General features: G+C 40.4%; 7 protein-coding genes across 13 annotated transcripts; 4 read left to right on the forward strand and 3 right to left on the reverse strand.

Moving 5' to 3' along the window:
- The first annotated feature begins 14285 nt into the window (after positions 1–14285).
- Positions 14286–17474, forward strand: LOC103711969 (probable amino acid permease 7). Of its 2 annotated transcripts, none has more exons than XM_026806535.2 (7): positions 14286–14490; positions 14588–14821; positions 14923–15016; positions 15211–15425; positions 16243–16376; positions 16512–16739; positions 16830–16937. In XM_026806535.2, exons 1-7 carry the CDS (start codon positions 14421–14423, stop codon positions 16833–16835), a joined length of 981 nt encoding a protein of 326 aa, XP_026662336.1. In that variant the 5' UTR covers positions 14286–14420; the 3' UTR covers positions 16836–16937. The 2 variants fall into 2 exon arrangements, with proteins under 2 accessions (XP_026662336.1, XP_017699503.1); XM_017844014.3 differs by lacking the exon at positions 16830–16937 and adding an exon at positions 16944–17474 and having other exon boundaries at positions 14299–14490.
- A 25993-nt stretch (positions 17475–43467) lies between these two features.
- LOC103724313 (transcription factor MYB80) lies at positions 43468–44958 on the forward strand. Its single transcript, XM_008815536.4, has 3 exons — positions 43468–43774; positions 43882–44011; positions 44182–44958. The coding sequence occupies exons 1-3, from the start codon at positions 43642–43644 to the stop codon at positions 44921–44923; spliced, it is 1005 nt and encodes a 334-aa protein (XP_008813758.2). The 5' UTR covers positions 43468–43641; the 3' UTR covers positions 44924–44958.
- LOC103713784 (proteasome activator subunit 4) lies at positions 44931–74658 on the reverse strand. Of its 3 annotated transcripts, none has more exons than XM_039116887.1 (35): positions 74352–74658; positions 73748–73850; positions 73520–73632; positions 71581–71703; positions 66577–66678; positions 66320–66485; positions 62377–62493; positions 62155–62222; positions 61949–62050; positions 61638–61854; positions 61198–61428; positions 60989–61116; positions 60752–60869; positions 60412–60627; positions 60186–60335; positions 59979–60055; positions 59647–59864; positions 58914–59130; positions 58755–58834; positions 58547–58664; positions 57953–58123; positions 57222–57390; positions 56977–57020; positions 56802–56844; positions 56589–56734; positions 56259–56353; positions 55193–56091; positions 52875–53159; positions 52684–52779; positions 48201–48379; positions 47646–47727; positions 47051–47175; positions 46686–46778; positions 45670–45823; positions 44931–45149 (listed from the first exon to the last, which is right to left on the reverse strand). In XM_039116887.1, the coding sequence occupies exons 1-35, from the start codon at positions 74510–74512 to the stop codon at positions 45108–45110; spliced, it is 5448 nt and encodes a 1815-aa protein (XP_038972815.1). In that variant the 5' UTR covers positions 74513–74658; the 3' UTR covers positions 44931–45107. The 3 variants fall into 3 exon arrangements, with proteins under 3 accessions (XP_038972815.1, XP_038972814.1, XP_038972816.1); XM_039116886.1 differs by having other exon boundaries at positions 60186–60341; XM_039116888.1 differs by lacking the exon at positions 74352–74658 and having other exon boundaries at positions 60186–60341; positions 73520–73627.
- Positions 74659–78143: 3485 nt separating this feature from the next.
- LOC103724315 (RNA polymerase II C-terminal domain phosphatase-like 4) lies at positions 78144–97010 on the reverse strand. Its single transcript, XM_039116833.1, has 10 exons — positions 96859–97010; positions 94580–94656; positions 91812–92012; positions 88572–88703; positions 86122–86252; positions 83005–83185; positions 81878–82167; positions 79109–79297; positions 78975–79013; positions 78144–78847 (listed from the first exon to the last, which is right to left on the reverse strand). Exons 3-10 carry the CDS (start codon positions 91984–91986, stop codon positions 78536–78538), a joined length of 1449 nt encoding a protein of 482 aa, XP_038972761.1. The 5' UTR covers positions 91987–92012; positions 94580–94656; positions 96859–97010; the 3' UTR covers positions 78144–78535.
- A 4149-nt stretch (positions 97011–101159) lies between these two features.
- Positions 101160–111573, forward strand: LOC103724312. Of its 4 annotated transcripts, XM_017846932.3 has the most exons (9): positions 101160–101674; positions 105279–105656; positions 105739–105965; positions 106075–106269; positions 106446–106499; positions 106583–106640; positions 107765–107808; positions 107967–108023; positions 111054–111573. In XM_017846932.3, the coding sequence occupies exons 1-9, from the start codon at positions 101383–101385 to the stop codon at positions 111084–111086; spliced, it is 1338 nt and encodes a 445-aa protein (XP_017702421.3). In that variant the 5' UTR covers positions 101160–101382; the 3' UTR covers positions 111087–111573. The 4 variants fall into 4 exon arrangements, 3 of the variants coding, with proteins under 3 accessions (XP_017702421.3, XP_026656274.2, XP_026656275.2); XR_003383127.2 differs by lacking the exon at positions 106583–106640 and having other exon boundaries at positions 111054–111127; XM_026800474.2 differs by lacking the exon at positions 107967–108023 and having other exon boundaries at positions 101164–101674.
- A 402-nt stretch (positions 111574–111975) lies between these two features.
- LOC103724311 lies at positions 111976–113728 on the forward strand. The gene has a single exon (XM_008815531.4). It carries the CDS (start codon positions 112642–112644, stop codon positions 113308–113310), a length of 669 nt encoding a protein of 222 aa, XP_008813753.2. The 5' UTR covers positions 111976–112641; the 3' UTR covers positions 113311–113728.
- A 3060-nt stretch (positions 113729–116788) lies between these two features.
- On the reverse strand, positions 116789–120119 carry LOC120104924. The gene is made up of 4 exons (XM_039116834.1): positions 119771–120119; positions 119087–119499; positions 117604–118933; positions 116789–117180 (listed from the first exon to the last, which is right to left on the reverse strand). Exons 1-4 carry the CDS (start codon positions 120117–120119, stop codon positions 116789–116791), a joined length of 2484 nt encoding a protein of 827 aa, XP_038972762.1.
- Positions 120120–144179: the final 24060 nt, after the last annotated feature.

Below are 144179 nucleotides of genomic sequence, written 5' to 3' on the forward strand. Positions count from 1 at the left end.
GGAATTAATTTTAGATGATCCATCTCAACCTGTTAGGACTAGAGCTTTCCTTAGGAACTTAAATAATCATCTAGCGTTTGTCTCACATTTTGAGCCCAAACACATAGAAGAAGCTGAAAAAGATGTAAATTGGATAAATGCAATGCAAGAAGAATTAAACCAATTTACTAGAAACAAGGTATGGAATCTAGTTGAACGACCTTCTGAATATTCAATTATACGTACCAAATGGATATATAAAAACAAACTTGATGAAAATGGAATTGTAATAAGGAATAAGGCTAGACTAGTAGCAAAGGGGTATAATCAAGAAGAAGGTATAGATTTTGATGAAATCTTTGCTCCTGTAGCTAGACTCGAGGCAATTAGATTATTATTAGCATTTGCATGCTCTAAGGATTTCAAGTTATTTCAAATGGATGTAAAAAGTGCATTTTTAAATGGGTATATTAATGAGGAGGTGTATGTAGAACAACCTCCTGGTTTTGAGAATCATCAATACCCTAATCATGTGTATAAACTGAACAAAGCACTTTATGGTTTGAAATAAGCACCTAGAGCATGGTATGAAAGGCTTAGCAAATTCTTACTAAACATGAATTCTCTAGGGGAAATGTAGATACAACGTTGTTTCTAAAGAAGAAAAACAAAGATATGTTATTAGTGCAGATTTATGTTGATGATATTATTTTCGGTGCTACTAACAATCGCCTCTGCGAAGAATTTGCTGACTTGATGCAGAGTGAGTTTGAGAAGAGCATGATGGGAGAGCTGAACTATTTCCTCGGGCTTCAAATCAAACAATCTGAAGAAGGGATCTTCATCAATCAAGCCAAATACATCAAGGAGATGCTTAAGAAGTTTGATATGGAGGGAAACAAGTCAATCAGCACACCCATGAGCTCATCATGCAAATTATACCAAGATGAATCAGGTAAATCTGTAGATCAAAAGTTATATAGAGGTATGATAGGATCTTTATTGTATCTCACTGCAAGTAGACCTGATATCATGTTTAGTGTATGCATGTGTGCTAGATATCAGTCTAATCCTAAGGAATCTCATCTAATTGCAGTCAAGAGAATCTTTAAATACCTAATAGGAACAAAAAATATAGGTCTATGGTATTCTAAAGAATCTAGCCTGAACTTAATAGGATACACAGATTCAGACTTTGCTGGATGTAAACTTGATAGAAAAAGCACCAGCGGGTCATGTCAGTTCCTAGGAGAAAACTTAATCTCATGGTTTAGCAAGAAACAAAACTCGGTTGCATTATCTACTGCTGAAGCTGAATATGTTGCAGCCGGGAGTTGTTGTGCTCAAATCATGTGGATCAAACAACAATTGGAAGATTATGGCATTAAACAAGATAAAATTCTCATTAATTGTGATAATACAAGTGCCATTAATCTAACTAAAAATCCAATTCAGCATTCAAGAACTAAACATATTGAGATAAGACATCACTTCATAAGAGATCATGCACTGAATGGTGATGTGACACTTCAATTTGTTTGCACTGATGATCAATTAGCTGATATCTTCACAAAATCCTTGAGTGAAGAGAGATTTAGTGTGCTTAGGAGAGGATTAGGAGTGATTGATCCATCCTAGTGATATTCTCTTCTAGTTCATTGATTTTGATGATTAGATTGTGCTAAATATAGAATTTCTCATCTATGATCATCAAATCAGATCATAACTTAGTGATTGTCACGAAAATAGCATGATTTTTAGGTGCGTGCCAGAGTTCGAGATGACTCGAGTAAGTTTCAGAGTCGGCTAATAAGGGGGAGTCGACTCGCACATATACGGGAGTCGACTCGAGATCGATGGCAGCATAAGGGGAGTCGACTCGCATATAGTCGGGAGTCGACTCGAGGTCAATAGGCGCATAAGGGGAGTCGACTCGCCCATAGACGGGAGTCGACTCAAGGTCGATGACAGCATTAGGAGGAGTCGACTCGCGCATATTTTGGAGTCGCCTCGAGGTCGAGTTGACTCGAGACTTACAGGAGTTCGACTCGTGGTTGGGATCCGAGTTTTTAAACCTAATCCAAGCGTTTAATCAAAACTTCTATTCACCGCCGCCACGGTTCACAAACCCTAGAGCCGTCTCCTACGTCGTCTCCGGCCGCCCTTAGGGTTTTTTCCGTCGATCTTCCTCCGTCCTTTAGGTTCATTCCCCTTCCCTAGGTCAAAAATGCCTCGCAAGTCGGTTGTCTCAAGCCGGAAGAGGCTCCAACCCGCGACCGGTGCCGAGCAACGGTCCAAAGCTCGGAACGATCCCACGAGGCCACAACCTCCGGTTCGTTCCCCGCCGAGGCCGGTTCCCTCGCAACCGTGCGCCGGGAAGGCGGTCTCCACCGGGAGATACGTCAACTTTGACTATCTCTCCTGGGAGGGCTTCATTATAGGAGAGAGGTTAAGGGCCCAAGGTTTAGAGTTCTTGTGTTCATTAGATCTCCCCACATACCCAGGTCTAGTTAGGGAGTTCTATGGAACCGTGCATAGGGGCAATGGGGGTATAGAGGGAACCGTAGCGGGTGTCCCATTATTTATTTCGGAGGATTTCATAGCTCAAATCCTCCATCTTCTCCAAGTAGGGGTATCTCCTACACACCCCGAGGATAGGACTGAGGCCCTTACGACCATTTTAGGGAGTCCACCCCAGTCCCCACTAAACGAGGTGTCCGCTGGCTCTCTTTCTGTTGAGATGCGGCTCCTCCTGAGCATTATTTCTAGGACACTATTTCCTAAAACCGGCCGTTTTGACTTTGTGTCTGAGAGGGACCTAGCCCTCATGTATTACATTCTCCAAGACACACCTATTAACTTCCCCAAGATGATCTACAGATACCTATGTGAGCCACTAGACAGACCTAGGCTCACCCTCCCGTATGAGATGCTATACACTCTTATCTTTAGGGAGTCCGAGATCCCTATTCCTGAGGGGGAACCCTCTCGCGCATTGCGATGGACAGATCGCATGGGTGAGGGAACCCTACACAGGATGGGGTTTCATAAGGTAGAGGGAACATGGGTCAGGAAACCATCTTCCTCCACACCTACTACCAGACATTCCCCCAGTCCTGACCCTGATTCAGACTTCCCCACCTTCCCTCCACCTCAGCTCCACCCACCTCAGCCGGACCCTCCGCCTCAGCTCCACCCACTCAGTCGATGGAGGTTCGGATTTCTCCTGAGCAGCTCCGGGAGTTGTGACAGGAGATTGTTAGAGATCTTCGGGACGATCTTCTGAGGGAGCTCAGAGGTCCAGCCACTGCCCCTTCTTCTGCGTTGGTTCCCTCACTTTCAGCCGTGACCGAGATAACAGCTCATCTGAGGGAGGAGATCTTCAACGTCAGGAGCCTGATACAAGCCCAATTCTCCAACATGAGCGATGTCACAAGCAACACAAGACAGATGCGAGATGACATCCGACACGATATGGGCAGCCTGAATCAGGGGGCCGAGCGCTTGGCGAATGTCTTAATTGCCAAGCTGGACACACTCCAGCAGACTCTGACCGAGCTATCCACGACGCACAGTAGGGCCACCTCGGCCATCATTACCCAGCTGGGGAACGTCACGGATGGAGTCGGTCTCCTCATGGAGCAGTCCAGACTGAGAGGAGGAGCCACATCCTCGAGGAAGCCCTAGCTGATTATGTTTACTTTGACATGTATTTACTGCTTTACTTATTGTATTCACAAATGTACTTACATATACATCAATACAATGAGTAGACAAATTTCTTCAAAATTGTGCACATTGATCTCTGCTTGCTTGTGTGTTCTGCCTTCTTCCTTTTTGATACGATGACAAAAAGGGGGAGAATATATTTAATAGATATGTAAAAGGAATCAATGAAAATCAATAAAAAGAAAAACTTTTAAAACACACAATAATTTGTTCTCACTGGATTCAATACCTCGAGGCTCATTATCTCTCTATTGGGGCTCCTAATGGAGTAATCTCCAGAATCTATTCAAGGGATATTTGGAGATTAGTTGAATCATACTCAAGAACAAATTGGCAGATTTTTTCTCTAAAAACCAAAAAATTTAAGTTCAAAAGCTTCAATGCACTAAAAGAAAATTCAGGGAATCAACAAAGTTGAATGCATATGTTGAGGGGGAGAATCTGAATTTTTAAAAAAGCAAAATCATTAAATATATATAAGCCAAACAATTGATTGCATGACATGAAGGCTTATATAATTCCAAATGAAAGGGGGAGCTCTAACTTCGAAATTTATTGTTTCACACCTTTCAAGTTTGGATAAATTAAATAACCAGACACTTGAATTCATTTCAAAAATTTTATTATAAATTTCCTTGTTTGTTGTGCAATTCACTTTACATATACTCAATGTTTTGTCATCATCAAAAAGGGGGACATTGTGGAGTGATTGATCATAACCCTATTTGATTTTGATGAGCTCAAAGCATTTGAGTATATCTTATGTTTACTAATGAATTCAATCTAGTGTTTCAGTAAAAATCTTATAAATTTATGGTTAAGTGCATCTAGATTTGGTTCAAGATATTTTGGATAAGTTAAGAAGTCAAGTTGAACCAAAGTCTGAGACTCGAGTCGACTCCGGGATATTACGAGTCGACTCCAGGCGTATCAGAAGCATTGGCACAGGCTCGAGTCGACTCCGGAATGTTATGAGTCGACTCCGACTGAGAACTGACAGACGAACAGAAAGACTCAACTCAAAACCTGTCAGTGAGTCGACTCCTGAAGTGCGCGAGTCGACTCCGATGCTTACCGAGTCGACTCCGGAGTAGTATAAGTCGACTCCAGGGAGTTACAGACAAAAAGTCAGAGAGCAATTTTCGACCCTGAAAGCCGAGTCGACTCCTGAGGAACGCGAGTCGACTCCAATGGTTGGCAGGTCGACTCCAAAGAAAGCAAGAGTCGACTCTCAGTGTTATACAAGGCAAAAGTCAGAGAGCAGTTTTCGGACACTGTGAGCCGAGTCGACTCCCGCAAAGCCCGAGTCGACTCCGTGACAGCGCAACCCCAAAAAGACAGAAGACAGTATTGTTGTCTTTGAGACGCGAGTCGACTCCAAGACAATTCGAGTCGACTCCAAGGCAGCGCTACTCCAAAAAGACAGAAAGCTGTTTTTCAGATACTGAGAGCCGAGTCGACTCCGGAACAGTTCGAGTCGACTCCAAGACTGCACGAGCCAAACGACAGAAAATCGGGAGTTCGGGGTCTGAGCGCCGAGTCGACTCCCAAAATTTCCGAGTCGACTCGAGTGAGCCAAGTTGAAGAATAGCTTTATGGATTCCATGGGATGAGCCGACTCCAAAAATGCCAGGTCAGTTCCAGGTTTTGGCGAGTCGACTCCGAGTTAAGTCGAGTCGACTCCCAGTCGAGAAGCTCACTTTCATTCAAATCCGGAACAGTTGCCGAGCCGACTCCAGAAAAGCATGAGTCGACTCCTGCTACAGCCGAGTCGACTCCAGATCGCGCGAGTCGACTCCGATCCCAACGGACACATTGTCAGGATGTGCAGAATGTGCAGAACGGCTAGTAAAGTGAGTCTAACGGCTAGTTTCCGTAGGGAATGGCTTAAATAGCCACAGAGGACTGTAGCAAAGTAGAGAAGTAACATTCCACTCAAAGAAAACAAGAATCCTTCATCTGCAAACTGATTTGAACGGAAAAGAAGGAAGAGAGCCATTAACTCCATTCAACCAACTCTTCCTAGCATTAAAGAAGTCTCCTCCTGCCTTCAAGTCTTCCAGACATTCAAGAGGAGACCCAAAGTTCAAGAAGCCTTCCTCTACTTCATCACAAACGTGTTTGAGGGCTCTTAACTTTTCTCTTATTTATATCGCTGTATATCTGCTTTTTAGAAGCTCTATTTTTCTGTTTGTCTTTATTCTTTCCATTTGGTCTTTATTTGATTCAATCAGGGGATTGAATCAAGGGTGTATAGGTTTGTTGGTGAGCCTAGGTTGAAACCAACGGTGTAAGGGTTCGATTATGATCCCGGAAAAACAATCGGGGTGGTTCTAGTCGGTGAGCCTGGGAAAACCGACCGAGTTCGTTGTGACCTCGTAAAACAACAAGTTGGGTTGTGAGCTTGTAAAACAACCGGCTGTAATCCGAGGGGTTATAGTGAATTCCCAAATGAGGCTTGGGGAGTGGACGTAGGAGCAAGGGTTAGCTCCGAACCACTATAAAATCATTGTGTTTGTGATTGCATTTGTCTCTCTTACTTTCATTTCATTCACTGCACATAGCATCTAATTAATCAACTTGTGAAAAGAATTAATTAGTATCTCACAAACCATTTAATTGTAATAATTATTTTAAAACCCAATTCACCCCCCCTCTTGGGTTGTCTATCTGGGCAACAGTTTGGAATCTAGCTTGTTGCTTCATCTCAACAGAAGATATTTTAAGTGTATTCGCCCAATGTGAATGATGCATGCACCCTTCTAAGGGACTCCCAAGCTGGTTTGGAATCCCCCACAGGGGTGAAAGTGGATCGGATAATATTTGTCAGGATTCATTTTCGAATCGAAATCAATTCAAATATAGATAAAATTTTGAGCATTCAACTAATATCCGTATTCATATCAATATTCGTAAAAGAAAAATGGATATAGATATGGATAGACAACTATCCGATCCATATCTGAATATTCGATTCTATTTGTAACTTTGTTTAATTTTATACAACTCTCACAAACTTTTAACAAAAATAAATGACCACATTAACATGCTATTTATTTGATCTATCATTCATTTAGTAATAATATCTTTGATTTTATGGTCATAAAGTTTAATTATCCGATTTATATCTATATTTATATTCATGTTTTTGATATCTAATCTGTATCCATATCTGTTGGTAACAAATATGAATATGAATTTTTGCATCCGACTAACATCTCTATCCGCATCTATATTTGTTAAATAATATATATATATATAAATATGTAATGTTCGATTCATATCCGATCTGATTTCAACATTAATCCCCCACGTTGTCTGGTTACTTAAAAGGGAGGTATACACGCAAAAGCTACCGAAGCTTGGTCATGCAAGAAACACACGAAATTATGGAGAACGAGCACGCTGAAAGCCTAAGCAGGAAGGAACACATTGCCGAAGTTTCTTGGGCAACACGCGTTAAAAGTTCTCATCCCGGGAGAGACTTGACATGGGCCCCAGCTGAATTGTTAGATATGACTTGGTATTCTGCCTTCTTAGCGAAACACTAGATCCTCTTCAGTTGTTGCAGGAACCTTTCACAAGCCAAGGGCATTTCAAGTGGAAATGATTACATCATTGGACTGGTCCACTGGACCCGGTCCATCTAATAATTTATCCCATTTCAACAGACAAATGCGAGTTCGCCCCCAATCCCCTTGAGAATTAATTCCATCATCGGTTACAGGGGATCAGAGAAGCCATGGGGGGAGAGGGAGAAAGGGAGAACGTTCCGTTGGTCGCAAAGCTTCCAAAAGCATCAGATGAATCAGAGGGGCACGGCAAGAGAACTGGTGGGTTCCATCGCTTTCCACCTTGGGTTCTCTCAACTTTCTGGGACTTTTTATCCCATCTTCTTACCATAATCTGTTCTTAGGCTTTAAAATTTTGATTTTTAGTAAACTCTTGATGCATATATTCTTTTGTTCACTGAAAGATATAGCCCATTTCAGTTTCTCTTCAAATTACGGTGTACTCTGAATTGCTCAAATTGGTAGTCATGGTGGATTCTGCAGTTGGTTTTCTTAATTCTTTTCTTCCCTTCTGTTGTTTGAATTTTCCTACAATATTTTCTTGCATGCCTTTATATTGTTGTGCTTCTCTAATCCTTCAAAGAGCGTACTCTGTCTCCTCCTTTAGTTGGAACTAACTACTAGGGTGATAGACTATGAATCCCGCTACAGGCTATAAGGCCCGTTTGGGTGAGCTTTTGGAGGGCCAAAAAGCACTTTCTGACCCTCCAAAAATATTTTTGGATAAAAAAAATATTTGATAAAAATTTCGGAAAGTTGTTTTAGCTTTTCCAGAAAGCTAAAAACTGCTTTTTGAAAGAAGCTCCATTTTGGAGCTCTTTGAAAAAGCTATTTTGACCTTGGGAAAGTTATTTTTTTACCAAAATATCCATAATAAAATATAACAATTACATATCTTGTTCTTTTATAAACCTAAAAAATCTGCTGGAGCCCTAACAAAGAATCTTAGCCGTGGATCAGATTCTCTTCCATGCAAAAAAAGATATTCTTGTTTCCTATTTTTATTTTATATCTTTATTATTGTATTATACTATAAATATAATATTAAATTATATTATATCATAATACATTAATATGTTATGTTAAATAATTTAATATTATGTTATATTATGAAAAAATATTTTACGCTAATAATTATAATATTTTATTCCTTTATTATTGTATTATAATATAAATATAATATTATATTATATTATATCATAATACATTAATATGTTATATTAAATAATTTAACATTATGTTATATTATGAAAAATTAATATATGCTAATAATTATAATATTTTGTACCTTTATTATTGTATTATATTATAAATATAATATTATATTACATTATATCATAATACATTGATATGTTATGTTAAATAATTTAATATTATATTAAATTATTATGCTATAGTATACAATGTTTATTACTATATTATAATAATATTATATTACATTACAGTAATATTATACTATATCATATATTTATATATTAATATATATTATATTTTATTATTTCTTGTTGTATAATACTATGTAATGTCCTTTATGGTAATTTTGTAATACAAAAGTACTTTCTCAATTTGTTTACCAAACATATGTTAAAGTACCACAGCACTTTAAAAATGTAGCTACCAAACAGCAAACAACATTTTATAAAAGCTCTACTTTAGAAAGTTCTACTTCCAACAGCTCCACTGCCAACAGCTTCCCCAAACAGGGCCTAAGTATTTTGGTTGTTTTATATATCCAAGAAAAAATTAAGTATATTTTGACTTGATTTCAAATAATGTATCCCATTGCTTGAGAAGTTTTTTTTTAATGTTTATTTCCATCCTCTTCTAATAATGAACTTTTTTCTCTTTTTTTGAGAAAGAAAAAATATTTCTAGTTCCTTTTCTCTTTCTTGTGCAGGGACTGCTTGGACTGCTGTTGCCCATATAATCACAGCAGTAGTAGGCTCTGGTGTTCTCTCCCTATAGCATGGAGCCTGGCTCAGTTGGGTAGGATTGCTGGCCCCACAGCTATGGTGTTCTTTGCTGCAGTCACAATGCTCCAATCGCACCTGCTTGCTGATTGCTATAGATCACCTGATCCTGAGCATGGGCACATCAGGAACCATTCATACATGGAAGCTGTACAGCTGAATTTGGGTGAGTAACTGAAATGCTCCTATAAGATAACTCTATGTTCCAGTGGATAAGATATCTCTACTCCAGTGGCTATGATATTTCCATCCATATGTCTTGATGGTTCCATCTTTTTTCATCATCTTAAAAGCAGTATTGAGTAGGTCTCATGCCTTTCACTTTTGGTGCCCTTCCGTGTTCAAGAAATGGATGGAAACATCACTATTCATGGGTGTGTCTCCATTGTCAATGTGCTTTCTTTATATTCCTCTGGCTAACCCTCCATCCCTGTCCGAGTCTTCATAGATTTCCTGGTCAAAGTCTTCATTCTCTTGGCCTTCATGAAGGTTTACGTGCTACATGCTAGTTTAATATTGATAATTTTCAGCTTGCATATAAGTCGATCCGAAACATGCTATGTTGGGCAAAAAAAGGTATTTGCATGAGACCAAGTATTTGCTTTTTAGGAGTACCATCGATGTAGATTTATCCAGTCAATATTTTTTATCTTTTTGAGCAAATTTAGCTATTATCATATTCTATTGTTGGACACCTGTGCCTTGCTTGAGAGGAGAATGGATAATTCTGATTTGAATATCTTATTCTGACAAATATTATTTATATTAAAAAAAGAGTTGTCATAAACATTTGAGTGAACACTGCGTGGAAGAGGTACATCGGTGGAGATGATTCCATTAAAAAGTTTGCGTTTGGGGCTTGTAGCAAACTATCCGTATCTCTCTTGTCAAGCGTTTTATTTATTTTCTTTTAGGAAATTCAACCTTTGTTCTATTTTTTTCTTTTATTTCGTAGAAACTTAAGATTTGAAATTTATCTAAAGTGGTTATTTTGGGATGTTATTTTATACACTACCGGGAGTAAATCAACTAGAATCGTAGAATAAAACCTGCATTTAACCTAAATTCACAAAAAAAAAAAGTTTTTTTTATTCAAGGAAAAGGGGAAATAATGTTGAAAGTTATTTAGCTAGGTTTTTTTTTAAGGGAGAGGAGAATTTGGTGTTGATTTGACATGATTTTTTTTCCATATCACTTTTAGCACTATCTTTGGATGAGTTTGTTCCTTTACAAATCTAAGAATAAGCTTCTCACCTCTCTCATTGGAGAAAAAGGTGAGAGGAAATACAACTTTAGAAAATGGAATCAAGTCCTTGTTCATCACGATCATCCTGAATTGGACCAGTAAGAGCCAGGTCCTGGGATAGTTATTTTTGGATGTTGCAAATAGAGCCCCTGATATGGATTGAAACCGGAGCTGCACCATTTACATTTGACGATATATGAGGCAAACTGGCCATCAGTTCAACCTCCATCTAATCTCAGAGGTTATCCTATCATACACATCCGGTATAAATATATTCAACAAAATTAGAAATCGCAAAGAGCAACCGGAAGAACCGACAAATCGATCCACATCATTCTTTCAGAGTGCTCTAATATGTAAGAAGTGACTCAGTCTGTAGCCTTATTCACTGCTCTGTAGACATGTCTAACATTAGGGATATCGTGTAGGAGGGGGTATGCATCAGCCATCCCCGTCTTTTTCTCTTAAAAAATTTGAATATTTGATGCATGCTTGCAGGGGACAAGAGCCTATGGGCTTGTGGGATACTTCAGCAAGTAAGCTTGCAAGAAGGGGCATAGCCTACATCATCACGTCTGCCAGTAGCATGAGGTAATGCTTCTTTTCTTTCCCCCCTTTCTCTCCCCAGTGAAGGAGGTATGCTTCCTCCATATTTTACGTGCAGTGTGGTTGAAAGTAATACTTCTAGCTGGCCCAACCTATTGACACCAACCACCCATCTACGAAGTCCATAAAACTGATACGTAGCCCAATGGTTGCTTTCCGGCCCAATTTAAATTCGCCAAGCCGTATTATTGAACCATCTCTCTATATAGCATCTTCCTCTTCTTCTTCTTCTTCTTTTTCTTCTTCTTATTTTTTTTGTTGGTTGAATCGGGTGTTTTACAAAGCCCTCGAATAAAAGACAATCCACTTGCATCGGTTACAAAAATGTCATAGAAATTTTCTATATGATCCGTCATGTAGAAACTATCCAGTCTGCAGCCCTATTAACCTAGGCGAACTATCCTTCCATATCAACTATTATCAAATCATTAATCCCAATGCACTGAGGTTGGACTTAGGTGACACGACGAATTTCGCACTATTTTGTGCAGCCCCAGGTTGTGGTCAGCAATACTATCCACTAAGAATATCCACGATTTCAGAATTCTGATGCAATCCAGAACTCTAGTAATGAAAAAATCGTAATCTATAGCCAAGTTAATACTGGGCAATGAGTTGGCATAGTCTGAATTTTTTTTATCAGCCGTTCGGGCCGATCCATTTAAGGCCCGTGTCCAATACCATATAGCAACGATTGGGCCCAAAAGGACTTGTGCTGGCTACTTACATCGTCACAACCCAAAGAAGCTGGGTCTTCTTGCTCTGTTTCCGTGGCAGCGATCCCAAATTATACTTTCAAGAGAGAAGGGTGTCAGAGAAAGCCTCCTGACTTTTTACATCTACAACAAAACTTAAGATTTCCTGTTGTATCCACAAAGTATCTGAGAATGACGCAGTTAGCATATTTTTCTAGAAAAAAATTTTCATCACCGTACAAATTAAACTTACAAAAATTAAGATATTCTGGAAGAAATCTCTCCAAAGTCGAAACGCATCGGAGGATTTGGAGAGAATAAGATTCTATCTACCTTAAATTATCTGTAAGGAACGTATGATATGCTAAGTATCCGCAAATTTCCTATTGTAACATATATTTTCTTAATGAAAGTTTTAAGTTTTCTTGCATCTCTAATTTTTGTTCTTCTTGCTATTTGTTCTCGGTCCAACGACAATGATCTTGAGGGTGTGGTCCAAGGTGCTAGCTACGCTTTTTGAGAGTGGTTGTACCTTTCACTTAATCAATTCACACGGAATATGGGCTTTGTGTCCATGTCATGCGCTAAAGCATTGACTCTCAACATCAAAAGGAAAGAAGAGATTCCACTTCCATCTTTTATCATTGTCAAACTCGTATCTTTGATTAATGCAATCTCATAATGATGATTCATGTGACACAATAGCATACTCTAGTTTAATTCTTTGCAATCGCTTGCAATGTTAAACTGAGAAATTTTAGATTGTAATTCAATCAAGAAGATTGATGTGCGCTTCAGTTTTGTATTGGCATCAAAGACATAATTTAGTCTGTGTTTCCTAAACAAATTGATCAGTAGCCTACAATCCCCACCCCCCACCACAGTACACAAGCAAACACACCAAAAAACTAAAAAAAGAAACGAAAAACAAAAAGCAAGAAAGAAGGAAAGTGGATCACTGCGTCACGTTTCTAGCCATGGAACCAATAAAGAAAGATGGCCCAGTTGAAAGAATATATGATGTCAAGAGATTTCCCCACCTTTATTGTGAGTGGACCTCCTTTCAGGATAAAAGATTATATCTTGGACCTGGTTATCAGCTTCCTCTTTGTGGTGCTTCTCGAAAGGTGGGGACTATGAATGCAAATGAGAGACAATGAGGGATGAAAATGCAAGAGCGTCTTGCACCATAAAAGAAAGTTACACACTATTAGGAAATGGTTTATAGTTTGACCTTCTACATTGTGTTCAGGAATGAATTCTTTTGCAGTTTTACTTTGGTTTAGTTCAGATGTTAGAGATTTCTTGGTTTCTATTTGCTGTTCCGTTCCAAAATTGGTGTTACTCTGTGTAATGAAACAGGGTAGACCTGCCTTTTTCTTTCCGCTCAAGATGATAATAGTGAGGTTATTTTTTTCTTTTTAATTCTTTTAAAGAGTACTGAAAAACACCTGTGATAGCCCAGTAATATTTATTGTCGTAATCTATAGACATCATAATCTGCAGCAGCCTGTAAGCTATTTATCTGGGGTTGGCTGCATTAATATTTAATCCTACTTTACCATTGGTGCCTCTCCAAGGCAGAATTCCTGAATGGGGTTGTCTCTAACTATGCGTCTGTATGTTTTGAGTTCCATAATTTTTCATTAATAGGTCTGTCCACTAGGCTTTGTACAGAAAATCAGTTGTACAGCAGAGTTCTATGATTCCCACCCTCTTTTGATCTGTTACTTAGAACCTTGATTATGGTGACAATTTTATGTATGATGTTATGACTGCTGAGTTGATGAAAGCAGCAGCTGGTTTTTAAGAGGGATGGGAATAAAATTACCGGGCGGGCCGTACACCGTATCTGTATAAGTACCAACACAAAGCAAGAGATGCAGAGAGTATTATTGTGTTATCGTGGAATCTGGATTTTTCCCTCAAAATGAAAGGCCAGGGGGACCAGAATCCATGATGGTCCAGATCAATATATCAGCAAGTGGACCAAATTCGCTCATCTAGACCAGATACTGATCTTTCAATAGATGCATTCCAATCTTCAATAGCATATGTTTTTGTCCTGTTTGATGAAAAAAAAGAAGGAAAAGCCGCACGCGAAAAATGATCTGAGCGTAAAGAAATGAAGTTGTGACCACAGAGGTGATAGAAAGGTCAAATTATCAAGATAGTCCGCAATGAATGATGCTATATACAAATGATAGGAGATAAGAAAATGATGGATCCTAGCAACACTATCGTAGTAATTTCAATTTGAGGATCAAATGATGGATCTTAAGCATCTCTGCTGCACTGATTTTTAATTTGACAAATCAAATGATGAATGATAAATTCATCCCTTAATACTTTTCTCAAATGTTGTTGACACCTATATTAATCAAAAGTCCCAGTGGAGAGTTCTGTCCCTCCTAAAAGTGGTGATGAATGATAAATTCGTCCCTTAATACTTTTCTCAAATGTTGTTGACACCTATATTAATCAAAAGTCTCAGTGGAGAGTTCTGTCCCTCCTAAAAGTGGAAATTAGCTTTCTGTCATCTCAAAACATCATCCTCTATATCTACCCCCAACAACAATGGAATGTAGTAACAAAAATTTGCTTGCTTGTGGGCACCTAGGAAATGGCAGTTCATCATTCCCTTGAGCTAACTGATGATTCCTGTGATGACGACCGGCATCTGATAAGAACTGGTAATTCCAACACATTCTCATATTCTTCCTTTATCCTCTCGAACCGAATCCTTCTCATCCTGATTTTGAAGCATTTTGGAGAGATCAATTCAACCAGGAACCGTATGGACTTGTGCCGCTCATATAATCACTGCAGTCATCGGATCCGGCGTGCTGTCTCTGGCATGGAGCACTGCCCAACTAGGTTGGATTGCAGGGCCTGTTTCCATGCTTTGCTTTGCCATGGTAACATATATCTCTGCCTTTCTGCTCTCAGACTGTTACAGATCTCCTCATCCTGTGACTGGATCCAGAAACCGCTCTTACATGGATGCTGTTAGAGTGTTCTTAGGTAGTAGCTATGAGTCCCCTTTGCCTTCACCGGTCATCCATATTATGTACTCTCTGATAGCTATGAAGTAGCTTCTTTAACTCTGTTTGATGCTAGTTCAGGTGAAAAAAAGACATGGATTTGTGGTTTGCTTCAATATATGAGCTTGTATGGCGCTTCCATAGCGTGTACAATCACTACTTCAATTAGTATGAGGTAATTCGCTACTTCAAGTAATGAAACAGGTCTTCTTGCGCACAAACACGTGATGAGAGTATTACAAAAATATTGAGATCAATGCATATTATATCAAAACTAAGATGTTGAGGTCCTACTTTGATCCATTTGAAAGTTTTATAGCTAATTTTGATTTGATTAGAAACCCTTCCCGTTATTCAACATGCATGCAGAGCAATTCAGAAGTCAGACTGCTACCACAGAGAAGGCCACAATGCTCCATGCTCGTATGGAGATGGTATTTATATGCTGTTTTTTGGAGCTGTTCAGATAGTTTTGTCACAGATACCGAATATTCAGGAGATGGCCTGGCTCTCAATTCTTGCAGCAACCATGTCCTTCTCCTACTCATTAATTGGATTCGGACTTGGCATCGCCCAAGTTATTGGTAATGTTGAGCTTATGTTTATGTAAATAAATAGTTTTACAGGATTTAGCAACTTGTAAATCTCAAAAATATATGGAATAAGGAAAAGGGTAGCTGCTGAGGCACTTATGAACTGAGGCGTGTGTCCTAAGTCCACAAGTTCTCCAATCAAATATCAGTGTAGAGTATCAATACATGGACATCCAATCAAAGATGTCATCAGTCTTGACCAGTTACCACTGATGAAGCCTAGCCAAAATTATAAGATAGGTAAAAGATAGGGCTGGGCTCCTTTATTTTCCATGCTTTATATATTTTCCCCTTCAAGTGACTTGGATGCTATGTAGTTAGTATAAAATTTTGATATTGATGTCACACACACATACATATATACATGCATGCGTGCGTGCAAACACGGATGCACATACATCAATATGAAAAAACAAGGAGTAACCTTTCTATGTTGGCAGGAGTTTTTTACCTTGATAAATATTATGATTTTAGGTTCATCTTCATGTTTACATACATATATTCTATGAAGAGATCTAAATTAGATATGTCTATTCCTACTTGTGTTTGCATTAAAAAGATATGTGCAGACATGCAGTCTGACATAGCATATTTTCATCAAAAATTGACAATATGACGCAGACCACATCTAGACATGAATTCCAAAGGCATATTAATAGAATATAGATTGGATAACTGAACTTGAATAAAACCAATAATATCAGAATTTACATGTTAAAGCTGCTTAGTTTTTATGGATCAAATTTGCAAGCACTGTTGCTCTAATGCTGCCATAGCTCTCAGCTTTTCCATTACATTTGTATCTCAGCGAATGGAAGAATTAAAGGTGGAACTGGAGGCATTCGTGTGGCCTCGACAGCTCAGAAAGTCTGGCGAGTTTCTCAAGCACTGGGAGACATTGCATTTGCCTATCCATACTCTATGATTCTCTTAGAGTTAGAGGTGAAAGATATATCGCACTTTCGATTAATTTGAATGCGCAGCCTGAAAAGCTTTGCCGCTGATTGCTCAGTTTGATGTCAAAAAATTTAAGTCCAAAAGAACTGGAGAAAACTTATTGAACTTCCATGAATACAGGATACTCTGAAGTCACCACCACCTGAAAACCAGACCATGAAGAAGGCATCAATGGTCTCAATTCTTGTCACCACATTCTTCTACCTCTGCTGCGGGTGTTTTGGCTATGCTGCCTTTGGGAATGACACACCTGGAAACCTCCTGACAGGGTTCGGTTTCTACGAGCCTTACTGGCTCGTAGATTTTGCTAATGCGTGCATTGTTGTTCACTTAGTGGGAGGGTATCAGGTAAACTCTTCGATAGCCAGAGTATAAATTCTTACGCACTTGGAATAAAATTAGAAACGCTGCAGTTTCATGCATATGCTACTAATGCAGAAGTGAAATGAGGGAGCTAAATTCCTGAGACTTCCCAATTCTTCATTTGAATTTGTAGTCATGCTTCAGGTTGATGCAAAAAAGTTAAAGCTCCTCCTCTTTACAATTTGATAGGTTTACAGCCAGCCAGTATTCTCATTTCTGGACAGATGGTCTTCGGAGAAGTTCCCAACCAATGGATTTGTGAACAAATTCTACACCATTCAACTGCCATTCTTACCACCTTGCAGACTGAATCTTTTCAGGTTATGCTATAGAACCATCTACGTTGCATCCACCACAGGGATTGCGATAACATTTCCGTACTTCAACCAAGTCTTAGGATTACTAGGGGCCTTAAACTTCTGGCCTTTGGCTATCTATTTCCCTGTGGAGATGTACTTTGTGCAGAGAAAGATAGGGGCTTGGACGAAGAAATGGGTTGCTCTTCAGATCTTCAGTGCTGTATGCTTACTAGTTAGCATGTTTGCTTTAGTCGGATCAATTGAAGGACTCGTGAGTGAGAAGCTGAGTTAGAAACCCTTTTTTTATTATTAAAAAAAAAACTGTGAAGCGTGCCATTTTTAAAGAAGAAATACTAAGGAATACGCTACTCTAAGATTGCTTAAGACACCATGGTTTGTTCGTGTGACATATTGTTTTGTCTATATTATCCATGGCTTCAGTGTTCCTTTTCCTATGATATGTTGTGCTTAAAAAGGTTGGTAGACTAAAATAAAAATTTCTTTTCCGTTTAATCATCTGGGGTTCCATCCAAGGTTCCCAAGAGATGTTAATTGGTTTAGTTCACCCAAGCCCATGCACACCTGGGCCACGCCATCGAAGCCCCACAATTGGGTACTCTTTATTTATTTTTTTTTGGGTAGAAAATGGCATTCAAATTGCTCTTACATAAGTACAACCTGCCAAATCAGAAGCAACCAAATGATACAAGGGAGAAGGAACCTCAGTGATACTAGTCTAGAAGAATTCTCCAGAGTGCCGAGCAATATAGGAGGCGATCCAATCTACGACTCGGTTCGCCTTCCGATACACATGCACTGCTTGAAAAGATGCCAAACCCCTAACCGATCTGAAGGTCTCACGAATCAGTAAGTAATTGTCCCCATATCGGTCCGCTCTCCATATCCAATTGATCACCATAGAGGAGTCCCCCTCCAGGTATATCTTGTCTGCATCCAGTACCCTCCTCGCATAGGAGATGCCCTCTTATGCTACCCAAAGCTCCGCCTCAATGGCAGTCACACCGGGGGTGCACTGACCTCCTGCCACTACCAGTGTGCCCTAGTGGTCTCTGATCACAAATCCAACTCCTCCATATGCTCTATCCGCCGACACGCCGCTATCGAAGTTCACTTTGAGATGACCAAGGGGTGGGGGCACCCAAGAGAAAAGGGCAAACCTGGGCGCTAAAACAGCGGAGCGGGTATCCCAAATGTTTCTGGCCATCCCAAAGGAACTCAATGCAGCTGCTGCAGTGATCTTAGCTGATTGACGAAAGGCTCTGTCCACCACTGCCCCTCGGAGCCGATCCACTGCCCTCGAAGAGGTAGGCATTCAACCATATATGGTAGGCCAGGTATGCCCCCCCGATACACTCCTCGACTGTACCCAAATTCCTCATGGCCTCCCTCAAGAAGTGTAGCAGGTCCTCTGCTGACTCTGGTGCCTGAGGGGAGGTGCCAAAAGCAAGCTCCCAAACCTAAACTGCCCTGGGACATCTAAGTATGGCATGGGTAATAGTCTCCTCACAATCCGGGCACATCACACAATACGGAGTGATCCAAACACTCCACCCCGCTAACATTTTTCTGGTCGGTAAGCAGCCCCAGGCCACCTTCCATATGAATAGGGTCACCCGAGGGTAGATCCGCATCCTCTAAATTCAACCTCCATCAATCTGCCGGCTTGGCGTTCCGCTGAACAGCGCATGTAGGTCCCTGGCCCGTACTCTAGATCGCCCTGTCGACACCCATACCAATCTGTCAGACTCCTCCCAGGACTAGGTACTGATGGGGGGGGAATGGATCGTCCTGCTCAGAGCAAGGGATCATCCTATCCCGGCCGAGCAGGACCACAAACCTGCTCAGAACCGGCCCAATCTCAGACTCCGCCGAAGGCTCAGTTGACCTTGGCCGGATCTCTCCGCTAATACGACCTATCATAGCCTCTTCCAACGTCTGTAATGACGTCCCAAGCCCGAGCTCGGAACACCCTGCTGAGTCAGTTGCGAGCCAAAGAGCTCCTTCGACTCCAGGACTATACGCCGACACACTTTGTTGACCCCCTAATGGATTTTGATGAACACAAAACACTAGAGTATAATTCCCTTTATCTTAACAATTTATTTGAGGATTTCAGGTGTTTAATTAAGAATATTGTTAAGAAATGTCTAGGCAAGTTTCCATATTTTTCAAGAATTTATTGAAGAATTTTTGAGATGAAGAAAACAGATCAGGGACAGCCGAGACGTCTCCGGTTTGTCACAGAGACGTCTCTGGCATGAACAGGAAGAATTGGCACGTCTGGAGACGTCCCCGGCACCTGGCGAGGCGTCTCGCAGGGTCGGAGTCGACTCCCGACTTTGCGGAGTCGACTCTCTCGGAGGCGGCAGAAAGACCAATTTCAAGGGATGCGCGCGAGTCGTCTCCGAAGGACGCGGAGTCATCCTCACGCATAAAAAGCAAACTTCCCGAGACATCCCCTGAAAAAGCGGAGTCGACTCTCTCAGAGAATTCCAGAGGACTTGTTTTTCGAAGATAAAACAGCGGAGTCGTCCCCGAGGCAGCGGAGTCGTCCCCATGCAAAAAGTGCAAACATCCCGAGACGTCCCCGTAAAGCGGCGAGTCGACCCCAAACAACGTCAAAAGTAAAATCTTACAGCCGAGACGTCTCGCGTTGAAGCGGAGACGTCTCCGGAGCGCCTGGGACGCGACTGACACCTTTTTGCAGGTTTGTTTGAATTTCAAACGGCTATATTTTTGTGTCTAACGGATCTATTGCTTTTTGGGCTATAAAAGGGAGCTCTTAAGTGCTTTCCAACAACTTCTCACCAACCAAACACAAGATCATTCAAGAGAGAAGAAAGAGAAAGAGGTTCAAGGGAGTTAGTGCTTTCAAGAGGAGAAATCAAGTGCATTCAAGCTTTCCCATCTGATTTCGTGCTCATCTACTCACTCCCACTTGGCAATCAAAGCTCGCATTCAAGCCAATGTGATCCACATCGGAAGAACCACCATCATCCACGCTTCCAACGGCAAAAAGGGTTCTTCCGATTTTATTGTTTCTCATTGTTATATTTGCTTCTTAAGAGCTTTCAAATCTTTTGTAAAACGTTTGAATATTGAGCTTGTTTCCGTCAAGGGACTTGGAACAAGGGATAGGCGTCCCAAGCCTAAGTTAAAATTGGGGGATTGTAGGGTTCGTTGTTAGCCCGGGGTAAAACAACGAGTTGGGTAGTTCACTCGAAAAACTACCGGATTGTAGGGTTCGTTGTTAGCCCGGGGTAAAACAACGAGTTGGGTAGTTCACTCGAAAAACTACCGGATTGTTGGGTTCGTTGTTAGCCCGGGGTAAAACAACGAGTTGGGTAGTTCACTCGAAAAACTACCGGATTGTAGGTTCGTTGTTAGCCCGGTGTAAAACAACGAGTTGGGTAGTGCACTCGCAAAACTACCGGACTGTAATCTGGAGGATTATAGTGAAATTCCCAAGAGGTCTTGGGGAGTGGATGTAGGTGCTGGGGTGCACTGAACCACTATATGTTTGTTGTGTTTGTGATGCTTTTTGTCATTGTCTAACTTGCTCACTTACTTACTTAGATAAATTGCTTGCTTAACTCTTATCCGCGCATCCTTTAGTTGCAAGCATATTCAATTTACTTAATCAAGTCTCATTAAATAAATCAAACTGTTGCTAAGTTTAAATTCCACTGTGCATCTATACAACTTAGCATAATTAATTGAAAAGTGTTAGAAGTAGCCTAAAAGTTTTAAAAGACCCAATTCACCCCCCCTCTTGGGTTGTATCTACTGGGCAACAAGTGGTATCAGAGCCGGTGCTCTATAATTTCTTGCCTTGTGTTTTTGACCTAACCGTCAAAGAGCCAAAGATCATGACAACTCAAATAGATAGTTTTCTAGGAGAGGGACAATTACTTGATAGACCTCCACTATTTAATAGCATAAACTATACACATTGGAAAGCACGCATGCGCGTTTTCATACAATCGCTTGATTATAATTTATGGAGCATTATAGTCAATGGAACACACACAAACACTAATCATAATGAGAAAATGGCTCAACAAAATTCAAAAACCATGAACCTATTATATTGTGCATTAGATAGGAATGAGTTTAATTGCATATCTTCTTGCATAACTGCTAAAGACATGTGGAATATGCTAGAGGCTAAATATGAAAGCACTAACATTTTTAGTGAATCTGAAATTAGCTCTAAAGAAAAAGAGAGACAAGGTAATATTGAAAACCTATGCCTTGTGGCACACAAGGATGAGGTATGTATTGAAATGCAAAGTGTCTTCTCTTCTGAATATGAAGTATATGATAAATTTGAAAATGATTTTATACTTGATGAGTTACATGATGCATTTCTTGATCTAATGAAAGAACATAAGAAACTCATTTGTAAAAACAAGAACCTGAAGAATGAAAAGAAAATCCTAGTAAATGAAACTGAAATCTTAATTAAAGAAAATAAAGAACTAAATCAGAAAAACCAACTTCTCACTGAAAGCCATGATAAACTTAAGAAAAATAATGAATTGCTTTCAGAAGATAACAAAAGATTAACTAAAGAAGTTGACAAATTAAAACCTGTTGTTGAAAGATTTACTTTGAGCTCTGAAAAGTTGAATCTAATGATAAATAATCAAAGAGCTGAATTTGATAATATTGGATTGGGATGTCAACCTTGGTACATCCAAAAATCTTTCAAGAATATGGTTGTTAAAACAGTTTCTAATCATTTTAAAATAGATTCTTATAATGCTGATAAACAGGAACAAAGGTTATGCAAAATCTCTTCTGTTCCTAAATCTGTACATTACAAATTTGATAAACCTAAAAGGCAAAAACAGAAAATTGAAGGGTTATCTACCACTCATGTTAAATCCATGTTTGTTAAATTTAATAAGAAGATGCAGAAATACACTTCTTGTAGTCCTAAAATTTGCAAGCCTATGGACAAAATAGCTATTAAGAAAATATGGGTTCCAAAAGGAAAAATAATAGCTAACCTGCAAGGACCCAAAAGAGCTTGGGTTCCTAAGTTGAAAATCTAAATATTTTCTGCAGGTGTGTCTAGCACTCAAGGCTCCAACAAAAGATGTTAAATTGGACATTGGGTGCTCTAGACATATATTAAAGAATGAAACTTAAAATATACTTAAGAAAAGTGACTAAAATGGAAGAAATAATGAAATTAGTAATTCTTGCATCCTCTCATACTGAAATTGTTTTATTAGTTGATTAAAACATAACTTGCAAGTATTAATCATTCTTTTCTTGTGATATAAGTGATATTTCTGATATGAAAAGAAAATATATCCAAATCACTCCATCTTTCTAGATTATGCTTTACTTATAGATGGATAATTTGGTAAATCAATTCTCCTAAGAATAACTCTATGAATTCTCTATATGCTTGACTGAGAGTTTTTATCCATGGCATTATTGTTCATTGATCATAGATATGAAAATGTGTACTTGGTATATCTTTGAATATATGCATTATAAATACTATGATCAAAGAATTCTTTTTGGCATATAAAATTAACTTATGCTAGTATGGACCTAATCTCAAAAGATCTTGTCATTGGTTTACTTAGATTATCTTCTGCAAGGTCAAAGTTTGCTATGCATGTTAACTAAGAAAACAAACAAGAATCAATTTCTAAATCTAAAGATGTTGTTTCCATCACTAAGTTTTCACAAGCTTACATTGGATTTGTTCTTGGCAAGTAAAATTAAAGTATTTTCTGCATTTGCTAAATCTTGTGAAAGGGATCAAATGAAAAAGGTTTGCAAACTATGAAAGTAAAAGAAGTATCATGGCATAGTCTTGAAAACCAATTTTTTTTTATTAAGTTGTGCACAGAAAATAATATTGAATACAATTGTTTCTGCACCAAGAACACCATAAGTAAAATAGGATTAATAGAATCCTTGAAGAAATGAAAAAGACAATGATGTATGATCGTCATCTACTTAAATGATTTTTTTTAAAAAAAGCTATCATCATTGCTTGTCATATATATGGTTTCTATTAGATCTATTTTTGATGAAAACTCCATTTGATCTTCTAAAAAATAGAAAATGATCTGTTGCATATCTTTCATATTTTTCAGTAGTATATGTTATGCTTGATATGGTTTCTTGAAAACAATGCCAAATCTGATAAAGATATTTCTATCTTTGGATATCATTCATCAAGCAATGCATATAGAACATTCATGAAAAGATTCTAGTTGTAGAAATATGAACTCATTTTATTCTTTATGAGACTAATGATTTATTATCAAGATACTAAAATTAAATTATATATGTATATGGTTAATCTTTTACATATAACAATCTGAAAACTTGTTAATAATTAGAACCAAATTGAGTTTTTCAGAAATACACTTAATGAAGTAAAATTGATGATTACTAAAAGACTAAATTAAGAAAAGATGAAATAGATCTTGATGAAATTCTTGCATGATTAGAAGTAAAGATCACCATTATCATTTGCTTGCTTTATGAGCTTTATATTCTATCAAATGAATGTGTAGAATGCACTCCTAGGTGCTTATTTTATTAAAGAAGATATATGTTAAATAACCACCATATTTGAAAACACTCATTACAAATATGATAAAGCAATATATGATTTGGAACAAGCATCAAAAGCATGATATAAAAGTTTGAGTAACTTTTTGATAGAAAGTAATAGTGATAAATCTATACATCAAAAAGAAGAATTTGTGATATCTTATTTGCTCAAAGTATACATTGATGATATCACTTTTTGGTTCTACAAACGAGGATTTATATGAAGATTTTACTAAGCTCATGCAAGGTGAGTTTGAAAAATGTATGATGAATGAATTAACATCTTCTCTCAAACTCCAAATTAAGAGAAACAAGAAAGAGGATCTTCATTGACCAAAGTTAGTCCACAAGAAAACTCTTATAGAAGATTGGCATGAAAAAGGTATTCTATGACCTCATCTTGTAGAATTTGAAAAGAATGAGCAAGGTAGATCTATTGTTTTTAAAGCTGTATTGAAGCATGATAGAATACTTATTTTATCATACAGCTAGTAGACCAGATTGTATGCTCATTATGTGCAAGATTTCAATCTAACTCTAATGAATCATAATTTATTGATAACAAATAAATCATAATCTGAATTTTGATAGAAACAACTGTTTAAGATAAGTTGATTAAAACTTAGCTAGCGTGTCTTATTGATAATTATCTTAAGCAAATAAAATCTAAACTAAATTGATTTTGAAAATAAGAAATTGATTTGACCTTGATAAATCTTCATATTGCCTCACATGCTTGTCCTTGAACCATCTTGGTTAATGAAACTATCTCTTTAGTTCAAGTGATATGTGTGATGAAAGCACAAAAGTGCAATCATCGTACCACCATAATTAGTATTATAGTTAGTTTTTAATAATAAAATTAATTAATTAATATTGTATTTGTGTTTGAGTGCAAGGAGTCCAAAAGACCCAATAACATTGGGTTTGAGTCCAATGCGCAGCAGCCCGAGCTCAATTCAAGTCTAACTCTTCCCGGATCCACGGCAGATCAGCTCCTCCAAGCCAGCCACCGTGCCAGCTTCATTCCGCAGTCCGTGCGATCACAGGAGACTCCACCTCCTCCGCATCACGTCAATCCCGCGGCGGCCTCCAACGTTCCCATGAATGGCTCCTACCGACGATCACGCCTCCACGGATCCCGCACCGCGTCTGCACCACGTCTTCACCGCGTCTCCACCACATGCCAGCAACGCCCATCAGCAAATCTCAGCTCCCAGCAATCTCGCGTCCGTGAAAGAAGCCCCAACATCCTTCCTCTTCCGCGTGCAATCCCGGACGATTCGCCTCCCAGCAAGGAAGATCTCAGCAGCCCACCTTCCTTCACAGCCGTGGCATCCGTCCCAGCTTCCTCCCATCGATCCCGCTGCGCCCTTCATCCGGATCCAGCTGTTTCCCCACGGATCATGCGAGATCCCAGCAGCACCCGAAGAAGGAAGCCGTGTCCCTCCCTTCCGCTTCAGCTCCCAACGACCCTGTGATCCAGCCGTGATCCAAGCTCATCCCATTATCCGTGAATCACCACCCCCAGCCACAGATCACCATCCAGATCAGCTCCCTCCGCCTCATCCGCGTGCGATCGCCTCCTCCCAGCGTCCGGAGCTGCGTCCGAGCTCCGTGATCAACGTTCCCAGCTGTCTCCCGGAATCTCAGCGACCGCATTCTTCACATGGCTAAAATCCCAACGCTCCGCAATCACCGTCGCTGCCAGCTCGCCCCCAACGCGTCTCCAAGAGCTATAAGAAGGAGGGAAGAAGAAGAGGAAGGGGGTGTGCTCGGTGGAGGCCAAGAGAGGAGAGGGCTCGGCTGGTCTAAGGGAGAAGAAGAAACAGAGTATTACTCTGTTCTTGGGAAGAAGAAGAAGATAAAAAAATATATTTTATGTTCCACCAGGAGAGAGAGAGAGAGGGAAAAGAGAAGTAATTTGTTTTTATTTTTTTCTTTCTTTATTTGATTTGCAAAATAGAAGGAGTATTAGGCCTCTAATCTCCATTTTTAATTGTAATCAGTTTTCCTTTTATGAAATCCATCAATTTTCTTTCATGCAATCCCTGTTCTAGATTCAAATTAATTTCTATTTTTTTCTTTTATGCAATCTTTTAATTTTTCTTTGATGCAATATATTTAATTTTCTTTTATGAAATTTATGTTTCAGGCTTCAATCTTCTTAGTGTCGTCTATTTTAATTTATGCCAAAGCTCTTTATTTTGATTAATTAAATAAATGCTTTTCGAATCTACGTACTTGTCTTTTAGTTAATTTCAATTAGAAAACATTCAACATCCTCAAAATAATGTTTTCCTTTTATCATTCAAAAATCGATTTCAAATCCGAGTGAACGTTCTAATTTTTATGCAACTCCAATCGCCTCCCTGTGGATCGACCTCTTACAACCGCTATTCTTCGAGTAGAACAGGTAAGAGTAGAATTAAAATTAACTTTTGTCCGTCGGTTCTAACAACGATCTGTCTAGCGTATTTTTAGTTAGACAGGAATTGGACGAACAAAATTTTGGCGCCGTTGCCGGAGAGGCAAATCGAGAAGCAAGAACGATCACGAAGATCAAATCAAATTTTGGATGCCCGGAGTGAACGTACTCCGGTAGTAAGTTTTTATTTTTTTTATTAATTTTTCTTATTTTGATAATTTCTAGTTAATAATTTCGTAGTTATTAAATTCTGAAATTCGAAATTTAAAATTCAAAAAAAAAATTAAAAAAAAAAACAATTTCAAAAATTCAAAAATTTTCTAAATTCAAAATTTGAATTCTGAGATTCGAAATTTGAAGTTTAAAAAGAAAAAAAAATTTTAATTAAATCAAAAAAAAATATAAAAAAATTATTATTTTTGCTAGTAATTGATAGGGTGCAATCCCCCGAGGTGATCATACCTCTATTGGGACTCCTCACGGAGTAATCTCCAGAGCTTATTCAACGGGCATTCGGAGATTGAGTGACGCATAAGGATTAGTTTTAGTTTACATTCAAGTTATTGCTAAAAAAAAATTAAAAAAAATTAAAAAATAATAAAAATAATAAAAATAAAAAAAAGTAAAAAAAATATTTTGCTTGCTCAGTTAATCAATACAACCTAATGACATTGCATAAACTTTAAAAAAAATTATTGATTATTTGTTGCATCAAGCATTGCATAAAATAATTTAAGGGCAAAACCCACTAAAAAGATAAGGTCAGGAAGTCATTACCTGTCCTTAGCCCAAAAATCACTACATTGCATACTTATCCTAAGCCAAATTAAATTAAAATCAAATTAGACGTTGGCCTTAGGGTTTTCGAGCTCAATTAGGCTCTTGGAAAGAAGCGGCTGAAAGCCACTCCAGTGAGAATTTAGTAATTGGTGATGTCTAGGAAAGTTTTACAACAGTGAGAACTGTTACGGGTATTGTGGTATCGGTGTATCCCTTCTGGCACCACCACACACCCCGGGACTTTCCTGGTCACTGATTACTGGATTGCTTAACTGGTAAGCTCAAGCTTAATCTGAAAGGGAGATTAGGAGCTGTCTAATCTAGGAGAGAATTTCAGGAACTTTTTAACCTGATACATCTCTGTGCAACTAGATTTAAGAAGCTACTAAACCTCACTTAGTTCTAAGACTAATAGGGTCAAATTGTTGTGTGGTGTTGGTTGTGGTCATCTGTGTCTAGCCCTTCTCTTCTTTTAGGATTTCGTTCATTGTAGGAGTCGAATCTAATTAAGTTGTGGAAAATGTATGCATGGTAGAAGGTCATTAAGGGATAAGTTAACCCCATTTGATCTTGAGATTGAAAGAACTTTTCATCACAACCTGCGAACTGTAAACCAACCGTCGATCTCTACAATGGGTGAACACATTAGAACCCTAAATGAATTGTTTGCACCCGCATCCGCTAGTCCCCCTACTTGCATAGTATTACCAATTAATAATGCAGCCCAATTCGAGATTCGGGCTGCAACAATAAACATGTTACCCAAGTTTCATGGGTTCGAGAGTGAACAACCCTACATTCATCTAAACAAATTTTTGACAATTTGTCAAACGTTTAGAAATCAAAATTTAGATGAAGAGGGTATTAAATTAAGGTTATTTCCCATGACTTTAGAGGATCGTGCTGCTGCATGGCTGTATTCCCTAGCTTCAAATTCCATCACATCATGGGAACAACTATCTAGGAAGTTCATGGCTAAGTTCTATCCCATGGTAAAAACTGAAAAAATTAAGGATGCAATCAGAACTTTTAGAGGAAAATCTGAGGAGGAATTTTCCCAACTTTGGGAAAGATTCCATGACTTGTTGGTCAAATGCCCACACCATGGGCTTGATAAGGCTGATCTGGTCCATTTCTTTTATAAAGGACTACCTCCAGCACATAGAAACATGATTGAGTCCATGCACAAGGGTAGGTTCATGAACCAAACCCCGGATCAAGCCTATGAATTTCTTGTTGACTTAGCCGAGAACGCCCAAAATTGGAGTAGCTATGGTGAGGAAGTAAATAGAGATGAGTCCGGGTCTAGAAAATCGGGTAATTATGAAATGAAAGCAGACCCAGAACTCAAAAATGTCATGTCCAATCTGGTGACTGGAATGAACAACTTAAGCAAAAAGTTTGATGCTTTCACTGTTTCCACTAGTCCGAGTTCATATAAAGAGTTAAATCCAATCATGAAAGTGGATCACGAGTCACATAGTTTATGTATCTTGTGTAATAGTTCTGAGCATCTAGTGGAGTGTTGTCCTAGTTTACCCAACATTAAGGCTGAGCAGGCAAATGCTCTTAACTCATATAGTGCCTTCAAGAAGCCCACTCCCAATTCATTCAGCCCAGTCTACCACCCTGATAATAGGTTCCACCCAAATTTTTCATACAAGCAAAATGAACCTATTCAGCATCAAGGTGGTCCACCAGGTTTTCAGAAGAATTTTCCTAGGATAGGTCCATCACAAATAAACCAATCATTGGCTCCACCTATTCCTACTTATAGTGCCCCTATCCCTCAGCAAACTACATCATTAGAAGCCATGATGGCTAACATGATGAAGCAGCAACAAGACTTCATCCAACAGCAACAACAGACCAACATAGCTCAAACCCAGACTAATCAATTCCATGCGCAAGCGATTGCAAAACTTGAGGTTAGTCTGAGCCAAATAGCTAACTCTCTAGGGGATAGGAAGAGAGGTGAATTGTCCAGTCAGCCAGTACCTAACCCTAGTAGACAACAGAATCAAGGGCCGAGAGGCCAGTTTCAGATTGATTCTAATGGAAACCCTACCCATGAAGTCCAGGCAATTACCACTTTACGGTCTGGCAAGCAAGTGGACAACAAAGTCCAACTTCCTGTGCAAGAAAAAGAAGAAAAGCATGAACCAAATCCCACCCAGAAAAAGGCACAAGAACAGGGAACACAAGGAATAGAGGAGAAACCAATAGAAACTTACACACCTAAGGCTCCCTTTCCTAGTAGACTACAAGACTCAAAGAAAAAATCTCAGTACGATGAAATCATGGAAGTCTTTAAAAATGTTCAAATAAATTTACCCTTCCTAGATGCCATCAGACAGATTCCCTCCTATACAAAATTCTTAAAAGACCTAACCACGGTGAAAAGGAAAATCAGTATTCCTAGGCAAGCTGTGATGGCGGCACAAGCCTCATCTCTTATTCAACAACAGATTGCCCCAAAATACAAGGACCCTGGTTGCCCCACTGTTGAAATTAAAATAGGAGAAACCATCATTCGGAGAGCCCTATTAGACTTAGGAGCAAGTGTGAACCTATTACCCTATTCTGTCTACACCGAACTAGGTTTGGGGGAATTAAAGTCCACAAATATTACCTTGTCATTAGCAGATAGGACTGTGAAGTATCCCAAAGGAATTGTAGAGGATGTGATTGTAAAAGTTAATGAATTCTACTACCCTGTGGATTTTGTAGTCCTTGAAACTGAACCAGTAAAAAATCCAGAAAGTCACATCCCGGTGATCCTAGGTAGACCATTTTTGGCCACTTCAAATGCTGTGATTAGTTGCCGAAATGGAATAATGACTCTAGCCTTTGGGAACATGACTGTCCAGCTCAATGTTTTTCATAGTAGTAGTCAGTCAACTGAGATGGACGATTTGGAAGAAATTCACATGATTGAGAATATAATTAGCAGTTCTTTTGAAGAGTCGAGTTATTCTGACCCATTAGAAAGATGTTTGGCTAATTTTGGTCAAGATTGTGAGTCAAGTCAAGAGGTTAATGCATTGTTAGATTCCATTCCTGTGATGGATACTAGCAGATGGGCCACCAAGTTTGAATCATTGCCTATTTCGGAATCTCAGCTAGTGTCATCCAATGTCAAACCTCCACAACTAGAACTCAAAGACCTTCCCGAAAACTTGAAGTATGCATTTCTTGGGGAAAACAAGACCTTACCTGTTATAGTTGCATCGAATCTAACTAAAGAACAGGAAGAGAAGTTATTAAGTATCCTTCGGAAGAATCAGGAAGCTATCGGTTGGTCTATAGCTGATATTAAGGGGATTAGTCCTTCTGTGGTCCAACATAAAATCCATCTAGAAGAAGATGCAAAAATTTCTAGAGAACCACAAAGGCGACTTAATCCAATCATGAAGGACGTAGTTCGAGCCGAGGTCATCAAGCTGTTAGATGCAGGGATTATATATCCTATTTCTGATAGTCAGTGGGTAAGCCCAGTTCAAGTCGTACCTAAAAAGTCTGGCATCACTGTGGTCAAAAATGATCACAATGAGTTAGTCCCTACTGGAGTCCAAACGGGATGGCGAGTATGCATCGACTATAGGAAGCTTAACGCCATGACTAGGAAAGACCACTTCCCACTACCCTTCATTGATCAAATGTTAGAACGTCTAGCTGGCCACTCTCATTACTATTTTCTTGATGGTTATTCTGGATATAACCAAGTACCAATTGCACGTGAGGATCAAGAGAAAACCACATTCACCTGTCCTTATGGTACTTTTGCCTATCGTCGCATGCCTTTTGGGTTATGTAATGCACCGGCTACATTCCAGCGGTGTATGATGAGTATTTTCTCCGACATGGTGGAGAAATTTTTAGAAGTTTTTATGGATGACTTTTCTGTATTCGGATCTAACTTTAATGAATGTTTGCATCACTTGACCCTTGTTGTAGAACGATGTAAAGAGAAAAATTTAGTTCTTAACTGGGAAAAATGTCATTTTATGGTCCAATCAGGTATTGTTTTGGGACACATTGTGTCACAAAGAGGAATTGAGGTGGATAAGGCCAAAGTAGAATTAATTGCTAAATTGCCACCTCCTAAGACTGTTAGGGAAGTCAGATCCTTTTTAGGGCATGCGGGTTTTTACCGCCGCTTTATCAAGGATTTCAGTAAATTGTCGAAACCCTAATGCGATTTGTTGGCGAAAGACGCTACTTTTAATTTTTCGCCAATTTGTATAACTGCTTTCGAAAGACTAAAGTCTGAACTAACCTCAGCACCCATCATAAGGTCCCCTGATTGGAGTCTGCCATTTGAAATCATGTGTGACGCATCCGATTATGCAATAGGTGCCGTCCTAGGTCAGCGAGTGGGGAAGCTTCCCCATGTGATTCACTATGCGAGCAAAACTCTGAATGATGCCCAACTTAACTATTCTACCACTGAAAAAGAATTGTTGGCTGTTGTCTTTGCTCTAGACAAATTTCGTCCCTATCTAATAGGATCCAAGGTCCTTATTTATTCTGATCATGCCGCCCTTAAGTACCTTCTCACAAAGAAGGATGCTAAGGCGAGGCTCATTCGTTGGATCCTATTGCTCCAGGAATTTGATCTCGAAATTCGAGATAAAAAGGGATCTGAAAATGTAGTAGCTGACCACTTGTCCAGACTGATTGTTGAGTCATCTGCGGAATCCTTACCTGTATCCGAAACTTTTCCGGATGAACAACTAATGATGATTTCCCACACCAATGTTCCATGGTATGCTGACATAGTCAACTACCTTGTTACTGAACAAATGCCCAGCTCTTGGACCAAATAGGAACAATTTCGCTTCCTAGCTCGTGTGAAGTGGTATTTTTGGGATGAACCATACTTGTTCAAATACTGTCCTGATCAAATCATTAGACGATGCATCCCTGAACATGATCAAAGGAATGTCCTTTTCTTTTGTCATGACCATGCTTGTGGTGGTCATTTTAGTGGGAAGAAAACTGCTGCAAAAGTTTTGCAGTGCGGATTTTATTGGCCCACACTTTTTCGAGATGCGCATGACTATTGTAAATCTTGCGATCGATGTCAACGATTAGGAAAACTTTCGAGAAAGAATGAGATGCCCCTGAACCCTATCTTAATTATAGAAATTTTCGATGTTTGGGGTATTGATTTTATGGGTCCTTTTCCTATGTCGTTTGGGCATCAGTACATTCTTGTGGCAGTTGACTATGTATCAAAATGGATTGAGGCTATCGCGTGTAAGACCAATGATCACAAAGTGGTGATCAAGTTCCTTAAAGAATCTATCTTTGCTCGTTTTGGCACCCCTCGTGCTATCATTAGTGATGGGGGGAAACATTTTTGTAATAAAATCTTTAAAGCCCTTATGAGAAAGTACAACATTAATCATAAGGTCAGTACACCATATCATCCACAAACAAGTGGACAAGTCGAAATTTCCAATCGGGAGATCAAGACCATCCTTGAAAAAACTGTTCATACATCTCGAAAGGATTGGTCTCTTAGGCTAACAGATGCACTGTGGGCATATCGGACGGCTTACAAAACACCAATTGGAATGTCTCCATATAGAACTGTCTATGGCAAGGCCTGCCATTTACCTGTTGAGTTAGAGCACAAGGCCTATTGGGCTATTAAACATTTAAATTTCGATCTTGACAAAGCAGGAGAACATAGGAAGCTTCAACTCGATGAGCTTGAAGAAATTAGAAACGATGCTTACGAGTGTGCCAAGAAGTACAAAGATCGCATGAAGATCATGCATGACAAAATGATCATTCGTAAGGAATTTCACCAAGGACAAAAAGTCCTTCTATATGATTCTCGATTACATCTATTCCCTGGAAAACTTAAATCTCGCTGGACTGGCCCATACACAGTAGAGAAAGTGCACCCGCATGGTGCAGTAGTAATATGCAATACCAAGGATGGTAGGTCCTTTCAAGTCAATGGACATCGTTTAAAACCATACCTTGAGTATCTGAGTCCAGAAGTTGAGGAGACACTTCTGACCGACCCTGTTTATCATGAATGAATTAGAATTGTCTGGCTGAAGACATAAAACTTAGCGCTCTTGGGAGGCAACCCAACATGTTCCTGTTCTCAAAAAAAAAAAAAAAAAAAACTAATAAAAAAAAAATTGCAGGTTTGGGGGTATTTTGCCCCAATTTACCCGCCCATATCAGGTACCTTCTCCTCTGTCCTCTTACTACTTTAAATTTTCTTTAACATTGAGGACAATGTTAGATTTAGGTATGGGGGTTGAGAATATTTTTGATTTTTCTTCAAAAAAAAAAAAAGGGGGAGAGAATATTTTTGATTTTTTTTAAAATTTCAAAAAAAAAAAAAGAGAATTTCAAATTTTTAACTCAAACTCTAATCTTTTTGGCTGTACAAACTAGGAATTGCTCTGACAATAGCTTTGAGTTAAGAAATATGATAGCAGTTCTAGCTTAAGTTTTCATTCCACCTATCTTCTGCTAACATGATACAAGATGAGTTAGCACCTACACGTAAGCACATGAATAGTGGGGTATGTAAACTTACGACTAATATGAATACTTTTAATTTTTGGGATAATTTAGAGTTATATGTGTGATGAACACCCTAGCCTAACCAAAAAAAAAAAAAAGAAAAAAAAAGAAATAAAATAAAATAAAATAATGAGTTTAATTTAAGTCTTCTCACTAAGTAACCGGGCCTCCTGCCTGGCAAGCAGCGAGTGTTCGCGTAAAAAGGTGAGGATGATTGAGATTAAACTCTGAGTGACTAATTTGGCCTTGAAGCCTAGTTAACCTGAGTTATTAAGCCTGTTAGGGTGTCTCTACACCTAGTGCCCTGAGCCATCTGGATCGGGAGTCATTGGTCTAACACTCGCTACATGGGTTAGCTAGAAAGCTTAATAAGGCTAGATATTGCACAAGTCATTCTTCTTAGCACTCAGTCTGAAAAAAAAAATAAAAAAAAATTGAATAAATAAATCCGGGGTGTTCATTACCATTTAACTCTAGAAAGTCTTGAAAACTAAAGTAATCATGTTGGAAGTAAAGTAAAAGCCACTCATTTATATGATACTATCTTGCACCTCACTACATTCTTGACTTGTTAGCAGATAGATGGGGTATAATGAAATTTGAGTTAGAGTCTGTTTAAATATGATAACAACAAGTCTCTATTGTCCTTGCAATCCTAGTTTCATACAGTAATACTTGTTCAAATTTCGAGTTAAAATTTGGAAATCCCTGACTAATGAAGTTTGTGGGTAACTTCACTGCAAACCCTCACGAGACAACACTCGTCCGCTAGGGTAACCTAGGGGTTTAACGGCTTGTTGCACATGCTAAGTGCAATCGTGATGCTCTACGAAAGTGAGTATTTATCTTAGTATATTTATATAATAAATAACACTTTTGCACTCTTATTTTCGCACTAAATTGCTAGAGACTAGCAATAAGCTAGTTGGGGGGTGTGATGAAAGCACAAAAGTGCAATCATCGTACCACCATAATTAGTATTATAGTTAGTTTTTAATAATAAAATTAATTAATTAATATTGTATTTGTGTTTGAGTGCAAGGAGTCCAAAAGACCCAATAACATTGGGTTTGAGTCCAATGCGCAGCAGCCCGAGCTCAATTCAAGTCTAACTCTTCCCGGATCCACGGCAGATCAGCTCCTCCAAGCCAGCCACCGTGCCAGCTTCATTCCGCGGTCCGTGCGATCACAGGAGACTCCACCTCCTCCGCATCACGTCAATCCCGCGGCGGCCTCCAACGTTCCCATGAATGGCTCCTACCGACGATCACGCCTCCACGGATCCCGCACCGCGTCTGCACCACGTCTTCACCGCGTCTCCACCACATGCCAGCAACGCCCATCAGCAAATCTCAGCTCCCAGCAATCTCGCGTCCGTGAAAGAAGCCCCAACATCCTTCCTCTTCCGCGTGCAATCCCGGACGATTCGCCTCCCAGCAAGGAAGATCTCAGCAGCCCACCTTCCTTCACAGCCGTGGCATCCGTCCCAGCTTCCTCCCATCGATCCCGCTGCGCCCTTCATCCGGATCCAGCCGTTTCCCCACGGATCATGCGAGATCCCAGCAGCACCCGAAGAAGGAAGCCGTGTCCCTCCCTTCCGCTTCAGCTCCCAACGACCCTGTGATCCAGCCGTGATCCAAGCTCATCCCATTATCCGTGAATCACCACCCCCAGCCACGGATCACCATCCAGATCAGCTCCCTCCGCCTCATCCGCGTGCGATCGCCTCCTCCCAGCGTCCGGAGCTGCGTCCGAGCTCCGTGATCAACGTTCCCAGCTGTCTCCCGGAATCTCAGCGACCGCATTCTTCACATGGCTAAAATCCCAGCGCTCCGCAATCACCGTCGCTGCCAGCTCGCCCCCAACGCGTCTCCAAGAGCTATAAGAAGGAGGGAAGAAGAAGAGGAAGGGGGTGTGCTCGGTGGAGGCCAAGAGAGGAGAGGGCTCGGCTGGTCTAAGGGAGAAGAAGAAACAGAGTATTACTCTGTTCTTGGGAAGAAGAAGAAGATAAAAAAATATATTTTATGTTCCACCGGGAGAGAGAGAGAGAGGGAAAAGAGAAGTAATTTGTTTTTATTTTTTTCTTTCTTTATTTGATTTGCAAAATAGAAGGAGTATTAGGCCTCTAATCTCCATTTTTAATTGTAATCAGTTTCCCTTTTATGAAATCCATCAATTTTCTTTCATGCAATCCCTGTTCTAGATTCAAATTAATTTCTATTTTTTTTCTTTTATGCAATCTTTTAATTTTTCTTTGATGCAATATATTTAATTTTCTTTTATGAAATTTATGTTTCAGGCTTCAATCTTCTTAGTGTCGTCTATTTTAATTTATGCCAAAGCTCTTTATTTTGATTAATTAAATAAATGCTTTTCGAATCTACGTACTTGTCTTTTAGTTAATTTCAATTAGAAAACATTCAACATCCTCAAAATAATGTTTTCCTTTTATCATTCAAAAATCGATTTCAAATCCGAGTGAACGTTCTAATTTTTATGCAACTCCAATCGCCTCCCTGTGGATCGACCTCTTACAACCGCTATTCTTCGAGTAGAACAGGTAAGAGTAGAATTAAAATTAACTTTTGTCCGTCGGTTCTAACAACGATCTGTCTAGCGTATTTTTAGTTAGACAGGAATTGGACGAACAATGTGCTTGCTTATACTTAGGCAATCTCTTGAGTAAAGTGACTCAACATTCAACTAGTGTCATATCTTGTATTGAGTCATTTAGTTAAAAATATGGTAGATGAATGTTTTGTATCTTGAAGAAACTAATGACTTTCTTTCAAGAAAGAAAAGGAGTTTGCAGGATCCTTGAGCAAGAAAATGGGAGATTTCAACTTGAAGGACACCTCCATAAAAGGTACAATAAACATTCACATGCAAACAAGAGAGAGGACTTTCTTTAGCCAAAAGGTTACACATAAGAAATCTAGTAGGTATTTGACTTGAAGAATGCAGAATGATTCGGTAATTTTAGATACCTCTCTCATAAATTAGCTGAGCAAAGTCATTAACTTAAATCTTACTATGGCATGAATAAAGTCTTTAATTATTAATTTCTTGATATCATGTCTATATATGTATTGATTGACTTGTGCTTTTAGAAATTGTTTCATGGTTTGCCCAAACTAAAATATATCTTTATCTATGTCATAACCATGAACTACACAAGTTTATACTTAGAATTTTGATTTAAAATGACTTGTGAGAAGCTATGAATTCTTGAGCATAATGAAAATGTGTTCGCATGATATACCTCTATATGATACATTTGATTATTTCTTTATTCTGCTCTTTCAAGAAAATTACTTGAGAATAACAAAAAGAAAGAGAGATAAAGGAGAGATAATGGATATTATTCAAGAGAAGTAAAATCTAAGTAAAGGCAAATACTCCAATCTTAAGAAAAAGCAAAACAAGCGTAATATATTCACCACATTTGTAAGACTTGTGTGAGCATTCTTTTGGAAGGATAAAATCCGTAATGAATTATACTTAAATAGAGGGAGAGTTTAAAGTAAATATTTTAACCTTTCTATATTGCTCATCATAGGGATGGTGCCAATGGGGAGGCTAGTGGTAGTACCCGGCACTATTTGACCCAACTATTCGGTGTAGGGCATATTAGGGACGGCACAAGAGGGAGGCTAGTGGTAGTACCTCGTGCCCCTTCCAACTCCACCGGATAGGGAGCAAATAGAGTATAGAGCATAAGAAAGTAAAAATGAATGACAAAGTAAATGAAAGTATAAAAGAAGAATCAAGTCAAGCTTTAATCACTTGAAAACACATTTCAAGGATGAAATCAGTGCAAAATTATATTTAAATAGGGGGAGTTTATTTGAAAAGAATTGATTTTGATCCTTGACATTTTTTTTCTTATTATTTTAATGCATGACTTAACACATAATATATTTTGCATGTGGCATGATGTCTTGAATTATGAGTTCTCAATATTTTGTAATGCTCCATGCTTGGATAATTTGATTGAATGTTTGAAATACTATATGAAGTTATTTTATGGTATTATTGAAAAGAAATTTTAAATTTGTCGTTCACAATCATCTTTGAAATCTGAAAGTTGAATAAATTTGTAAAAAGGAGAAGAGAAGTATATCTCTAATTAGGCAAAATGAATTGATTTTGTTTTATCTTTCAACTTGCCTAACCTTGGTATATAATGTTCTAATTCATACCAAAACTCAACATAAATACAAATATTCTGAATATGCTCTTATATGTTTGAAATATGTGTTTTCAATAGTAATGATTTAAGATGAGCTACAATGTGGAAGATACATATCTCAAATTATGATTTTGAAAGCCTCTATTGAAAATCTTTATGAAATTCAGAATCTGATTTTGTATAAAAGCTTAAACTCAATATGATTTATAGATAAAAACTACAGTTTAAGAAAAATAGAGAAATTCTGATGCCTTGATTGTTTGCCCCGATACGCATCTGAAACATATCATTTCTTATCTTTAAAGTGTACTAATATTGGTCCAAATGATGTGTCTTTCGATGATCTTGATTGCAAACAAAAAAAAAATTCTAAATATATGATTTTATTTTGATATTAAAAGATTTATTGTGCTTCATGTATACATTGCTTTGAGCTCTATAAATATATATACCTCAATAGTAATCTATATGTTTTTCTCTCCTACATTCTTAAAGACTTCCATCAGAATATATATAGAGTGAATGATCTTAAAGCTAGAAATATTTCAGCTCACTCAAACAATTCTAAAAGAAAGAAAATGTAAATGCTTTTGAAAGAAACTGAGCTTCAAATGAATCATTTTCTGATTAATATTTCTATACATTTTCTCTAAGATTAAGAGAAAGCATAACTTGTTCTTGAAGGATTAGAAAGAGTAATTGCTACAAATTTTGAATAATACTAGATTACTCTACATTCTCGATATCATAGAATTTCAGTTTTATTCACGTTTATCACTAAAATCTGAAATTCAACAATAGAAAAGAATGATTAAAGAAGAATGCATCTTTTGAGGGGGAGCTTTAGATATTCAGTATCTCATACCTTGATTTTTATGGATTGATTTTGATGAACCTCCTTATATTGCAAGACTTGCTTTAATCATATAATAAGTTTATACCTTGAGATGAGTTCTATAAAGGTTGTCTTATCTCAAACATTGAGTCTTATGAAAATAAGCTGAAACTTATAAAAATTTTTTTTTTTTGAGATTGACAATTTTATTGAACATTATCTTCAAATTCTAAACTCTTAAATGGAATGATCAATTGAGGGGGAGAAAGAAAATCTCAGAAGGAGAGATCTTATGGAACTTAATCACATAAATCTATAACTAAAGGAGAGAGAAAGCATACTAAATGAAAAGTGATCCTAATGCTCTCCAATATGTATCATCTGAAATTTAAATCTGAAAATCTTTATGATACACCTTGAGGCTTGTTATTTGGTTAATATATCTTATGCATAAATCATGAACCAAATTGCAATTCAAACAGTTGATCTTAAGAGCCTCTAACTTAATGAAAAAGGGGGAGAATAATGTGTTGAATTTTCTTGAGTATCTCTTAGAAAACCAATTTTTGGAATTTACTGATGAGTTCTTATTGGCTTGTTCTTTAGAACTTCAATTTTTATGCCAATTCATTATTATATGTACCAAAATGTGCTTCCTTTTTAAAGGATTAAAGTCTTTATAAGAACCTTCAAAGCTTTGAATTTTATGTATGCTCTAAGATATATCATAAATTGCATGAATTCATGTTTTTGGCATTTATGCCACAATATTTTTACACCATAAAAGAACTTTGCAATCATACTTAATATACTGCTCTTATACTCTGAAAATTAGTTAAATTTCTCTCATGTTGATAAAATACTTAATATATTGGGCAAAAGATCTTAAATGAACAAGCTTTCATACTTATTATTGAAGAGAGGTTAGATTTCCATTCGTGCTTTCCTTGAATATCATTTGTGGTACTTCTTGAATTAACTTAAGAAAGATTCCATCTACACTTGAGTTGAAAACTATCCTTGGAATCACATTCGATGTGCTCTCATCATAATTTGCTCTGAAATTATCCGAAATGGCTCTGATCTATGCTCATTTATCTTTTTCTAACATTATTGCCTTGAGCATTCTTATCTTTGTGCTTAATGTTTCACTATCTTTTTGATGTTGTCAAAAAGGGGGAGAAATATCTGAGTATATGCTCATAATGCTTTATGTGTTGCATTTACTCCAAGTTTTGTCAAAAAGGGGGAGTAGAACCAATATGGAATGCAAAATGCAAAATTTAAACTCATACTTGAAATTTTAATTAGAATCAACAAAATGAAAAGATAAAATTGAAGAATATTGGCTTTAAGACAATTGTCCTTCTGGAAAAGAAAGGGGGAGTCAAAAGTATTTGGTTTTTAATTGTTGTTAGCATCAATCATTAATTTACATCTTAACTTGATTCAAATTCAGTTGATATGCTAAAATTGCTCAAGAGCTACTAAGATCAATACTTATGCATAAGGATAGAACTGAAAGTTGACTATTTTGAATTATGCACACTGTATCTAGCTCTAACCAAAACACAATACTTGTACATCTGATCAAATACTGTGTATATGTTTAAATTTCGAATTTTGCATATACTCAGTGTTTTGTCATCATCAAAAAGGGGGAGATTGTTGACCCCCTAATGGATTTTGATGAACACAAAACACTAGAGTATAATTCCCTTTATCTTAACAATTTATTTGAGGATTTCAGGTGTTTAATTAAGAATATTGTTAAGAAATGTCTAGGCAAGTTTCCATATTTTTCAAGGATTTATTGAAGAATTTTTGAGATGAAGAAAACAGATCAGGGACAGCCGAGACGTCTCCGGTTTGTCACAGAGACGTCTCTGGCACGAACAGGAAGAATTGGCACGTCTGGAGACGTCCCCGGCACCTGGCGAGGCGTCTCGCAGGGTCGGAGTCGACTCCCGACTTTGCGGAGTCGACTCTCTCGGAGGCGGCAGAAAGACCAATTTCAAGGGATGCGCACGAGTCGTCTCCGAAGGACGCGGAGTCGTCCCCACGCATAAAAAGCAAACTTCCCGAGACATCCCCTGAAAAAGCGGAGTCGACTCTCTCAGAGAATTCCAGAGGACTTGTTTTTCGAAGATAAAACAGCGGAGTCGTCCCCGAGGCAGCGGAGTCGTCCCCATGCAAAAAGTGCAAACATCCCGAGACGTCCCCGTAAAGCGGCGAGTCGACCCCAAATAACGTCAAAAGTAAAATCTTACAGCCGAGACGTCTCGCGTTGAAGCGGAGACGTCTCCGGAGCGCCTGGGACGCGACTGACACCTTTTTGCAGGTTTGTTTGAATTTCAAACGGCTATATTTTTGTGTCTAACGGATCTATTGCTTTTGGGGCTATAAAAGGGAGCTCTTAAGTGCTTTCCAACAACTTCTCACCAACCAAACACAAGATCATTCAAGAGAGAAGAAAGAGAAAGAGGTTCAAGGGAGTTAGTGCTTTCAAGAGGAGAAATCAAGTGCATTCAAGCTTTCCCATCTGATTTCGTGCTCATCTACTCACTCCCACTTGGCAATCAAAGCTCGCATTCAAGCCAACGTGATCCACATCGGAAGAACCACCATCATCCACGCTTCCAACGGCAAAAAGGGTTCTTCCGATTTTATTGTTTCTCATTGTTATATTTGCTTCTTAAGAGCTTTCAAATCTTTTGTAAAACGTTTGAATATTGAGCTTGTTTCAGTCAAGGGACTTGGAACAAGGGATAGGCGTCCCAAGCCTAAGTTAAAATTGGGGGATTGTAGGGTTCGTTGTTAGCCCGGGGTAAAACAACGAGTTGGGTAGTTCACTCGAAAAACTACCGGATTGTAGGGTTCGTTGTTAGCCCGGGGTAAAACAACGAGTTGGGTAGTTCACTCGAAAAACTACCGGATTGTAGGTTCGTTGTTAGCCCGGTGTAAAACAACGAGTTGGGTAGTGCACTCGCAAAACTACCGGACTGTAATCTGGAGGATTATAGTGAAATTCCCAAGAGGTCTTGGAGAGTGGATGTAGGTGCTGGGGTGCACTGAACCACTATATGTTTGTTGTATTTGTGATGCTTTTTGTCATTGTCTAACTTGCTCACTTACTTACTTAGATAAATTGCTTGCTTAACTCTTATCCGCGCATCCTTTAGTTGCAAGCATATTCAATTTACTTAATCAAGTCTAATTCAATAAATCAAACTGTTGCTAAGTTTAAATTCCACTGTGCATCTATACAACTTAGCATAATTAATTGAAAAGTGTTAGAAGTAGCCTAAAAGTTTTAAAAGACCCAATTCACCCCCCCTCTTGGGTTGTATCTACTGGGCAACACACTTGGACCCAAGCTCAGGGCGCCTCTATATTCGCCAACGCGCCCCGACTGAGCTCGGGGCGCCTTTTATATTCACCGATGCGCCTCGATCCGAGCTCAAAGCGCCTTTAATATTTGACGATACGCCCCGGCCAAGTTCGAGGTGCCTCATCTAACAACGCACCTCGACCCTTGAACTCGGGGTGCCCTACCGAGCAAACCTCGGAATCAAAGAAACGAGGCCGACCTCAGCACTCGTCCAGCCGAGTTCATCGAATATATGACGCGACCCCTCATCAAACTCGGCCTCGCCCATACCCTCCTACGTGGTCATACATTATAGCGTCTCCGCACCATGTTTTGCTTGCTGGCCAACGACAGTCAAGGACAACACTATACTACTCCAGCCATACCCTACTGCAACTGTCAACGCCTTACCGTTCGTAAGAACAGACTGCACTGTGCGCCCCAAGCAAGCTCTAGCTACGCGCCATCTAGCTTAAAGCAATCCTCTCTCATGATGAGAACGAGTCATACCTCCGCCACCTGGGCACCTCTACAAGAACTATAAATAGCCCCATCAGGTAACACCTAAGGAACTTTTTGGCTAACTAAGCTCCATTCTAACTTGAGCATTAGAGGGCCCTCAGCAGAACCGCCGGTGAGGCTTTATACAGATACACCGTCGCGCAGGAGGTGGCTCACCTTCTTCCTCAACCTTCCGGCAGCTCCCTCGTCTCCTCCAGCTTGGTCACCCTCGGGCCAGATTTGAACCACAACAGGTACTCTTTATAACTGTTGGCTATGGTGATTGGTGTTGTGTGGGGTCTTGTGTGCATAACTTTAAGAAATATAAATAGAATGCTAGATTTGGTATAAATATTTAGGACCTGAGAAATAACCCAGATTTTTTTAGTATCCGTACAGTGCTGATGTTATGAGCAATAGATTATGGTATAATGCCACCATATTAGAATTGTTTTGGGATGAAATCTGCGAAGACATATAATTACCTGAATTTGTCTAGTTTGCTTCATATTTATTATAACATTATTTGAAGAATTTCTCAAGAAAACTAATTAAGAAAAAAGAGTACTAAGAAAATTTCTTAAGGTCACTCCCAATCCGAGTTGCAGATGCCCACGGGCCCGTATTTAAAAGAATGATTCCTGGGTAGTCCCAAAAAAACTTGCACTGCGTCAACCTTACGTATTCTTGACCAGAAAATTAAAGAACATGGGAGAAAGAAGATAAGGAGACTATAATAAACCAAATTCAAGAGTCTAGAAAGAGAGCATAGGTAGTACCTTACAATCCTGTACCGATAAAATTACAAGAAATAGCCATAATATAACAGGTGGCGCTATTTTTGTGTGACCAAAGCACAAAACCATTTCAATACCATTTCTAAGCAGTCAACTAGAGAGAGAGAGAGAGAGAGAGAGAGAGAGAGAGAGAGAGAGAGAGAGATGGAGGGGGTTTGACCAGGCGTCTTGTGGGTGAGCAACCTGCCCCGAGCCTCACGCCCTCAGCGGGCGTTGAATTCTTTATACAAATCACGCTCCCTGGGCCTCCATGCGCCCACACGTGAACCCCCATCCCGCATGTATATATAAACAAATTATTTATAGCCTCCGCCATATAGAAATAGAATAGCAAACGAGAAGCAAAGGCAATTACGAAAAAGATGGAATAGAGAATCTCCTGAATTGGACTCCCATAGTTTTAGCCGTTTCCAGGGCGGTGTTGGGTATCCGCCCTCCGTGAAGTAGTTGAGGGAATCTCCGGAAGAAATTAAGAAGAGAGAGACCGCTGAAAGCGAGAGAAATAAGAGGGAAAGATGGGCAGGATTCCGTGCTGTGAGAAGGACAACGTGAAAAGAGGTCAGTGGACCCCCGAGGAAGACAACAAGCTCTCCTCCTACATCGCCCAGCACGGCACCCGTAACTGGCGCCTCATCCCCAAAAATGCTGGTACGTACGTGCACCCTTTTGCACTCGTGTATGCGTTGCATCGTACCATGCACTTTGTTACGTGATGATTTTAAACTGCCGACTCTCTCTTTCCACGCGACCAACAGGCCTCCAGCGATGCGGTAAGAGCTGCCGGCTCCGGTGGACCAACTACCTCCGGCCAGACCTCAAGCACGGCGAATTCTCCGAGTCCGAGGAGCAGACCATTGTCAAACTCCACTCCGTCGTTGGCAACAGGCAATGCCCACTACCTTATCTTCGTGATGGATATATGACGTAGGCTAGCGGAGCCATCCGCAGTCTGAACTATTTATTAATATTGGTTCATCAATCATGAACTTCCAGTTCAGCAGATGGCTGCGGTGATCTAAAGATGTTGGCGTTTTTACAATGTTTTGGTTCATCAGGTGGTCGCTGATAGCAGCTCAGCTTCCAGGGCGCACGGACAACGACGTCAAGAACCATTGGAATACCAAGCTCAAGAAGAAGCTCTCCGGGATGGGGATCGATCCTGTGACGCACAAGCCTTTCTCCCACCTCATGGCAGAGATTGCCACGACCCTCGCCCCACCCCAGGTGGCACATCTCGCCGAGGCCGCCCTCGGCTGCTTCAAGGACGAGATGCTCCACCTCCTCACCAAGAAACGAATCGACTTCGCTGGCCCAGCGGCACCCGCGATCGGCACTGGCGATCCGCGCTTGGCCTACAATGCTGCTGATCCGACCCCCAACAACGATGACAAGGAAGACACCGTACAGAAAATCAAGCTGGGCCTATCCAGGGCCATCATGCAGGAGCCCAACAACGGCAAGGCTTGGGCCATGATGGGCCCAGCCGGGGAGCCATCGGATGCCCTTGCCGGGATGTGCGACATGTACCCGACAGTGGGTGATGGCTTTCGATATGATGGGACAGCCTACGGTAATGATGGCGATGGATCAGCATGGAGCCAGAGTTTGTGCACCGGAAGCACCTGCACTGGTGGTGCGGCAGAGCAGCAGGGTGGCGGGATGCAGGAGAAAGACGAGGATGACGACGGCGAAGAGGCCGAGGGTGGAAAGGCTGCAAGAAAAGGGGATACCAGCATGTTCGCTTCAGACTGCGTTTTGTGGGACTTGTCCGATGATTTGATGAATCCCATTGTGTAAAAAAGAGTGGTCAAACTCAGGAAGATGACTTAATGGAAATGAATAATTGGTACAAGATAGTCTGTAAGTCGGTATTACAACAGAACGATTTATTTTGTAGACTGCAACAACATAATGAATCTCGAGGCTCTCTTTTCCCCTTTCTAACAGCTTCTATTGTAATTTTCGAAGGGCTCCAATAGAACTAAGCAAAGTATGAGGAAGAAGATGTGGTGTCTGCAAGAACCTGCAATTTCAGATATTTAAAAAATTAGAGCAAGAAAATACTGAAATTTACCAAATTATGTGTGCATGCAAGGATTTTTTTTTTTTTTTTTTTTTGAATGATAGGAATTGCACATTGATTCAAACCATTAGGTATAATCTACCATCTCGACAGTGCTTGAACGCCAAAAATTATATCAGTTGGAGTCCAACCGTCTATGCATCAAATGATCAAAAAAAAATATATTGTTTCATGTTATTTAATTTGTCCATTTTTCAAACTGCTTGATGCATAAGCTATAGATCTCCAAATCAAATAATTTTTTTTTATGTAAACAGTTTATAAATAGTAAATCATATCCAATAGCTCGGGTTGTGATCATTATTGTCTAATTTAGATCTAATCGGATCTAGATCCACTCTACCGGATCCTAGTTTCTCTCTCTACACACATATTTATATACATACATTTATAAATGTATGCAAGTGTGTGTGTGTGTGTGTGTGTGTGTGTGTATTTATATATGACAAAATGTGCTTGCCTCCAGTTGCTCCTCAGTAAAAGCATCCTTATGGATGTTCCAAGTATCTGCATGAGTTCGGCGAAACTCTGCAACTGCTTTTGTAACTGCAGATTTGATTGGGGAAGGCTCACCAATGAAGCGGGCAAGCAATGTAACATGATCCGGAAGCCAGCTGCAAAAGTATTTGAATTAGAACATGTCTCCATCGTCATCAAAAAAGCTCTAAATTTAACTGTGATGTAACTTCAAAAAAAAAGGACAAGTTGGATATCCATGAAATTGGAATGAAAAGGAGCCAATGACATGAATCAAAGGCAATGTCATGTTCCATGCAAGCTTAACGAATTCTTAGGATTTTGTTGAGGGCATTTTCTCTAGGGGAAAAAATCCACCAGTCTAGTGGAGATGGTTTCAGACCAATATTCAATTCATAGCAGCCTTGAGCACCCAGTACAGATTAGAAAGCTCTGCAATATTTTCCAAGTTCCATCGTCAATGCAATTTGTTACCCTGCTGTTCCTTTCCGATCACCATATGCTCTTATCAAGATGGCAAAAGTACTCATGAGATCTTGTTTCCAACAACATACACATATCTGATCAGTTTAAACTTTAAATCATTCACTTTTCTATTCTCCCTCAACTGGTTTCCAGCTGGAAAATAATTAATCAAAAACGATGATGCAGCCTCAATTAGGAAAATAATCTACAAAGTTTATACTGTGTATGTGAATACAACTCTAATTAGCGCTGTAGCTGGAGTAGCCATCCCTACTCCCATCCTCAAGCTGTGTGTTTGATTCTAGTTTAGCACAAGACTAACAACGAAAAGAACTCCATACTCATTCAACCGTGTGGTTGAATCTTGTTTAGCAGGCTGACCAAAGTGGGACTGACAATGAAAATAACTCCAGCTATTTTGCCAATGATATTTTCATAAGAGCCAGTTTGGCCCATGCATACGGATAGTTCAGAGTTCAGACACTAATACTTCTTCCACCAAAAGGAGTCATGCTCTTCATTTCAAACACATACCTGGGCATGTCGTAAGGAACTGAAAGCACTGATGCAGCCAAAGCAAGGACAGCACCATGTATAGAAGCTATAGATAGACCAGAAGCCATTTTCCTGCAGTTATAACTTTTTAGTCAGTTAATGTCAAACAATGTAGGGATTTTAATCAATTGAATGCATGAATCCATGAATGTTTTCAGGATAGCGCAGTTATATGATTCAAATATTAGCATGCAGCTGGTGTGCTTCTTTATGCAAATGTTTATGACATGCAGTTCTGTCCTTGTCCGTAAGGACCATAACCCACGTCAAGTTATAGAAAAATTGGAAAGCTGAGACTCATGGAAGACAGACACCCAAATCTTGTTTAAGAGCATGATGAAGACCTTTGCTTTCGTTTCCTGAGAATTGATTGTGCTTCTGCATATGATTGATCACGAAAAGTCCTTGACAAGTCTTCATCTCCACCCTTCATTAAGCTTGCAAGAACCCCAGCAGCATGCTCCCTAACCTAAACTTGTACAGAGTTACAGAAGCCAAATCACAGTAATAGGCTAAATTGTTTTAAAACAATAATAACAGAATTACTTGATCGACAGAAAATAGAAGTTTATCTTGTATCAGAGATGCATGCAAGCTCATGTCTTGCAATGCCGTTAAGTTCACCAAAACATTCTTTCCAGAATATAGAGCTATGTAAACATAGGATCAGAAATGAAAGTAGTCTAAAGAATATACCCCAAGAGGGGGCTACATATCAAATACATGTGTGTTGTTTTATTTACCACAAGGCCTTATAGCAATAGTCATCAAAAAGAGCAGGATTGTCTTTAACATCTTATCCTTAAAAAATGTTGCCATATTTCTATTTGAGAATGATGGCAGGAGATGAAACATCAAAACACTTAATAAATCTCTAAAAGTTACATTTGCTTATCGGAAGGTACTGATGGATTATATTTTAAAATCAGATGGACTTGCCTCAACTTGGTTGTCAACAAGTAGCTTCTCGATACATTTCCAGATTTGTAATTTCTCTGAAACTGACAGAGTGAATGTGTGCCTGTTACAAAAAGCCAAAACAATGTCAGAATAATTGCAGTTCAGTTGCCTTATTAGCAAGGTAATTGTCTTCTTTGTATACAGAATTGAGCTTTATAAAATACAACCTACACCCTACTATTGCTGCACATGTCGACAATAAGAGGATAACTGATCTAAAGAGGTCTGTCTGAGGCTGATCACCAAATGTGAAACCTCTTCAGATACAGTAATACAACTCCACAAGCACAAGTTTTTATTACAGGGAGACAGGGAATAAAAGCCACAGTTAATAAAAATGAGAGTAGATGTAAATATTCTCTTACAATATTTTTTTGAAAAAAATGATGATAAGAAACCGTTAGTAAAATAGATTGATGTGTCAGGAGGCAATTTCTACAAGAGTTTGACAATGAACTGAAAACAATAGTAAACATTACATATGAAAAATCTCAAATAGTGAAAAAAAAGAATTTTGAGAGAAAAATGCCAAACCTGTACATAAAGGTGAGAAGATATGTGAGAGCTGCAGATCTGGTTCGCCAATTAGGATCATTGACTAAAGAAAGGATCACTGAGACAGCATTTTCTAAGAAAGGCCGAGGTAATATCCTCCATTTTAGTAATTCAAAAGCTGCCTTAGCTAATGTTGACAGGTCTTTATTCGATGTTTCCTGCAAACATGTGACAGCAATCATTATGCAATATGTACCAAGCAATGATGTATCATGCAATGATGTTCAGCAACCAAAGACTCAAAAACAAAAAGAGTAAATTACACATGAACTTATAAAAATGTAAATTCAACACTCAAAATGTGCTTGAGCTTGGCACAACTTCCATCAAGTTTAACATAATGCTGAAACATCCCAAGGAATCAGGCATCACTGATCAGTTCTTGGATATAATTGTGAGAGACTACAAGCTGTTAAGCATGGCTACTGATATTCTATTGCTCTTTAAGGGTTTCTGGGCTACTATACACTGGATCCTGTGTGACCAGACCTTAGCAATATGAATTTCTGACTGACTTAATGATGTAAAAAAAAGTTGCAGCCAAACAACCAATAGGGGTATATTGATAGTTTGGCCTCAAATGGTTGTTGTCCTAGTATTGAGAACAAAGAGGAGGATCTTCTGCCACTGACCAGAACATACCCCGTCTACCCTCATTCCATTATTTCTCTTTTTTCCTTTTGTCCCTCTACATTGTAGTCACAATCCATCATTCAGCCCCTCTTTCTTTACTTTTATTCTCTTGTATACTTACCTTTTAGGTCCTCCATGGAAGAAAACTCCACCAGATACCTGCAAGCTGATCACATATATATGGTTGACTTTTGCCTTAAAGAACATTAAGTGCAAATCATTTTATCCCATATTGTTAAGACCACAAGCCCTCACATGGTATCAAAGAAATCATAAGTCAATAGCAGAATATACCGTGTCTCGAATATGTATATTCTGGTCAGCCTGATCTGAAACTCTTCACTTTCTTCTCCTTTTTTCTTTTCCCAACTATGTTCACATGCGAGGCTCATGGTGTCTAAGAACATTTCTTCACTTTAAACTATACAGGCAGAGGCAGCTATGAAGAGAAGGGTGTGCAAATATAGTCCTGAAAGTGGTCAGATATGTTCTCCTATGCTTTAAAGTTTTGAAGATTATGTCGACCAAAACAGTATTCTCAATGATGTTACGGAATTGCATGGTTTAAAAATATGCAAACAGGTGGCTATTTATTTGCTGAACTGACTTCTGCATACACTGCTTCTAGAATGACTTGGGACACAATAGTGCTGTCTAATTCAGCTGAAGTCAACAGTCCACAACAGTCATTTTTCTCAGGGAAAAGGGAGAAAAATATCTAATTTCTCTTTCTCCAAGTGAAGATCTATTTAAAATTTTAAATATATATAAGAGGCTTTGAAGACATTTTTGGAATATGGCCCCATATTAACTCTAATATTATGTTCCTTAAAACGGCTAAAAAGATTTCGGATATGCTAAAATGGTTTTGTTCAGCATGAACCTTGAAGGAGAGCTCATGGAATGCTATGCTACCTGGATGGGTGTTGTTTAAGGAGCTAAATCTTTCAGTTCCTAACAAGACTCAGAAAACAAAAATAAGAGTTCAGAAAAGCTAAAAGCACATTATTAGAGTCCAAGATCCTATTCCTTCTAGTAGTGAAATGCATCTATGAAGTATATGATCAGAGACTTACCATCTCTCTAAGTATAGAAAAACTTTCACGCAAAAGAATCCCTATTATGTACAGCGACCACAGCGATTCAATCAGGAGACAGGCATGGTATTCATGGTGGTCATGCAAGTGGTTGTGTAGTTGTGGGACAGGCTGCAAAGACCAGTGTATGTACTATGGGATTTCTGTACCAACAAAAGATACATGTGGGATCCACACGTCGAACAGGAAAACATCTTCACTTAAAATCGGGAGCCGGGAGGGCAGCGAAGCCAGTCTTGTGGAGCACCTTCCTTCAGTTAAGGTGTGAGCTAGGTATGCGTCTGGCGCTGGAAAGCCTTCTACACATGGTATGCTGTACCGATCGGTACAAGTCGGTACCGGGCGTACCGTACCCGTACCGATGGATACCGGTATCGGTACACCAGTGTCGGTACGCCTGACGTACCGCGTACCGTACCATACCGACATTCGGTACGCTTATGCTAGTACGGCACCAGTACGGGGTTCGGTACCGGTACGGCGAACCTTGCTTCTACATGTAAAACCCACTGCCAACATGAGGTTGATTGTTGCAAACAATCAGTCAGATTCAGTGGCAATCTCTAATTGATGCTTTTCTAGCATGTCCTTAAAGTGAAGAAATGATAACCTTATCAACAAGACTTCACTGAGCTCCAACATTGATGAAAAGCCATCTTCTCGTGTCAGTCTACCACCCTCTTCATGGGCAACCTAGCTACTGATTCAGGTAAACCATATCTCCCATCATCTGGTCCCTCCCCTTGGATCATTGACCTTTCAGCATTTGATCATATGATGAGAGATTGCATAGTTTTTCATCTCCTAATATTTCCTGCTTAGTTCATGCATGATTTTAGCAGTCCGGTGATCTACTGAGATTGCTGGTGTTAATTTGCACTGTCCCAGTCAGCAAATCAAAATTTCTTCTTGATCTTCTTTTTGATCAAGTTGATCGAGTCCTTAACCCACATACTATGCATTTCAAGTCTTCAAGATGAAAAGGACACAACTGGTGGAGGATGTACTCTGGAAGGACTTTATTACCATAGTTAAGGTTGGACAAGAACTTGTTACACCACATCCATGCGTCTGTATAAATGTGAATACCACCCTTTGGGGCATCATTCACTTGAAAAGTTGAAACATCTTGCTCCAAGTTGTCTTTTGGGTCATATGGGGGGCATTGTCTTGGAAAACATTTCCTAGAAATGAATAATGTACAACTTCTTTCTTCCCCAATTCAAAATAATGCAAAGCAACCTCTTAAAGTTCAATAATTGCTTTGATTTTAATATGACGGTATCCTTATTGGTGATTACTTACCAAACAAAATGGAAGTATTTCATAAAAAATGAAAGAGAATTATTTAATATATTCAATCCCTTGCATGATAAAATCAATTTCTAAATTAATATCCACATTATAACGTTACATAAAAAAGATGGCAGGCATTATAATGATGCAATCAATAATGCAAGAAAATAAAGATCAGCTAACTTTCAAAAAGTCCATAATCTTCTTGTCCCTACACACAAGAATAAAATGTGGAGTAGGAAAAACACCGCATCTTTTTGACCAAAAACACATAAGTTATAACAGTCTGAGGCTTCACTGACAAATTTTTATCTCATTCTCATATGCCTTCTGGTATTTAAAACAAGGATAACCATAAAAACCTCTCTTTCCAGACCTCCTCTCTTTTCCTCAAATGGAGCTTGGTTGCATATGCTTTGATCAAAGTTTGGATCCAAAATAAAAGATTATGACTCTAAATTTATTATGTGCCTCTTTCATGGTATTTCTGTTCTCCAACTTGATAATTCACACCATTCTTCATTACCTACAATTTTCAGAATGTTCTTAAAATAATTTTAAAAAGAAACAACAATATGTGTGAGAGAAATGCTACTTCTGCATCAAATAATCAAATCAACAGGCTCTCATTAATCTGTTTTCATCTATTGTCTGGACCTCCCCAAAGAACTTGAATTTTTGTTCAAATGTGTTTTAAAATATGCAGAACACAACAATGAGAGTGTGTTATGAACTTATATGCCCCAACATGTGTTTGGGCAGGGAATAATTAGCATAATTATGCCCTAGTAGAATTAAAACCATCCACTTTCTTGCTCATAGATGATCATATCGTATATGTTTTTGTAATCATATACGTGCATATGTGTTTGTGGATACACAGCATTGATAGAATAAACCCAAATATGTCCAATACATCTAAGAAGTATCCATGCAATACCAGTGCAGTGTCTCCTGCCAATGTCATGGTATTAAAGTCTGGCAAGGAAATGATGAGCTGCCAGTAGTATCCATGTATCAGGGAGTTGAAGATACGCAATCCTAGGCTTAATTTAATGTCTGACACTGATTTTCAAAATTAAGCTTTAAACCATTTTTTGTAGATGAACCCAGGGAAATAAATAAAGAAAGAAAGTTCTGAAACAGTGTTATGGAACAAGGTGTAAGAGTATTTTGATGTTTTTCTTACAAAAATTAACTATTGGATTGTATCAATGAATCTCTATTATTTTTTTAAAAAAATTAAGCAATAGAAAGAAATCACTCATATAAGCGAAAATCTGATCCTCAAAAAATCTATAAGCATTGATTGATTGACATAAACTGATAGCAACTGCACATCAAAACCTTACAAACATGAAAGATAAAACAAAAAAATGCAATTTAAAAAGCCATAATTTTTATTGTCAGTTGAAACTGTGCTGCAGTCTAAATACCTGCAATGAAATAACAGGATAAATTAATCCAACAACTATATCCAACAAAACAGAAGATCTTCCAGATTTCAAAGATGAGATTATGAAATGGAACATCTGCAACAATAAAAAAGAAAATAAATTAGTTTTTTTACTGAAGCAACTGGCAACATGGGGTTTCAATTACAAGGAAACATAATCAAATGAAGTACCGTTTCCATCGTCTTAACATCTGCTTTGGCCTTCGAATTTGTGTAGCCATTTTCATGAATCAAATCTACCATCGAATCTATTCTGTCAGATTGATTTGCACTTTGGATATTTCTAGCTAATTCAGAAGCTCTCTCCATTAGAAGTTCGGCCCAATTTTCCTTTTGAGGTGACTCAACCATGTCAATGTCTCCTTCAACCTCTTGCAAACAGGTTTGCTTGGATGTTGCAAAAAGCCTCTTGTTTGAACATACCACAGAAAGTGCAACACCAATAGATTCTCTAACCTGCCTCACATTTATAAATTTTAGAAGAGAGTAAAAGAAGCATAATAATAGACTAAAAAAAGACATTCCTTAACAAGTGATAAGTAATTGTAGCATGACCAATTCATTTAACGTCAAACATATATTTGAAGAATATATTTAAGGTCCAGAACGACAGAATTGATCTCTGATACACATTTTAATTCATATATATTACTGACAATAACGGGCAGTATCTTTCACTAACTATTAATATACATTCTGCAGCTTTGACTTGCATCCAGCAATAACTAGACAACAAAATTAACTAAACTGCATTCTAAAATTCATCTAATAAATTGAACATTAGTGATATGAAAGCTTAAGAGTAAAAGTTCAGACAAGAGGGTAGAGGGAAAAGGTGTGCCTTATTGTACGATATGGTGTCCAAACCAAGAAATCTCAAAATAAAAAATTAGCCACACGAATGTCAGAAGTTCATGAGCTCCACATTGTAATAAGCCTCAACAAATGGATCGTCCTTGAAGCCCAGGCATAAAAAGAATAAAGTGAAGCAAGAAATTCTTAACAAGATACATGTATTGAACTCCTTATGTCAGATAAGCAAATCCTTCATTATTCAATCAGATGCTTGTCTGCATTAGATGCAGAGGTGAAGAATTTGCATCCACTCCAAGTCACAGCTTGGACTACAGGTTGAGCCATCTAAATGGCCATTTATTGCAATTGTCAATATATGAATGTGATTTGCTATGAGGGCAAGCTCCTATGTCTGTGCCAACAACCTAAATGTCCATGGCCAGGAGGTAGCCACTTCTGACATCAAGGACCGTGCATGAGTTGCCATGAGAGCAAGTCAAGAATCAAAAGGCAAATGAGATCGTTTAGGCAATAAACCAATATATTAGAATACCGAGCATCCCATATACAATTATTATTTAAGAGTTTCTAAGCCAGACTCTAGAAACAGCAAGATACCTAGATAAGGACACATTAGAGGAACTACAAACTGGGGTTATGGTATATATTCCAAGGTCCCTTCACTGCATCAGTCATTCAGAATGGAATTTTATCATAGCACATCCAGGAGTGACACTCCGAGCAATCATATGTACATCCCACGTCTAGATTACCATAGGTAACCTTGACCAACACAGTGCAGAGAGAGAGGGGGGAGAGGGGGAGGGAGGGGGAGGGGGAGAGAGAGATGGTGAGTAAAGTGATTCTTCAATTAAAGGTCCCTTGAGCCAACAGCCAATTCTTGGAAATCCTTTATCGGTTTATCCTAATACAGAGGAACCTCGCACCATATAGGAAAAATCTACAAAGGAAAAAGCAGTCAATCTTACCATTAGAGTTGATTCGCACATTAAGGCTCTGTTCTATTGCCAAGAAAATGAAGAAAAGGAAAAGTAATCAACAGAAGAAATTGGGTGGGGGTGCAAAGAAAAGAAAATCAATAATTTTCTCTTGCTTGGTTAAGGTAGCAAAATGGCAAGGGCTTCTGTTAACAATGTTGCTATGATAGGGTAAGTTATCCTGATCCACTAGCTTTCTGTTATCCTGTGTAAAAATCACCATTTATAAGAGAAGAATAGTTTTTGGCTTTCTAATGATAAGTTTAACCTTTTTTCTTTTTATTTTTCTCTCTGTTAGTTTCATCTCCAAATGTTGGACCAGAAGAATCCTCTCTTACAAAATTTCTTCTCTCTCTCACATAGCAACCAAACAGAGACTAGTCCTAGGAATCAGGTAGTCTCTGTATCTCACAAATCAAATGCTGTCAGTCTTACATGCAGCCATGGTGACATCTTCAGGAATGATTTAGGAATTGAAGACAATTACTCATCTGAATCCTTGCAGCTGTTTTGTTGCAATCAAGTGAGAAAAATAGGATGATGCACAGAAATTCATTTAACCACCCCAACAACGCAAATATACCCAATGTCATGATTTGACAAGCTGCAATTTGTGCCATGTCTGCCGATGCTTAAAAACCTCAAAGAAAAAGAAACTATTTAAACTCAATAAACATTTCCTAAAGTAAATCTTACTTGGGCAGATGGATGAGTCATCTTATCCAGCAACTCTTCCAGAAGCTTATCATGGTATTCAACCTCTGCAGTAGGCATTCTAGGTGGAGAGATTTCAATGAGTGCAACTGAAAGGAAAGAATACCTCTTGGCCACCACATTGCTCGTCATGGTTTGGGGCAAAGGTCTTGCCAAGCAGTCTAAAATTCTTTGCCTCAGAAGAGGAATTCGTGCGCCATATTTTCCTTTTCCCGTGACCGCATATCGAATGCATGCTGCCCACTCTGGAATAGACTCCACAGATGGTGTTACCATGATATTCTGAAGCTGAAGCATCATCCAATTGTCCCAGGCTTCCAACAGGCCATTAACATCAGAATGAAGTAACCCAGCCATGACTTCAGCAGCAACACATTGCTTTGCTCTCTCTTTCGCACTAGAAAATTCTTCAAGTGCATCCTGAAGCACATTAAGAACTGGTGCCCCACATTCTTGTATGAGCCGCTTAAAAATCCTTGCGAAGTTAGAGTAAAAGGTGTCATTTCCCACAAGAGATATCCAGCTGGGGGTGCGTGGCCATGATGCTGAGAAGTCAAAATAGAAAAAAGTGATTGCTTTATCTGTCAGGCTCTGAATGGATGACACTCCTTGAGTCCCTTTAGAAGCCGAACTCTCAGTATCAGTTACGTGGACATGGGAGAGGCTGTTTAGAGTCTCACTGAAGAATCCCTCCTCCCTTAATATCTGATTAAGTACTCCTTCAACAGATGAAGCGTTACTTTCTTTAAGATGATCAGCGCAAAGTTGCTGTTCCTGGCCGGATATTTTATGTGGTGTTCCTTGTAATAGGGTATTCAGAGCAGAGATTGCCAGCATTCTTGACTGAGGAAGTTGACTTTTCAAATTTCTTAAAAAATGTCCTGATATGAAACAAACCTTCCATCAGAGTCAGAGATAAAGAAATGCAGTATCGAAATAGGTGCAAGTCGTTTACAAGGCAGAATAAGCCTGAACTAGTTTTTTAAAAAAACACCAAGGTGTAAACATAATATCAGCTATTAATCAATCAATTTTCAGACATACAGACCTGCTGTTTCCCCAAGAATTTTTGAAGGCAATTGTGAATCACTTCTAGAAGCCAGAGTTAATAGAAGCAGTACTCTGTTAGCCATCAAATTATACCTGAAACACAATTAAAAAACATTATGCGATATTCCCAGAATTCAAGACGTAAACAAATCCAAGTGTATGCATCACTAGAGAAAAATACAGGCAAAAAATGTGACTACATGTGAGTAACAGGTGATACTTGAGAAATACATAATTGTGCAAATTAACAAGCTATTTTGAAAATTATGATTATGATATATTTATTCTTCTGCATGCAAAATTCATGAGAAGTAGATTCAATCTATACCGCCAGTGCAAGCCAGTGGTGTCAAAACTCAAGGAACTGATCTGAGAAAGCAAATCTACAAATTCCGGCCTGTCCAGCTGGCCATCTGAAGTCTTGAAAAAACTCCTTGATATTCCAGAGAAGTGGATATTGTATTTGACAAACAGCTGTTGAGACACCAACATAGTCAATATTTAAAGATAAAATCAACATCTATTCATTATTATTATATACCTCAGTAATAGCTTTCTGAGCTTTCAGTGATTCATGATGAGAGCTTCAAAAACAACACAATAAAAGTTGGATCAGAACTTCAGATCGCAATTTTGCATAATCATGAATTCATGATACAGTTGGACAGAAAATAAGCAAAATTAGAACAATTATCAAAATAAATAGAAAAGATTACCTTGCCAGAAGGCCCATGATAAACGAAGAGAACGAAACTGCATCCTGTTTATAACATAAAGTAAAGATCTGTTACTGAAGACAATAAGTACATGCACAATACATAGACGTGCATTTGACTGCACAGTCACACATCTGAACACCAAACCACTAACCTACCCACAGGCATACACACACAAAAACACATATATAGCGTGGGTGGGTTGCAGGGTGGGTGAAGCAAACATATGAACGCTAGTGGGTTACCGTTGTCAAATGCCGGATAACAGTTTGCATTGCAAGTATGGTGCAAGTGCCTAGTACTGCATGTTCTGGTGCTTTTGGATCCCGCAAGTTCCCCGTTAGGGTGAGAACACACTTAGCAATCAATGCCGGCCAGCGTTTGAGCAACTTTGAAAGAGACCTTCCAGCAAGGCTAAAGGTTTACAAAAATGCAATCAGATATACTGAACATATAAGGAGAAATGAGGAGGGGGGTAGGCACTCTATTGCAATTTACAAAAGTACACTAGCAAATCTCTCATGATACAATTTTTTTTTAAAAAAAAAAGAATCGCCACTGGAAACCAATAAAACTATGCCTTTAAAACTTCAAATAAAAAAAAGTCACTTCTTTGTTTCTGAAAACAGCTATTATACAGAAGGAAGAAAATCAAAGGCACTTATTATCATGAAAAATCACTCAATAATTAAATCAAATTCTCATTAAAAAAAAAAAAGCTTAAGTCACCAAACAAATCAAATAACGCTCATCAAAAGGAATGCTTTATTTTCAATCAATAATGGTGAATAAGCTGTGCAGTGAATAAAGCTGTACAGTGATCTGATCTTTCATCACACATGCTGTGTTTTCTTTTCTACAATCAATAAAAAAGTGTTGGAAATTCAAAAAACATGCTACTGAAAACCTATAAGATCAGATCACTGAAGTTGACTGACTTATAAATAACAAAGATATAATCCACTGTTGAACTTACGAGCGAACTGTTTCATAGTTGTGCAAAGAGAGATCTAGAAGATCCTCCATCAGAATAATCGTGTGCTCTGAAGGAGAGATGTTGCTATCTGTACAAAATTTACGGTATGCTGATTGCGAAGATCTCCATGTATTATGCATGTATGCTTTGTCAATAAGTGCCCACCTGGGCCTGGAAATACAAAGGATAAATGGCCTCTTAGAATGTGAAAAATGATCATAATTTAATGCTCTAGTCAAACGACACACCCGAGGTCCGTAATCTTGATATCAGACACCATACCGGTACATTACTAGTTCGATACAGTAAGGTTGGTACGGTATGTACCCTATACCAAGATAGCTCTCAACCATTTTTTTCTCACTTTTTATTATGGTACCATCCGAATCTAGGTGGTACAGGTTGGTACAGTATGCACCCGGTTTTCATGTAGTACTAGACGATGCAGCGCAGTTCTGTTTAGTTTAGATCGGTACAAACCGGTTCAACTCATATACCGAATCAAACCTCGATACCGGTACAGTCCATATGAGTCAGTATGGGTCAGAATGGCAGACCTTAGATATACCACATATTGGCAAGAGGAGTCCTCACCTTTTCTTTCCTTGGGCATGAGAAGAAACAATGAAATTACATGGAGGCTCAATTATAGCAGCAGACTCCAACTTCCAGGCCTGAATGTGATTCGACCATTCTTCGTATTCCAAGCTCCCTATAAGCACAATGCCTTGTGAAGTCAAAAACTCTAATGAACAACTTGCAGAACCCCACAATGTACTTCATTTGGTTGCAATGTTCATACCAAAATTTGCTAAAGCATCCATGACACGAATAATAAGGATGAGAAGTATGCTATCATCTGCTCTTTCTTTCAGTAGATATCTGTCAAACATGTAGCAGCTAATGAGCTTCAAAAAACGAGAAACAAGACTAAGAAATACCATCAGATATCAAGCATTACTTGCAAGCTACATGTATATGCTGAGCAGCTCTCTCCCTCATTTCTGAACTACCAACAGACGAGCCAACTGCTCCTGCAATTAAAAAGTTACTGTGATCCATATCTTCAGTGCCTTTATTTCTGTATGATGGGCGCATATCCGGCAAGCATGACATCACGCCTTGCAATGAAGAGTAAATGCGCAACAGCGTCACCTTCAAGTGTTCCTTCTCATCTCCTATGCAAACAATTGCATCAATAATTAAAGCAACAGTTGCAGAAAAGCAAATTCCCATATGATCAATCAAGTATCAGAAATTAAACAACTTTCATGTTAGGAAAGAGCCTGAGCAGTAGACCAACACATGGAATCTAACTGATTTAACAATAGTGAATAGCACAGAATATTGTACTGCACTAAAATATTAGACAGGTTTATAGCTAAGCTTAGTCAAAAATCTTCCTGAAAATTTTGTGGTTGCTTTCTTTTTCATGAACTTAGCCTTGGATGGCAATTAACAGTAAATCCCAAAAGGTCAAATCATACATTAATGGGATAAATCCTTATTTCTAAGGTAATGTAATTCCTTGAAAGGGGGAAAAAAATCCATGAAACACCTAATGCATTATGCACTGAAAGAAAACAGTTCGTCAGGATCTACCCTTTAGTAGGATATGCCAATTGGTTTTCTTTCATCAATTCAACAATTGCTGACGAGAAACCTTAAAAAGAAGAAATGTACGTTACATTTACCTGCCTCAGAATGCACTTTGGTTTGACATAGTCTGAGAAGATCATCCAAAGCAGATTGAAAATGAAGACCTAAAAGCTCATTTGCAAAAGAGAGTTCGTCTTGACTTGGAATGTGCCACTTGGGGAGAGAACTGAGCTTCTCATTTTTTTCATTCTCATAATCCTTTGAGCAAACCCAGTCTTCCAAAACAGAAGAAACAGGCTGACAAGAGAAAGGCCTACACAACCAGGAATATCTTCAGTATGTGGAAACAATGACTAGTAGGAGAAACTGTTTAGTCTGCATGAATACGCAATGAATTATGATATAAAATAATAAATTTTCAGCATACTTGTACTGATCAATGGGGTAATAAAGGACCAGGCTTCCAAGGAGAGAGCGAAGGACATGATCACCAGCTCCATTGACCTATCATTTGTAAACTAAATCAGTGTTATCAAAGTTCAAAAGAACTCTAAAAAAGATACATAAAGAAACCAAAAATTAGCCAAGTACAGTAGTCAGTTAAGAATGATGCAGCGTAAAATTAGCCTAAAACCTTCCATGATGGAGCCTGAAAAGCTGACGCAATTGCTTCTTTCAGTTCATCCCTGTAATGAAGTAACACAGGACCCCCATAACTAATGGTTATTGCCAAAACTTTTAGATGGTACTCAAGTGCTGTTTCCAGGGCTGGTGAAAGTGTGGCCTGCAACTAAATGAAGTTCACAACAGATCATTGAGCAATAAGCGGGGCATATATAACTATGTGGTATAAAACAGACCTTGGTAGAAGATGATGCACCAGAAGCTCCTCCACCAAAACCTGAAACTGGTGTTCCTCTTAGCGTGGAGATTATAGTCATTAAAATCGGTTTAATAAGCTGGATGGCTGCCTCTTCTGGATTAGAATGAACACAGGCACAACATAGAAGCCCAACCTCTGCAGTAGCTCCAGGAAGGATGTTTGTGTTGACAAACTTGGAAATTTTCTTTAGTGACTGAAAAGTTCAAAAAGAAAAAGGGGTCTATAACATGGAAATGATCCAAAGATGGAAAAGAAAATTAGGGAAACTAAACAGCTTGAAGCCTTGAACAGTCGTATACAATAACAAAAACAAAAACCTGATTAAATAAAGCTTTGGACAATTTTCCGAGCAGGATTTCCAGCATGCAAAAGTAGAATGGACTGTCCTCAACAAGAAAAGTTCCTGATGTTAACGAAGTCTGGATACCCTCAGTCCTGTATGATCCATAAAACAAAGATGTGTTTAAGCAGTGAGGGATTTTATCTATAGATGAACATTGAAGAAGCACTAGCAAAGAGTAAACATATCCAAATCCATGAACGCAGCTACTCACAAGACATTACTTGGCTCCAAATGTTGAAGTAGAGAAAATAAGCGACAAAAGAACTCATCTAGCCATTCTGATAAACTGATGGTTTGTAGGAATGCATGCCCATCATCACTACCACCCACCATAGCTAACTGAAATACAAACAAACAGTAAGATCGAACATATCCATGCTAATAAAATGGTATCCGTACAGCATGAATGCTGATACTCACATTGGAAAAAACAGAACCAATTAATTCCATGGTCGCTAAGGTTTTTGGCGGATCATTAGCATCCATACCAAGCAATGCATTGGACAAAGAGATTACTATAAGATCCATGTATGCATCAGCAGTATCACAGCCATCAGTTTGAGGGGGAGCAGAAATAGAAGAGAGAAAAAGTGAACGACCAGCAAACGCCACTGATGTGACAGCAGTTTTCAACTGGTGAGTAGCTGTCATCTTGTTCAGAAACAAAAAACAGAACTCAGCTGGAATCAAAGAAAAAGTTCATAAAGAAGAAAACCCTCAAGCAACTTATTTTTGGTCTTGACAAATCTAGATGGTTGTAATAAATTAAGTGGTTGAGCAATAAATAACTAGAAATGCTAAATTCTTCTAGAAAACCAGTAAACTTGTCAGTTGCAGTGGATAAAAGAAGAAATACTTACAGTCTCTAAGGCTAGTTGAAATCTGGATGCAATAAATGAAAGGACCAAAGAGGACTCCACATATGACAAAATTGAAGTTGCAACAGCAACCGTTTCAGCAAGAGATTCATTTTTGCTATACTGACCACGATCAATTAATTTCAGTACCACTTTGACGAAAGAAGCTCTTTCTAGATTTCCCAAACACAAATCTGCCCGCTTGCTATCACTTGTCTTACTGCATATATGTAATTTTAATCAGACAAAGTTATGTCTAGTGAAGTAGTGAGGATTATAACTATCTTGCATCAGCATCTAAATTGAATTCTTACAGCTGCTCATCCTGAAGGCGCTTTTGGAAGCTAATTACCAAGTGCCGCAAGAAACGCTCCAATGAGGAGGTCCAGCGACCTCCATTAGAAGGATGGTAATATCTACAATGCCAGAAGACTGTCATCATTTATTCTGAAAGGAAGTGATATCACAAAGAGCATCCCTTAGTAAGTGAAAAGTGATGTGAAAGAGGTCAGAAACAAACTGTTCTAATAGGTTTGCCAATCTCTCGAAGTACACTTGAACCAAACTACCAGGCTTCAAGAGATAAACCTGCAATAATACAACGTATCATATAAATTAACAATTTAAAACATACTATGTGATTTTAATAGAATTTCAATTATATTCCTATTTCCTTATGATGGACTCATGAACCCTTAGGACAAATTAATTTGGCATAACAAAAATACAAAAGTTGTCTTACAATTGACTTTGCTATAGCCTTAGCAGGCATGCCTGTCTTGCTGGAAAACAAGAACCTCGTATTCCTAGGAACCTCTAAAGGGAAAGGATATGATCCATTCCCATTTGATACAGGAACCTGAGCACACCAAAATAGTATAAAATTAGAGCAGACAAATCATTTCAGCCTATGCGACCACGATTGAAGATGAACTGTAAAATGGCAAAATACTTAAAAGTGTAGCTAATTATATGAAAAGCCGATTTTACTTTCTAGTGTTAACTCATACAATTGGCTATCTTACTAGATCAAAGCATTCTAGATACCGGACCCATATTGGTACCCAACCTGTACATCTCTATCGATACCATGATATGCTATACCAGTCGGTACCGGTCAGTACCGGGCATACCGTACCGGTACTGGTACTGATACACCAATGTCGGTATGCCTGGCATACCACATACGCCAGTGTCAGTACGGAGTCTGGTATCGGTACGGCGAACTTTGATCGGTACAATACACACCCAGGTACTAACACTCAGTATGGAAGGTATACTGAGTCTTGGTACCCTACTGCTATGGTAGGGTATTGCCCTATTTCAAGCAGTGCAGTCTGGTACAACAAACCATGTACTAAATACATATAAATTGCTAGAATAAAAGAATCCAAGAAGCATTTCAAAAAAATAATAAATTAACTGAAAAGCACAATAACAAAACAACTAAATAAATTACAAAAGAAATATAGAATGTGAAAAAGCATGACATGTAATCCAGACTAAGATTTACATTATTCAAATGTTTCTAGGTATGGCTCCAATTAACCACTAGATCTTGGACTTTCTTGGTCCAACTTGTAAAAGAGATGCATGATACAATAGGAACAAAAGCCAGAAGACTATAATAGAAGGAAATGTGGCTATATGTAACAAAGTTCATTGTTTGTCATTTAATATATCCAAACACACATCACCGTTAACTAAATGAGTACCCGTGGATTAACAAAAAGTACAACATAAAAATGACCAGCATCGCATATGACATATGCCACATTAGAAGGAGCAGAATAATAGAATAGCTTTTCTGTGCTAGCTCTTATATGAAAAATTAAATTTTAATATTTGTTGAAAGAATACAACCAATTTCTGAAAAAATAAAAGAAAAACAGTGTTAAACATCCTTATGAATAATTTTCCATTTAAGTAGGTAAGATTGCCCAAAGTACTTGTCAACTGACTGGTTTCACAAGAAAACTGATCAGAACGACTTGAATTAACAAAGTCGCCAATCAAATTCAGACAATCTAGGGCAAGTTAGCCAAAATTCTTTTGCAAAAGATGCAGGAAAAATGGATTGACAAGGCACAGGTGCAAAAAAAATTTCATCATATTATTAAAATAACAAATAGTAAAGTGAAAACTAAAGATATCAAATCTCTTAATAAAAGCATAACGTCAGTGATCCTTCAAATCTCTCTTAAGTCACACTTGATGGGTTTCTCAAATGAGAAGCTTAGTTTCGATATCTTGTGGATATGAAAAGTCTTTAACTTCCCTAACCATTGATAGGTTTCACAAAGATTAAAATATCCTGACACCATATAGGATTGCCCAGACCTAGTAAAGTTGGTCACAAAAACCAATATGGTGCATTTAACACCTCCAAATAGTTTAATCACATTAAGACATATCAAATAATAGCCTAATGAATTCCAAGTTGAGGCCGCTTGAAGTCTAGGTTGCATTTGAATCTAAAATTTGACTTTGAATGAAAAATTCTTTGATGTAATTCTTCATACACCCCAATGACTGCATACCAAGAGATTCCTATGCCTGAATATATATTATTTTTTTTAACATACAAAAGACTCAAAGTATACCTGTAAACATCTCCCACCTAAATCCATTACCGTAATTGCTCAACCTTGATATGGCTTGATGCTGACCTCAATCATCTCTAATTCTAACCTTTCAGTAAAAAGGTAATAGAAAATGAATGCCTACTGTAGGATGTGTCTCAATGCCTAATTCACTTTTAGGTCCCACATGAATCATGACCCCTTTCAACAAAATTAGAGTGGGCATGCATCTTCTTTCTTTTTTTTTCCTTATAAGATCTTCATTAGATTGTTCCAAACAAGGTCCGCCATACCAGTACCGGTCGGCGTACCGGTGGCAGCCCGGACCGATACATACCGGTTCCATACCAATCTGTACCGGCTCCGTACCGGTCCCATACCGATATGGCAATCATACCGGCCAGTTTTTCAATAAAAACTTTCAATACCTGATCCCACGTTGATCCGGTATCGATCCCAGCCCGGACCGGTTCGTACCGGCCGGTATGAGCCAGTACGGCATACCCTGGTTCCAAATATGTGGCTAACATTACTTATAAAGTATCCATTCCACCACTTGATCATTGAACACTTTAATCCTAACTCCTAAGGATATTATCCATTGACACAAAGTTGTCATAGTTATCAAAATGGCCTTGGAAAGTCTCATCATCTATGAAAGCTTCATTAAGGACAACAATCTACACAATAGTTAGCTTCATACAAACTCCCATTTCTATTTCATATTTCTTCCTTTCCTTTTTGACGATTTTATTTTCTTGAGTGATCATGAAGACTTTCTTTGTGAAAAGAAATTTGATTTTCAGTGAAGGGTTCTTCCATGTCATTCTAAACCTCTTTAAAGGTGAGAACTCTTTAAAGGACACACGAAGTTTACAAAAAAATGTAGTAGTTCCCTAAACAGATAAAGGTGCGAGGCAAGGTAAAAAAGTCAAATCTTTGGGGAACTGATCTTGTTGATTACCAACATCTAATCTTAGTAAGCAATAGATAACAGGAGGCTTATCTCATCAAAGGATTCAAAACCGCTACTGGTACTCGTGCCAGTCAGTGGCTGGCATGGCACATGCTGCAGAGTGCAGAGTGATCCAAGTGGGAACCAGAGCCAGGCAGTGTTGGGTGCTGGTTTTATGTCGGTAAGGTACATATTGGCCAGCATGAGCCAGCATGAACAGCTGTTACATCCTTGATCTCAATCATGAGAACATCTTAAGCTAATGCATAAACAGCCATTACAATAGCACATGGTGGTAATTAAAGTATCAGTGCCCAAATGATGCACGCCAAAGAAATCACTCAGTTGCTTAAATATAAATTAACAAAGAACAAGTACAGATCTTTCCCTCTACAATTTTTTTAAAATTTAAAAAACACCACTCTTCTTGAACACTAGAAAGCAAAATTAATATCTCTAGTATTTGGCCTAATGGATACAAAATATATGAAGACATAGATGTCAAAATTGAGTTTCTCAAAAGATAACTATTCATTTCATATTTAATCAATAACTTGTTGCCATGCTTGCTTTTTTCTAAACTTCTATTAAAGACATAATCCTTAAAGGAATCCAGAACCTCCAATAGCTTTATTTGGCTTCACTTCTTCAAAAATATACAGTGTCAATGCGGAATCATGGATTTCAAATTACAGTCTGCTAGAGTATAGGATATAGCTAAATTAGAAGATTGATGTCTAAATGAAGAAATCCTAAAGCTAATAGAGCTCTTAAGAGTAATGACAAGATATAGTAATCACACATAACATTACAACTCGCATCTATAATGCAAAGTACTAGGTGTAAGCTAAAACACTGATCCTGCATCACAGTCAAGACATGCTTTACCCTCCACAAACCTAATATTAAAATTGTCTACATGCACTGCCAGTTTTCTGCTAGCAATTTTTGCTATCTTATCAGAATGACATTATATCGTTGGCCACTGTTTCATTTTAATTTCGTTTTTGTCTCAGAAACTACATAGAGAAGTAAGCCGACTAAAAATAATATTAAAATGATGACTGGTTAGGCATAATCTTTTTTCCCCACTATTGTCTGCTTAAGCTGGTATGCCACACAATTATCAGGAAAACTTCTTCCCTCACCTCAAACAAGTTTAGAAACCGCGTAAAAAGTGCTGGCAAAAAGACTTCCCAGTCAATTGACTTGCAACTCTTTATACAACGTGCAATGACAGAAGCCCATTGAATATCCCAAAATTGGCAATTTGGTATCGAGTCCCATACATCAAGACACTGCTTAATCCAATTACTGCAACCATGAGGGGGAAGGTTAAGCAAATACTTGCAAAGGGGGGAGAAAAGTAGATTATGTAGGTTTTTTTATATGTTTCTTCATGTACCTTGTAAAGTAGTTCTGGTTCTCCAAGTTCACAGGAAGAAACAGTCTCACAAATCCAGCACCTTCAAAGGCTGAATTATGCCATGGGTTTTCCATTAAAGCCCTGCAAATTTGATAAGTCAAACAGAGGAGTGCAACCAAGATGAAAAGTAGGGAGAAGGATTTACAACTTTATAATGTTCAACTTCAAGTAGAATTCTTAAAAGTGATTTCACTTTGTAATTTCTATTCAATGATGCCAACTAGAGCTACTGGAACGAAGTGACCAGCAAGCAGCAAGCTAGCGTAGGCAATACAGATGCTTGGTGCTGTTTCTTTGCATAAATCTAGCTTCTAATGATCAAAAGGCAACATAATATACATGCCTCTGTAGGACTGATTAATCACACATAAAAGGGGGGATGAAATGGAATATCCAAGCTGATCAGCTGAATAACATGAAACAATACCTCACATTATGTGAATGGCATGACAAATGACTGCACTTGATCTAACACTACAAAGTATAAATCAAAGAGATATATATGAAATATTTAATCATTGCTGGAATTAACAAATAAAGGTCAACACTGCTGCAGGGACTGCTGTGTTTTGTAACCAAAAGTATCCTTGCTCAAAATGATTCTTCTAAATGTGATTCTTCTAAATGCTGAAACAAGAGCTTATAGCTCAATTGCATATCACATTAATATAGGTCTGGCCTTGTCTGTTCAATGATATTTCCTTTTAAGCTCTAAGAAATCAGCCCAAAATTGGGCCTAGCCTGGTTAGGTAAATAACTTGAATTTATGTTAAGAAAATTGACCCGATACCATTGTTGGTTCCAAGATTTGTCGAACCAGTACTGAAGGTCGTACTAGCAAGCGACCGTTCAGTATGATACAGGTTCGTACTGTATCATTTTAGGGTGCACCGGAAATAGGGAAAGGAAGGGGGGAGAGGGAGGGAGGAAGGGGGAGGAGCCCTCTAAACCCTAACCCTAACCCTAGCAGCATGGGAGAGAGAGAGAGGGAGGAAGGGGAGCTTCTCTAAACCCTAAGCCTAACCCTAATCCTAGCAGGGGAGAAAGAGAAAGAGAGAGAGACGGAAAGGGAGAGGAAGGGAGGGAGGGAGGAAGGGGAAGGGCCAAGGGCTTAATAGTGACGGCCAAGAGGGAGCAAGTCCGATACAATCGAAACCCTTGAACAATCATAAGCTGTGGGAGAGAGAGGGGGAGAGGTTAAAACCGAACTAAGGGTCGTGGGAGTCGAATCGGGGAGGCGGAGAGAAGTTTTATTCAGGGGGAGAGGGAGGGAGGAAGGGGGAGGAGCCCTCTAAACCCTAACCCTAACCCTAGCGGCATGGGAGAGAGAGAGGGGGAGGAAGGGGAGGGCTTCTCTAAACCCTAACCCTAACCCTAGCAGAGGAGAAAGAGAAAGAGAAAGAGAGAGAGACGGAAAGGGAGAGGAAGGGAGGGAGGGGAAGGGCCGAGGGATTAATAATGATGGCCAAAAGGGAGCAAGTCCGATACAATCGAAACCCTTGAACAATCATGAGTTGTGGGAGAGAGAGGGAGGGGAGGTTAAAACCGAACTAAAGGTCATTAGAGTCAAATCCGGCGCGGGGGGGGGGGGGGGAGAGAAGTTTTATTCAGGGTCGGAGGAACCGGTACCGGATATCATACCGGTTCTCTAGCAGAACAAGTTGGTACGGGTCATGTCGAGCCCGTACCGAGAGAGAAAACCTACCTGAGGCGGAGAAGAAGAGAAAGAGAGAGCGAGCAGGGGAGGAAGGGAGAAGGAGCGGTGGCAGATGCTGGCGGAAGCCGAGGCCGCATCCCATATTTCGAAAGAAACAAGAGATGCGACCGCATCATTTGCGGACTTCATTTAAAAATTTTCAATTTTTTTAGCCATAGTCTGTTCCCCTATTTGCGAAGAGGAGTTTTATTCAGGGTTGGAGGAACCGGTACCGGATATCATACCGGTTCTCCGGCAGAACGAGTTAGTACGAGTCGTGCCGAGCCCGTACCGAAAAAGGAAATCTGCCGAAGCCGGAGAAGAAGAGAAAGAGAGAGCGAGCAGGGGAGGAAGGGTGAAGGAGCGGTGGCAGACGCTGGCGGAAGCCGAGGCCGCATCCCATATTTCGAAAGAAACAAGAGATGCGACCGCATCGTTTGCGGACTTCATTTAAAAATTTTCAAATTTTTTAGCCGCAGTCTGTTCCCCTGTTTCGAAAAAACAGAGGACGCGATCGCGGCATCGGCCTCCGCCGGCGTCCGCCATCGCTCCTTCTCCCTCCCCTGCTCGCTCTCTCTTTCTTTTCTTCTTCTTTGGCTCCGGCAGCGAGCCATTTTTAAAGCCGGAACGGTACCGGTGAGCCACCGGTATGGCTCGAAACGGGCGGAACCGTCATTCAATGGTTTTATTGCAGTGAACCGGGGGTGGGGAGGGGTTTTATAACTGAATCATCCCAACCCAGCTGAACCATTCCGACTTAGCATCGGTTAGGTTGGTTCGAAAATCACTGGTTGGTTCCACCTTGTCTAGCATACTGACAGGTTGGGTTGGACTCATGTTAGGCCAACGCTGAATTGCCACGATAGCAAAAGTCTGCCTGATGCACTAGCACATATGCTTGATCATCTACTACATGAGAATCATTCATTAGGGCCCCATAATTGAATTCTATCAAATTTGGCTTCTAACTGAAATCACTGATGGCATGATAGTATTTTCATGACAGCCTTGTTATCAAGGTACTTCTTTGGTTGTTGGAAATGACATTTAATATTATTTTTTAGGGCAACTCAGAGTTCCTAGAAACACAAGCCACATAGTTAAATTATGATGTACAGAGATCTGAGGGTCCACAGCAAATGGTCAAATCCTACTGCAGCCTACAAAAATCAGCTAGGTTTAAGAACACCTAATATTATATATATATATATATATATATATATATATATATATATATATATATATATATATATATATATATATCTGATTTGAGTGATCTTGGGCTAGTTGGAAAGATCTCTTTAAAAGCTACAATAATAAAGTTGATATTTTCAGCTTGGTCATGTTCCCTTGTGTTCAGGATCCAGACTGGCCAAAGATTTCAGCTGTAATTTAGTTCTGATTTTCGAAATATTAATCATATTCTAGGAGTTCTTTAGTTAGAAGTGCAGTCTGGATTAGAAATTATATAGGGTTACTATCGCAGTGCAGTTTGGATTAGAAATTCTCTAGGGTTACTATTGTTGGCGGTCTGTTTAAATAGCTATCCTAAGGGTTGCAAGCAGTTTGGTTCTTTTGAGATATAACAAGTGTGAAGTATTGGATTTATCGAGGTAGATTCACCATTTCTCCTCTCTTCCTGACCCTATTCCTATTCTTCTCCTTTATTGATATTTTCTTATTTCTAAAGATTCTAAGGAGTCTCCAAGTTCAAATTCCACATCACATTGCAATGAGTTAGATTCATCTTTCTTAATTGTCCATTGAATATTGCACCAAATCATGCAATTTGCTTCATGTTGTGATTGACAAACCAGGGTGTTCAAGCAAATACAGTTATTTAACATGGGAATGGTTTCGTAAAGCACCCCATCCTTGTAACCTGCCATAAAAAATAAACAGTCAATCTATAATTGCATTGTAGCGGGATTGGCACTGCCGCTAAATGCTACAAATTGATATGGCTACTTAGGCCACCTAGGCACGCACCTTAGCTTGTGCGTGCTCTAGTCACTTCTTTTCAACTCCTTCCTTTCCCTTTCATTCACCTTTCTAATCACCCTTCGTATCATCATTCATTGTTCCACCACTAAATTTATTTATGAGTCCTCAAGATAGATACCTTGTGTCTGGCATGCCTTGGTCATTCTCCCCTAGGTCTAGATCAACTCTTCCTCTTTCTATTTCGTTTTGGAAGGGGTTTTCAGATTTCTGCTAGATGCTTATGAATTACTATTTTGCTGCTGTCTACTTTGATCATGGTTAATTCTGATGATTAGCTTTTGCAAGCTAAGTTAATGAGATTTCCCTGCTTGTTTTGTTATTTATATTAATTCATCCATCACATTCGAGTAAAAATTCAAATTTTTCGCCAGAGAATTCTCCAGAAAATTTGACAAATATTCCATAAAACCAATGAGACACAGCACCAGTTCAAAAGATTATGCAGCGTAGAGCCTCAATCATGAATACTCTAAACCTTATGTGTATTATATAGATATACTAAGATGATCCTGATATACAGATTAAACTTATTGGTACTTGGTCAGCATTTGTGTTTGAGTTGTCAGATAAAAAGTTTTCAACAATCACAACCTTTTTTTTTTCTTTTCTGGGTTAGACTATTTAAACCTAGTTTATGGCATTATTACAGTTAACCTCTCACCAGCCTAAAAGTTCTAATTCAATTCTTTCTGGAGTTTTTTTAGTCTCTCATGACCTTTTATTATGCTTATTAGTTTTTCAGCATTATGTGCTTAGATACCTTCCACTTAATGTCATTCAGGACATCATATGAAAAGAAAATAGAAGTTTGATATTGAATGCAACTTGTTTGCGGTGGCAGTTGATCCTACCATTACCTTTCCTCAACCTATGGCAACCCCACCAATATTAAGATCTCCTAAATCTAAAGAATGCTAGTAAGTTTCTTCATCAAATTTCATATTACTGAAAACAAAGAAAATTGATTGGTCTACACGTGCTAAAAACTAAACTAAACAAGATGTAACATGGTTCTAAAACAAACCCACATGGATTTCATATCAGCAAGGTGAAGCAACAACTAATTCTGTTCTCTCTCTCACTATTAATGGCCAGCCAAATAATAACATTTACCATGAGTTCAAAACCATCCTACAAAAATCATTAAGTAATATATCTGTGTGTGCTTGATTTCGAAACCATCCTGCAACTTTAAATGTTTGTGGCAGACAATTAATTTCCCAACCACCAAGCCATGCATGACAAGAAACTTGAAACCAATGGAAAAAAAAGAATGCAGGTACCTGAATTCTGACCATATTTCAGAAGCAGAACCTGCAGGAAAGAACTTCCGGCAGGATCGAGCAAGGGACATGATAGTTATAAAATGCCGCTGTCTCAATTTCCATCCCTCAGGGCCTGTATTTCTGCTTAACATCAGACACTTAGGTTAAAAAAATGATTCAAATAACCAAAAATTCAGTTAGTGAGAAAACTTCACCATAGTAAAGACCAGTTGCATCCTTAAAACAGTAGGTCACCCAAGAAATTCACAAGTCAAGAGTGAAAGAAATGATGATGGAAAGGCAAAGCTTCAGAGAAGTACTAAGAAAAAAATAGACTCGTGATCTCTGCAATTTGATTTTGCCATGACAGAAAAAGTTCGTTCAAAGAATAAGGTCACAATGTATATTAAGACCATCTGGGTTGCATTCATATAAGAAATGTTACGAGTTATGACTAGTTAATTCTTAACAAAATCTTAACCTGATATGAATGCTCTAAATGGTGCCAAGTTCCTAATCGAGATGACTCCGGATGCAAAAAGGCCTCTTTAAATCTAGAAGCCAAGTTGGTGCATCGGAAGCTCAAATTAAACAAGCAACCAAGAAGTAACCACCGTGTCTAAAGTTAGACTTGTAAAGAGTCTAGACCAAGAGAGGTCTTAACTAAATAAGACCTCCAAATGTTACAAGTACATAACTAAATCTAATTCAATAAAATTAAAAAATATTTATAAATTCTTAAAATAGTACAAGAATTCTTATGATAATTTCTTGTATGTTCCCTTAATCAAAAGGTTTCCTCAAAATTTGATCACCATAATGAAGAGAATCGATACACTGATATTGGATAAGATTTCGTGCACTATTAATTGCATGTTGTATCTGTTGACATTTGCAAATATCAGCACAGAAAAATATGCAACATGGAAAGGAGTATAGACAATACTACACCATGATACACTAGGAAATCTTACTATTTTTCTAATATAGAATTTTTGCGCTGGTTCTTCATTAATGGACAGACGTGTTTCTATTAAACCTCTCCCTACTAACCCTTTTTTGGGATAGTAAAGAACTACTATACTGTATTAGTCACTCCAATTTATAAAATAACATGCATGCATCAGTAAACCTGACAAAACAAAGAGAATTTGTAGAAAGGTTTGGCCAAAGGATGACAGTAGCTCAATATGAACCCTTTAAAATGTGATGAGTGCGAATTGTGTCAGTGTAGCCTCAATGCAGTATGCCTTCCAGAAGTCAACAGCTAGTAATCAAAGATGACTGTTATTACTAGCACAAAAGAGAGAGAGAGAGAGAGAGAGAGAGGGAGAGAACACTATTATTATTTTCCATCTCTTCCAGAGTCCCTCCAACAAATACCATATTGTTTGGAGATCAATTAAATTTACTCAGCCAACCAGACCCCATAAAGATTTAAGAACTTCTAATAAATTGCATACATTAATTAATTTCGATGCTTGTTTTATTATTGGATTACTCATGCACTTACTGAGGCCATTTTACTTTTCCATTCTCTGATGATCATGGTCCAAAGATCTTCCATTGCACTTCTTGATTGCATGCCGTTCCTTCTTTTCTAATCAGATCTACTGTTGCCAGAAGACAGATTGCTTAAAAGTTCCCTACTTCCCAATACCATATACAATTGAGGTTTATTCTAAGTGATATTCAGGATCATCAGCCAAACGAGAGAGACGAACGTGTATGAAGATTCATAAATATCTATTATGGGCCCACTTGAACATTTCAAAGTTCAAAAGGGAAAAGTCACATGACTCTGATACTAACTTGGCAGTGATTAACAGGACTAAAAGGTATGAGGGCACTAAACAACATATGATAATGCAAATATTCTTAAAAGTCCAGTCTTTATGATGTGCCTGTTTTAAGGATTTGAAGCAGTATGGATGGAGAGTTATATAAGGAAAATCACCTTTTAAAGTGTGTACGCATCAAAGTGTCATAGATTGGTCTCCACTGAATGCTTATTGACAATTTCTTTCCATGCTTCCTCAAAAGCTTGACTAAGATATTCCCCCATCTAACCTAATTAACATAGATGAAATTCAGAATCACAATACAACACAGACCAGAGTTTCGTCTAAAGCAGAACATAACAATTGAATCCCATACATATTAATGCCATAAGCATCATGCTTACCTGAGCATAAAGCTTGTTCTGTGATGCATGAAACACCTCCAAACCAAACTCCACGAGCTCCTTTACATCTGCCGGGAAAACTTCACTTTTCGCTTTTAAGAAACTAGAAAAGACACGGAAAAGCAAAAGGTGTGAGCAGAAAATGATAACGAAAAGTTTGAATATATATATATATATATATATATATATATAAGAGGATAAACAGAAGAAAAAAGAAGCATGAAATGATCAAGCAAGATAACCGGGGCATCCTTCCTAACATTCCATGAAGAACAATACAAGAATCATGAACAACTAAAAACCCAAGAAACGATCTAGTACTTGAAAAATTGACTCTATTGAAGCCAACATGACCAAAATCACAAAAAACAAAAAATCTAAAGCATTAGCCATAACATGTTTTCCATCATCTAAGTTACAACGATCAAGAAACGTAGCATCGAGCTCAATATCAACTAAAGTCATCAATCAGAAGATCCTAAAACAATCCAAGAAAGCAGAACAACTTCATTTTAATGATCTCAACCCTAGCAATCAAGAAACGGGCCAAATCAAGAACCAAGTGGATGAGGAGGAGGAGGAGAGAGAGAGAGGATCGGCTCACAGGTCGATGATGGAGATCCACTTGAGGGTAGAGTAGACAGAGTCAGGATCGTCCGGCCGCCACGTATCGTTCACAGATCTCACCACCGTGGCGAACGACTCCGCCTCCCTTTTCGTCTCCTCCGCCACCGGCAGCGGAAGCCATGCGTTGTAGAGATGCATCACTTCCCTTCCCCTCCCTCGTTCTCTCCTCTCCCTCTCGCTGTTTGCCTCCTCCGCGGTCGAGGTTTCTTGATTTCCTGCGCCTGGGAGACTGCTCGGGTGCTGCTTATATACCCTTCTCCGCTTTCTTCGTCCCCAAGACGAGAAGCGCGGTATAATATTTCGCTCGATCCTCCTACGGCGAGGACTTACGGCGGCTTGACTGCTTTAGGGAACGCGGTCGGGTCACGTTGTTGAGTTGTACCGCCGCTGCTTCGCCTGAGATGACGCCTGCTATTTATTTTTGCTGGTACGGGAAAAACACACGCGTTAGGAGGTTAATCGTAGACCATCAGTTTAAGATATTTTATGAATCAGAATCAGATGATTGTCATGGGATCATCTGGGATCCGGGATGATCCAGATTTGTTTGCGAGGTGGACGTCCGAGTTGGGGGTAGGTAAAAGGGAATATCGTGGGTGGTATTTTTATCAAGTCAAATTGGGGTCAGTCGTGGGCCTCAAGGGTTCGGCCGGTGGGCCGGGGTGGAACCCATGGATTTGTCCACATCTGTCGGTGCGATCGCAACCGGATAGTGGTGCTGCTTTTTGTTTTTTTTTAAAAAAAACCAAAAATTGCATGAATACCATTTTTAAAATATTCTCTTAAAATTTATATTTATTTCTGTATTCTTATAAAATATTATTTTTACACAAATATTTCTCATATAACGGTTTTTTTAACACCATTTATAAAAATCATGTTTATTTTAATTAAAAATAAAATAAAATTTTGAAATTACTTTTTTGTCTTCCATTGCGATCGCTTTACTTTATAAATATTTTTTTTGTACATCTATTAATTAAGGATATTTTAGTCATTTTAATTTGAAACCGTTAATTTTTTTAACAGTATTAGATGACGTTGGTACATATGCAAAAATAACGATAAAAAAAAATAGAATAGCAAAACAAATGTTTAATAAGAGTACACATACAAATATTAATTTTGAGAGGGTATTCATACAAAAATTGATATTTAGGAGGCTATTTATAAAAAAAAACTTATTTTTTAATATGATTCCATGCTATGACTCGGATCTTTCCAATTTTTTTTTTTTGCTTTGAAAAAGAAAAGGGGGGGTGAGAAGAACCTCACCCACGTAGCAACCCCCACTGGGGCTCCTTCCCGTTGGAGAATGTTCGATGCGGGTAGACTCCGTTTTACTCATACCCTTCCCGACCCGTAAAAAATTCTATGTGTGAGTACGTCACACCAGCACCACCTAAGCAATCGGCGGACCAGATAGCGATTCCATCGGGTAAACCAGACGGGGGGCATCCGAACCCCACATTTAATCAACGCTTGCGCATTTCGAATCTGAGCCACTCCTGTGGAATTAAAGCCCCGTTTCCACCATGCTACCACCTCGATGGTGACTCGGGTCTTTCTTCACTAACTAACTGGAATTAGCAGTGCTTCCAAGTTCCTAACTCGGACTCCTTTGTTCCGCTTGTACTTTGGACAACCTTGAGTGAAGGTGTGAAGTGCCTCCCCATCAGTTGATCATGCAGACCTTGCTGCCGAATTTTGGAGTCCTTTTTAACTAACAATTCAAGTGAAATACTTTTTTTTTTCATTTGGATGGGGGAACCCAACATTCTTCACGACTGACTCTTTGCACTTGTATTTGGAATGTTGTTTTCGATAATTTTGAGATGCAATTTTTTAGATTTTCTAAATATTATTTTCTTGCAGTTTTACCATACAATCCTCGCACTGGTACATCCATTATCTAATTTTACCTCAGTCTAATTCAGATTCGCGTGCTTGGCTTTCTTAGCTTTGTTCTCCTTAAACTAATCCAGAATTTATGCTATATCATTGTTCACTCAAGTAGAAGTTTCCAGGAAAACCAATGCATTTCTTTTAAAAAGTTTGCTCCAAAGTCTTATTATATCGCCAGAGAAAACAAGTAGCAAGGAAGAGAAAATTTGCTATTATCTTTTGTTGTTGTTTAAAGGTCTAAACGGCACATGGTCGGAAAAAGGGGAAGGAGAATGAGAAAGATTTGGATGGGAAGATTCTTCTTAATCCATAGAAAAAGCAAAAAAACACTCATTTTTATTCGGAAATTCACAATCTTTTGCTTGTACTTATAAGAAGGAATTTCTTTATAAATATGCATGATTTAAATTTTTAGCTAATTTTATATTTGATCTAAGTTTGGGAATCAGTATGAATTCACTTAAATAAATTACATTTTATTTCCTGACCGTTACTTTCTCTTTTGCCTGCCACTGTTTGTGCTAATGCCAACTATGGCTTCCACTGTTCTCCAGTTATTCTTCATCCCTAAGATCTGAGAAGCATGAAAGAGCGGTATAATCTTTTGCGCTATGCCTACCCAAGGAGGTATAGATTTGGATGTATATGTACTAAAACTGTATGAATCATCCGTTGTAACATATATATATATATATATATATATATAAAGGTTACCCAGACTTTCTACTATTACCTCTTTATTTTGGAAATATTGGGCTTACATTGATCTTTGTCATTATATAACAGCAGAAGAGTTGAGGACGGTACCATACTCTGCTTGCCTTGCAACTTTCTTTGTCACCTGGCGAAGAGAATGGCGATTTGCCTCTGATTGGCCTTCATTCTTGATGAGCAGGTGAATATAAACAAGCAAGCGGGGATTAGCCCCTTCTAATTTGTTTTTATTCAAAAAAAGACTACTTTGATATTTTTGTTAGAAGATTATAAGGATTTACAAATTTGAGATATATCAGATATTGTAATGTTTTGCAGAGTTAAAATTTTCCTGATTTCAATATGACACAAGCTTGGGTTTCCATCAACCATTGGTTGTAGCATTGAACAGGCTACAGAATACACACCAAGCACAAAAGAAACACAAATCAAGATGCCTCCACTGAAAAAGAAAAAAAGCAAAAAGATTTAATCGTTGTCGGTAGAAGGCATCATTCGATGTTTTGAACATTCTTCTATGATTGGTGTTTCTGATCCAACTTATTGCATATAATTTGCAAATGGAAGTGACTACTTGATTTATCTGCTACAAACTCCACAAAAGATATTACAGCCAAGATTTCTTGCATCCAGGCTTGAATGTTATTGGGAAAATTCTAGGTCCTTCGTACATGCCTTCTGGCATTTGATACAAATAAGCAATCTTCCCATTGATTATTCACAAATCAAAGCCTTCAAAAGAAGTCAGCTGCAATGCATGCATAAAAATATGAGCTCCAATAACTAGACAGATGCCTCAAACATTTTGTACATCTAGAATATTATGAGATACAAACGGTTCATTTCACAACTGTTTCAGGCCCGTGATCACGATACATCACATTCTGAGCTGTTACAGTAAAAGCATCTTATTGTCTTCTCCCTGAATTGTTCTTCCTTGTTTCATACTCTGGAACTCTTAGATAAACACACAAAGGAAAATGTTCCATGGAGGCAAACTTATAATTTTGTAAATTGATACTGAAGCCATGGTTTTCAGTGTCTGGATGATGGTGTGGTACATAATTAACAGGTCTGGTTCTTGTGCCTTTGGAAATGCATACAGTCCATCAATGCTATGCAAGACCATCTTGGTCCAGAGACTACCAACTGATTAAACAACAGTAGGACTAACATTCAGGTGAAACTGTGCTGTAATTTTTAGATGTGCAATATCTGCAGGTACCATGAAGGACAACAACAGACTCAGTTTCCCCTAAAGAAAGGAAAAGAAAGTAAACTTCAATGCACGGATGACAGAGATAGATTCTCCCAACAAAGCAAGAGATCTCAATAATGTAAATAATGCCTACGTTGGCATCAGAAGGCCAGAGCACCCACTTAGTGACAAGACAACAGTTGATATCAGCATTATACACGAAGTCACAAAAACAACCAAGGGTACAACAAAGCCTAACAATCCAATATTGTGGTCATTCTATAGGTTGGGTATATACTAGTTTCTCCAAGTTGGTGACTTTAACGACAATATGGAGCATATCCTCATGAATTTCTTGAACTGCTAATCGGAAAATCCTCCTCCTGCTGCCGACGCCATAAGTAATTTGCTGCTTCAATCCAACGTGGGTTTACCAAAAACTTCTCATTCTGCAGGGCCCATTGCGCTTTTTGTGTTCCTGTATCAGTCGAGACTACATGTGTTATGGATGCATCCACATCTGTACAGCATATTGCACCTAACTGTTCAGCCAACTTCCAAATTGGCTGATCCTTGGCCAGTGATTTGGAAGGAAATACCCTGCTGAAAACTATTTTGCATCCCTGTAATATCTCTCGTCGGATTTTCTTCAAAACCTACAAAGAAAGTCATATGGTGGGCTAAGAATTAATAACTAGAGGGTTAGTTCATGTGCAAATTTCCCTTAGGACTGAAGAACACGAGAATAAGCCAGAAAGAATGACACATGTTTGCTAGTTTTACCTGTCTAACATCTCCGGAGGAGAGGTCCGTGCCCAGGACCTGAGATAAGTGGACCAATAAGTAGAAGAAAAGAGATAATATATTTATATTAGAAATAAAAATAATCAATACAAAAGAACGGGTATGAAACTAACCGGATCAAAAAACATCTGGTGAGTGCACTTTAAAACATTAAGAATGGTTGCAAGTGCACCATCAGACTCTCTTTCATCTTTCTTCAATTCTGATAATGATTTGGCATTGAAGCCAAACTGGCGACAGCTAGAAGAAAAGAAATGGTATCTTTCCATCAGAATTAGGTTCTCTTTGTGTTTCTGCCATACCTACAACAACAACTGCTTCTGGTTATAGTATGCTGGAATATAAATGTTAAAAATACTAAAATAGAAAAGCAGCAAAGCATGAAGTAGCTGGAAGGCAAATATTGCTGATATACAGATTCATATGAAGGCTCATCAATTTCTTCTTCCTTATTTTTCTAATTAACAGTGTTTGAAGTGTTTACTATGCATTTTATTTTCAGATAAGAAATTCCCATGCATCACATGACAAGTTTTCTTCTGTTTCATATACTTAAAAGTAAAATGTTGACATACAAGCTTGCTAAACAGCTAAGCTCAGATCCACCAATATTATGACATGAGATAATTTCCTCCTGCACTATCAGTCACAAAGGGCAGATTATCAATGAAGGACAAAAGCAATATATTACCAATTGAGATTAGTATAATATCTGTAATAACTGCTTGACATCTCAAAGTCCCCCCCATCCACTATTTTATCACACCATTTAATCCAGCTCATAAATGATGCAAACATCAGCACGAGGAAAATCAGACAAAGGATCGGCCTGCCTCCAAATGGAAATTTTGGATATGATCATTATTTATTCAGAAGGGGAGGGGGTTTAAGAAAACCTATATGTAGAATCATGGACAGCCATTCCTTCCCGAACCACCTGCTATAAGGTATACCATACCGTACCGGGTCAAAACCGATACGAAAATCATATTCAGGTCAATACAGGCTTGGTGCCAACCTACATGAAGGCATACCAAGGTGCGTACTGGCATGTATTGAGGCATATTGAGATAAAAATTTGGAAAAAATAGCTTGAGAGCTGTTTCGGTATGAGGTGCATATCATACCATACCAGCTTCAACCGTATCGAACCAGTAACATACAGGTATGATACTTGATACTGAGACTCCAGCCCTTGTGCAGAATGTCGAGAGATGATTTGTAAAATCTTCCTTTTACTGAACGTCTAGTTACCACAACATTATGTAGTAAATTATGATAATACTGAATGGTGAATGATTCCCTTAAGTCGAATTTTTATAACTATTTAAGGCTCCTTAGTTTGGTGAGGCTTATAAAGATTGAGAAGATATGGATGATTTTGAGACACTAGATACAATGTTGGTTCTTATATGGAGAGTCAGCTGACATTAGTAGGCATGTAGAAAGAGGATACTTACTTGACTGGTGATGCATAAGTGTTGATTTGAAGAAAAAAGTTAACGTTATGTTGGGTTCACCAGAATGAAATAGATCTGGATGGAATGGAAATGGAAGATAGGGAATCAGAATGGTTGTTCCTACTCCACTAGGGCATAAAATGAAGGAAATGAAAATCAATTCTAATATTTAATTTGGCTAATTTTTATAGAATAAATAGATTTTATATTTACTTTTTGAATAACTATTTGAGTAAGGAATAGAAACAAATTTTAAAATAACAATTATTATAGTTATATATAAATATATATATAATGGGAAAGGTCTGAGGTCGCACCCCACCCCACCCCCCCTCCCAAGGCACCCGGAAAAACAATAAATTGGTATTCCGTTTCCCCAGGTTTGCACCAGCCCCATGCAACAATTTTTAGAAAATGGCCCTAAGCCCATGCACATGGTTTTCATCTGCACGTGCATCACACATGCTGAACTTCAATACCGTTATAATTGCCATTATTTTACTTATACAAATAACATTATCAATTTGAAATGTAATCAATTATTGATTCCCATTTTTACTAGAAGAGTCGCTAACTGATTCACACCAAATATGTCATTTATTTCCATTTTATACCATAAATCCACGTGTTCATGCCATTCTTCCCATTTAGGAGTGCATCACAATTCCTCCATATGAGGGAACGGTGATTCCAAAGGAATCATGAATCTGTTAGTTATTGTATAAACCAAACACTAGAACGGGCCCAAAGATGGAATTCCAATTCCATGGCAACCCTCATTCCTCAAGCCAAATGTAGCAACAAGGGCTGCCTTGCTTCCTTTAATCCTTTCCCTCTCATCCTCCTTCCCACTCTTGTATGAAGGCTCTAATAATGCCATATCCCATTATAGTGCCCCCACCCCCACCCCCACCCCCAAGAGTTTCTTTTTTTCTTTTTCTTTTGGTGGTAACACATGGTCAGTAGTTTTGGTCATTATAGTAGAAATAACAAGTAGTTGTCCATTCCAGCCTAGACTGCGCTATTGTAGTCTAGCCTTCCAACTGTAATAACAGCTGTTACTTGCACATTCTAACTTTGGACTGTCATAAAATAGTCTTTAATAAGCTGGGCTCGTTATCACAACCCCAAGGAGCAAACAACGTTGTCAGATAAATTCCAAGTCATCCAGTCAAGAATGGGATGAAATGGTAAATTTTGGCAATCCATGAACAAAAAAAACAATGAGCACCCAAAGCAGATGGATTGTCAAGACAAAAGTTAATTTACAAGCAGAATATAGCAATTTCTCTAAATCGAGAATCTAAAATTACAGGTTCAAACAATTCAAATTAGTAACTAAACAAATGGAAAAGGAAATCAAATATAACAATCAAAAGATATGTAAACAGAGCCAATTTTTCTATTAGCAATTACACTTACAAACTCTGTGTCATCAAGAATCAACACAATGTTTTCCGCTCCCAGCACCACATCAAGGCCTTTCTGATGCCGCTGGGTGCAATCAGCTTGTGAAATTACTTTGGAATTGAAGTAGACTTTCTCAGGGTCAAGGAGCTTGGCAATTTCCAGTGCATAGGAACGCTCTGCCATAGTATATATATACATCTCAAACATACTGCTTGCTTCTTTCAAAAAGGTGTGGACAAAGGGCCTCAACTTTGTCAGCATATGCATAGCATCCAACTTGAATAAGCTTCTTTTTGGATCATCTACAGGGCATGACATAGCATATTAAGTCCACAAAATCATTAAAAAATGAAATAATGCTTCAAGTGGTCTTGGGAAAAAACAAACACATACAAATCAAAGTAAACATGTTATGTTAAATATTGAAGACACCAGCTTGAACAAGCAGCCATTGACATCTAGAAGGTAAGGGGAAAAATGGAAAGTTATTTCATAATAAAGATGAAAGTTCTGAAAAAGTTTGTTGTTAGCATCTTAGAGAAAATGAGATTCACCAAGATAGCCAGTTATAAAGATCACTGAATGAGAGAGGTAAGAAACTTTGGATCCCATTTGGCAAAATCACAACCTGATAGCTGGTGCCAGAAATCTCAATTTCTTACTATTAATAGTTTTTTAGGAAATTAATGTGTATTTAACCAACAACAAAGATATCAAATGGTGGCAATGGTGGGGGGGTGGGGTGAGGGAGAGAGGGAGGGAGGGTAAGAAACTTTGGATCCCATTTGGCAAAATCACAACCCGATTGCTGGTGCTAGAAATCTCAATTTACGTTATTTAGCTTACTGTTAATAGTTTTTTAGGAAATTAATGTGTATATAACCAACAACAAAGATATCAAATGGTGGCAATGGTGGTGGGGTGGGGGGTGAGAGAGAGAGGGAGGGAGGGAGGGAAGAAGGGAGAGTAGCGGATGGGGATGCAGACCATATTAATACAAAACCACTATTATTTAGGAACCAGAATATTTTGAATAAAGGAAAAGAAAGAAGAAGAAGAAGAGCTACAGGTAGTTTGCAAACACAGTATCCATTACAGTGCAGACTGCAGAACTACAAGAACTAAAAAACAGGAATTACCTTTTATGGAATCTGCTTGCCTTAACAAATACTCCTCCTCCAAAGAGACATCTGCAAGCCGGGTTGAGTTGAGTAGAGTATGATCCAAGTCTAAGATCAGTATTAGCTTTTTTTCGCGCAACAAGTTCTTAAGATCTTCCTTCCGTAGTCTGTCACTCTCCCTAGTCCCTAATTTTAAATCCTGCAAAAACAAATATTTCATATGATACCACATGGAACTGCAGTGAATACTCCTCAATATGCAAAAAAGTGTTAACAAAGCTAACATAGGTGGCTGGATTAAAAGTTCACTTGCTCCAAAATAATTCAAACGAAACCAAGCTCCGTTTCATAACCCTCATTCAGCTCGACTAGAAAATTCATTATTCAATATATTCAGAGTGACAGTACAGAATCATTATTGGTGTATACAAGGTTCGTTGTATCGGATCCGGTAGGCATACCGGTCACCTACCGGACTGGTACGATTCCAGTTCGTACCAGTACGAACCGACTAGCTTTTTCCCGCTGGAGCCAGGGAAGAAGAAGAGAACGAGAGAGAGCGCGGGGAAGAGAAGGTGGGAGGAGACCTGTGGCCGCCATCGAAGAGCCGGAGGAGAGGGGTGGTGGAGCTCCGAGGGGGGAACCCGCGGAGGTGCGACAGAGGCCGAGGACACGGCCGCGGCTTTTTAATTTGAAAATTTTAAGTAAAATCGGCAAATCCATTGCCGACTTCACTTAAAAATATCTTATTTCTTTTTAATTTAAAATTTTTTTAAGTGAAGTCGGCACCCAATTTGCCGACTTCACTTAAAATTTTCAAATTAAAAAGCCGCGACTGCGCCCCCGGACGCAGCCTCGGCCTCGGCCTCCACCGCGCCCCCGCGGGCTCCCCCGCCCCCAGCCTCCGCCGCCCCTCCGCGGCTCTCCGATGGCGGACACAGGTCTCCTCCCTCCCTCTCTTCCCCGCTCTCTCTCTCCTTTTCGTCTTCTTCATCTCCGGCACAGAACCGGCCCGTAACGGTTTTCACTGCTCCGACGTACTGGTTACAGGCCAGGCTGGTCCAAACCGACCGATACAGACCGGTTCGTCAGACCTTGGGTATATACAAAGTTCGATGTACCGGGTCCGGTAGGCGTACCGGTCACCTACCAGACCCGTATGGTTCTGGTTCATACCAGAACCGGCCGATCCGGTAGGCGTACCGGTCACCTACCAGACCCGTATGGTTCTGGTTCGTACCAGAACCGGCCGGTACGAACCGGCCAGCTCTTTCCCAACGGAGCTGGAGAAGAAGAGAAGGAGAGAGTGTGGGGAAGAGAGGGCGGGAGAAGACTTGTGGCCGCCATCGGAGAGCCGTGGAGGGGCGGCGGAGGCCGGGGGGGCGGGGGACCCACAGGGGCACGGCGAAGGCCGAGGTTTCCCCACCCCTCGGCCTCCACCGCACCCCCGCGGGTTCTCCCGCCCTCCCCGGCTCCGCCGCCCCCCCAGCCTTCACCGCCCCTTCGCAGCTCTTCGATGGCGGCCACAGGTCTCCTCCCACCCTCTCTTCCCCGTGCTCTCTCTCCTCTTCATCTTCTTCGTCTCCGGCACAAAACCGGCCCGTACCGGTTTCTACTGCTCCAGCGTACCGGTTACAAGCCGGACCAGTCCGAACCGGCTGGTATGGATCAGTTCATCAGACCTTGGGTGTATATATTGTCACCATTGTGAAAGAAGTTAGATGCAAGTGTGTTGCTGGTATTTTTTGACCTCTGAACGTTGCCTAATAATAGCAGAGGCCACATCTATTGAAATTTCAATAACCTATATGTGCATACATTGGAAAACTAGCAGAATGTATCTATATATCAATGAACAGCTCAAGATATGGCAAACACCAGACATGTATATCGGTGTTCGATCGTGGCACAAATACAGATGCAAGTATAATGAACCATCAGATTAAGAAACAACGACATGGAAATATTCATGAATATATAAACTAAATAAACATAAAAGCAAAAAACGTAATTCTATTTTTTTCAGGTGGTGGGGGAAGCAAGATGCAATTATTCCTCATTGACAATCTAGGGATGCTTTGACCACGCAAAAGGATTCTATATACAAAGCTGAATGTTGGACACTAACCATCTTGGTGACACTAATACAAATGTCATACCATATTATGAAATACACTGTACCCCGAAAAGTTAGTCTCAATACAACAATTTACATCCAGCAATTTATAAGTGAAATTTAAACACAGCTGTTCCTCATAACCGTGCTCTCAAAATTGAAAATACATAGACTAGAACTAGATGAGATCCTTTAGATGGCTCCTTCAAGACTAATATATCACAAAAAATATAAATAAGAACCTTTATTTTATTCTGAGATGTGATCTCCTATGTATAGAACCAACTATTGATATCTATAATGAGATATAATTATGCGGTTTCCACCCCAAAAAATTTACTAGTCATTGGCACAAGATATTCTTCCCCAAGTTAAGATAAATAGCGTACATTTACAACAGATGCCAGGGTAAAAAATTAAGGGTTCATATCATAGAACCCTTAACCATTACTAACATTAAAAAAAAAATCTGAACGAAGTAGGATTTGTATGAGAAGGGGTTAGGTACAATTGAGTTGGGGTTCATGTTTCTGAACACTGATCACATCCAAACAGGTTGAATATGAAAGTATGGTGCACACAGAATTACACCACAACCAAAACAATGCAGGAGAAAATTGACAGGATGCAGGACCCTGTGGTGATTGAGTTCAGAATAATAAGAATGGCAGATTGTCAGCTGCATATGGTTTCTGATGCAACCTGTTCAAATTTGACAACGACTCCATGCTGCTAACCAGGCTGAATTTGTGAAAAATGGGCACTTCTTGGCACCAGTATGCAAGATGTGACCATTTTATTTAGAATTAAATATGTGGAAGCAGGATGTGAGCCTAAAATGAAAATAAGTTATCCACATTCCAGACCATTTCGAGGACAAACATCGCTTATACACCTAGGTAAGCATCATTAAGCTGCTAACCCAGTCCACCTCACTACCATTTGCATTATATAAGAAACATAAAGTTACTATATCATAATTATATTACAGCTCTGTAGTATAATTTTGAGCATTGCACCTTAGTAATGTAGTCAAGTGAAAGCATAGGCCCATCATCCTCCGCTAGCTGACCACATCTCAAGCACAAGCCTTTATAAAATCCAGGATGTGGAGGGCATGAATCCTCATCTGCCAGTTTCTTAGATGTACCTGTAGTAGAATATTCAGTTTGCTTGCGTAAGCTTTGGTTGACTATAAAGTGTAAGTCTTGCTCATCACTATGTACAAACTTTAACAATTACTAAGATGTAGAAGCATAGATGACCCAAAGTTTAATTACAGCAGCAAAATAATAGTTGAAGGTTGCTAAAGCACTAAAAGTAGAATTTATAGTAAAAAACTAAAATGTAAAAGATCATATAAAAGTAATCAATTTTGAGGCGGTAAAATAAAGCACAATGCCAAAGTGCCTTTCTGATGCTGTACACTGACAAGTTGTTACTAAATTAAGAAATTTATTTATTCTTGGCATGCTCAAATGCTATACCATAAGAATCAAAAAAGGACGTAACCAAGATAGTGTCGAAGTTCTTTTGACAAAAATTGCTTTCTTGAAGATGAAGTATCCTTAGAAATAGCCAGCACCATGATAGTGATATTATAGAACTCGAAAACTATTCAAAAACAAATTTACCAGAAACCTTACATGCTAAGAAATGCATCTTGGAAAATGACTCAATCTAGTTCCCCAAATCATGGAACACCTGGGACATGCTTTGGGAATGCTCAGCAGGCCATGGCTATAAGAATATCAAACAGTGCTGAGTACCGTTTCCCTTCTGACTCAAATATTTTTCAAATCTTTTATGATTCCTACGTTACATACAATGACTGTTTTGAGCGGCTCGTTTTCAAATCACATATAGCTTTGACCTGTTTCTGATTTCTTAATCAGGTGACTAAGTCTGGAAGCCTGTGGTGAAGTGTCTTTGACCACCATTGTATCTGAACTCTGAAACCCAATAACTGAAAAAGTCACGGAACAGTTACTAAACAAATGTTGAAAGATAAGTTCGTTTACTGCAAAATTTTTTAACTTTCCACTTTTTGGTTGGACAATTTAGTGTTCTACAATGAACTTAGTTATGCACTTTCAGACAATAGATGTTTTTGTACTTCCCAAGATTCTGCACTTAAGAGTGGCACACAAAGTAGAATGGATTATAGGACATTGTCAAAACACAAAATATTAGTTAGTAATTGTTTGACCATCCTCTGGCCAAATTCTTGAGCAAACCTTCAGTCTTCATAAAGCTAAGGATTATAGCCTCCGCCAAAGTCTAACAATGTGAAAGAGATTGGTTCTTATCGGGCTCCTAAATATTTAAATATTATGATTAAATTTGAAGGAGCTTGAAGTAATCATGGTTTTGAGGAAGCTCATTCACAAACAGGAAAGTGGGATAATTTTTGTTCTACAAACAAGTTGGATCTGCATTACTTCCAACACGACAGGATCCATATGCTGCATACAATATGATAAAAAATCAAAAGAAACAATTTATCTGGTTATTCTAATAAGGTGTTACACAAAAATTGATCCATCATGTCAACTATTTCAACTACATCTACTGGTCTTTTGGATTTGGGCACCATGCGTGGACCTATAGAACCTAGAACTTGAAAACTTTATCTAGGGTCCTGCAACCACTTTGAAATCTCTGCAAAAACCATTTCCACACCTGCTAGCTTAGTACCTCTTTTTGCTTTTTGTTTTTTTTTTGGTGTGTGTTTCTGTGTATATGTGTGTGCGGATGTCCACTTCCCTGCCTATATTTCCACAAAACCACAACCATAAATAAGTTTCCTCCAACTATTTGGGATGGATTTACATGCTATTACTTCCCTGTCATCTACTTCCTTATTACAAAAGTACTTCCAATTTTTCAATAAAGGCAGTATTCTTCTTTGGAGAGTTTGACATGTCACGAAGTTATAAACCCACATTCTCAATTTTTTGCAAATCTCCGGGCCAGGTAAGGAAAGATAAGTATAGGACGAGCAGGAAAGTAGACAGGGAATTGAAAAGCACGACTTCCAAGAGGCTTAAGCAGTATATGCAAAATGAAAATATTTAATTGCAAAGATCCCATTCCTATCTTTATAATTAGCATTCTTAACATTACTATATGTAGCTGAAATAGCTGCAACATGTACTTTATATTTCTATTCTAATCAATAAGTTGATTCTCCTTCCATTATTAAACTCAATTCTTGGCTAAAATTATTGTATCTTTGATCATAACAAGCAATCTATAATATAAAAACATCCTAGCATAGGCTAACAAATTTTGCTCTTGTATTTCTCCATTTCTTCAAATGTGTATTTTTTGAATGAACGTATTGTCTCAACCTAGATTTCATTTCTGAAAACAGTATTTTTAGAGTTTCCTTTTTGTGTTTGGTAAGTAAAGATTCCTATATTTGGAAAACAGAATTTTTTTTTTGCTTCACAATCAAGATACTAACCAATAATACCAATATTTTCTTGATTTGTCTCGATCATCACTGATCCCTGAAGCTCTTTTATGCCCTCCAAGCTCTCCACTTTACGTCTTTTAATCCTGCATATGCATGTAGCAAACAAGAACAAGCATAACCCTAAATGTCAAAACCAAAATGATGCAAAATACTTAATTAGAAAAGTAGTAACTATTAGATTTTTTAAACATGATGCAAAAAATAATATGAATCCCCAGAAAGAAACATTCATACACTGCCACCCCCAATAATTAAGCCATCCAGTGTGTACTATGACTAAAGCAACTCTATTCAGCATTCAATTTGCAGATTGCTGTCCCCTGATTTAAAGACTCCAACCAGAAAAATGAATCATCAAATCATATGACTATTTCAAATCTGACCCTTAAAAATGTTGACAATAAATGAGTAATGTGGACCGATGTGCTGATAATATTGGTAGCCACAAATGCTTATGGAGCCTAATAGTTGCAACCCACAGGAAAAGGCCCTAAAGTAAGAAGGTTGTATGGTATTGTACAGCTTTGATTCAAATATGGTAAGCAACAATGACAAGATAATTTTTTCAGAATAATTATAAAAAGATCATAAGAGTATGCAATAGAAGCGGGACTCCAAAGGCACATAAAGCAACACATCTTCCTCTTAACAAGAAAACTATGTCCAGTGCTACAAAAAGGAAATAAGCAAGGTGGATAAGGCCAATAGACTGCCTATAAGCACTTTGACATTCCTGAATTTTACACTCAATGAAAGGGTTATTGCCCCAACCCTACATTAGCTAAATGATGGCAATGATCTAGATGATTGGTTTGACTTGACTGATTGAACATGCATGACATCATGACTCCATAGTGTCATTCGACTCATTCATAAGTATTATACAACCTGATCAAATTTGGGTAGTGGATATTTTTTTTGAGATCAGAATAGGCTGTGGAATATGAAAAAAATGTAACAAATAGTATGCAGCTTCATAACCTATACACATTCATCTGTTTTTGTAATACATAAAGAAGTCATTAGGCATTAATCACTCCATGTTCAGGATGGTTTAAATCTAATGTTCATCAAGATCAATGTCAACTGTGGTTTGGATGTTCAAGACCTGTCTATTCTTGATTGCAAAACAGCCAAAGTTTCAATATTTCGATTTTCGAGTGTACTTTATACTGGCAAAGGATTATTGGAAGTTTGCCCCTCCATGGGTTGATTTTACGAAATCAAGCTGGAGTCTTCTTCTCTAGAATACGTCTTCTGGGTTTTGTTGCAGGTTCATCTCTTGTCCCAAATTTCCTTAACCAGGAGTCCCTTAACAATTCTTGAGAGTTACTAACACAAAGTTTAGGTCCAGTCCTAGGGAACTCCAAAACTTGATGGATCATGCTTTGAAATGTTGTTGTCAAAATTTTATACTCCAGGTCAATATGGGTCATATTAATCTGGATCCCATCCCAAAATTGTGATGAAATGCAATTACTAGATCTAGATCAAGATCATAGATTATGCAATCCCATGAATCATACGATCCAACTTGATCCAATTATTCACATACTAAACCTTGTGGAAAGTCCATTCTTTTATGGTTCGGTTGACTTTAATAATCACTTAATTATCAGTAATGAGCCTCTAGAATATGAGATTAGTAATCCCATTTGGAGATTTAACATTTAAAAGTAATGAAAAAGAAATCCAGGAGCATGAGGAGCCAAAAGCTAAAGGCAAATATTCATAATCTTATAATCTTTTCTAAGGATTTGATCCTTCTGTCTTAACTGTTCAACCTTAATAGTCAACTAAAGTGCTATTTAGAGTTGTTAGTCATGCTTTGCTAGGCATATTCAGAATCATGGCTCTCTTCATCCTTAGATACCACAATGACTTACTCTAATGGTGCCTTGTAAAGTTCAGTTATATAAGAAAGAAGAAAATTCATTTTTTTTTCCTCCATAAGCAATAAGGGAAGCAATTTTATCTATGAAAATTTGATAATGATGATTATGATGGAAATATTATTTTTCTATTTAATTTCTTCTACCTGCCTATTGAAGCATAATTTCCCTGGTCCAATTAAGATGCAATATGGATTTTGTTGAAATGTGTCTTCCATGCAAGGATACTAGTCCTGATGTTTTGGGGAATGGGCCTCTCCGGAGGCCAAGAATATTAGCTTTAGTTTCCATACCTTGAGATTTACATTGCCAAAGTTTGCCGTGAATGAGGCTATTGACCACCACAACTTAAAGTCTGATGTATCCAAGGGAATCTGTTACGTCTCGCATCATCATTAATAAGAATAACGCTTTTCTAGAGATGGTCTGATTTTACATGTGGCTTTGCTAGCAATTTGGCAACAATTCAATTTGTTGCTTATGCTAAACTACAAGAACTCAAGAAGACATGGCTATTATCTGACTTACTAGATGATTATTTAGATAGGCTGCCAAATGATAGGCAAAGTGCGCATGTTTGTGCCACCATGTGATATGATGAATTTGAACTTTTTTATTTTGTCTCAGCCACGAGATGAGCAAAAATTAGTTAATGTTGCTTGAAAAAAGCAAAATTCTTTTCTCTAAATATGTTAAATATCTGCAGCATTATCCATCTGTGTATGTTCATACCAAGATATGGATACAAAACACCATACATACAACATATCGTTTATAAACATACACATATATACATACATGCATATATACATGTCTATATCTAGATATATATATATATACACACATATATACATACACACATATATATAGATATAGATATAGATATGTTGTATCTCCATATATATAGATATTGTAGGTATATATGTATGTGTGTATTATGTGTGTATGCGATATCTATCTATCTATCTATCTATCTATCTATTCATTCTACATATACATACACATATACATATATATATATATATATATATATATATATACATATATACATGTATATGTATATATATATATATGTGTGTGTGTGTGTGTGTACATGTAACATATACATATATACATATACATACATATCTAATATGTATATAATAATATATACATATATATAATATAAGTGTGTGTGTGTTTATGTATGTATGTATGTGTGCATGTGTATTTCTGATAGTATGTGAATTGGGATGAGATACACCCATATGGTAATTATACAAGGTTGAGTAAACCAACATTGAAAGGAAAGGGGAAAAAACTGCTCAAATGATTAATTGTAGTTCAAGAAAGCAACTATAAAATGCTAATAAGAAACCTCTGCTCATGAACATCATTATTTCCTCATCTTCATCTGGTTGATAATTAGGAGAAGTGTCAGAAGAAGCCAATTCCAACTCTGCCTCAAGGAATGCAGCGAGATCATCACTACTACTTGAGGAGTGCAATGGAGATTCTGCTGCAAGACTCATGCTTGCAACATCATCTATGAGACATCCTGTTGCAAAAATCAATCAGTTATACGAAAATTTTTGAAGTGAAAAATTGGTAGAACCAAAACAAAAACCATCGATATTTTTGCCAGTAAAGAAAACAAGAGAAAAAGAATATCAGATGAAAACAAATTTAAGGGTGACAAAGGCAGTATAATTTTAGTTGAACTTGTGCTTCATTATGCTTTGGGAAAAACATGACCAAAAAGGTCTAGTTTTCTCACTATCAAACATTTTCTACAGCGTGATATCCATAAACCTTTATGCCATCACCATTTAAAAACTCCGACTTCAACTATGGTTTCAGCAAAACACAGAGGGGGTTGTTGAATGTAGTGGTTTATGTGCACACCAACATGCTGCAAGGATCATAGAACCAATCCTGGTTACAAATTTTGAGGGTAAAAAGAACTCGCAACCATCATATGCCTGCTAGGTTTGAAAGAATTATATTAGCATCACATCCCATCCCTACTTGAAACACTAATTTCAGCTAGGTTTTAGCAAGAACTAGGACAGAGGGGGGGAGTTGGGATTAAGGTTGTCAATGGGTCGAGTTGGCTAGAATGGCCCAAAGACATGACTAAAAAAAATCCGAGCTCAGGCTCAAGTTGTAGGGCCACGGGCCAGTCTCGAGGACTATAATTTGAGACTCAATCAATTCTCGGAGCCAAGATCGAGCTGAAGATATGGTAAAAACTAAATAAGGGCCTAGTTTGAGCCCAACCAGCCTAAAAGCATATTCTAAGTCATATTAGGCTTGAAATTGATAGCCCCAAGCTAGATCTGAGCTGGGCCAAGCTTGGACCTAAGGTTTAAGCCTCAGCTTGCTTCAGGGCCTAGGCCTAACCTAGCCCATTGACAACCCTATCAAGGATAGGCATTTACACACACACCAGCAAATTGGGACCAAGGACTTAATTCTAGTTAGAACAATTTGGGATTGAAACAATCCATCCCAATCATGTGCCAAGTAGTATTGCACACACACTAGTCGAGTGGGATCAATCAGCTTATAAGGTCAACCGTCTAGCAGGTATGGGTTATGCTACATTAACTTGCTAATAGGTCATGTATGTGTCATCTCAGTTATATGTGGATTGCACAAGATATTGACCCAATTTGAACTCATATAGTCCAAAAAAGCTGCCAATGTTACCCAACAAACCAAATCTTTTTTTGGTAATGTGGACTTAGAATCCTTGATAGTTATTGACTTGGAACTTACGTAAAATGGACCCAACAAATTAGCCCTCAACGTGTGGATGACAAAGTCAAGGACGGTTAGTAAGAAAGTGAACATCATTGGTGTGCCCAGAACAATAAACAGCTTAACAAGCAATAATTAAAAGCCCACATGAAACTTAGGGTCATGCAGGTGCAAAAACTAATATAAAGCGCAAAATTGGCTCAGTATAAATTGATAAGACCAGCTTTGAAAATCCTCGAGCAAATTTTAAATGTGGTCAGGAGCCCTGCTTTTGCATTCTTTCTAGGAGGATAGAAAACAAAGAAAGATTGGGCACATGGTTTAGCTCCAATTGAAAGCGATTGAGAGTTAGAGGGTTTATGAATAGAGAGGAAGGGAAGAGTAGGGACTGGAAGAGTTGTACCTTGAGACTCTAGAAGATGACATCCATGGTGGGTAGAGATATTGCGGCAAGGTTTCAATTAACCAATGAGAGAGTGGAGATGGGGAAGAAGCTATTCGAAGAGAAGGGTGGGTGAGAAAAAACGAAGAAACACGCAAAGAATAGCCACGGAGTTAGGAGCATAGTTAAGCAAACAGGTTGGTTCATCATACACCACAAAGACCTAGATTTGGGATCCAATTGGGATTCATAGGTTCTAGGATCCATATTTAACAATTTTATTTCAAAGAAACAAAATACTCAAAACAAATCCTACTCCAATTATGGTCAAATCCTAGGTTCGGATTCTCTAAATAGAAGAGCAAACAAGTGGCAAAGTGAAAGGAGGATATGAGAAAGGAAGAAAAAAGGGCAAGGCGGGTTGATGGGGGTGGCAATTTTTTTGGCTTAGGTTGAGTTCAGTTTGGATCAACCTTTTGTGCTATCAATTTGGAAATCGAATTTAAGAAACCATGACTTTTCATATACGAACAAATATTAAAGTACACAAATATAATAAAAAGGACTTATGTGCTCAAAGTAATATGACTATTGTAATTTCTTTTTGCTTTTCTAATTATAATGTGGAAATCAATATCATCATTAAACTACCTAGTCTAGTGGAAGACAATTTGAGCTGCATTCATTAATACAATACAAGTTATGCAAAATTCCTCACAATTAATTGCCAATATTCAAAGCAAACCTTCAATATATATCATTACATAGATTAAGCAGTGCATAAGACCTAGACAAAAGATCCACTAAAACCAAAGTATGCAGCTAACCTTCATAATTAACATATAACACTGCATCTACGAAACCGAAAAGCAAGCCTTATATAAATTGTCTGGTTTGGTTAATTTAGATTCTATTAGAAAAACAAAATATATATTAGATATCTACAAATCATCCATAGAATGAAAGATAGACTCACGTACCTTGGAATATGATGCAAAGCTGAAAAGTGGAAACAGTATCTTAATGACCAGGTGGAAAATGCAGCAAATACGCAGGCCTGAAAAAATACTTAAAGAGAAACATTAAATTATTTAACGGGATCAAATAACCTCAAAAAATATGCAAAATGCTAGCACACTAATGTAGTACACTCCAGTACAATTCATTATGTGCTGATGTTTATGTAACCATAACTACAACATAATCTGTCAGAGGGAATTAGATATGTGCATCATATGGGAAAATTAATCAGATAAATGCTTGAATTTAGACACCATGTTATAGTTCACCAACAAGATGAAAAGTATGGGGATCAACTCAATTTGATCTACTCAAAAACAATTTGCCTGGCTTTGATTGTCATGCCCAGATTGTAGTTTCAAATTAAAGAAAGACCAAACAAATGAAAAAGATTAAAGCAAATAGTTAAACCAGGAATGGACCAACAAGTGACAAATTTCATGAGCTTTCCAATGATTTTTCTGTTTTGATCTTGAAAATATCAAGGTAAAATATCCTTGCTAAAGCACAAAGATGAACCTTAAATCAAGCTAGCATTTAACAAACACCCATAAGACTTTTGCTCAAGCAATCTAAAATTAAAAAAAACAATAAAATTCCAGTTTTAAACAGCAATAGAAAAGTCATGACTCAAAGAAAAATTCAGTTTATCAAACTAACAAGCAAGTTCGACAACCAAGATTAGCTGTTCATAATTTCAGAACTTCTTCAATGAACAGCCAATATATCATCATTCAAGAAACAAATCATTTCATCATTTTACATTTGAGTTGGCATAAGCTTGCTCTAAGAGAAGGCTATTTTAAGATTGAATAAGGGTAAGTGGCCAAGGCCTGATTTGGTTTGCTAGAGGAAAATTTGGCAACCAGGTTTGGCAGTTTGAGTTGATTGTGTTAGGTTATGAAGTTGAAATATAAACAATTATTGCTACTGGCCCATATTATGTTAGTGGTGCGCACCCTATCTCAAGGTTTGTTTTAATTATATTGTTAATTGCATTAAGGTGTCAAAGAGTAGAAGGAAGGTTTTAGGTGGATGCACTCCAAATCAACCAAGAGACTTTTCCATTGACGGTAACATTCTTCCAATAGACTTTTTCATGAAGATACCATTTCTCAGTCCCACATTTGCATGTATTAAAACTATGGACCAGATGTTCAGTTGTCAAACCTAACTGCAAAAGAATTCCGTATTAACGTCCAATTTAACCAATTTTATTCTACTTACCTTTCAAATCCTTTGATCATTGTAAAACATATTACATAATAAAATTTGATCAAGGATTTACCACAATTGACAATGTCAACAGAGGGTCAGAAAAGTTGATGATTTAAAACACAGGCTAGAATATGTTATGTTGGACCCCAATTTAGCTTATTAATCAGTATGTACATGGATGTGTACGTGCGGATATATGTACGTATATACCTTCCGCCTGCAGAGAGAGAGAGAGTAGAGAGAGTAAATTCTACTAGCATAGGAAGCCCACCTACATAAAGAACAGGATAACGTGCTGGGTTAAAGGAGCCCCAGTAAGCCTAGTGGGGAAAATTGGAGGTTTTCATGAATGCAAAATGGTACAAAAAATTAACCATGTTTTCATCAAAAATATTGAATGCAGTATTTTCTTAATCTACTTCGATTACAAAAGGCAAAAATCTGAGAGGAAAAAACTGGAGTAACTCATCACGCCTTTTACAGCTTTCTTGATCATCCACATTTCATCTTTTCAATCTAAATCTAACAACTATTAACCTACCCTAAGAACCCTTCACAACAGCTGAACCACGATAACTAAAAGTCCAACATTCAAAAGCTTTTATACCTAAGGAACCCCAAATTCACTGCTCAATTCCACAAGAAACCCACGGCATTTAAAAATAAAACCATCTAATAAGCATGTGATAAGACAGGCAGCAGCTTAAGCATTCAATCTGTGGAAAGTAAGAGAAATACGAGTGTCTTTAGGTATCGTGGAGGAAAGTAAAAGAAATACGAGTGTCTTTAAGTATCTTTGAGGGGAGACCGACCGGGAAGGGCGATTGGGGTACTGAGAGCAAGGATAGAGGGAGAGAGACCAGAATAGGTGAAATGGAGAGATAAGGAGAGAAGAGCTGCCGGAGAGGTAGGAAAGAGAAGGGAGAGGCGGAGTTGAAGACGCTAGGGGATGGCCGGGACGGGGAAAGGGAGGAGGAGGGCAGCAGGGAGAGATGGAAAGAGATAAATTGAGAGGCGTCACCTTGGCGGAGGGGTCTGGAACCTGGACAGTGATCGCCGGCGCCCGAGATGGGAGGCGGAGCAGTGGAGGAGGTGGTCGCCAGAAGAGCTGAGAGGCGGGGGCGCGGTGAGGAGTGGAGGAGAACAATAGAGAGAGAGAGGTGGGGCCCGAGCTCAAGTCGTAAATCGATATTAAACCGGGTCGAGTCTAGGCTATATTCGCGTCGGACATGATTAGGTTGACGGGGTTAACGGTTCAAATCGAATTCTGGAGCTCCGATAGTAATATTTTCATCTCTCTACATTGTAGCTTATGCATAGCAGCAATACGAAGAGAAAATGGCATCCCAGGAGGCATCTAATAAACAGCTCACCAAAACCTCGATAAATTATTCTTCATTATATTAGCACAACTTAAATATTGTAAAAGTATCAATCATATCTGTTGGTAAGCAATCTTAAGTTCTTAACAATTAGATTTATTTTAAACAAATCAAAAAGCTATGAAACTTGGTTCGGAATGTGCAACAAAGAGTTTTATGTCAGATTAATTTGTGGGATTGAATGATGGTACCAACAACATAAATGCTAGGCCAATGGTTTAAAATAAAATACACCCTGCGTGTTTTATATTTGCATCAGACAGCTGGTTTAGGCAATCATGTTTGTATTAGGGGTGCTGGTCTTTCCTATAATTTTCATTTTCTTTTTGTATTGTTTGCATTTGTATACGAGTGATGTTTGATGATGTTAAATTATGCATTCACGTAAATTCGATCCCACTCATGTTTTTGGATATCCATCATGATTCAAGCATACTTAGCAGTAGAAGTAAGGGTATGAATGGATGAGAAAACTTGATATGCTTGAACTTGATTAAGTTGGACCTGCCAAATTCAAAACCTCAACTTTGTAAAATAGTATCCCAAACTTGACTATTTGTGCACTTCTCTACATGTATGGATTTGGTATAATTGGATCTAATTTTATTTTAGACAAACCTAAAAATTCGTATCTTATATTGTCCATTTTTTTCTGAATTATCTCAAACAAGGCTAACATCTGTGTTCGTATCAAAGAGGAGGTGCGACGAGCGTGTAGAGGATGAGATAATATTATACATTACGTTAGTTACACTTTACAATGACATAAAGGCAAGAGCGGGAACTTTTTTTGGGAATTAATTTGGAACCATATTTTGCTTGTTACCACTTTCCATGGTAGACTTTTTTTTTGGTTATCTATTTTTGTCGCTTCATGTATAGTATTTTCCGAACTAGAGAAAATATCAATATTATAGGATGAATAATCTTTTTGCTTAGTTGCATTTGACTTAACCTGACCTCACCCAATTCTAGCCAATTCAACCTAATCTCATCCACTCCAACCTAAGCTCACGCTTGATCTACTTAATTCGACCTAATTTGATCATACTCGAAATCTAATCTTAACCAGCCAATCATACCCGATCACACTCATTTGCACCCTATCCAACCAATTTGAACTTATGTCGCCCCAATCTAATTAACCCTATCTTGATTTAATTCCTATGGATCCAAATCTAAGTGCTAGACATAATATATCCACTAAGAAAATCTAAAATCATGCGCTTGTACCACATTCGAATCTAGTTTGAACCCAATGTGGGTCCCATTAGATCTATTTTTTCATGATTGCAACCTGTAAAAATTCATATTTTGCTTCTTTAGTATGGATGTATATCACAAAGAAGATCTTCTCGTAGAAGTGTACACCTAGTTAAGACCACTAACTCTGTTATTCTATCATTAGAATGAGTTATTTGTTAGCGTGACAGGTGGCACTCTCATAAGTCACCATCTTATTATTCCTCAATTCCTCTCATTATGCGCCTCTCTAAACACTATCTGCCAATGCCGCCACCTTTACGCTAAACCCAATCATACAAAAACATAAAAACAATATATTATCCATAATAATAATATTTTTATATCATTTTCATTATATGCATTAGATTGAATTTGGCATAATATGTTGCATCCCCTCCTAATGATAATTTTGGCCTTTAAATCTTACTTGTTTCTAGTATAGATCACATCTACTGCACTCCATCCTCATTTATTGGATCCTTTTCCTTTGTACAAAATCATATCCTTCAATAAGTTCTTCAACATATCAATTTCAGAGGAGAATGAATTGACCTATCACATTCTTCCATCTACTATCCTTTTCAACTATGAATTAACTCTCTTTCCTCATCTCAACCCTCCTCTTAATCTTCTTATTTTATCCTTCCAAGGATACATTTTGAAAAACACAACCTCCTTAATCCTTGCCCTTCTCCACAATCCTCCTCTTTCCCTCTCTCTACCCAATAAAGGGATGCCACTTTATATTAATCTCCTATTTACTAGATCGGAAGAGCTCTTATTATTATTATTATTATTATTATTATTATTATTATTTTGCTAAAACATATGATTCATACAGTTCTAACATGGATAAATCTAATAAGATTAAAAAACAACAAATTCTGAAATGCTCTAGGCAACTCCCTCTTTCCAACCCACATGATACTTCCGAAGTGAGTCTAGAGGTGGCAATCGGGTCGAGTTGAGCATAAACGGGTCAGGTCAGATTCAGGTCGAGTCAAAAAATTATAAACCTGAATTTGACCTGTTTATTAAACAGGTCAGAAATTACAACCCGAACCCGACTTGTTTATTAAATAGGTTACCCGACCCGACCCATTTAACATGTTTAATAAACAGATCAGTTTAAATAGTTCCTTCTTGACTCTTGACCCGTTTAAACAATGAACACCTGATCCAGACCGCTCTCCGTTCTCCTCTCACCCATCCGACCGTCTCCTCCAAGACCCCCTCCCCGTTCTCCCCTTACCCGTCCGGTCGTCTCCTCCAAGACCCCCTCCTCGTTCTCCTCTCACCCATTCGACCGTCTCCTCCAAGACCCCCTCCATGTTCTCCCACTTTTCCGCCTCCCCCTCCGTCCGCCGGCGACGGCCGCCGCTCACCTCCCGGAAGCCCCGCCTCGGAAGTCGGAAGGTCCCACGACCCCAACCGCGGCAAGCCCTGGGCCGTCGACCCCCACGTCTCCCTCTGTGGCCATCACTCCCTCCTTCGGTCCTCTGACGACCCGCCCCCGGATCTCGATGAAATCCTCCGACCCTTGGCCCCCTCCTCCGACCCCGACGCCGGCGTCGTCGTCGTCGTCATCGAGTCCTTCCTCACTGACCTCCTCAGCATCATTGAAGGCCCGGCGTCCTCGGATCTTCTGCTTCTCCTCGGCATCATCGAGTCCCTCCTCACCGACCTCCTCGGCATCATTGAAGGCCCGGCGTCCTCGGATCTTCTGCTTCTCCTTAGCATCATCGAGTCCCTCCTCACCGACCTCCTCGGCTTGTTTGTTCGCCAAATCTAAAGGGATCGAGGTCAAATCCCACGACGGCCGGAGGGGCGACGGTTGGAGGGAGATCTTCGGCAACTCGGTAGCTGGGGGAAGATAGGGAGAGATGAGGAGGGAAAGGGGGAAAGAGCCCGACTGGCGGCGACTCCAGGGGGTTTCTCTTTCTCACTTTCTCTTCTTTTAGTTTTAGTTAGGTTTTCATCTGTGAATCTCATCTCCACTCCCAGTCGTTGGATCTTGAAATTGTTAGCCTCCATCAATTTTATTTGGGATAAAATCAGGCCCAATGAGGCCCATATATTAAACAAGTTATACGGGTTATACGGGTTAGACATATAAAACCTGTATCCGACCCAATTAATAAACAGTTTAAACGGGTCAACCTGTTTACGACCCGAACATGTTTAGGCCAAACCCAAACCTGTTTATGGCGGGTCGAATCATATTTTGCCACCCCTAGAAGTGACTGACCACATACCGAGCTCTTACAATCATCCTCAAACCCCCTTATCCCCTCCTACAAAATCCTAGCTATTTAATTTTAAAAACATACAAGCAACACAACTTTGCGGCATCCTAACTTTAAGTCCAGCTATGCCATTAATCCATTTATTAATATGTTAGTCAGTAGATTTTAGCTATTTAGCATTTCATGATGGTCGTTAAATCTAGGACCATACAATCTATACTATCCCTCGTTCAATCCCGACCCTAAAACCGTCAATCAAATTTAGAAATCCAGTTCGTTTTATGTAATTCTATTTTAAAAAGTGGATTTTCTCTCTTCCAAGATATCTGTTTATTTTCTCCAAAATTCATAAAAGAATTATAAAAACATTAGACAGCTTTTGAAAGATTAAAACCTTTTTTTTAACAAAGAAACTCGCATCTTCATCCTTTTCGCATGTGCCTTCTTATACCCTCATCGCGCTTTGGCTTTTACTCCCGAAACTTTAAACGGGAAAGAGAAACCTTCGGCTTCTGCTGCTGAAGTTTTAAACAGGAAAAAGAAACTTTTAAACAGGGTTCTTGCCCACTTCTCCATATCTCTCCTCTCCCATGGCGCCCTGAATTGTTCTCTCGCTTCCTCAATGCGAGCATCGCCCGGGCCTAGGATTAGGGTTTCGATCGAGGCCGGGAGATGGAGCAGATCGAGTCGGAGATCAGACGAGTCCTCCAGGACCACTACAAGTTCAGCTCCACCGTGCGGACCGAGGAGGACAAGATCGACGCCCTCGGTAAGGAGATCAAGGCTCTGGAGGACCGAATCCGGACCTCAGAGGCGGGGGATTTGGAGCGCCAGCGAATGCAGAACCTTCTTAGCTACCAGTCGACGCTAATCGAGAGGGCGTCATCGCGGACTGAGCTCCTTCGGGCGCTGCACGAGGACCTCCTACTCTTGTTCATCCGAAGAAAGCAGTTAAGGCAAACAGGTGGTCGTCCTTTCTGATTACTTGGTTCCTGTGATTTTGTTCATCTTGCGTTCAACTGAGTATGTTAATTCTAGGGTTCGTTGATTTAGAGCTATATTTTTAGTCAATAGTGCGTCTTTCACTGAAAAGGAGATTCTTTATGGAATTTTTGTTTCCATTAGTTTCTTTGGTTGTTCTTGTTTCATTTTGATGGGCAAAATATGAGTTCATATTTCTGATGCATCCTTTTCTTTTATCATTAGGAAGGGAAGCTTACTTTCTGCTGTCTTCTTTTGTTTCCATTTTGAGGACGAGGAAAGGGTATAAAAAATTCACGAATTGAAGGTTTACTTTTATTGCAATTTGCTCGAAAAGTTGTCAGCTAATGAGAAGCTCAGAGCAAGGGATAGAGAGTGTCAGCGTAAAGATGAATGAGTTAGTCAAAGCAATGAAGTTGTTTTCTGCTTTTTGATGGGTTGCTACTTGGTTTCTTTAAGAATATGATTATGAGAACTGTTAGCGGCCATCAGGAAGTGTTTCAGGTCGATAAGCTGCTAGCTGGTAAGATGACATGCTGTGTGGGGCATGATTTGTGGCCATACTACCATATACAAGTGCATATTCTTAAAATTTAGCTTAAGAAGAGTCCTTTTTTAAAAAGGTGGAGCATATGAACTAAAATACATTCGCAAGGTTTTTATGGAGAAGGTGTACACGTGTTTGGAGACTTCAAGGTTTTTCCCCTTCAAGGTGCATCTCAATTATCCCAGAGTTGGAAATAAGAAATCATCCTTAAATTTGGAGCAATTGAACCCCAATTGTTAGTTTATTTTACTTGCAAGAAGATCTTTGTTAAGAAGAGTTCAGCTTTTGTTGTTTATTAGTATATAAATCCATATAGAACCTTTTAAATTCCAACATTATGTGGGGAATGGAGAAGACTTGACAAATCATCTTCATAATTCATTGGGAGTAGCTAGGATGGGTTTGATCTCACTTCCGACATGTGCCAGGTATGTAGTTAAGTGTGTTTTGCTATCTTTTGACGTGTTGTTTGGTTGCCAAAGGGTCAAGCCTGAAAGCTTGGTAAACTAAAGTGGGAAAATAAGCTTACGTCTTTGGGGTTTAGGTAGAGTGCAGAAATCGGAGCTTATTTGAAAACGTGTTAAAACTTATTGGAACTATCAACTTGATAATTAAAGGGACTTTTATGTGTGATTTGCTCTTGAAACAAGTAAAATTTCAAAGACTTGCTTGGGTTCACAAGTGGTGTAATGTTTTCACATTTCATTGTACAAGTTTTATAGCATCCATGGGAATTACGGCCATTTTAAGTGACTAAATTATTGGGATTAACTTGAGGTTGTATCGTATATAAAGCGTAGTTATAAAGTCTTTTTAACTTATCAGATATGTCCTATTGTCACAAATATCTCCATATGAAGTTATAGGGGACAAGGTAAGGGTCTAAGCATGCAAGTATGCATCCTATCATGATCTTAGAGTTGCTTGCGAGTTGCTTGCGATGAAGAGGTTAAATGAGTGAGAAAGATACATGCTACTATAGATAAAATTTGTTTCATCAAGAGTAAAAAAAAAAAATTAGTTTTAGTAAAAAGATAATGAGTTTAAGGATCGGTGGAGATATGACCACTAGAAATTGCAAAGGAAGTGGCGTAGCAATGAAACTAGATAAAGAACAATGCTACGAAGAATGGCAGGTTTAACTGGATGTTTTAAAATAAAAGTATAAAAACTTTGAATGATACATGATTTTTACACTGGCTAGGTGGAAAAGTTCTCAAATGAATGAAAGTGAGTGTTGGCATAACAATTTGCAAGGAGTGGCCTACAAAGTTGCACCTGCTTTCATGAACACACATTATGAGGTTGAGGAAGTGGGTCTTGGGTAAAAAATTGGTGCAGGCAATGATGATTCCAATGAACTAATTTGGCTTTATGTAGTGAAGGTTAAATTTTTGGCTAATTATTTCTCAATCGGTTAAAATTTGTTTTTGTGGATAATTATTATCTTGAAGGTAGTATTGCATGGATACAAGTGTGAGAGTTAGATCTTGATGCATATCTAATTTTTTGGTTCAACAACAAGAAAAATGAATAAAATGGATAAATAGAAAAAGTATATTGACTAAATTACAAGTAAATTAATTCTACTCAGAAAAACTATAAGCAAATTTTTTTTATTAATAGTTTAGAATAAAATTATATTAAAGATATTACTTGTCAGGTTTTTGCATCTTCTATATAACATCGAGAACCTTATTAGTGATTGATTTCTTTGGGTTTTTGCTTTTAATATGTACATATTGATGATTTGACTTGTTTGATGTGTTTGTTGAAAAGAGTGGAATGCTAATGAACTGATGTTACTTTGTAGATCTTAGAAAGTGGTCACAAGTATAAAGCATGATATGCAAGATGGTTTTATTGCTATGAAAAATTGCAATTAAAGGGTATTAGTGTTAAATGATGAAAAAAGGCACTGGTAAGATAGCTATTATGCTTATCTTCTGAATGCTTCACAAGGTTAGTGCTATATGTCTTACCAATACAACTGCTATTAAGATACATATTCCTCATCCAAACTGTAAATTTAGCTCAAGACTTAAGGTTGAGAAATATTTGACATTTTCTCTTTTGGATACTTCATGCTTAACTAAGCTCCAAAAACAGCAAAGATGGACTTCTAACACTTTTAAGTACCACGTCATGAGGCCAGCCCTTAATAGCCGGGACAAAGATTGATAATTATGGTTATTGAGCATGTGAGATAGACGTCTTTGTCACAATTACTTATTTCAAAATTTAAAGGGAGAAGAGGTAGACTTGGCTACAGTTGAGTGCATCTCCATTAAGATTCAGTCAGGTCTGGATTGGACGATGAGAGTCCACATCAATGATATGAGCTGTTGGATGTGATTTACTATCTTTAAATCTAAAATCATATGATTTAGAGACCTCTAGCCATGCTTCAATTGGTCAAAAACTTAAATAGCCTAATAACATTAAATTGTTTATTTTTTTGACACTTGATGAATAGTCTAGGGATCTCCAAATCATATGATTTTTGGTATATAAGCAATGTAGAGGTAGTAGATCACACATCCGATAGCTCAGATAATTGATTTGAGACCTCCATTGTCCAATGTAGACCAGACCAGATTTGAATGGATATCCATTGAGTGTAGCCAAGTCCAGCTCAAGGGAGAAAATGAAAAAGATTATTAGATCTTACCTATGCTGCTGATTTGAGAACATTTCTTTTAGTTTCAGATTTTTTCTGCATTGACTATATTTACAGAAGACGACAGAAAGTATATCGCAAGCAATGATTGTTTCAGCCTTCTTTATCTTAGTGTGCTCCAAGCACCCCAGTCCCCTCCCCACCGAAAAAAGAAAAAAAAGGAAAGAAAAACTTTAACATTTTAATGTGGTCGCTGATAATTCGTAGAATGTTTCTTCTGCTTTAAGATTAGGCGATTGGATTATCATATGTGCTTGCTTTTATGTTACTATTCTTTGTTTCCCTGACAAAAGTACCCTTGTTTTTTGTTATTCATATACACAGTTTTTCTTCACCAGTACATCATTTTCTTGTTTATAGGTGACTCAGGTGCTGACATAATTCCCAATGTATCCCTTAGCTCTGGATTATCAAGTGGTGACAATAATGAAGGATTACCAAATGACTGTTCAAGGCCCTCTTCCGTGGATATTATGAGAATGAATGATGACCAGGACAACATGGAGGAGGTAACTACTGAGCAAGCACAGGTACCTCAGGGTCTTAATATGCCAGAAATACGTACGAACAAAGACACAGGTTTGACAAAGGATGATAGCAGGGAATACAACGATCTTCGGTATAAGAGTAATATCCTAGACAACATTGCTATCAGCATCCTTGATACGAATACAAACATTGATAGCATTTTAAGCAAAGCAATGAAGAGCTCTGATTTTCCGTGTGAAGAAATTCAAGGTGATTGTATTTTCGTTTAGTTTTTGCCTGTATATATTAATAAGCTATCTTGTTTTCTTAGTTCTAGAGATGGTCCTTCCAGATGCAGGCTTGAAAAAGGTACCTAGAAAAGTTTGTCGTGTTGCTAACTGTAATACAGTCAAGAGATTGACAGTGGATTTTGATGAAGCTGGTAACCCGACAGGCCCAAATGCTGGGGCCTTTAAACGGTCAATTAATTCATATGTATGCCATTTTCTACCTGTCAGATTCAAGCAAATCAGTGATGTTCCAACTGATGACTATAAATCAGTTTTAAGTGTATTAATGGTAGGCATCTCCATCCTTTCCATGTACAGGTATTTACTCCAAGTTTTTTGATTTTTTTCTGTCATCATTCGTATTCTTAATTTTGGCAACAATCATTTTCAATATACAGGAGAGGTATAATTTTGATATAAATGGAAGCTATACCAGGAAAAAGATTTCTTCTTGTTATAGACAACACAAATACAAACTCTTGGTTCGGGTTAAGAAAGATCTTGAAAGAGGTATTGAGCCACTAAAACCATCATATGTAAAGCAGGAGGACTGGGATGCTTTTGTCGCAAAGACAAAAGATGAAGAGTTTGATGTGAGTCTCTGCATTCTCTCCACTCTCCATCCAACCTCCTCTCTCTCTCTCTCTCTCTCTCTCTCTCTCTCTCTCTCTCTCTCTCTTGTTAAACTCATCATACCCCACCAGTGCATCAGGAATTTTTTGGAATGACATATCATCTTCACTTAAAAGCACTATATATTTTTTTTCAGAGGATCAGCAAGAAGAACAAAGCCAGCAGGAGTTCTGTACATAAAAGAAAGCTGGTGAGTTCAAACCCAACTTTATTACCTGTGTTTGTTGTATTGGAAATGATTTCTGAGGGACGTTTATGGTATTAATGCACAAGGGGTCTGAGGAAGTGATGCACGGATATGTGTATACAAAGGTGCCAAAACCCAAGAGAGGTAGGCTACTATTTCTTCTAGTTTTAAATTGTCGGCAGGCCTTCTAACTGTCATGGCTTAAAAGTGATGCTTGCTGAATGACTGATGGGATATGGCTACTATATGCATATTTGTGCACATGTTGCCAATGATGGAGTGATCATATACATGTATCCTTTGCCATGCGTTCTTTCTTCTTCTATGTGTCTTAAAGTGTTATCTTACAGTCAGAAGTGGCAACAAAAGGCATGTGCTTGTAATAGCAAGTGCAGGCCAATATGCTTGAGTGCCTGCTTATATTTTGGCAGCTGCAATAAGATGCACTTTGATGTACATGTTGGTACGTGTGGCTGCAAAAAGTACCTGTTGTTCAATACTCTCAAAATGGAAGCTGTATTTAAATCCTAGATAGCTTGTTTCCTTGTGATGAAGATCCACCTTCGACTAGTGCTTTGCTTTCCATTAATAATATGAGCAAGTAGTGGATTTATGCTATTATCAATCCTTTCCACTTTTCCAGTGTTTACTTTTTCAGTAAATGGTTTTTTACTTTTCCAAGATGAATGAGAAAAAAATCTTTTAATGTTTCTGTATATAACACAGCCTTTTGTGTCATGATGCATTTGCATATGTTTCTACTTTTAGGGGTAAAGATTTCATTATGCCATCTAGTGGTTGGTATCATTTAATCTTATTTAATTCTATACTTGTTTCAGCTTTCAGTTGTATTATCTTGTGATTTTAACCTTGTGAGTTGTTTATTGTTATGTGTTGTCGCTATTAGGACGTAATCCACAAATCTTATCCTATTCATTTGGCATGTCGATTGAATTTATCTGCACTCATTTCAATCTTGACTCATGTTCGCTTCCCTTGCTTGCTTTCTTAGATCCTTCTTATTATTTTTATTTGGTCTTTTCCATCCAACCTTCTATGCTTTTAAGACCCTTTAATCAAAATCTGAATGACCTTCCTTATTAGAATCTTCTATGACCTCGATTGACAAATCCATATCAAATATTTAAATAAGTGTGAAATAAGTGTGCATGTAAATAGACATATGTCATTCGTCTTTCAATTTTCAATCTGCACTAACTTTATTATTTTTTATTTTTTCACATGCTTTTTTTTTTTTAAATGTGTAGGTCGAAAGAAGAAGGTTCCAGCTGTTGCGGATAGTAGTGACAATGTAAGGTTCCTTTTGTTTTATTCTCGTTTATTTTTATTTTTGGTTGCATCATCTTTGCTTGCCTCCTTGGAGTTCTCAGACTATTGAAATATAGTCTTCTGGTCTCGAACCATAGGTTTATTTGTCTTGGATACTATTTGCTCTTTTGCCGATATCAGGTAAAGTATGTGAACAGCATGAAGCTTCATGTTTGCCAAGTGGTTCTTCATGGAGAGGTTAAATCCATTCTGCCTGCCTTTGTCAATGATATGCCTGCATAACTATTCCTTGCACATGGCAGTCATTTGAAGATGAATCATTTATAGTGAACTTCCTTGTTGAAAAAGAAAAAGAAATTTCATGCACATTATGCAACAAAGTGGTGCGGTCACTTGCTAGATTCATACACACACTGTTGTTTGCTGCTCAACCAAATTTAAAATTAATTTTAAAGTGTAAATACAAGCAGGAATAGAAATTTATTTGAACAAGTGGCACCATGGCATGCTCATTGAGTGGTTTTGCTTCTTGAGGTTGCAGGGTTGAAATTGGATTCAAACACTAAGATTTCTTAAACATCTTTTGGTTTCTTTATCATAAGGTTTTAATACCTTGACACGATGCAAGAGAGGAAACACTTTTGCACTCTCAAATGGATCCTTTAATCAATGTGATCAGATAAGTTAAAATGGTATATTCATAGGTTCCGAGGTTCCTCTACTTTTGAACTGGCGGTTAGCCATTGGGTCAATATTAAACTTTTAAATAAATGAAAAAAGTAAAAGCCTTTTGGGCTGTGAGTTGGTTTGGTTTACTTTCTTTACGGATGCTGTGATACAAAAGTTGGGATGACCTTAGGCATCTTACTCAATATGACTCTGAAGCAAAAGAGGGTATTCAAATATATTTTGGGCTTCAGAATTGGATGTCATTGGTAGATTGCGATGAACCTGTTACAGCAATCATCTCTCAGGATCCGCAAGTAGTAATACACTGGAAATAATGTGAGAAATGCTTCAGATTTCTGGATACTATCCATCATTATCTCAGAATCTAGAAGTCCACTTGCATGTTGGATTCCATACCATGTGCTTGGTTCAGTCTTCAGGTGGGTCTAGAAGATGGTTTCTGAGGCAGGATGTTTCAATTTGCATCATGAAGACTGAGACTTGTTTTCTAATAAAAAATCCTCAAATTTATTGTTTGTCTATACTAAGTTGATGGCCGACATACTATATCGTCTGCAAAGAGAGCAAGTTTCTGAAATAGGCATTTGGATAACAAGTAGACGAATAGTCCGGTTTTGCTTTAGTGGGGGATTTAGTTTACCTTTGTACCCACAACTTCCTATTTCTTCAGGGGAATATCATTTTCTTGTATAAAATGCTTATGAGAAAGTGGAACTTGCATTTATTTTTTTTTTTTTGATAGGACTAAAGCTTTTCTTTGTTCCTTAAGCTTTAGTGGGGGATCTAGTTTACCTTTGTACCCACAACTTCTATTTCTCCAGGGGAATATCATTTTCTTGGATAAAATGCCTATGAGAAAGTGGAACTTGCGTTCAATTTTTTTTTTGGGATAGGACTAAAGCTTTTCTTTGTTCCCTTAAGCTTTGGCCAAGTTTAGTTACTAATGCCATGGACTCAAGTTTTTAGATCCTGAGCAGAGTCATATTGTCATTCAAGACCAATGTTTGTTTGAGAGGTTGACTTTGTTTTGAGAGGATCATTGAATTTCCTTTTAGCTCTGGTAATTTTTAGAGAAATTTAATAACATCTTTTAGTTACAATATCTTCAATACATTTAAAACTTTTATCTTGATTGTAATCATTGGAAAATTTTAATTGCTTTTAGAAATTTCTTCTAGAACTCTGTTATTTTCATGTTTTTATGGTTTGCGTATGCATGCTTAAGTTACGCCCTGATATTGCTTTCCTTTTCTTCTATGGACAAGTTGTTTACGTTTATCAAAATTTTAGAAATAATAACAAGATCTTAACATATATTTCTAGTATAAAATTCTCAAACCCTTATAAAAATGCTTTAACAATGCTTAAGTTGCCTCCTAATAACAACTATCTTACTTCAGCGGTGAAGATATTTCAACATCATTATGCACATCCAATGTTCGTTGGAATATTGGCACGAGTGGCAAGTGTCCAAATGACCCCAAGTGTTTGACACTATCTCCAAAAATTTTAATACGTGGACACTTCCTTGTAATACAATTATAAAAATAAAAATTATAAATATCTTAATTCTTAAAGTAAGATGATGATTACTGAAAATTGACTAGTCAGTAACATTTTTAGTCAAGGTCCGTAATGTCGGTACCGAGTACCGTATTGGTTCGATACGGTATGGTACAGTATACTTTTGTGCCGAAATAACTTTCTTACTTATTTTTTCAATTTTCATCTCGGTATGCCTTGATACGGACCGGTATGCACTTTGGTACGAGGCGGTATAGGGCTTGTACCAACTTGAAGGCATGTTTCGTACCAGTTTTCTTCTTGTACGGTACGGTATGCCATGCTCTGTACTGGGCGGTATAGGGCAGTACTCGCTTTTAGTTATAGAAAGCTTAAATTAATGCAAAAGCAACATTAAAGAAAAATGGAAAAATAGGCTTGACAATGCCAAAGCTAAAAGAGCCCGAACACTGGACTGATACTGTCTAATGGTATTGTAGACTTGTGGTTGAGAATTCAAGTGTCATTAATTGCAATTAGAGTGTCTTTTTTGACAGGAAACGCCATCCGTCCATCTCACGAAAAAAGGTAAAAAGGGTGCCAAGTGGGACAATATAATGAGTCCTTGTTTTATTTTTTTTAATATACTATGGTTTTTTGGAGTAAGGCTGAAAAAATAGGCTTGACACTGTGCTAAAAGAGTTCGAACTTGATGCTGCTGATAATTTAGATGGGTGGCTTTCATAAAATTCATCAGTGTTTAAAGGATATTACAGCATTGCATAGAATTACGCAACTTACAAACACAGACAAATCTGATGACTGATAAGTATTTTTCTCTCAAAAAATCATTTCTATCAGCAAAAGCAATTGATGCAGTAACTTTAGGCTTGTTTCTTTTATTGCAGTAAGCAGCAGATTTCCAGTTTTTACATTTTTCTTTTGTTCTGAAAGTTGCCCGCGGTCTAGATCACCTATTTATTGTTCATATGAATCTTTTTTCTTAGTAGGCACATGAATCAGTATATCTGTGAGGGGCTACTTGGCTGAATTATATTTGTTGTCTGGTGCCAGGGATTCAACTCAGGCTCAATCCATGTTGGTTAGCATTCAGATTTCAGCAGATCTCGTGCTCTCGTTATTCCTGTTTCTTAGGCTCTCTCCCGACATTGCAATGAAGCTCGTGGCATTATTTTACACATGCACCCGGCTCAATAGGGAAAATTGTTTTTATCTTTCAAATTTGCTCATTATTTGAAGGGCATGGCCTTGTTTACCTTCACTGTTATTGGTTGTGAAATGGGGAGAAAGTGTAGATAAGTAATCCACTGTTGGCAATTGTAAGGTGAACATCCAAAAGATTGTCTGGTCTCAACCATGCATCGTTCCTTCTGGCTTTTCTATGCGGTAGCCTATAAAGAGGCCCACTGCCGAAAACGAGTGGCAGGCGTCTCTGGGAATGCCATAAATAGTGGTTGCAATTACCATTTGTACAATTACAAACTTGTTTGGAACGTTAGATCGTCGTGCTGGTGATTTAGGCGTATCCTTGTGACATAATAAACAAATAAAGCAGTTTAGATATGTTGATCTCCGATTTCTGTTGGGTTGTAGCAGTTATTAATCAAGATCACTGCTTTTTTTTTGTGTATGTGATACTCTATATTAATTTTAAAAATATAGAGATTAAAATAATATTAAAATAAAATTTTCATAATATCTTTTGCGGATTAGGACAGGTTTATTAAGATTGGGCTTTAATTATGGTGTTAATTATGGTGTTTATGATAGATTTGAATGTATTTAAATTCTTAGTATGAGAATTAGTATGAGAAGTTAGAGTTTGAACGGAGAGGAGAAAATATGTGAGGATCCTTTCGTGCACGTGTTTAATCTCATATTGGATATTTGTTGGGTAGATAATATTATTTTTGGGGTATTTTTTTTTTATTTTTGGATGAAGTTGTAGGTCTAAGTGATAGCAAAGATCACCCACCACACCACGGCAACCTAATAAGGAACAATATTTCTGCTGTTGTGTTTAAAAAGGTATACATTGGTAGTAAGAGTCTATCGGTGCATTATATGGATGGTGCACAAGACAATCTCTCATTGGGTCGTTGGATCATCTAACAATCAGCCATTGTTAGATCATAAATTAGCCGTCCGATATCCTACCCAACTGTCTGATTTTGGTTTTCAGAAGTAGTTTTATTACATGTATAAATGGATGAACCCGTACCATTTGATATTTCAGTAGTCTGATGAACCACTTGGTAGACCGCTTTTGGGGCTTCGGCCCCAACGGTCAGATTCGTTGAAATCACAAATCTGACCGTTGGGCGCCATCAAACGAAAGCCAACCCAAGGATAAAAAATTTGACCGTTGGAGGCCAGGCGTTTCTTCAACGCCCTCAAATATCTCTGCTCCTCTCTCCGCCCAATCCAAACCCCCACGTCAAACGCAAGATCTCTGCATTCACTCTCTCTTCTCCTTTCCATTTCCGCTTCTCTAATCTCCTGCGCGCCTCCCTCTTTCTCTCTGTATCCCATTACAACCAAACTTCCTTTCCCAAACTCAAATCTTCCCTGTTTCTCTCACTTTCCCAAAACCCCATATCAATTCTTTCTTGGTTCTTTCCTCCACCTTCCAAGTCTTACAATGGCAGAACAAAGAGACAACCATGTCGTCGAAATCCCAGTCGATACCGAGCCCCAGAAGCAAAGCCCCTTTGCTGATGCCACCCTTGGCGCGATCCAACACCATCCCCTGACCGAAATCTCCAAGAGCCCCGGCCACCTTCTCCTTCTCAAGCTCTGGCAGAGGGAGGAAGACCTCCATGGGCACCGCATTGGAGCAATCGAGGCCCGGCTGGAAGGCATCAAGCGCGGGGCATTCCAGCTCTGCTGCCTCTACTTCGCCTTCCATGGAATCTCCCTCACCCTCCTTTTCACCTCCTCTGTTAACCAGTCGGAGGAGCGCAGGGCGTGCAAGAACTGGTGGGTCCCTTCCTGCTTGTCCCTTCTCACCTCGCTTGTTTTGGTTTGTGCGGTGCAGATAAAGATCTGCGGATATTGGAAGGTCTCGAGGCATTTGCAGAGGGAGAGGGCCGACGGACGGGCCCTCACGAGGTGCATTCAGGAGTTGAGGATGAAAGGCGCCAGTTTTGATCTGTCGAAGGAGCCGCAGACCTCGAAAAGGATGAAGAGCTCAAGCGTAGAGATCAAATGGAGGCCTCTCCAGTGGTGCTCTCAGTATCTCGTGACCATATGTCTTCTCTGCTTCACGGGGATGATCTTTCCAGCTTGCAAGTTCATACTCTGCGGCTAGGATGGTTTCTTGACATCAAAATGAGGATTCTTTTATTTATTTATCTATTTTTTTAAAGAGCTATCTGGGGCTTTATTTATTTATTTATTATTTCGGGGCAGCACTCAGTGCCCCGATGATTACATCGCAAGTTACCTTGGAGTTGATCTTTTTTCCCGGCTTTTGGACAGAATCAAGTCAATATATGTCATTTTTTTATTGATACAATAGTTTTGCCTTTGAACCTCACTTAATTCCTTAATTTTTTTCTTCTACTAATAGTTGGATCTGTATTAGGATTTTCTTTGTCCGAGGATTTATAGCAATTGGAGCCTGATAGGTTCATGATTTTATTTTCACTAAGAAGCTTTGTGATGTGCTTCTCGATCAAGAGGAATTGAGAAAGCTCTTCTGTATAAATATCTAATCTTTTCCATCTCTTTACTAATTTCAAGATTCTTTCTTTTATTTCTTTGGCTGACATCCGGTTGGACAATACGAGTAATCCTTTGATTGGACTGTACTTGATTTTTCAGACAAAATTCTGCTATCAACTGCATCTTTAAGTGGTTTACATGTCTAAAAAATTTGAACCTCAGATAGTTCTATCCTTTATGATCTTGAGGGCATGATTCAAGGTCCAGCAACTTATTAGGCCGAGGAATAGTGGGAAATTATATGCAGTATTTGGGCTATTCCATTCCTTCGTGAAAATTGTGAGGCCTAGCCTCATTGGGCTGGCTGGTTGGCTCAGCTCAGTTTTCGAACGCGGCCTGAAGGCTCGTCCAAAGCAAAACCAGGGCAGAGCGCTGGTTGAGCACAGTAGAGGAGGATGAGTTCTCCTCCTCCTCAAATTTTGCCCTAGTCTTCACAAGAATATCAGCTCTTCCCCATCCTCCCCCATTGGAAAGCTAGCCCCAATCAAAGCATGTCACCGATTTTTTTTGAATTCTTCCTTGATCGCTAATCGCAATTGTGCCGCCACCGCCGCCATTTGCTAAGAATCCAAAAATCTCTGGATAACCCTTCTCTCCCTCTTCCATGACCTTTAGAGGTTTGTTTCCGGCGGGTGGTCGTCGGAATTGGTCGAGAAGAATGATGCTCTATTTTTTCTATTTTCTGTGGATTTTTCTGATTTTGTTCGTTCTTTGCGGCCAGTCATGCTATCGGATCTTGTTGCCGTCAGCCGCCATTCATAGTGGCGGCTGTGGGTCCCTGACCCAGGCACCACATGCAACCACCTTGTTCCCTTTCTTTCCTTGGTTAGAGAGAGAAGCTTGTTCCCTCTCTCTCTTTTCTCCCTCTTTTAAATGCTCTCTTTTGTCTTTCTCTCTCTACTGGACTTTTCTCTCTCTAAGATAGTTGGATCCAGTAGGGATTCTTCACAGTGATTTTGAATTGAACCTGGTGAAGGGTCCTGATCTAGGATCGTCGGGCGACGTGCCAGCCCCACTGTGGATTTTGCCAAACTCTATTAAATTTGATCACTCTGATTTTGTCGAACCATATGTGCTTTAGTTTGAGCATGATTCGATGAATTTTACTTTGATTGGACCGACCGAGATGTTGGGCACTCCTGCTTGGCTAGGCCTGTAAGGATATTAGAATTTAAGTTTTTTTATATATTATGATAAAATTTTAAAGAAAAATATAATTTTTAGATATTAGGCTTTAAGAAGAATTTTTAGAATTAATTGAATCTGTTAGTTGGATTGCGTTCGCAAGATAAATAATGTATCACTTTTTCTAAATTTAACAATAATTATTAAATTATTATATTCATGACTTTTGAGGTATTATTCATGATGCATGAATTTGATAGATAGTATATTATTATATTATTCTAGAATATTGTGATGATATATGATTTTATTATGAATTTGATTGATTGATTTTGACATCTCATGAATATAGAATTGATTTAACAACAATCATTAAAGCCTAGAACTAATTGAATTTTGGCATGGCTATGTTGAGGACCTCGCCAATGAGGGCTAATACATATCGCTAGCAGACCAGCGGTCCTGAAGGACTTTGCTGCAAGATGATGATCGGTGTTATGACCCTACCACAGGGAAATGTGATCATAGATCTGGATCGTTAAGATGAATTTAGTATTTGAAAGAATTTGAATTTATGAACGAAATTTAATATTTTAAGAAAGATTTGATTCGCATATATGCTTATTTTCTACAAAATATTATCTATCTAATTGCCTGATTTATTTAGCTAAGTGATTATTGTTTACTGGGCTGTTTACTCATTAAACGATTTCTTGTTTTTTTTTTTTCAGATTCAGAGAACTAGCCAACCGGAGTTTTCAATATAGGAGAGCGACTAGAAGAATTCTGGCCCAACTTATCTTAGATTAGAGTTTATTAAATTGATGCTAGTTAATGAAATAAAGTTTGCATATTATTAGTTAAATTGTTCTACTACATATATGATATCATTTTGATATGCCTTTTATACTTGTGGGGAGAGTTCTCTATGAGTATACGGCGGTTGTTGCGACCCCCAGCTCGCGATCTCGAGTCTGGGCATGACAATTATTATGGTATCAAAGCATAAGTGGATAAATTCTAGGACAATAAAATTTGACATAGGATGAGTATAGGTGGGTAGACACTAGGGATATTAGGACGTATATCTATGTCGATTGTATTATAAGCTACTTTAAAGATTTTCTGAGCATTTGTTATTATGTATGAAAATGTTGCCAAACAAAATTAATAAAATTACGAGGCTTGATACATGATGGAAGGTTGGACAATCTATGAATCAAGTTATAATTAGTTAGATTTGGATCTAAATTAAGTGCAAGGGGATTGACCATGGTATATTATCATGCATTATGATTATTTGTTATTTAAATGAACTTGAAAACTCAAAAATTGATATGGAGGTATACTGTGATATTACTTAATTTTGAAGATATTTTTTAGAGGCAAATTATGATTCATTTATGTGAAGTTGTTTAAGATTTGGGCTATAAAAGATTTTTATGATACCCGTTGGAATATTTTTTGAGGTTTGAATCATATGTGGATTAAGCATGAAACTAGCATGTAGAAGAAAAATATACTAAGTGATTCTGCAAAAAAATTATTTTCTTATTGAAGAATTATTTTTATTTTGAGATCCTAAAGTATTCAACTTGGTGGAATTATTAATAATTTTTATTACTACCTTTGGATCCAAATAAAAGATTTTATTTATGTCTATCGGAGACTATGTGGTGATCTAGAGATCTTTTGCTTATATTGTTGAGGTTGCTAATGAAATCTAGTTTTGCGTAAAGAATTTGATTTTTTAAGGCTTGCATGATTATTATAGAAAATTTTTGATTAATGCTAAAGATCTCGATGCAGAAACTCTAGAAGAGATAATTGAGCCGATTTTACTCATATCTATTGATTTAAGGTCTTCTAACTTGGTGGAGCATTGAGAAAATCTTTCTAGTTGTTTTTTTTTTTTTTTTTTTTGCTAAAGCCGGGTTTCAGACAACGCGTGTCTGAATACACCCAATAAAGTCAAAATACACAATCTCACGAAGTGCCAATGGCAACTCTCTCTCTCCCACCCACAGCGCGTATCCAGAGTGGTGGGCCGCGAATGCAGCCACCCAATCAGCCGCCCTGTTGGCCTCCCTGAATACATGCTTGGCCTCAAAGGCCACGCCATCCCTCACCATCATCCTAATGTCCCGGATCAGAGGATGGTCGATGCTCTCACCACTCAGTCCCCGCCGGATCCAGCCAATAACTGTGGCCGAGTCACCCTCCAGGATGATCGAGCTGGCCTGCAGCACCTGTCGAGCATGGCGAAGACCTGCCCAGGCAGCTCGCAGCTCTGCCCCTGGAACTGATGTGACGAACAACTGGCAGCCACCTGCTGCCACAACCCTAGAGTGAGGGTCCCGTATGACGAAGCCTGCCCCGCCTCGCGTACCTCTGTCCAGCACCGACCCATCAAAGTTTACCTTGAGGAAGCTCGGGGGTGGGGGCTCCCAGGTGAAAAACACCGTCCGAGGAGCTGCCTGAGCAGTAGAGGAACCCCAGGTGTCCCAAGCTGTCAAGGGTGTGTCTGAGGGGGTAGGAAGTCTGGACTCCATCGCTAGTGCTCGAGCAGACTCCGCAACAAACCTCGGCGACATCCTGCGCCCACTGAAAATGCGAGCGTTCCTTGCCAGCCAGATCTGATGGGCTGTGCAAGTCGCTCGGATGGCCTCCTGGCATGACCCGGGACTGGTCAACCCCTGTCGTATCAAATGCAGGAAGAGGCTCCTCTCCTGCCACACCTCCTCCGGGATACCTGTCCACAGCCATGTCGATCTCGCCCAAGTGCACTGAAATAGAACATGATCCACAGTCTCATCAACACTGCAAACCCCGCACTCCGCGGGGATCCCCAAAGCACGCCGGCTCAACACTGCTCTCGTCGGAAGGCGATCCCACATCACCTTCCATAAAAAGAGTGCTGCCCTCGGCTGGAGGCCGGACCTCCAAATCCAGGCGCAGTCTGGTCCTCGCTCATGCTCCTGCTGGATGACCCGGGATAGATCACCCAGCCTGACACTGGCCCTGCATGAGGTGCCCCAGACCCTAACGTCTGGCCCCTCGCAATCTGGTACTGGAAGGGACCGTACCCTCGCAGCAAGATGTGTCCCAAACAGCTGATGTAGTCTGGTATCATCCCACTCTGTCCTCCCTGGTGCTAGGAGGTCACACACCCGAAGCCCCTCCGCTGCCTCAGTATCCACCATCGTCGGCCAACATCTCAGAGGCAAAGTGTCCACCCATGGATCATCGGTCACATCGACGCTCCGCCCATCGCCTATCAGCCACCTGGTGTTAGCCGACACAGTCGGCAAATACCTCACAATCTCGCGCCACATAAAGGAAGTTCGGCGGCCACTCCGTGCCACCTCAGAGCCCCCTCGGCCAAATCTGGCTGCCATCACCCTGCTCCAAAGCCCCTGCGGCTCCAGCAAGAAGCGAGCTGCGTGTCGAGCAACAAGGGCCTCACGCCGCTCCAAGAGGGAATGCACTCCCAGACCACCCTCACTGATGGGGAGGCAGACGTGCTCCCAAGCCATCAGATGTACCCCATGGCCCCCACTATGAGACCCCCACAAGAAGCTCCGAAGAAGACGTTCAATCTTCAGCAGAGTCGTCTTTGGGACCACAGTGTTGGCCATGAGATATACCGGCATAGATCCTAACACCGATCTGACCAGTGTCAATCTCCCCATCATGGATAGAGATGATGCCCTCCATCCCTCCAGCCTGGCCTCGACCCGCTGTACCAGCCCGGAGCACTCTATCACCCGCAGTCTCCGGCCTGTGATAGGGACTCCCAGGTAGACCAATGTCCCCTCCTGCTCTGGTATCTGCAGAATCCTCCTGATCTCCAGTCTGACTCTAATCTCCGTGCTAGGGCTGAACCGAATGGCTGACTTCATGAAGTTAACTCTCTGTCCGGACGCCGCGCAGTAACCTGCCAGCACTCTAGCGAGTACCCGTGCATCAGAAGCATGCGCCCTGGTCAAAAGAAGACAGTCGTCAGCAAACAATAAATGAGAGATAGGTCCCACCCCCGGTGCTGGGACATAGGCCTCCAGCTCCCGACTAGTGCACGCACCCTGCAATGAACGAGACAAGATATCAGAACAAATAATGAATAAGTAAGGGGATAGGGGACATCCCTGCCGCATTCCCATAGTGGACTCGAAAAAACTCGACGGTGTGCCGTTGACCAAAATGGAGAATTTTGGCCTCTGGACGCACCCTAGGACCCAACCAATCCATCTCCTATGAAAACCGTAGGTCTCTAAAGCCTTCCGCAGAAAGCTCCACCTGATCCTATCATATGCCCTCTCCATATCTAGCTTGACTACCATCAAGCTGCGCCGCTTCGATGCTCGCTGAAGATCCCACATCATCTCCTGAGCCAACATAACATTGTGGGAAATGTTTCTCCCCGCCACAAAGGCCTCCTGCTCTTGGCTGATAATGCCCGGCAATAGAGGCTTGATCCTGCCCACCATTATTCTCGCCACAACCTTATACAAAGTTGTGCACAAACTGATGGGCCTAAAGTGTCCCGGCTCTACCGCCTCCTGGCGCTTCGGAATGAGCGTGATGAAGGTGGCCTTCCAATCCTCAGGCATAGCTGCCTGAGTGAAGAAGCACTGCACAGCCTCAACCACTGAAGCCCGAATGATACCCCAATATCTCCGAAAAAAGAAAGGGGGGAACCCATCGGGTCCCGGAGCCTTATCCGCTGCCAGGGCCCAGACTGCCTCCTCCACCTCCCGCGCCGACACCGGTCGAACCAGAGAATTAAGTTGATAGGGGACATCCCTGCCGCAGTCCCATAGTGGACTCGAAAAAACTCGACGGTGTGCCGTTGACCAAAATGGAGAATTTTGGCCTCTGGACGCACCCTAGGACCCAACCAATCCATCTCCTATGGAAACCGTAGGTCTCTAAAGCCTTCCGCAGAAAGCTCCACCTGATCCTATCATATGCCCTCTCCATATCTAGCTTGACTACCATCAAGCTGCGCCGCTTCGATGCTCGCTGAAGATCCCACATCATCTCCTGAGCCAACATAACATTGTGGGAAATGTTTCTCCCCGCCACAAAGGCCCCCTGCTCTTGGCTGATAATGCCCGGCAATAGAGGCTTGATCCTGCCCACCATTATTCTCGCCACAACCTTATACAAGGTTGTGCACAAACTGATGGGCCTAAAGTGTCCCGGCTCTACCGCCTCCTTGCGCTTCGGAATGAGCGTGATGAAGGTGGCCTTCCAATCCTCAGGCATAGCTGCCTGAGTGAAGAAGCACTGCACAGCCTCAACCACTGAAGCCCGAATGATACCCCAATATCTCCGAAAAAAGAAAGGGGGGAACCCATCGGGTCCCGGAGCCTTATCCGCTGCCAGGGCCCAGACTGCCTCCTCCACCTCCACCTCCCGGAGCCTTTCTAGTTGTTTTTACTTGTAGGAATTTGACTTGGAATCATCTAGTTGAGTTGACAAGAGAATTAAGATTCGATTCATTTTGAATTACAATAGCTAGCCTATATGAGGGTTTGAATGTATCAATTAACTCGAGGGTTAATTTAGATGGATGTGCTCGAGATAAATTAGGGGATGAGAATCAAATAAAAGGTTCCTTTTTGGGCTTTACATAGAAATTGAAATTTTGGATCTCTTTAGTTCATAATACAAAGTAGTATTTTGATTAAAAATTATTAGTAAATCCAAAAGATTTTGGTGGTTTGAATCAGAGGGCGCAGCAAAAATGTAATGGTCCGAATTATTTTTCTAAATTGGTCAGAAGTATTATCTCTTTAATTCGGCAAGTTTTAATGATAAAAGACTTGATCTATTTTTTTGTGTAGTAAGATTTTCTTGATAAACAAAAAAAAATGATTTGAGTTTTGCATGTTGCTGCACTATCTTAGGTTCTCCAATTCTATGTCATGCTAAGAAAATTCTTAGCATTTTGAGACTAGAATTGATTTTGGATCTGAAACATTTTGGTGTAAATCTCTTTTCTCCTAAATCTGAAGCTTAAACTTCTTCAATTAATATTAACTCCTCAATTGACTTTGATGAATGTTCTACTAGGAGTGGATTAGAGTTGTTTATGGTCTAATCTTGTGATAGACCAGTTAATCAAAAGTAGTTGATATTTTGACAAACAAACTTAATATTCTTATTCAGAATTAAGACATTGATTTCTATTTATAAGAGAGAAACTTGATTTACAGTATCTATAAAAGAATCAAGTTTGGAGGTATTGAACCTTATTCTTTTGATAAGATCTAATGATGAAGTTGTATTGATAAGTACAATTATTGAAAACTTGAGAATGAGATTAGAATTATATATCTCAAACTTTTTGAAAGGGCAAGAAAGAAAATTTTGAGGACTAAATTTTTTAGAGAAGGGGAGAATGTGAGGCCTAGCCTCATTGGGCCAGTTTGTTGGCTCGGCCTAGCTTTTGAACGCAGTTCGAAGGCTTGTCCGAACAGGAGGAGGACGTTCTCCACCTCCTCGGATTCTGCCGGAGACTAGAAAACCCTGGTCTCCACTCTATATGAGCTCCTCCTCATCCTTCCCACCCCCCATCGGAAAGCCAGCCCCAATCGAAGCATGCTACCGAATTTTTCTTGAATTCCTCCTCGATTGTCGATCGCAATCACGTCATCGCTACCGCTATTTGCTATCAAAAAGCCAGGTAAGAACTCAAAAATCTTTGGATAACCCTGCTCTCCCTCTTATACGACCTTTAGAGGTTTGTTTCCGGCCGATGATCGTCGGAATTTGGCTGAAAAGAATGGGTGCTCTATTTTTCCCTATTTTTTTTGGATTTCTCCTATTTTGTTCGTTCTTTTTGGCTAGTAATGCCATCGAATCTTGTTGCCGAGATCTTCGCCCGGTTTCTCACGATGATTTGCAGCTGTGGCCGAGGCTCCCATCGCCGGGATGTCTCGGTTTCATGGGTTAAGGGGGGTTGAACCGCTGTTTTAGGAGGTTTTTTCCCTCACCGCTGGCCTCCAGTTGCCGTCGGCCACAGTCCACAGTGGTGGCCGTGGGTCCCTGACCCTGGGCACCACTTGCAGCCACCTTTCTCTTTCTTGGTTAGAGAGAGAAGCTTGTTCCCTCTCTTTTTTTTCTCTTTTTCCCATGCTTTCTCTCTCTTATCTTGCTCTCTCTATTGGATTTTTTCTCTCTATTGGACTTTTCTTTCTCTACTCTCTCTAGAGTAGTTGGATCCAGTACGGACTCTTCACAGTAATTTTGAATTGACCCTGATGAAGAGTCTTGATCTAGGATCGTGGGGCAGTGTGTCAGCTCCACCCTGGCTCCTGCCAAACTCTATTAGATTTGATCGCTCCGATCTTTATTAAACCATCTGTGCCTTAGTCTGAGTATGATTTGATGAATTCACTTGATCAAACTGGCCGGAATGTCGGGCACTCCCACTTGGTTAGCCTTTGAGGGTGTTAGAATTTAATTTTTTATATATATTATGATAACATTTTAAAGAAAAATATAATTTTTGGATATTAGGCATTGAGAACGATTTTCGGAATTAATTAGATCTGTTAGTTAGATTGCATTTGCAAAGTAAGTAATGTATCATTTTTTCTAAATTTAACAGCAATAATTAAATTATTATCTTCATGACTTTTGAGGTATTATTCATGATGCATAAATTTGATGGATAGTATATTTGGAATATTCTAGAATATTGTGACGATATATGATCTTATTATAGATTTGATTGATCGATATTTTATCTTAGATTAATGTTAGAATTGTGAGACATTGTAAGTTGAGTTAGTTAATAAAATAAAGTTTGCATAATATTAGTTAAATTGTTCTGCTGCATATTTATGATATTATGTTGAGATACCTTGAATGTTTGTGGGAAGAATTCACTATAAATATACGGCGGTTGCTGCGACCCCCGATTTCTGATCTCGGATCAGGGGCGTGACAGAAATAGTAGATAACAATTTTGCTTTTTTTTTTTCTTGGGTAGATAGAACACTCTTTTTGCTCCAATAAGTACCCAAACAAACAGTCCTGCCATTTTTCTTTACTCAGTTGTTTCATCCATCAAACAGGTCTCCACTTCATTTACTTTCTTCTGCCCTCATGTACCACAAGTACCAGTGCCTATGTCTTCATCTCTTCCACCCTTCTAATAAACATGCCACATGTTGGGGGAAAAACCCAAGTCACACCGCCACGGAGGCGCTCGGCCAAAGAGCGCCGACCAGAAAGGCGCTCGGCGAAAGAGCGCCGACCAGGAAGGCGCTCGATTAGAGAGCGCCGACCAGAGGGAAATACCGGCAAGTAGAGGCGCTCGACCAAAGGGCGCCGAACAGAAGGGTACTCAGCTAAGAGAGCGCCAATCCGAAAAGGCCCAACCAAAGCACCAAGTAGGGACGCTCGGCTAGAAAAAGCCGACCAGAGGACGCCGACCAGGAAAGCGCTCGCCCAAAGGGCGCCGACCAGAAGTACTAGAAGCAACCCCGCCACAGGGCGCCCCGCTGGGCGACCAGCTCGGCTCGGCACCCCCGCCGAGCCGATGCCTTAACCAGTACTCATCTCCGCCTAACCTTTGTGAAGGATCTGACGGCTATAACCTGCCACCATCTCTGAGCCGTCAAGGCACGAGATCTCCGCAGGTATTCTGGCGCAACCTGTCATTAATGCATGAGACCCCCTCAAGTCTCCGATGCACTCAGTCATTTAATGAACACGGCCCAAGACGATCTCCGGATCACTGAACCATCAGAGCGTATGGCTCTTCCTGACCGCCGGTTCACTCGGCAATAAATGCACTTACCATCTACGAACCCCAGGCCCACTACGGCCGACGGTTCAACCACTCCAATGGGTCTGATCAACCACGACAACTCCCTGACCCCGGCCTGATTCGGCCTTATCCTCCACTACGCCATTAATGGGCCAGATCGCGCCCAATTATCACCAAAAAGGACAAATTCCCCCGTCACCTCCCAGGTAACACAATATCCCTCTATAAAAGGGAACCTGGGGGGGGGAAGAAAAGGGAGGAGAAGAGACAGCACAGACACAATTGAACACAATATTCTCTTTATTTTCTCCACATATCTCTTCCTTGCCCTCTCCACATATTGGCCCCCTCTGACTTAAGCATCGGAGGGCCGGCGCCGGAAAGCCCGGCCACCGGCTTTTTTGCAGGACAGGACAGGACGCACTCTTCTCCGCTCTCTCATCCCCACGAAGGACGCAGTCGGCCGGCGCACTGTCGTCCGCCCTTCCGGCAGCGGAGCTCCTCCTCCCCTGGTTACGCGGTGGCCCCCGGGTCCAATTTTCAGCAACAGTTGGCGCTAGAGGAAGGGCCCCGAGTCGCTGCCATGAAGCTAAGAAGCAAAGGGGCTTCCAATGCCTCTCGACTCCTCCACCCAGTCCTGAACATTCTGTCCAAAACTCGCCGCCTCCGGCCGAGTCAACCCCTCAAGTTCGGCCGGAGCAGTTTGATGCCCTGGTGCAACAGGTGTAAGCCTTGGCTACCGCTGTCCAAAGCTTGCAACCCAGGGGCATCCCAACGGCACCGCTTCCTCCGGCTCCAGTCCAACCGGAGCCCCCTACAAGCGGACTTCCTCTTCAAGGTCAGGACTCTCAAGTCCAGGCCTCCCGCTGGAGGGAGCACCCAGTCAGAAGCCACGGAGGCTGGCCACAACCTTCAGAAGCTGAGTCGGTTCCAGGGCAACTTGCACCCGAACGAACCGCTGCAGCGGTCCTCCAGAATGACGAACTCGACAAGAAGGTCGAGAAGCTGGAGCGCCAAATCCAGGCACTCCACGGAAGAAAATCAGGACGTGATGGAGACTTCGAGTTCACTACGAAGTCGCCCTTCTCTCCGGAGATTGAAGATGAACCGGTTCCACTACGGTTCAAAATGCCTCAGGTGGAGCCTTACAACGGCACGGCTGATCCCCTTGACCACCTGGAAAGTTACCGGGTCTTAATGGCCCTACAAGGAGCCTCGGAGGCCATGATGTGCAAGGCTTTTCCAGCAACACTCCGAGGGCCAGCCTGGCTTTGGTTCACCGGGCTAAAGCCGAGTATTGTCTCTTCTTTTGAGCAGCTCGACAGACAATTTGCTGACAATTTTATCGCCAGCCAGCCCCAGCGGCGGACATCGGACTCCCTCCTTGATATCAAACAGAAGGAGGGAGAATCCTTCAAGGAGTATTTGGACCGGTTTACCGCCGCAACATGGGAGGTCCGGGAGCTTGACCAGTCCATCGCCATGTCAGCGCTAAAGACTGGAGCCCGGTCTTACAGGTTCCTCTTCTCAATCGAGAAGAATTTCCCCGCGGACCTCACCGAAATGTTCGCTCGGGCGCGGAAGTACGCCAAGGCTGAGAAAGCCGTGGCTGTTAGGCGGGGTGGGACCGAGCAGAACCCCAAGAAGAGACGCCGCGAGGAGCGCGGCCAGCCCAGAAGCCCGTCGCCGCTACGAGCCAAGAATCCGTCCCACCCGAAGAGTCCACCCCGGTTGAGGGGACCGCCACAGCAGAGGTCACTACCCCGCCCAAGGTTTCCACTGCGGGCCCATGCACCTGAAGGGAGGTATGAAAACTACACTCCCCTCAACGCTCCTCGGGCTGAAATCCTCATGGAGATTGAGGGTCGGGATCGCATCCGGCTCCCACCTCCAAAACAAGATACCAGAACCCGGCGTGATCCCCGGAAGTATTGCCGTTTCTACCGGGATCACGGCCATGATACTGAGGATTGTTATCAGCTCCGAAACGAGATCGAAGCACTCATCCGCCGAGGGGTGCTCGATCGGTTCGTACAAGGCCGGCGTGAAGAGAAGAAGCCAGCCGAAGGAGTCGCACAGCCTGAAGGTTCAAATGCCAACAGGCCCATCGCCGGCATCATCAACGCCATCCGAGGCGGGGCCTCGGCTGGAGAAGCTTCAGGGGAAGAATCCTCCTCGAAGCGCCTGCGCGCCTCTGAAGCCATCTCTTTTTCAGATGATGACCTAGAGGGAGTCGAAACTCCCCATGATGATGCCGTGGTCATCTCCATGATCATAAATAAATTTGATGTAAAACGCATCTTGGTCGATAATGGAAGCTCGGCGAATGTTTTGTATTTTGGTGCATATTGTAAGATGGGGATGACAAATGAGCAGCTGCGGAGGATGAATGCTCCGTTAGTTGGATTTACTGGGGATTTAGTCCCAGTAGAAGGCGAAATCGACCTCCTGGTCACAGCCGGGCTCGCCCCTCGTGAAAGTACCATGGGAATGAGCTTCCTTGTAATACGCCTGCCCTCAGTCTACAATGCCATCCTCGGAAGGCCGGGTCTCAACGCCCTCCGAGCAGTGGTCTCGACCCGCCACCTGCTCATGCGATTCCCTACCAGCCAGGGAGTCGGCGAAGTTCGAGGGGACCAAATGGTGGCGAGGCGATGCTACCTGGCGACCCACGAGGCAAAACGGCCAGCCGAGGCGCCTACCCCAGCAACTGGCCAGCCCTCGACTAAGGTCATCGAGGCACGGGTCAACCCTCAGAAAGAGCGGGTAGAGCCTGGTGAGTTACTAATTCAAGTTCTTTTACGAGAGAACACTCCCGAGCTAACCGTGCAGGTCGGCTCTGGCCTCAACGAGCATGAGAGGGGTCGCCTCGTCAATTTTCTACGAGACAACATGGATGTCTTCACATGGTCGCCTGCGGACATGCCGGGGATAGATCCAGAGATCATGGTCCACCGGCTCCAAGTGAAGCCAACCAGCAAGCCCGTGCGACAAAAGAAACGAGGCGCTGCCCCTGAACGACAGCGAGCAGCAGCCGAGGAGGTCAGCAATCTCCTTGAAGCTGGCTTCATCCGGGAGATAGCCTACCCAGAGTGGCTCGCCAACGTGGTCCTCGTCAAGAAAGCCAGCGGGAAGTGGCGTATGTGCGTGGACTACACCAACCTGAATAAAGCCTACCCAAAGGACAGCTTCCCACTCTCCAGCATCGACCAGCTCGTAGACTCCACCTCGGGTCATGAGCTGCTGGCATTCATGGACGCCTTTTCCGGATACAACCAGATCCGCATGGCGCCAGAGGATGAGGAAAAGAGCCTTCATCACCGACGGAGGAACCTACTGCTACAGAGTGATGCCATTCGGCTTAAAAAATGCCGGGGCAACTTATCAAAGGCTGGTCAGCCGGATCTTCAAAGACCAAATAGGCCAAAACATGGAGGTTTATGTAGATGACATGCTGGTGAAAAGCAAGATGGCGCGAGACCATATAGCCGACCTCAATGAAGCATTCTCCACACTCCGAAGGTACCAGATGAAGCTTAATCCAGCCAAATGTGCATTCGGAGTCACCTCTGGCAAATTCCTCGGTTTCATCATCACGCAACGGGGAATCGAGGCCAATCCTGAAAAGATCCGAGCCCTTCAAGAAATGACGCCTCCCAGGACGGTCAAGGAGGTACAACGGCTCACAGGCCGAGTTGCAGCTCTTGGGAGATTCATCTCCCGCTCGGCCGAGCGCTGTCTTCCATTTTTCGCATCCCTCAAGAAGCCGAAGAACTTTTTTTGGTCGGACGAGTGCCAGCAATCTTTTGAGGAGCTCAAGCATCTCCTGGCTTCCCCTCACCTGCTCACAAAGCCTCAGCAGGGTGAGCTCCTCTACTTGTATCTAGCTGTCTCCCCTATAGCAGTAAGCTCGATCCTGGTCCGAGAGGAGGGTGAGCTCCAAAAGCCAGTATATTACACCAGCCGGGTCTTGAGGAATGCCGAGACCCGATACTCCAAACTGGAGAAGACTGTCTATGCTCTGGTCATCTCAGCTCGGAGGCTCCGACCCTACTTCCAAGCCCACACAGTGGCCGTACTGACCGACCAGCCGGTCAAGCAAATCCTGCAAAGATCAGACCGTGCGGGCCGGATCACGAAATGGGCCATCGAGCTCGGAGAATTCGACCTCGAGTACCGACCCAGACCGGCGATCAAAGCGCAAGCGCTCGCAGACTTTATAGTCGAGTGCACCATACCAGACGAGGCCGAGCCTAAACCTGAGCCACCAACGGAGCCGACCCCGAGTTTGACATGGACCCTGCATGTCGATGGCTCTTCAAACTCGGGGGGTAGCGGAGCAGGACTTATCCTCACCAGCCCGAAGGGGGTGGTCGCCGAGCAAGCCTTGCGCCTCGAATTTCCTGCTTTCAATAACATGGCGGAGTACGAAGCGCTTGTCGCCGGGCTCAAGCTAGCCAAAGAGCTAGGAGTGAAGGACTTGAAGGCCTTCAGTGATTCTCAGCTCGTCGTCAACCAAATCATGGGCGACTTTGAAGCCAGAGACCCGACCATGCAGAGGTATCTTCGGAAGGTACGGGATCTCGCCTCGACCCTGGACTCTTTTCACATTCAACATGTTATCAGGTCGGAGAATCTCAGGGCCGACCAGCTATCAAAGCTGGCGTCCTCTCGCATGAGCGAGCTCCCCAAAGCAGCCGTACTGGAGTATCTCCAAAAGCCCAGTACAGACGAGCCCGAGCAGACCTTCTGCACTGAGTTCGAGCCAAGCTGGATGGATGAACTCATCAGCTACCTGCAAGACGAAGTCCTCCCCACTGATGAACGAGAAGCTCGCCGAATAAAGCTCTCCGCCACCTGGTACATACTGCATGAGGAAAAGCTTTATCGGAGATCTTTCACATCTCCCCTCCTCAGATGCCTTCGCCCAACGGAGGCTGATTACGCCATGCGCGAGGTCCATGAAGGAATTTGTGAAAATCATCTGGGGGGACGAGCATTGGCCCATAAAATTCTACGCCAAGGATACTATTGGCCGACACTCCAAAAGGATGCTGTGGACTTCGTCCAAAGATGTGACCGGTGCCAGAGGAACGCCAACGTTCAACGCCGGCCCTCGGCTCCCTTGACTTCAATCAGCTCCCCTTGGCCTTTTGCTCAGTGGGGAATCGACATCCTAGGGCCATTTCCACTGGCCACCGGACAGAGGAAGTTCCTGGTAGTTTCCATCGACTATTTCACAAAGTGGGTGGAAGCCGAGCTCCTTGCCCGAATCACCGAGCAGAAGATGCGAGACTTTGTCTGAAAGTCCATAATCTGTAGATTCGGGCTCCCCCGCATCCTTATCTCTGACAACGGTCGCCAGTTTGACAACATTCACTTCAGAGAATTCTGCTCCGAGCTTGGCATTGACCACCGCTTCACCTCGGTCGCGCACCCTCAGACGAACGGAGAAACAGAGGTAACAAACCGTACTATTTTGCAGGGGCTCAAAGCCAGGCTCGACAAATCTAAAGGACAATGGGTCGAAGACCTATACAATGTCCTGTGGGCTTACCGGACCACGTTCCGCGTCCCCACCGGCGAGACTCTCTTCAACCTAACATATGGGACGGAGGCTGTCATTCCACTAGAGATTGGACTTCCTTCTCCAAGAGTTGAGTATCACGATGCCAGCTCCAACTCTTCGCAACTCAGAAGCAACCTCGACCTAATCGAGGAAATAAGGGAGGCCGTTCGAGTTCGTATGGCGAGATACCAGCAAAAGACAGCTCAGTACTACAACGCCAGGGTCAAGGTCAAATCCTTCAGACCCGGGAACCTTGTCCTCAGAAGAGCTGAAGCCTCCCGACCAATTGAGCAAGGGAAGCTAGCCCCGAATTGGGAAGGACCTTACCGAGTCACACGCATCCGCCGACCCGGAACTTATAAACTAGAGTCTCTAGACGGGACTCCCATTCCACGAAGCTGGAGCTCTGAAAATCTCCGCGCGTACCACCAATAGAACCCCAAGGGGTCCCTCAATATTCAACTATAAATTTTATTTTGTGAATTTCGTTTTATGATGGTCTGCGTGCTTACTTCGAGCTCACCAATTCTCCTGATTACCCCATGGTGTCAGGTTTATTTCCCCTCCCTTGACCACGGTTGGGATGCCCCGATGTCTCGGAATGATGGAGTATCTACGTGGACTCCCTGAAGATGTTCGTGAGTTCGTGATGCGCTCTCCATCGGCCAACGAGCTCGGCTCGTTCTCCATCGACCAACGAGCTCGGCTCGTTCTCCATCGACCAACGAGCTCGGCTCGTTCTCCTACCCTGAGACGTCAGGATGCCCCAATATAGTGGGATGCCCTGTTACAACGGGATGCCCCGATACGTCGGGAAGCCTCGAGACGTCGAGGTGCGGTCTTTATTGACCAGACGAGCTCGGCTCGTTCTCCATCGACTTCCACCAACGAGCTCGGCTCGTTCTCCATCAACTAAACGAGCTCGGCTCGTTCTCCTACCCCGACCACGGTCGGGATGCCTCGAGACGTCGAGATGCCTCGATTCGTCGGGATGCCCCGAGACGTCGGGATGCCCCGGTTATAGGGATGCTCGAGACGTCGAGTTGCGGTCTTTATTGACCAGACGAGCTCGGCTCGTTCTCCATCGACTTCTACCGACGAGCTCGGCTCGTGCTCCATCGGCCAACGAGCTCGGCTCGTTCTCCTACCCCGACCTCGGCCGGGATGCCCCGAGACGTCGGGATGCCCCGATTCGTCGGGAAGCCTCGAGACGTCGAGTTGCGGTCTTTATTGACCAGACGAGCTCGGCTCGTTCTCCATCGACTTCCACCGATGAGCTCGGCTCGTGCTCCATCGGCCAACGAGCTCGGCTCGTTCTCCTACCCCGACCTCGGCCGGGATGCCTCGAGACGTCGAGATGCCCCGATTCGTCGGGATGCCTCGATACGTTGGGGTGCGGTCTTCACTGACCAGACGAGCTCGGCTCGTTCTCCATCGGCTTCAGCCAACGAGCTCGGCTCGTTCTCCATCACTGAATCTCTGCCGACGTCCTCAAAGAATGGAGTCCGAGCAGAGGAGCGTCTTCAGTCGCCTCGGCGCGAGAACGCTCACGGTACAAGGTACCCATTTATTTAATGTCTTTACATTATTTTACCTATTCTTGGATTTCTCTGCCGACGTTCTCAAAGAACGGAGTCCGAGCAGAGGAGCGTCTTCAGTCGCCTCGGCGCGAGAACGCTCACGGTACAAGGTACCCATTTATTTAATGTCTTTACATTATTTTACCTATTCTTGGATTTCTCTACCGACGTCCTCAAAGAACGGACCCCGAGCAGAGCGTCTTCAGTCGCCTCGGCGAAAAAACAACTGCGGTACCAGGTACCCATTTATTTAATGTTTTTACATTATCCTACCTATTCTTGGATTTTCCTCCGCCGACGTCCTCAAAGAACGGAGTCTGAGCAGAGGAATATCTTTAGTCGCCTTGGCGTGAAAACGCTCACGATACCAACAAACTTGGTATAAACCAAGTCTGTTGAATCCCCGTCACGAGCCGACGAGCATTCGACCCATTCGTTGGAAAAAAATCTGGTCCGCCCCGGCAACGCGAGGCTCGAAGTTCACTAACCTCGCTGAAGTTCGAGTCCTAATGACCGCCCTAGGGCTTGATCGAATTCTGGACTAGGCTCGAGAAGACTCTCCGAGCCCAAATCCCTTGGGCATAAGCGTTGCTATACCTCTGGTCGAAGGACCGAGCAATGGAGCTCGGCGAGCCGAACCTAAACCCGAACCCTGTGGCGGACGGAGTTGAGACCATAGAGCCCATATCCTTGGAACCTAAAATGGATCCGAGAAGAGAAACTTCAGTCTACAACAGACGAGTTTCCAAAAACATATATTTCAAAAGAAGGCCCGTAGGCCAAGTACAAAGATTCGGGCTCGGCCCTTACAAGTGTGGGGACCATCCCGACTTAACAAAACAATAAAAATTACATTCAAGGCTCGAGCTCGACTACTTCGGCTCCAGCAGTGTCGGGAGCAGCTGGCTCAGCGGTCGGGACCTCTTCAGCGGCCTCGGCAGCAGCAGGAGCAGCCTCAGGGGCGACCTCGGCGACTTCAGGGATGGCTTCGGCCGCCTCGGCCAGACCTCTCTGGTCGGCCTCCGGGGTGTCTGCCTCCGCTTCCGGCCTCTCGACCTCCGCTCCCGGTTGAAGCAGGTTCACGTCAAAATCCGGGAGGAGCCGCCGCAGTTGGTTGCGGAAATTCCGGAAGCCCTGAATCAGCCCATTCACGCCCTCCTCTACTAGGAGGTCGTGAAACTCCTCCGACTTGCGGAAGAGCTTCACCGTGTTCTGAGCTTGCTCCCGAGCCTCGAGCTCTCGAGCCTCATGGTATGCGGCCTTCCGCTCGAGATTTCTCAATTCCCGCTCGAGCTCTAAGTGACGAAGGCGGGCATTCCCCACCTCCTGCTCGCGGGAGGCCAGCGCCAGCTCGGCTTCGGCCAGACGAGCTTCTGCAGCGCGCAGTTCGGACCTCACCAACGTATGCGCGCCCTTCTCTTCATCGAGCTCGGCGGTCAGAGCTCGAATTCCTTCCTCGGATGCTCCTACTCTTTCTTGGAGCACCTGACGTTCGGCCTCGGAAGCCTGGTACCTCGCCTCGGCGGCCAGGTACCTCGCCTGGGCCTCCTCATACCCACGCTGACACCTCCGGGCCCGCTCCCGGTAGTCTTGGATAATGTGCATCAGCGTTTCTGTCTCGTGCAAGTGCTGTAAAAGAGACGTGAATAAACATTAGGCGCTACGAGTAGAAATTTTCACAAATTACACGGACGAAAAAATTAACTTACCTGGACGGCATTGCAGCGGGTAGCGTCCATGAAAGCATTATAGCTCATGGACCGCATCCTGGCCTGGTGGGCCGGGAGCAGCGCGACCCAAAATATTTCGCGCGCCACTCGAGGGTTGTCGAGGGCTGAATCGCCCTCGTATACCGACCAGACGGGTGCAAGGGCCACCCGCTCCCCCGAGCCTGATGGGCACGGAAGGTCAGCATCGGCTGACCTGGATGGAGCCGACCCCGAGGCTCCCTGACTGCTCCCCGGCTCGGAGCTAGAAGGCTGGGGTCGGATAAGCGGCCGATCTAACTGCCGCATCGCTGAAGCGGGGCGCGCAAGCGCGAGACCCGCAGGACTCCTCCCCTGGTCGGCAACTGGAGCATCCTGCCGACCAGGAACTTGTGCCAAGGGCACTGGGCATGGGAGCACCGTCGAAGCTCCCCGGGAGCCCGTGCCCCTGGAATCCGCGCCCTCCCCCCGACCAGCGTCGGGGTGCGCGGGGCGAGAAGGGCCCGCCTCGGAGTGTGCGGGGCGGGAAGGACCCGCCTCGGCCACCGCTGTCGCCGGGGTCGCTGGGGTTGCCGAGACTTTCGCCTTCTTTCTCGGCTCGGTGGGCTCGCCTGAGAGCTCAGCCGCCCTCTTTTGGAAGCGGGCGTAGAGGACCTCGCTCTTAGTCACCATCTTTGCGATATCTGCCAAGGGCGAGCAGGATTAGAACATTAGAACAGTAATAAAACGAAAAGGACACTGTAACTATCCTTACCATGGGGACGCGCCGAGCTCAGGCCCACGTTCACTAGAGCGTCCTCACATATGAGGCCGTTCAGCAAAATGCCGTCCCCGAGGCCGCGGATGGTGTCGATGATCCCCTACTCACGTGGAGAAAGCTGGGGAGGCTTGTTGATAGACCTGAGCTGGGCCGGCCCCCACCTAGGGTCAAACCCCCAGGTCTGTTCAGAACCTAGGAAGAAGAATTTCTTCTTCCAGTCGTGAATAGACGAAGGGGCACCATGAAAAAGCGGCCGACCCGCCCGAAGGGCGATATAGAGCCACTCTCCGTCTCCCGGGTTCGACTTAAAGATAAAGAGTCGCCGGAAAACGTTGACAGAGGTCGGAATCCCGTGCAGTAAGCACAGTGACAGGAAACCGATCACTGTCCTCCAGGCATTCGGAGCGAGTTGCGCCGGAACCAGCTGGCATAACGTCAACAACTCGTTCACGAAGCCGTGAAGAGGAAATCGTAGGCCGGCCCAGAGTGATTCAAGATACACTCCGATCCGGCCTACCGGAGGATCGGTTACCCGATCCCTCCGCCTGGCGGGTTCCAAACGGAACCCGTGAAGAGGAAAAAACCACTCTTCGGTCATCTCGACCTTCAGGACGCTCATGGTAGACTCGACTTCACTGGGAATAGAACCCATTGCGAGGGAAAAAGAGATTAAGAAAAAGGGGGACCTGAGGAAGATGCCGGAGAAAAAGAACTTCGGACTGTGAAAAGCTGGAAGAAGAAAAGCTGGAAGAAGAAAACAATAAGAGGAGGATAGAAGGCCAGGGGAGAGTTTATATAGACCTCCCCAACGGCCCGGATCAGCGAGGAAAACGCTGTGTCCCGATTAGATGATAACACGTGTCGGTCCAAAAGACAGAACGACGCATTTAATTAGGGCTAGCACTTCGAACACCGAAGCGCCCCATCGGATCGTGCGGCCCCATCATGAGCCCACGACGCGAGGACGCTTCGCAAAAGGTGTCCCAATAATGAGGCTTTTCGGAAAAGAAGGGACGCCGCCTATTAAAGGTGATAAGTGCTAAATAATGCATAAATTAATATCTTATTCATAGCACTTATCATTATGTTAATTCACATATTTTATAAATTTAACTAAAAAAAATATATTTTCCTTCATCCTTTCATTTTAAATAAATTATTCAAGTTAGATTCTTTTATTATTGGTTGAGTCTAATGGATGCAGGTCGAATCAAATTCATCTGGGATGACCCCTGAACCCAAATCGCATGCACCCCATGAATTGGATCTTTCCAACCAATTAGAGTCGAGCCCAATTTTCTTTTCCAACATTGAGCTCATCCCGAACAAATTCCTTTTGCGAATCTCGGTGCATCCCGTTCATGAGCCATATCCTGCCGAATCATCTTCCTCTTCCCAGCTTATATCCCCTTCATTACCGTTCAACAAATCCCACGCATATCCCACGAACAAACAAAGAAATCCCAGCCTATCCGCCGCGTTCAAGGCTTCAAGCTACAACCAGTTCATTCCCAATCCGTGAACGCGTCCCAGCATCCCACGGTTAGCCATGAGCTTTTACCACGAAATCCATCCCATGTCCGCAAGCTTCCCAGCTTCAAACAAAGCCAGTGCTCCATCCTCTTCCACGTAACCAACCGAATGCCCATGAATCTAGCCTTCATCGCCCATGGATAAAGCCAGGCTTCCGCTCATCTCATGCATGCCTTCCTCCCCTTCATCCACATCGAGTTCATCTTTATCCCATCTCCCAACCAACTTCAGTTCTCATCCACGAATTCCTCCCAGCCGACCGTCATCTTTTCTCCCAAATAAATCCCAATCCTTCCTCTCAACTCCAGGATCACATCCCTCTTCCGCGTCCAAAGATTTCTTCCTATCTGAATTCCCCTGCATCCACGGATCATTCCGTTCGCGATGGCGTTCAACGCATCCTCAGTTTCACGTTCAATCTGTTCCGACTTCATCCTCATCTCATGCCCATCTCCCGGATTTCCAGCTAACGGCAGCACTTCCAAACTCTTCCAGCATCTCCTCTTAACCGTGAACATAATCCTCTGTATCTCGTTCGCATCTTTCCCAACTCCCGAATGAGAACCAGCCATCACGATGCATCCTCTTCCCCTGTTCTGAAACAAAGCTAACAATCAACCAAATCCAAGCTCATCCCCCAGCTCAATCCCATCTTCCCCGTGATCCGTGAGCTCCAACCATTCCCCTGTTCCGAGATCTTCTCACATAACCATCAACCGAATCATCCCAGCATCCAAACCAACCGAGATCCTTCTTTCTCCCATGGGATAAGCACCAAATCCAGCAGGACTTCATCTTTTGGATCAGCTTCCTCGGCTTCATCCATCCGAGCTTCACGGCGTCCGTTCTCAGCACCTCCAACGCGTCCGAGATCCCCTCCACGGAATCCCCTGTTTCGGAACCACTCCCAGCCGAGATCCGATCCTCTCAACCTTTTGAAATCCTCCCACGTTCGCCCATTCGCAGGAAATCCTCCCAACGTCCCAGCCGTTCTTCCGTTCTCAGCTGCTCAACCGAAGTTCAGTTTCATCCCGGGATATGCTCAACATCATCACCTTCTTCCGCGTCATCCAGCTCTTCGGATCAAAGCCAGCATGCCACGCGTTTGGATCACTCGTTTCCCCTGCATTCACGGAACAGGAAGCCGTTCCTTAATCTTATCTTCCCATTCGGAAGAGGTGCTGGTGAAGCTATAAAAGGAGGGAGCTATCTTCCTTCGGCCCCATCGAATCTCCTCAGAGGCCAAACCCCCCCACCGGGGTGGGGGGTTTTCCCTATCATCTCATCACAGGCGGAGTCCCACGAAAACAGAAAAGGGGAGAGAGAGAACTTTTGGGTATTTCAGGAATGAATAGAAGTTCAAGAGGGAGAGGAAGCCGGCGAAAGGAAGAGATGGAAGCCTGCTGCTGTGCTGCTGCTGCCGTCTCCAACTCCATGCTGGGCTGATCTTCTCTAGGGCTGGATGCAGCCCTAACAAAGGAATACGGGTTTTATATTTTATTTTATGTTCTTGGAGTTGTATGAACCTATTGTTTTTAATGGGAATCTTCTTTTGAATCATATTTAATTTCTGTGATTTTAAGTATGATGTTCGTACAACTGTTCTTCATGATCACTAGGTAAATATAAGATAGTCCATGCTTAGGGAAGATGCGATGTGCTACCACCTTAGATTAGGGTAGACATTTCATGCCAACCGAAGATGGATTATGCCCAAATTACTTTTGTGAATTTTTATTTAAATGCTTATTAGGCTTGTAGCCAATTTGCATGTTTATCCAAGAATAAATTAAAATATAAATAACCCTTGTTCCGATGTTAGTGGTGAATTCCATGCCCTAGGTTCCTCCAACTGATATCCTTTTAATTGCATTTTCTTTTATTAAATTGCTTAGTTTCACAAATTCATCCTTTTTCAAATATTTTTATTTTTAAGAAAAACAACTATACCCCAATCCCTGTGGATCGATACCCGTAATCACTATCCTACTAGATACGTGCTATTGCGTGGTCTTTAAAGTTGACTATCAATTTTTGGCGCCGTTGCCGGGGATTGGTAGCATAGTTGTTTTTCTTTTTATTAAAAAAATTTTTCAAAAAAAAAAAATTTCTATTTTTTTGTTACTTTCCTTATCTCCTTCTTCTCTCCTACTAATTTTTGATTTTGGTATTATTTAATCAGGAATCGAAGAAGACATCTGGGACGATCAAAAAGAAAATTGCTGGAAAAGGAATGCTGTAGAGGTTTGCCTTAAAAAATTAAAAAAATTGCTGAGAAAATTCCTTTTGGTAACCTCTAAACCTTTCTTATTTAAATTGATTCCCAGTTTGCTTGAAATATTGTGGTGATTGTTTGATTTTAATTTCAGCAAAAGTGTGAATGCATGCTTGATACACATACACCAATTAATCCGCACATAGTAAGGGCAATCACTCCGACAAGATAAGAACTGGATTTCATCACCAGATTCTTGCCCAAATTAGGTGAATCAATTCTCACATAGCTATCACGTTAAATAAAATCAATTAGACGTTGGCCCCTAGGGACATTCGAGCTCAATAGGACGAAGATCACCGAAAGTTGCACCAATTTCGCTCTGTGGCTCAGTTGATGTCTAGGCAAGCTTTGTCCCTTTAAGGGAGACAGTTCATCTGTTCGAGGGGCAAGTGGGTTTTAAGTGGGACCTTTGCAAACGCATCGTGACCCCTCCACTTACCTGGGAGCTTACCTGGTCAACTCAGTTCATTAGACCGGATTGGAGGCTTAGGTGCCCTCTTCAAACCAGATAGGAGCTGTCTAGTGATTTTAGGGCAAATATGAGGAATTGATGTGTTTTTCTTTTAATGTATGCTTAACTGCACCTGATGCGTCTGGCTGAAGACGTTAAACTTAGCGCTTGTTGGGAGGCAACTCAATTTTCATAGATTATTTTTGCACATTTTCTTGTCGTATTTTTTTCAGAAGTCCTCATATTACTAATGCAACTAAGGTACAATGTTTCTATCCTCCATATGCATCATATTTTTATCCAAAATAAAAATAATAATAAAAAAAATAAAAAAATAATAATATAATATTATTAAAAAAATTAAAAAAAATAATAATACTTAAAAAAAACATTGAGGACAATGTCTGATCTAAGTTGAGGGGTATAAGATTCGAATTTTTGAAGAGAAATTTTTCGAAATTTTTGATTTTGTGAATAAGTATTTCATCTCAAAAAAAAAAAAAAACCTAATTTCTATGCCTTAGTGCTGAAATGATAATCACACAAAGTATATAAAATCTAAAAAGCCCAATAACTAGTCAGGAGTAACTCAATTTGAGTTCTTTTTATTTATTCTTTTAGCGAGTTGTAAGATAATTTTTACTTTGGAATTTCACAACACACATGGCCTGCACTTCTAAGAATTAGGTTCAACATTATGTTGCTGAGTCTAGAGCAACCTTGAGTCCTGATGAATCATTCCTATCTAATTCACTATTATCCCATATTTATTGTTAAAAAAAAAAAAAAGAGTGAATTTAGTCAGGTACATCGAAAAGGGCTACCTAACGTCAAAGGTCAGCGGGCTTGTAATGAGGAACCCGAGCATAGGTCCGTAGGGGAGTCTTGATGCCTAACACCTTATGCCATCTGGTGTGGGAGTGTTGACTGAATGCTCGTTACATGGAGGAATCATTACAAGAGTAAAAGTGCATAATAAATATAAAATAAAAAAAATAAAAAAAAATAAAAAAAATAAAGAAAAGAAAAAAAAGAAAATAATATTGACCTTGAAAAAGACGATAGTGTGAAAGCCGTCGTTGTAAAAATTCGGGTAAACTGGAATATTACAGATAAAGCCCATGAGGTATTAAAGTAAACATCCACAACTCTCGAAATCCTGCAAGGTAGGATGATTTTGAATCAGTGATTAGGTCTTATCTGACCAATTCTTGGAAACTACTAGTTTTAGCAGTATTTTGGAGAATCTAAAGCCTTAGCCTGTGTATAGTCCAGACATCACCGAGCACCCAAGTATAAATTAGCCTTACAACTCTCTAACGGAAACTTAATGACTTCAACTTAAGTTGCATCTTGACCTAGGATTTGGGCTGACTTAGTAATTAAAACTTTGTGTACTTTTGAAATTCTTGGCATTAATGCATTTGAAATTAGATTTTATAAAACAATAAAATAAATTTTTTTCGACACAGTTTGTGGGTATCTGAGCCGGAAACCCTCACGAGACAAAACTCGTCCACTAGGGCCACCTAGGGGTTTAAAGCCTTATTGCATACGGTAAATGCAATCGCGATTCCTGCGAAAGTGAGTTAATTTTTTTATTTTGCTCGAGGACTAGCAAAATGTAGGTTGGGGGGTGTGATAAGTGCTAAATAATGCATAAATTAATATCTTATTCATAGCACTTATCATTATGTTAATTCACATATTTTATAAATTTAACTAAAAAAAATATATTTTCCTTCATCCTTTCATTTTAAATAAATTATTCAAGTTAGATTCTTTTATTATTGGTTGAGTCTAATGGATGCAGGTCGAATCAAATTCATCTGGGATGACCCCTGAACCCAAATCGCATGCACCCCATGAATTGGATCTTTCCAACCAATTAGAGTCGAGCCCAATTTTCTTTTCCAACATTGAGCTCATCCCGAACAAATTCCTTTCGCGAATCTCGGTGCATCCCGTTCATGAGCCATATCCTGCCGAATCATCTTCCTCTTCCCAGCTTATATCCCCTTCATTACCGTTCAACAAATCCCACGCATATCCCACGAACAAACAAAGAAATCCCAGCCTATCCGCCGCGTTCAAGGCTTCAAGCTACAACCAGTTCATTCCCAATCCGTGAACGCGTCCCAGCATCCCACGGTTAGCCATGAGCTTTTACCACGAAATCCATCCCATGTCCGCAAGCTTCCCAGCTTCAAACAAAGCCAGTGCTCCATCCTCTTCCACGTAACCAACCGAATGCCCATGAATCTAGCCTTCATCGCCCATGGATAAAGCCAGGCTTCCGCTCATCTCATGCATGCCTTCCTCCCCTTCATCCACATCGAGTTCATCTTTATCCCATCTCCCAACCAACTTCAGTTCTCATCCACGAATTCCTCCCAGCCGACCGTCATCTTTTCTCCCAAATAAATCCCAATCCTTCCTCTCAACTCCAGGATCACATCCCTCTTCCGCGTCCAAAGATTTCTTCCTATCTGAATTCCCCTGCATCCACGGATCATTCCGTTCGCGATGGCGTTCAACGCATCCTCAGTTTCACGTTCAATCTGTTCCGACTTCATCCTCATCTCATGCCCATCTCCCGGATTTCCAGCTAACGGCAGCACTTCCAAACTCTTCCAGCATCTCCTCTTAACCGTGAACATAATCCTCTGTATCTCGTTCGCATCTTTCCCAACTCCCAAATGAGAACCAGCCATCACGATGCATCCTCTTCCCCTGTTCTGAAACAAAGCTAACAATCAACCAAATCCAAGCTCATCCCCCAGCTCAATCCCATCTTCCCCGTGATCCGTGAGCTCCAACCATTCCCCTGTTCCGAGATCTTCTCACATAACCATCAACCGAATCATCCCAGCATCCAAACCAACCGAGATCCTTCTTTCTCCCATGGGATAAGCACCAAATCCAGCAGGACTTCATCTTTTGGATCAGCTTCCTCGGCTTCATCCATCCGAGCTTCATGGCGTCCGTTCTCAGCACCTCCAACGCGTCCGAGATCCCCTCCACGGAATCCCCTGTTTCGGAACCACTCCCAGCCGAGATCCGATCCTCTCAACCTTTTGAAATCCTCCCACGTTCGCCCATTCGCAGGAAATCCTCCCAACGTCCCAGCCGTTCTTCCGTTCTCAGCTGCTCAACCGAAGTTCAGTTTCATCCCGGGATATGCTCAACATCATCACCTTCTTCCGCGTCATCCAGCTCTTCGGATCAAAGCCAGCATGCCACGCGTTTGGATCACTCGTTTCCCCTGCATTCACGGAACAGGAAGCCGTTCCTTAATCTTATCTTCCCATTCGGAAGAGGTGCTGGTGAAGCTATAAAAGGAGGGAGCTATCTTCCTTCGGCCCCATCGAATCTCCTCAGAGGCCAAACCCCCCCACCGGGGTGGGGGGTTTTCCCTATCATCTCATCACAGGCGGAGTCCCACAAAAACAGAAAAGGGGAGAGAGAGAACTTTTGGGTATTTCAGGAATGAATAGAAGTTCAAGAGGGAGAGGAAGCCGGCGAAAGGAAGAGATGGAAGCCTGCTGCTGTGCTGCTGCTGCCGTCTCCAACTCCATGCTGGGCTGATCTTCTCTAGGGCTGGATGCAGCCCTAACAAAGGAATACGGGTTTTATATTTTATTTTATGTTCTTGGAGTTGTATGAACCTATTGTTTTTAATGGGAATCTTCTTTTGAATCATATTTAATTTCTGTGATTTTAAGTATGATGTTCGTACAACTGTTCTTCATGATCACTAGGTAAATATAAGATAGTCCATGCTTAGGGAAGATGCGATGTGCTACCACCTTAGATTAGGGTAGACATTTCATGCCAACCGAAGATGGATTATGCCCAAATTACTTTTGTGAATTTTTATTTAAATGCTTATTAGGCTTGTAGCCAATTTGCATGTTTATCCAAGAATAAATTAAAATATAAATAACCCTTGTTCCGATGTTAGTGGTGAATTCCATGCCCTAGGTTCCTCCAACTGATATCCTTTTAATTGCATTTTCTTTTATTAAATTGCTTAGTTTCACAAATTCATCCTTTTTCAAATATTTTTATTTTTAAGAAAAACAACTATACCCCAATCCCTGTGGATCGATACCCGTAATCACTATCCTACTAGATACGTGCTATTGCGTGGTCTTTAAAGTTGACTATCAAAAGGCACCTCGAAGCGTTCGATAATTCAAAACGCGCAATAAATTAAAATTTTCGGAATCCGTAATGACCCAACTAAAGCTACTTTCCGTGCTCCAGCTGGTAGCCAGCTGGAACTCGGAAGTCGGGGGTAAGTGTTGGGGGAAAAACCCAAGTCACACCGCCACGGAGGCGCTCGGCCAAAGAGCGCCGACCAGAAAGGCGCTCGGCGAAAGAGCGCCGACCAGGAAAGCGCTTGATTAGAGAACGCCGACCAGAGGGAAATACCGGCAAGTAGAGGCGCTCGACCAAAGGGCGCCGAACAGAAGGGTACTCAGCTAAGAGAGCGCCAATCCGAAAAGGCCCAACCAAAGCACCAAGTAGGGACGCTCGGCTAGAAAAAGCCGACCAGAGGACGCCGACCAGGAAAGCGCTCGCCCAAAGGGCGCCGACCAGAAGTACTAGAAGCAACCCCGCCACAGGGCGCCCCGCTGGGCGACCAGCTCGGCTCGGCACCCCCGCCGAGCCGATGCCTTAACCAGTACTCATCTCCGCCTAACCTTTGTGAAGGATCTGACGGCTATAACCTGCCACCATCTCTGAGCCGTCAAGGCACGAGATCTCCGCAGGTATTCTGGCACAACCTGTCATTAATGCATGAGACCCCCTCAAGTCTCCGATGCACTCAGTCATTTAATGAACACGGCCCAAGACGATCTCCGGATCACTGAACCATCAGAGCGTATGGCTCTTCCTGACCGCCGGTTCACTCGGCAATAAATGCACTTACCATCCACGAACCCCAGGCCCACTACGGCCGACGGTTCAACCACTCCAACGGGTCTGATCAACCACGACAACTCCCTGACCCCGGCCTGATTCGGCCTTATCCTCCACTACGCCATTAATGGGCCAGATCGCGCCCAATTATCACCAAAAGGACAAATTCCCCCGTCACCTCCCAGGTAACACAATATCCCTCTATAAAAGGGAACCTGGGGGGGGGGAAGAAAAGGGGGGAGAAGAGACAGCATAGACACAATTGAACACAATATTCTCTGTATTTTCTCCACATATCTCTTCCTTGCCCTCTCCACATATTGGCCCCCTCTGACTTAAGCATCGGAGGGCCGGCGCCTGAGAGCCCGGCCACCGGCTTTTTTGCAGGACAGGACAGGACGCACTCTTCTCCGCTCTCTCATCCCCACGAAGGACGCAGTCGGCCGGCGCACTGCCGTCCGCCCTCCCGGCAGCGGAGCTCCTCCTCCCCTGGTTTCGCGGCGGCCCCCGGGTCCAATTTCCAGCAACACCACATATTGCTTTTTTTTTTTTTCCTTTTCTTTTTGGCTGCATATCGTGTAATTATTCTCTTAAGCCTTCATTTTCGTTTTGCATAATGCTTCTATGAATTTTTTCATTTAAACATTAAGATCCGTCCTCTTGATTTCTTAGTTAGCAGTGCTGATTGTTTCAGAATTAGTCCATCTTCATCCCTGACTCAAGATTTGGAACCTCCTCCAATCACAAGAAGGGTATGCTTTTTGTTTAGGTCAGAGAAACAAGGCAAGAAATATCTGAAGGGTAAGGAAAGACAGCAGGATGTTAAAGATAAGAAAAGGAATATCTGTTGTCTTCTTGATTCATCTCATGTATCTCCCTCTTATTTTGATCCATTATGTAGCCTTGTTAGGGCTTAACCACGCAAAATCTCATGTTCTACTTATTTATTTTGTTTATATTTTACTTGATGATCTACTTTGTGTAGCAATTTCAACAACAATTACTCCTATGTTCCAAGTAATTATAGTTGCTGAACTGTGATAAGATAAAGAGGCATAATATGCTTTTAATAAAAAAAAATGCTGGCCCCCTCTTTATCTCTCTGACTAGGAAACTAAGATTGGAGAGGCTAGGCTAAAATTACATAGGCAGTTGTTATTGTTCGATCATCTGTCTCAATAAGTACCAGTGCCTTTTGCGGTCATATTTATGCCGACAAATAGAATTTGAACAAGGCCACAATAAAATTTGCTCAAAATCTAGTGCAAAAGCCAATTGATACCAAACAACCACTAAGCTTTCAATTTAATTTTAGTATAATCGAACAACTATTGAAGTTGATTTTTATGATAATTGGCCATTTCCAAAGCTAGACCTTTAATATTATGAGGATTTGTTGCAGGGCCAAAGAACTTTACTCAATGAGGCTGCCTGTTTTCAACTCATTGGGAAATGCAATTAAAATAAATTATGGTGCATTTTGAGGGTGCCAGGTGGTTTAGCTGGTAAAGTCACTACGTGTTGATATCTGTAACCTGAGTTGGAACCTATTTCATACTTGATTTTGGCCAAACTTCTTCCTCCAATCCTATTTGTCAACTAGAAAAAAAAAAAGAAGTCAATGTTGGGAGTTCAATATGTTAATTTTTTTGAGTAACAAAATTTATATTCAAACCCTAAGACCGAATAAGGTACTGCTGTTGGATAATTGAACTTGTCCAAATAAACATAAAGAAA

Source organism: Phoenix dactylifera, unplaced genomic scaffold (genome assembly GCF_009389715.1).
Source record: "Phoenix dactylifera cultivar Barhee BC4 unplaced genomic scaffold, palm_55x_up_171113_PBpolish2nd_filt_p 000143F, whole genome shotgun sequence".
Taxonomy (NCBI): Eukaryota; Viridiplantae; Streptophyta; class Magnoliopsida; order Arecales; family Arecaceae; genus Phoenix; species Phoenix dactylifera.

Bases quoted from the DNA above. Each gene is read 5' to 3' on its own strand.
- LOC103711969 (XM_017844014.3), top strand. From the start codon at position 14,421: ATGGCAGTTCATCATTCCCTTGAGCTAACTGATGATTCCTGTGATGAC. The intron at 16,377-16,511 runs GTGAAAGATATA...CCATGAATACAG, and splicing joins TGATTCTCTTAGAGTTAGAG to GATACTCTGAAGTCACCACC. The intron at 16,740-16,943 runs GTAAACTCTTCG...ACAATTTGATAG, and splicing joins ACTTAGTGGGAGGGTATCAG to GTTTACAGCCAGCCAGTATT.
- LOC103724313 (XM_008815536.4), top strand. From the start codon at position 43,642: ATGGGCAGGATTCCGTGCTGTGAGAAGGACAACGTGAAAAGAGGTCAG. The intron at 43,775-43,881 runs GTACGTACGTGC...CGCGACCAACAG, and splicing joins CCTCATCCCCAAAAATGCTG to GCCTCCAGCGATGCGGTAAG. The intron at 44,012-44,181 runs GCAATGCCCACT...TTGGTTCATCAG, and splicing joins CACTCCGTCGTTGGCAACAG to GTGGTCGCTGATAGCAGCTC.
- LOC103713784 (XM_039116886.1), bottom strand. From the start codon at position 74,512: ATGCATCTCTACAACGCATGGCTTCCGCTGCCGGTGGCGGAGGAGACG. The intron at 58,124-58,546 runs GTGAGGACTCCT...TTGTATTTCCAG, and splicing joins CATGCCCAAGGAAAGAAAAG to GCCCAGGTGGGCACTTATTG. The intron at 48,380-52,683 runs GTATTTAGACTG...ACATGTTTGCAG, and splicing joins ATCCTGTTATTTCATTGCAG to GAAACATCGAATAAAGACCT.
- LOC103724315 (XM_039116833.1), bottom strand. From the start codon at position 91,986: ATGAGTCTTGCAGCAGAATCTCCATTGCACTCCTCAAGTAGTAGTGAT. The intron at 86,253-88,571 runs GTTAGTATCTTG...ATTCTACTACAG, and splicing joins AGAAAATATTGGTATTATTG to GTACATCTAAGAAACTGGCA. The intron at 79,014-79,108 runs GTTAGTTTCATA...CACTTATCTCAG, and splicing joins ACCAGATGTTTTTTGATCCG to GTCCTGGGCACGGACCTCTC.
- LOC103724312 (XM_026800473.2), top strand. From the start codon at position 101,383: ATGGAGCAGATCGAGTCGGAGATCAGACGAGTCCTCCAGGACCACTAC. The intron at 106,270-106,445 runs GTGAGTCTCTGC...ATTTTTTTTCAG, and splicing joins CAAAAGATGAAGAGTTTGAT to AGGATCAGCAAGAAGAACAA. The intron at 106,500-107,764 runs GTGAGTTCAAAC...TTAAATGTGTAG, and splicing joins CTGTACATAAAAGAAAGCTG to GTCGAAAGAAGAAGGTTCCA.
- LOC103724311 (XM_008815531.4), top strand. From the start codon at position 112,642: ATGGCAGAACAAAGAGACAACCATGTCGTCGAAATCCCAGTCGATACC.
- LOC120104924 (XM_039116834.1), bottom strand. From the start codon at position 120,119: ATGCCTGAGGATTGGAAGGCCACCTTCATCACGCTCATTCCGAAGCGC. The intron at 118,934-119,086 runs GTCCTAGGGTGC...CGTTCATTGCAG, and splicing joins ATAGGAGATGGATTGGTTGG to GGTGCGTGCACTAGTCGGGA. The intron at 117,181-117,603 runs GTATCCCGGAGG...TTGTGGCAGCAG, and splicing joins ATCGACATGGCTGTGGACAG to GTGGCTGCCAGTTGTTCGTC.